This window comes from Colossoma macropomum, unplaced genomic scaffold, assembly GCF_904425465.1.
Source record: "Colossoma macropomum unplaced genomic scaffold, Colossoma_macropomum, whole genome shotgun sequence".
Classification (NCBI taxonomy): Eukaryota; Metazoa; Chordata; class Actinopteri; order Characiformes; family Serrasalmidae; genus Colossoma; species Colossoma macropomum.
Window position 1 is genome coordinate 16899829 of NW_023494791.1, and position 144179 is coordinate 17044007.

At 38.8% G+C, this 144179-nt stretch overlaps 1 protein-coding gene across 1 annotated transcript; it reads left to right on the forward strand.

The window, feature by feature from the left end:
- The first annotated feature begins 33345 nt into the window (after nucleotides 1-33345).
- Nucleotides 33346-104085, forward strand: zgc:171482 (zinc finger protein). The gene is made up of 7 exons (XM_036574136.1): nucleotides 33346-33984; nucleotides 55424-55528; nucleotides 64459-64551; nucleotides 75553-75712; nucleotides 80003-80236; nucleotides 87691-87787; nucleotides 101827-104085. Exons 2-7 carry the CDS (start codon nucleotides 55424-55426, stop codon nucleotides 101846-101848), a joined length of 711 nt encoding a protein of 236 aa, XP_036430029.1. The 5' UTR covers nucleotides 33346-33984; the 3' UTR covers nucleotides 101849-104085.
- Nucleotides 104086-144179: the final 40094 nt, after the last annotated feature.

The window sequence follows — 144179 nt, forward strand, 5'->3', positions numbered from 1 at the left end:
AAAAGCTGATTTAGAAACTGCTTTGACATGACTGCTAAAACTCAGAGTTCACCAGTACACCAGTTCTTTAGATTTTAGGGCTCTTAAATTCAGATAGGCAGCTACTCTGTGTCTCACATTGCTATTCCCCAAATTAAATAATGTCTTTGATCTCTCAGATTTATCTTAATTCAACTGCAGAAAGTTTTGTCCCATCCAGTGATGTGCTCAAGGCACTTACAGTGTGAGTCAAGGGGAGCATAGTTGTTTGGGAAGAGGGCCAAGTAAATCTGAGTATCTTCTGCATAGCTGTGGTAAGATATCCCATAGTGTTGTAGAATTTGGCAATGAGAAAGCATGTATAAATTAAATAATAGCAGCCCAATAATTGAGCTTTGGGGCACACCACAGGTCATTGGCACACTCTCAGAAACATAATTTTCAATTTTGACAAAATAGTTCCTTGCAAGTATGAACTCAACCATTTTAGGTCAGTTCCTGGGAGTCCAACACAGTTCTGAAGTCTATCTACATGCTGCAGTACAAAGTAATGTGTTACAGTAATGTGATTACAAGAATTTAAACTGTAATGCATTACTTTACTTCATTACAAGAGAAAGTATTCACATTACAGTTTCCTGACTTAATAAGAATTTTACTACCTGCGTAACTCATGACTCTGACAGAACAATATTAATTATGAAAAATGCATCTAAAACATACATTTCCTCTATATAGATTAAAGATTATAAGTGCTTGTCTTTGTATACCTGCAACAGCTGACTGCACGACTTTGACCGTGAATATGACCAGTGCAGCACGAGTGCAGAAAGTGCCGTAAATTCATTGAGCAATCTGTCTAAGCATCTATCCATTCTAATATGAAACTGATAGATAAAATGGATTTAGAGACAGCTCTGTCAGCCTTACATTCTTATTCATATTCATATTCTATTTTGAGGCAACTGTAGCCGTTTCTGATTAGTCTCTTGGTTTTTAAAAAGCATCGGCTGTTCTTAATGCTAGCGCCTTGTTCAAATACAGGACTTTACTATTGGCTGTTTCCTTCTAAATGAAGTACTAAAATGATTATTGTTTTTTCACTCGAACTTTCCAGTTGGCACAGATGGGTTTAAGAGATAAAAGAGAAGTAAAGTAATTAATAATGAAGTAATAATTACAATAATTCTATTATTGTTTGAGAGAATTAAATAACAATTTAACAAAACGGAAAACTACCCTAACGCCGCTAAAAAAGTGGCTAGTGAGTGTGCACTATTAAAAATAAAGGTTCCTAAATTGTTCCTATGGTGGAAAAAACTCTTAATTGGTACGAAATTTTATCATGTGGAGATTCTCTAAACTTTTAAAAGGTTCTTCATACTCACACATCACATTTATGAAGCTGTGCTTTGATGAACCATCAATTGAAAAGATGTTTTTCTATGGCATCGCCTGAAGTGCAAATATCAATGCTCAATTATTATTCATGCTATAATCTAGATCTATGATAAAAAAAGAGATTGAAAGAATTCTTTCTTGTAAGATATAACGCTAACAAACGTACCAAATCAGACAAGAACACTTTGTATTTTGACTTTGATACTTCAATTTAATTTAATTGGTGTTAATAAGAAAATCTCTGCATGCTGTACATTCATTTAGCAAATACTTTTTAAGACACGTCCATTGTAGATGAGGAAACCCACTTGGGATATTACTAAGACTTTTCCTGCAGTAAATTAATCTGATCTGCACTTGCATGACAAACTTTAATTAACCCCACCGCTCTTTCTCAGTGTGTTTCCTTCTTCTAATTGTTCCCCATACATCAGACATGAGAAGCCACTGTGGAGTGACCGGATGTGTGTTCATTAACCAGCAGTCCTAAATAAAGCAGGCAGAAGCAGCAGTAGGCTGGTGGAGAGTGCATGGGGAGCAGGACTGACTCCAGGGCTGTTATTGTGAGGCTCTGTGATGGTCCTGGGGATGAGGTATTTGTTTAGACAGTCTGAGTGAGCTCAGGTCACTGGGAGGGAAGCTCTGGGCCACATGGCAGTCTCTGAAAGTACAGGACACATGTGCACTAATTACAATGCAGCGCATCTTCATTACAAATGCCTTTTTTCCAGACTAAATCAGAGCGTTGTATACATCTGTGATCGGCAAACAGTCCAAACAAACCTACACAATGTTGCACAGATAGTCATGTACAGGGTCATTCCATGGTCTGTGAATTGCAAAACAAAAGAAGAAAAAAAAAATTGAAGTAAACAAAAGTTTGGTCTTCATATTCTCTAATCAAGATTTTATGGGCAGTGTGATCACTTGGGGCCTACCTGGTGTCTGATGTTTGCTTCTTTAGTTTTGTGCTGAAGCTATGAGGCTTATGTTGCTAACAAGTATGGAAGCTTTTGGCCACCAGGTGAGCAACTGGCTAAAGTATAGACAAAATTCGAGTTTTAAGATGGCTGCTATTATTGTTTTTATGCTATACAACATACTTTTATCCAATTTGGTTGCTAACAATATGTCATACAGTGTCAAAAAGCCCATAAGGGACACCTTCTACTTGAGATTGCCTAACAACACAACACAGTTTGAGGCTAGCCTGTTATATTTTAGGCAAGCAGTTTGCACAACCTGAGAGCTATAAGTTTCTACTAGTGGATTTTGGTTTTTGGCTAATTGAGCAGTATTAATGTTTTTTATACAAGCAAAATATGTGTGAATTGTTGAAAAATCTCTGCTACAAATGACAACATGAACTTTGCTTTGAGTACCTGCTGTCTTAATCTAATGGCTAAATTATCAGTTGCAACAGACTGTTGGGCTGCTTGTAACAGTTGCTGTGAAATCTGATTAACTGATATAAGCACAGACGATTAAACAAAGTTCTATACAGTTCCAAGAATTTGCTACATTAGTAAAATTAAGGCAAACTTTGGACACCACACATGCCTTGGCTAATGAGCTACGTACATGGCAAATTAAAGAGACTAAAGTTTGCTACTTTAGTGAAACTCCCTTTTCGGAAACTTTTATTCAGTTTAACTGCCAATAAACCAACAACACAAACCATTACTTATTTGAATCTATATTTTTGTTTTTTTTTTTTCATTTTATTTTATGACAAAATTTGAAATTGCTGCCTTTCACAGTGCCAGCATTTTATGATAAATGGTTCAAAAGGAATGGCCCAAAATTGCTTGGAATAAATAATTTTTTTATTAACTTCCATTAACAGTTTTTTTCCCATTTTTTTCCTCCCTTGTAAAGTTACCATTTTGGAGATACAAGACTTTATTCTGACAGTGATGATATGCAAAAGATTACAGGCCAGTGTACACTGCTTGTGCAGCACAATGTACAGTCCTGGTTTGTGTCATGTAGTGTTTCCTAAAACTTTCACTGCTCTGGCAGCATTAAAACACCACGTCATGATGTCACACTGCAAGCATTTAGCGTGAGAGAACACAAATGTCCCGAATATGACTCAACACCCCAACCTATGGCCAGCACGGCTCCTGCACAATGTACACATCGCCCATTAAGGATAACAGAGTGATGTTTGATTATTACTACTTTTCATGTACTGTGCTAATAAAAATATATCTATGCATTATCATGTGTTACTGTGTATTGAATATGCAGCCACAATAACAGTTACGGATGCTACTGTAAACTTCTGGTCTATGTATTATTTAGCATTATTTAGACTGAAGCTATATTAAAGAGAAAATCACAGACTATTAAACAATTAAATGGTTATAATGTAACAAAGACGTTTAGAGTGGTTTGATGTAAAATGTTCCTTTCAGAAGAACATTCAGAATTTTTCGCAGTGCTGGTGATAGGAACCTGTCTCTTTTAATGCCTCTAAAAGCTACCTCTCAAAGTTATTACACGAAAGGGTTACGAATACTCTGCCTAATCCCTGACACATTGATACAAGATAATGTCTGACACAAGACTATTTTGAGCTAAAGTTTTGGCTGAAAATGTATTTTTTGTAGATTTACCATTATTTACCACATTTATTAATGTAATATATAAAAACAGAAGATATGTAGGTACCTTTGTCGTTTTGGGGAGTTTTTTTTGTTTTGACCCCTGGTTTCTGTTACCACCACTGTAAAGAAGTCTGAGTCAGCAAATTTCTCTATAATGAACCATTTCAAAGAAAGTCTGAATGTCTTAATGTTTTAATTGGTAGAACTTCTTCTGTGCTCTGAGAGCACTGCATGTCTTTTAAGCATATCAAACATTTTACCAGGAGGAATTACACTGGATGATAATGAAACCTGAAAGTGATTCATTTTAATAAATGCTCTACATTATGACATCAGTCACGAGCAACAGATTTTTCCTAGTGTGATAAAGCCACGTTTTTAGCCCGGGTATAGAGATGCAACAAAGACTGCACACTGGATATTTAACTACTGTCTGTGCACTTTGTCTCAGGCACTCAACACCTCCACATGAAGTAGAAACAGTCTTGTGCTAGCGTTCAGAAGCCAGCGTGCTGATGGCCTTTTTATTTTCTCAAAGCACTCTGTCACTGGCCAGCCCCGGCCAAAGCTGCTGTCAGCACTTGGACTTCGCAGAAAGGTAAAATCAGCTATAACTCCTTAGAGGTTTTTTTAAATGTAGTGGTTTAATGTAGACATTTTCTTAGCAGTGGTTAGTTATAATTTTCACATGATTTGCATTTGGTTTTGTTTTCAATTGAAGTAGTTATTTTCATGGCTGAAACGTTCAGTGTCAATGATTTTAGTGTCAGTTTAATGTTTTTTTGAGTAAAAATTGCACATACAATGTTAGTTACAGCCAGCTGTGTATCACTGTGCATGTTTAAGTAAGTATACATAAATCTTAATTGCTTCCTACTGGGTATACAGCAATTCATGTAGACTACACCTCTGCTGCTCCAACAGAGTGGCTTTAATGTGGATTTCTACAGGACACAGTAGTCTCCAAATAGAAACAATCACCTGACTGTAAATGATGAATTCTGTTTCGCAGTTTCCACATGTCCAGGGCCTGGCACACACCTGGTGGAGTTGGAACAATTGCTGTCATTTCCAGGAAGCGTGTAGTGGGAACAGGCTGGAATGAATTCCAGTACAATGACCGCATTCCCACATCCTGGGAGCACTGCGGCCACATGCACCATGAGTCAGAGCTCGGAGGTGAGCACCCCGGCTCCTCTGGACATGGAGACAGTGTGTCCGGGCAGGGCGCGGCAGCAGGGTCAGCTGCTCCGCACTACAGTGTTATCTGTGTGGTAAGGAATGGGCCTGTGTCCTGGAATGTCTTCACCCCAAGGGAATGAATAAGACTTCCAATCTGGGATCAGACCCAAGAAGAGAAGTAATAGAAGCCCACAGTTCCAGATAATGCCTTGAAACTGGATAGAGATGATTTTATGGAGGTGAATTTTAAAAACTCTATAAGCCTTTACCATGTACAGTGTGTGTTATGCTGAAAATCTCTGTACATTCCTACTCAGTGTAAATTATTTACACCCTGTGGTATCAATTGAGAATTTGGCTCTATTCTTACAAAAGTAGATTCTACATTCCTCCCGTATTTAAGACAAAGTTTTTAAAGATGTTTGTCTTTAACTCAGGATTGGGTATGTGAGCCCATACACAACATGATGTAAAAAGAAAAGTAAGTAAATCTGGTGGCCTTAAAATTTTGAGTTCATTCAACTTCAAATAAGTTAAGAGATTGTAAAACACAGATTATTGTTCTGTTAATGTTTGAAGTTAAAACATTCAATCGTTTTTTACAGTGTACAGTTTAAGGGGTAAAAATTCACAATATGAAACATGCATTTCCTGCCCCTGTGCTACCTGGGACACCTCACATGACAGTCGGCAGAGTTATTCTAGGCCTCTGAAGTCTGCTGCACCTCAATTCTGCCTCTGGCTCTTCAGCCACCATAAATCATTTATCTAATCTGATCTGACCCACTGTGCCTGAAAAATGCTCTCTTTTGTTTAACCTGGTCAGCTCTTACTGCCATAAATCTTCTGCTCTGTGTCTCCATCACCTTACTCACAATCTCCTTGACAACCAAATTGACAAGAACCACAAAGACACTGCCTGCAGCTGAGAGAGAGAGAGATGAATGATAGAGTAATGCCAATTGAAGGTAGGACAGAAACGCTGAAGCAAACAACTTAAAACTGAAACAGATAGCCAGAGTAGAAGACAGCTGAGTACTCTGAGCTTAAGTAAAATCAGTTTTCATGCTGGCACTAGTATAAAGTTAAGGATTCCAAAACACATCTGCCAAAGATGAAGCAATTATGAGATTAACAAAAGTTTATGCCCATTTTTGTTAAGTAAACATAGCATGAAATTGAGAATGAATGCATGAATGGTGACAGTGATGGAGTGCCCTGGTTATTCAGAGGTCACTAGATAAAAATTGCACAAAATTAGGGGACAAACTGTGGTGTGTATTTGTAGTAGTGATACCTATAAAACAGACAAACAGAAAAATAAAAAAAGTAAATAAATAAATAAATTGATTAAAAAATATTTTAAGGTAGCAGACTTTCATAAAAAATACATAGACTATGGAGCAGATTTGGCATTTGGAAAATGTTTGATACTGTAAAAATATAAGTTCACAGACTGTATCATGGTCATCTGGGAACAGTATGATTTTGAACTTGTGGTGCATTACCTCTCGGTTATGCGCAGTACATCTAAAGGTGGCTGTGACATTTCTGCTACAGTGCACACAGAAGCCACAGCACGCACAAAGTAAGGAGTAGCTTTAATAATGCATGGAATAAACAGCCAAAGCCAAAAAAGGCTTTGGAACAGTTCAAAACTTTAGTAAATCTACCCCAATATGTTCAAAACTTTGCAGACATCTGCTCACCCAACATTTTTTCTGAAACAGGGAGTTTGCCCCCTGTTTTCCACAGTAACAGCATCCAGATGTGTGGATTTAAGTCATATGACTTAGACTCAAGTCGGATTCAAGTCATGAATTTGATGACTTCAGGGTCGACTCGAGAAAATCGAGTAAGACTTGGGATTGGACTTTGACTTCAACAACAGTGACTCTGACTTGAACCTCATGACTCGGAAAGGCTCGATATCCAAAGTGTAAGAATGAATTCATGTGAATGAATTAGTTTCCTGCTATATAAACAACATACATTGTCAAAGTGTTAGAGCTCAAGTTCACCCCCATAAGCTGGAAACAAGCGAAACACCAACAACACCAATAAGCCCTCAGTAAGCGCTTAAACTCCAGCCTTACTGGTAAAACTTACCAGGTGAACTGACCAATTTTCCTCACGGTACTAAAACAAAAGAAACACACTCTCTCTATCTGACCAATTTTAATAGCTTCTGCAGGTAAAGCAAACGCAACATTCACCACAAGGCTGAAGTTGACTTTTTATTTGCCAGCTTCGAATTGGAATTTTTCAGGAAGATAACTGCTGAACCATTTAAGGTGGAACAGAAAATTCAAATAAGCTGGCGAGAAAAAGTCAACTTCAGCTTATTCAATATTCAATATTCACCATCGTTTTGCTGTGTTTTCTGTAAACTTTGTTCAGCGCGGTCATTTTGGTTTCTGTTGTCGTCTAAATTCAATTCGACCTAGCAGTTGTTTTTAGTTGGCTGAAGTAGATGTAGTGCTGAGCTCGTTCTTTATTTTAATCCTGTGCGCCCAATGTTCCCAAAAATCATCAAAAACAATCTTCAAATATAAAGTTTTTTCCAGTATTTTTTACAATTGTTTTCATGTGTAGTTGCACTGTTCTTTGTATATACAGTATGCATGTCATGGTTATCTGTGTACCATTGATTTTGTACCATTGATTTAGTTGGAAGGATAAAATATATATAGCGTATGGCTGTGTGTGTGTGTGTGTGTGTGTGTATATATATATATATATATATATATATATATATATACATATGCTTCATAGACCAATGCTGGGGGGCCTCATACACCTTTAGCCAGCTCTTTTTGTAGGGCATGGTGATCGTTGGCTCATGTGCGGCTGCTCCAGCGTATTCCATTCTAATGGCAATGCTCTTCTATGGAGATTGTATAATCTGTGCGTGTGCAACTGATCATCAGCAGTGAGTAAACCTTAAATCCTTTTCACAGTATCCATAAAATGCAATTTCCACCTGTTTTAGAGGTCCCTTGGTTTCTGTGCTATGCATTTTTTTTCCTCCAGCGATGCTGACGAAATGTCTTTCAGTGAAAATGCGTGTGATTCATAAAACAAGAAATGAGCTGGATTTTCATTTTTGCAGGTCAGCAAGCAAGTCGACATTAATAAAATTGTTTTTTTTTATTGTGTTTAAATGCTATGCTGGCAATTATACATGATTTTTTTATATGAAGAAAGCTGCAGTTGTGCCTTCAATTTTATCTTCTATCTTATATCTACAAATTTTAATCTGTCAGTCTGTTGAGCTGTATGTGAAGTGGGGGGTGGGGGGGTGGAGCTGGCAGGGCTGTGCAGTTCTGAACTGTACCACCAGCAGTGTGAGGAGTGTATGGCTCTCTTGTGCCTGCTGGCTCCTGGCTGGACTGGACGTGCATTTGACACTGATTTAGCAGCAAGGCCCAGTTCATCTTTTCAGAGCAGTCTCAAACAGACCTGTTGATGCAGAAGGGCATGTAAACAAATCTGCTCCTTCCTGTGAAAACTGACTACGCCACCCAAAATGTGTGCGCTCACTTACTTATGTAGTCACCTTTCATTCACATTCACACACACACAGTCCACAGTCCACTTCCAAGTTGGTGTAGCGTTGCCCGCTTTTCATTTTGAGGAGCTAAAAATGTATTTTACAGACAGTCTTCAGCCAAATCAAATATAAAAACATAAATATGAAAATAAGCGCTCTGAAAGACACAGACAGTGCAAGGCGCCTGGGGGGGGGTGCTGGAGCAGAGGATTTAGGAGCCTGCTCTGAAACTCTGATGGATGGGATGGGCATAAGCTTTGTAGTATCAAATGAGCTTAATGTGTAAAAAGTCTGCGTCCATCATTGTAGCTATTTCTTAACTCCTGAAAGAGCCCATGTTATTATTATTTTTAATAAAATAGATATATAAACATATAGGACACAGTAACAAAAACAGCTTTTTTAATTCTAAGTGAGAATTAATTCTAAGAAAGTTGGTAAATGGTCATGGAAAAATGATTGTTTTTGGTAAAGGACCACAGAAACATCCTAAGTGGACCTCAGGGGAAAAGTAAAATACAAGAAATTTTAAACTCTCAGGGTCTGTTTGCTCCTCAATTCAGTTCCTCAGTCACATAACTTCATGATTTACAGTGCTGTGCTAAAGTCAAAAACCACCCTTCTTCACTTATTGAATTACTAGTCAAAGCAACCATTAAGTGCAAGTCATATTTTCTGAGGATATTATAAAGAAGATAATCCACTTGTGTAAGGAAGAGGAACGTCAAAGGAAAATGAGTGAAAAAACAGGAGTTTCCAAAACAGGGTTCAAAAAAATGTAGCAAACAGAGAGAAAATGGCACTCCTAACAACCACGCAAGACCTGATAGACCACCAAAACTATCACCATCCAATAAGCAATACTTGAAGCTTTCATCTTTGGGAGTCGAGAAGAAAAACAAGGAGCTTCTTGCCATCCTTCCACTGAGGGAAGAGAATTCAACACTATGGGTCTGAAAGGATGTGTAGCTGTCAAGAAGCTGTTACTGAGAACAGAAAGTAGACATTAAAAATCAAAAAAGCTGCTGGTGTTCAGAACAATAGCCTGGCTACCCCAGAGTCCAGACCTCAATACAACTGAATGTGTTTAGGATTACATGTATTGTGAAAATGCAACCAACTTGAGTTTGTAGTTGTGTAAAAATATCCCTGCAGATATCTTTGAAAAACTGAAAGCAAGTCTCCAGAAAATAATGGAAGCTGTAATAAAAGGTGGACACATTAAATACAGAAAAATAAATATATTAAAAATATATATAAGAAATTAAATTAATGTTTTCTGTTTCTTTTTTTGTTTCTTTTTTTCTGACAGTGACAAAAGAATACCTTTTACTTGCTGTCAGTATTGACTGGAAATTAAATAAATGAAGGGTGGTCTCTGACTCTGAGAGTGCTGTAAATATTTGTTTCATAGCAGTTACCACATAATTTTGTCTAATTACTGAATAAATAGCTTAAAGATGAATAACTCAGTGAGAGTGTAAGGGGTTGGTCTATAGAAGTCTGTCAGTCTCTGAGTTCTTTCATGGATCTGTCAAGGGCTTTTACAACAAAAAACGTGTTGTTTTTGTGAAGCATATTACGTAACAGACTGTCATGCCACACACTATTTATAAATTTACCCTGTATCTGTATCTATGTGCTTCTGGTTCCAGTTAGCAGACATGAGAACAGCGGAAAGGAAGTGTTCCTAGGGTTTTTTTCAGGCTCAGTTTTGAGTGCGCTTCCATCAAGTTGATCGTTCCATTGACAATTTTACACTGTGTCAGTCGTGTCCTCTAGCTGTTCCTCTCTTACACTGGTTGGTTTCAAATTGGCAGTCTACTTTAAAACGCTTGGCCTCCCTCCCCACACAGCTGTCCATCACCACTAAATGGCCTACAGCTAATACAGGATTTAGAAGCTCTAAGAAGTTCCCCTAATAAAGCTTGTAACTTTTGATGTATGTTTAATCCAAATGAGCCACATGTACTAAATCATGCCCTAATGACTGGACCAATTGTTTGAAATGTACTATTTCAAAGCATTTAGCTCCGCTGGACATTTATCTATGGGTTAAACACCAAATTACATAAGCTCATTTGTAAAAACATATTAGCCATTTCAAATGGATGATTGAAGGCTATTCATAGAGAATGTACCATGAAATATTGGCTAATAGAGAAAATATGTCTGAAGGCTAAATGCACAGTGAGCCAGGTTGCTCTGCCAGAGTACCTTAGCAAATTAAAGAGATTTCTAAGGTAACAATTATAAAACATTCTTCTGTACAGGAGCATGAATAAATAGGCTACAGGCCTTTTAGCTGGCCTAAGCTGTTGGCAAGCTTTTCATGCAGAGAGAAACAGTGAAAACAAAAAGACATTTGAAATATATATGCCTCTCTTCCACTGTTGCAATGGCTTTCAGATTTCAGACAGTGACCAGAGTTTTTGGTATAGCTTGTGCTTAGACAAGGCTGAGGGTTCAAGGACCAGGTCCTGGCTATTGATTCAGAGACAGAGGTGAGGCAAGAGAGGTGAAGGCATAAACCACATGGGGGTTTGGAGGGGCTTATCGAAAACAAACCTAATTGCTTTACTGCTGGAGCTGGGGCAGGAGCGGTCGTAGGCTTTATTTAAAGGTTATTGAGTAATGAGCAGGTCCTCACAAACCAACCCATCTGTAAAGAGCTAAAGCCTGTCAACTCACTAGGTTAAGGGGGCCCCACGGAGAGTCAGGCAAGAAGTTATAATCGACTTACTCACCCAAAAAAAGATGGCTTTATTGGTTTCCTGTCAGGGGCCACAGCCTTTGAGCTGGATTTATCTCTCCTCGAAGTGAACAGGAGATAAGGACTGTCTCCTCTTGGCTGAATGTGCTTGCAATGTGTACTCATGTCAGAGTGGTTTTGTGCCTGAGTGACATTTAGAGCCTGCAATTATGTCCTGAGGCTTGTGTCTTCACTGTACTTAGGTTAATCAGTCTCAGGCATCGATCGGAACGTGTGAATTTTTAAGAAATACAGCTGCACTGCAGTTTTCTCCCATTCACACAATCACCTCTGGCTGGTGGAGGAAAGGTACAGTGGGTATTTGAGCCAAAAACATTCCCAATGATTTGTACATAAAACTGTCAAAAACATAGGCCTGGTTAGTTTAAAGGTTAAACCTGAAAGGTAAAATCTACATCTTGTCACATAAAAAGTGTCGTGTTCTTCAGTTAATTATTGAGTGGCATGTCAGTATGGATTATGTTTAATCCATCAGCAATTTCAGCTAGAAATAGCAGAGATATTCTTAAAAAAAAGTCTTGCACTCCAAAGTCCATGTTACCAACTACCTTGCCTATGCTATATCTCAGGTTATGGACTATGTGATATGGTTTGTGGTATGCATTAAGCTTTTCTTTACTATCTCTTGCCCAGATGATGTATCACATTCATTCTGGGCCAGTCTTTTGATAAAGAGTGATTAATTGAAATGTCAGGGTTTTATCTCTTCCAGTAAGGCAGCACAGGAGCTTCTGGGTTTTACCATCTGCTGAACTACTATCACTATTTGATTAGAGTGAACAGGGCTGGACTCTTCCTCTTGTCGCTGTCATGATAACCATATTAATTCACTCTAAGTACTGCTATCCTAATGAACAGGTCATATACAGCATACCTGTGGCACAAGAACTCATATCAATAGAGTGGGTGTTTATACATGATCCTTACTAGCGCCTATGTGAGTTTACCTAATCAGCAGAAGCAGAAGTTTACCCAACTAGAAGAAGATGGTTGGTTCATGTCTACTTTACCTTTAGAAGCTATCGAAGAATTATTCTATATGTGTCAAAGACTAAAGACTAGGCATATACACATAGAGACCCCTTGAGCCACTGTCGTTTTGCCCTTGAACTTTACAAGTGCCATCTTTTTTGGCATTTATAATAATTGTTGAAAATTGCTTTGGAAAGGCTCAGCTCATCTTCACCCTGGGAATAGAGCTAATGGGTTGGCTTGGTTCCACAAGCTTTGTCACTCTTGGGCACCCCTTCTTGTACAGTATCAGCCACTTATGTAGGTTTTGCCTCAGACAACACCAACCTGTAATGGATACACACCATCAACATGGTGATGGAAAGCACTGACATAACAATGATTATGTCTCTCAGGAGATAAAAAGTGAGGCATTTTTTGCTCTGAACTGATTTATGACAGATACAAGGTGTGTTTATATCTACAGTTTGGTTCCTTTGGTCTGACCCAAAGCATGAAATGAATACTGTTCCATTTTAGTTTACTTCACTTAGGGCTCACATTGACATATTTGACCACAAAGTAAAAAGATTCATAACTTATTTGGCAGATTTTGTGATGTGTATTTGTCAATAATTGGAACAATATTCACCAAATTTTCAAAGAGTTTACTTGTTTTAGTTATGTCTTGTGATATTCAAGATGAGAGGCCATGCATTGCCTTGTTCTTCCCACAACATGAAATGTGGTAAAATCAATGTAACACAAGTGGCTTGTTGCTTGTTTTATAAAAACACCCCAAATTTTGGCGAATAAATATTTACACTTATGTGCACTGCAATTTGTGTGTATATAGAGTTCAATGGCTTTGAATGTGCCAAACTGAAACCATCTATTTTATAATTACCAATCAAGAGCCCATGAAGAGATGATAAAACACACCCATGTAAAACAGCACCAGGAGTTTGCCTCTTGCATATCCCAAATATTGTATGCAAACAGGAGACAATGGTTTGTTCTGTGTTTGGTCCATATAGACATCTGGCTCGGTTTTCAAATGAACTGCAACAGAATTCAATTAGAAGCTGACCAAGACTTTTCTCTGTCCATTTTTTGGTGCACACCATGATTAGAATAGCAGCGTTTTCAATTGTTTTCAATTGTCTTCAAAAGAACCACACTACCAGAGCAATCGCACCAGGGTTCATTTTAATCCAAATAATGCTGACAAATATGAACTGCCCCCAAAATGTCTGTGCATGGACTATGCTAAAAGCTGACCTAGGATCTGGAGCAGGAACTTAAAGGATCTGTACAGCTCCCGCTGATGATGACGTGTAGGAGGCCTCCCTCTGCTCTTCAAAAGGGAGTTGTGGTATGGCATTAAATGGAAGAAATAAGAATTTTAATCCTTTTTGGGCTTTTCCCAGTTGTTATTAAACTTTTTGATGTGAAACGAGATGAAATAAGTCAGGCCTTTACATTATGGAAGGAAAAGACATTATTTTGTGGCTGCAAATGATGAATCGCAAAAATCGACAATTTGACATCCACGATTGATTTTGTCTGTTGAAGAGTTCTAATGTGGTTAAACTGTTCAAGTTTTGAGTTACTCAGAACTAATAAACATTTAGAGGTCATAGTAGAAGAGTTACAGTGGCTTAATGATTATTTAGAGGTTATAGTCGATGGTGTAGCAGTTGTATACTGTAGAGCTAATGAATGTTCAGGGGTCATAATAGACTGTGTAGTGGTTTCACGGGGCTAATGAACATTTAGATGTTTTATACTGTATTCTTAATGCTGGTGTTTCCTGGAATGCAGTCAGGAACTGCAGACGCACACGATTTTTCCACAGTGATGGAATTCCAAACCCTTGCCATATCTCCCGCTGCTTGTGAAGAGAGGGATTAAGCTCAGCAAATACAGCTACATGCATGCATAGCTATACACACATCCACACAACATTCTTCATGAACAGGCATGAAGAAGAGGCACTTCCAGCAAAAAAAAACCAAAAAAAACAAAGGTAAATGGGTATAAGGTATAAAGGGTTTTATCCTTATACAGAGTTTTATAATTAAAATATCAAAAGGAATTGTTCAAAATTTGTTTAATAAAGGATTATTAATTAGGTCATAAACAGTTTAACAATCATTAATAAGTAGTTATAGTACATAAGTGAGCTGCTACATCTGATGAATATGAATAATACAGAATGGTGACAAATGGAGACGACAAGATAAGATAAGCCACCAGCAAGATCTTAGGTTTAACAGTATAAATGAATGTGCGCTCACTATTTGGCAAGCCACAAGTCAGAGCTTGCGATTGTTATTTGAGCTATAACTGCTTTGTAATGATTTTAAGATGCTTATGACCTAATTAATAACCATTAATAAAGTAATTTTAAACCATTCATCTTGTAAAGTGGTACCCATATGAATAAACAAAACTAAAACAGCATTGTAGTGATGTGCATTTAATGATGGCTTTAATTTAAGATGACACAAATTTCTGAAGATCTCACTAGAATTATTAAAAGGATTTTAAAGAAACTGAACTAAACCCATGAATGAGAGGGGAACTCATCCTTTCCCACTGTCTTTCTCAGCCGACAGTCAAGGCTGAATTCATTGTCAGCAGCAATCTGCTTCATAATTTCCCCATGGGTTAGAGAGACTGCAGTGTGAATTAAAACTCTGCGTCAGCCGAGCGTTGGGTGACACTTTCGCACGCTCTGCTCCAATCTCAATCTGAAGAGCTAAATTCCCCCTCGCCGGCTCCACATGTGGCTGATTGTGTGGTGATGAATTGATTCCATCGTAAGCAACGTGGCATGGATCACTGACATTCTGACATTGCACAGAAGTTCTCTCCACCAGGGAGTGACAGGAGCTCTGCTTTGAAGTAGGGCGAGACCCCAGCTATCATATACAAGATTACAAGACCCAAACATGAAGGGGAGGGTAAAAGCAACCCACCTCTGGGCCTGGAGAGATTCAGGGAAACACTCAAACAACCTGCTGACTGAGCCAATCCAGTTGTGAAAGTGTCAATCCTCCTAGCGTACACGCAGGAGATAAGAAGAAAGGCATAGAAACTAAGTTCAGCTGTGGCTAAGGCATACATGATAATGAGGGAAAGCGAGAAGAGCTCAAGAGCATATGATGTTAGTCTACAGTGCAAATCAGTTTATTTTTCACTGTACAGCACTGCCCTCTACTGTCTTCAGCCACAACTGACAGGTAATACCAGCATAGCCAATATGGACTATAACTTTTCACTGCATATGAAATATAGTGAAGAATGTATACATGGTACTATTCAATCTTATTAAAACAGCTCAGTTTTCACAAAAAGGGCTTCCTCGCCAAACGTTAATGAAAATATGTGCTCATTCACAGTAGACTGTTATGTTTATTATTGATATAAGAGAGGCTTTGACTCTAATGCAATCTTCTGTCCGGCGAGACCTGACCTATTTGAGAGTTGTGAGAAGAGATAGCGATCTGATTATGCTCTGCTGAGCTGAACTGAGGGGGAGTTCAGTGTGCACCTTCCTTTAGCAGAGGTGCCTCTCTTTTACTTTCTCTTTTTTTTCTCTTTCCCTTTCATTCTTTTGTAAAGAGCAAAGACCAACCATGGGCCCATCACTGAAAATCTCCAAAGAAGATTGGCTGCCATTCAGAAACAGCATGAGCCATGAGGGCAGAGACAGAGGACAGGAAATACAGGGAGAAAGAAAGACATAGGCAGCCAAAGCGAGATGAGGAAGAGCCTCGCATGGGATAAGAAGAAAGAGAATGGAAGAGTCGCTGAGAAACGTAGACGAGGCATTAAAAACACAAAAGAGAATAAGATACAGAGACAGAGAAAATGGACTCAAACTTAGTTACACTCGAGATGTAATTGTTCACAGTTGAGAATAGGTTATGATTGTAAAAACTGCTCCATACAGCCTTCATGGCTCAGATACTAAGGAGAAACTCTAGAAGCAGGCTGAGTTCATCTTGGCCACATTCACGGCTCGCTCGTTCAAAAGTCGCTGCATTGCACAGGCATGAGAGCACTTAGGCCTGAGTATTTATATGGCTCAGAGAGAGAAAGAGCAAGCAGCCCTTGAACTGGGGACAAGTTCCTGGGCTGTTACAGAAGGAGAGCCTGCCAGACAGCTTCTATTGTTTCAAATGAAAGTGCAGTAGATTTGCGAAAAGGGACCGAGGGCACAATCACACAAGAATCTGCTGATGAGTGTGTGTACGTGACTTGAGAGTTCCTCAGCAGAATTTAATTAACTCTTACAGGGTTAAAATCAACACTGCAATGGAGATTTCACTCTGGAGCTTGTGTAAGCCTATGTTGTCTTGAGGAAGTGAGCTGTAAAGGTTTATGCCCACCTTGGACATTAACCAGAATAACTACAGAGGAAGAAAAACTTCAAAACTTTCGTGTTATGACACGAAGCATCGCTTTGGACAGATCGTCCGTGTTGACTAAGGGACCAGACACTTATATCTCAATGTTTCCATGACAACAAGTCTCTCTTGAGTCAACAAGAGAGGCAATAACTCACAGTACAGCAGGGCTGGTGGTTCAAGCTACTGTCTCCCAGGGGAGGCTGTGAAAGTCATTACCTGAGCTCCACACAGCCCCAGCACGCAGACCTCTCACCTTCAGCAGCCATGAATTATACAGAGCAGGAGCCAAATGACAGCCAGCACAGGGGCAGTCACACACCAGACCTCCGGCATGGAGACAGTTGCACAGAGTGGGTCAGTGGTTCCCAGCTCTGGTCCTGGAGTTCCCATGCTCTCCATATATTTCTGTTTCCTCTTTACTCTTTAAAGTAAGTGTTCTTTGGAGCTATGCCATGGAAGAACCACTTTTGGTTTCTTAAAGAACCTTTCAAATGATGAACCTTTTTGAATAGAATCTCCACATACTGTGAAAGTTCTAAGCAATTTAACCCTTTGGAGTCCACAAACTTGCCCGTGTGTCAAATTTGATATATGTTTTCTTAGCAATGAAACAGTGCAGAAATACAGTTCAGACATTTACTGAATCTGTAGAGTCTGCCCTTTCGACTCCATCTTATCACAAGATCGTATGTGACTCACATCCGGAGATATAAGGATATGAAAAGAGGTTGAGAAACACGTCATCTGCCTCTTATCATGTGTACATGATACACATTCTTTATTCAGTCGACATCAGAGAAACATGTGAAACGGCATGCAAAAGAGTTTGCAGCCACTGAAGTTGCTGCAGCAGTTTTGGAAAGTAGTAATAAAGATTACGGAATATTGTTATATGAAATATATGGGTATCATGTTGTAAGCAAGTGCCTTTGAAGGCAAATTTAAGACAATATGCAAAAATAACAAAGCCCTTTGACCCCAGAGGTTTAAGGTTTCTCCAGGCCTGTGCACATACATTTTAGTGGGCAGGAGCTCAATGGATGAAAAGAACACTCCGAATGTGAATGAAAGTTAATCTAAATTTTCATCCACAGTGACTAAAGTTGCAGTGTGTTCCACAAGTGGGGAACTGTACCTCGATCTCTAGTGTATATATGCATGTGTCCAGGTTTCTCTAATCTATCTGTGCACGTGCCTGAGTTTCTCTTAGAACTGTACTTCCGAGCCAAAGACCTTTTAGGAACCTACATTTTTCTTAACAGTGCACTTTAACACTGTGGTTCTTAACCTGGAAAGATCATTTTGGTTGGTTGCAGGTGGTTGTCAAGTGAAAAAAAAATATTTTTTTTTTCCAGAAAATCTCCAACACCAGTGATATCATGTTGCTATTATCAGACAAAACAGCAACTGAGTGATTTAAGGTGTGCCACACACGGAGCTGTAGCGAAAAAAGGTAGCAGCATTGTGCAGCAGCACTCATCCAAGAAGCTAAACCTAGCAGAATATGTATACCTATTACTGTTACTCATCTTACACATATTGCTTTGTTCAGAATGACTCCTGGTCTGGAACTAGGAATAGCAGCAGTGGTAGCAATGGAGCAACAGAGGTTTAGATAAAAAGAATTTAGATAAAACAACAACTGAGTTCACACTGCTTGTGTATAGCATACGCCTGGAGCACTTTTGTGCTCATGTGGGGAAGACTAAACACACCTTATGCGATACACACACACACACACCAACTATAATAACGCTGCTATTACTGAAAACTTCACTCTGTAAAATAATCCTTTTGAACCCTGAGGCAGAGGTTTCAAAACAGTCTGAAGCATGTTATCTCTGTGTCACCACACTGTTCAGAGTGAATTCTCCAATTCCAAGAGTTACTGCTTCTGCTGTTTCTGCCTAATCACTATTGGCTATAGAGTCAAGAAGTATTTCAATTGCACAACTATGAGTTTTTGCCATAAAAGAGTACTGTTTTATTTTCATGTAAAATAAAAATAATTTAGTCTATAAAAAGGTTACACTACTATCCCTACATGCCAACCACAGCCCTAGCAATCAAACTGGAATGGCACTGACCCCTGAGTGCCACCCACAGTGACAGGCCTGGGTTGCTGTGGTGTGTTTCAGGAGAAATGAGTTTGGTGGGGGGTCATGAACCTCAGGGCTCAAAAAGATTAAAAAACACTAACACACCCAATTCAACGTAGTAAAGGTATATTAATTAGCTGATGTGTTGTGTGCGTTTGGAAAAATAAGAACAAAATATGCAGTGCAGGGCTTCTCCAGACCCAGCACTGGACCCCCCTGAAGTAGTGTACAGTATGAGGAGCACATGCAGAGGCCTCTGAAGGGAGAGAAACTGAACATAAGCTGTCAGATCCACGCCAACAGGCACATAAACGGTGAGTTTTATGCAAGAAGACAGCAGAGAAACATATTGCTCTTGTGTAATGACAGATAACATGGCCCTGAGAGAACTGTCATGTCACTTAATTCTGTTTGAACTTTCTTGAAGTGACATAAAAGTTTGTTATAGTCTTATACTGTATATTCTTTGCAGGGTTGCCACATAGTTTCTAGTAAAAAAAATGTTCAAAATCTGTCAAAATGCAGTGCAAAAGTATTGAAAAAGTCAAAGCACTTCAGCCATAATACTAAATAATACAGCATTAATGATGGGGCACGTTAACTGTTAATGTTTTACCTTTAAGGTTAGATTATTCAAATTTCAGCTGTATTATTAAGCAATGCAGCTTATTAATTTTGTATACTTACTGAAAAAAATAAAGACAAACCAGTATAAATTTTGTATAGATGCTAAACTATTTTTCTTTACCAATTCAACAAAAAAAATCCAATCTGGCAACACTGATTCTATGATTATTCATCTGAAAAGACACAAAAACATGGGCTAATCATTTTATGTGGCATTTCTCTCACCCTCTAAAGGTTGTATGATATACCTTGCGCTACCTACGATATACTAGATGTATCTTCTGATAAATAAAAGATAAATTTGGATATTTCTGGTTAGATACTGTACCTACATTAACAGGCAGCTGCAGTTTTGAAATTTTGTTGGCACTAACACAAAAATAAAAAGTTCAAGGTTTGCACAAACACTCCTTTGCTGGCTTTATAGTGTTTGTAGTTTATGTAAAGTGAACATAATGCAACCTTCCATTGGCACATTCACATTCATTTTCTGTTGATTAATTACCAAAGGGAGGATGTGTTGGAGGAATGCTGGTTAAGCTCTGTGAATTCACTGAGCAGTGTGAACCTGATGAAACATAAATTATCAGTGGTAGAGGATGCAGAAATTACTGAACATGAAACGCTTAATGATAGTCAGCTCTGAGTTCTGCCAGGGGTGAGCTAAAAGGGCTGTCTGACACGTGACTTTATATAGTAAAGGTTTTTCTTTAACCTCCAAGCCGTAAGATTTGAAAGTAATTGTTTTTGTAAATAAAAAGCAGACACTGAGGATAAAGTGGTAGAAGAGAAAAAAAAATGTACTTACTTGTGTTTGTGTGCATGTATGTGTGTCCTAAGTGTGAGAAGCCCTGTTTTTTTCCCCACTGTTTGCTCTGGACCGGTGTCTTGGCTCCATGGAGGGCTCAGCTGGATGAGCTTCTCAGCTGGACATGAAATTCATGAGCCAGTCTGTCATCACCCTACCCAGCCTAGGCCATTCTTACACACCCCACCGAGCCACGTTCACACATGCACATTTTTGCCTTTACCCTCACTCTCTTTTGCAACTTTGTCCAAAGTTGTAGTTGAAAAAACAATTGATTTCAAACCTTGCAGGTATTGAATTTCCACATGCATAAAATATTTTGTATCAGTACAATTTGTCTTTTAGTTTACTTACCACAAGCAAATACTGTGTTAAAGTAATTTATTTTACTAATGTGAAAATGATTGTATGTCTAAAAGAAGCATAGCCTAACTATATTAAAGACATTCAAGAAGCATAACATAATAATCTTACAGACACTGGTCATGCACCTGAACCATAAGGAAGATGATAATTGCAGAAAGACCCCATGAGGCCCAGCTGCTGCTGCCTTGGCCCAGTCTACACTCCCTCAGTCAGGCTGTAGTTTCACGAAATCTCCCTGGAGGCCCCAGACTCCAGGTAGAGGGGAGATGTTGTGTTGAATGGCACAGAACAGCCATCTGTCCAGAAGCTGTACACCTGCACACATCTGCAACCGAGCGCAGAATGTGTGGAGTAAAAACAGGGCCGGAGGTGGAAGGAAGTAGATTTATTTATGTATTTTATTTTTACCATAGGCCAGCATTCATGAGGCTACAAGATACCCACATAAGATTTTCAATAAACTGACATATACCAATATAAATGTTTATCAAGGCTTATTCCAAAAGCATCAGTTCTCACAGGACTTTCTAGGGTGAACTTGACTAAAACAGGTTTTATGACAACCGCATGTTTAAATAAGCCTTTAGAAATGTTAATGTAGGTTTATAATGTAGGTTCTGGGGGCAGTCATGGGAGCTGGAGGTTAGGGAACCAGCCTTGTGACCGGAAGGTCAGTGGTTCGATCCCCTGAGCTGAAGTAAGTGACTGAAGCTGCCTTGAGCAAGGCACCTCACCCCCAACTGCTCTCTGGGCGCTGCAGATAGGGCTGCCCACCGCTCTGGGCAAGTGTGCTCACTGCCCCCTAGTGTGTGTGTGTGTGTGTTCACTAGTGTGTATGTTAGGGGTGGGAATCTTTAGGCACCTCACGATTCGATTCGATTACGATTCAGAGGGCTGCGATAAAACGATTATCGATGCATCTCGATGCATCTTTTTTTTCTACACATGATCTCTATTTTCTTACTGTCTGAGGACTTGGTAGTTTTAAAACAAAGTATTTGTAATGATACATAGTGCATTTACGTCCAATATCTTTTATTAATAAATCAAATGGAAGTGATGTGGCAAGTGAACTAGAAGGCTCTCATCCACTGCTCTGGTTTGGAGCACGAGAAGCTGCTGCCACTCATCTGCGATAAAATGCGCTGTTACAGTGAAATAAGGTCCAGTGGTAATGAATGACCATGACATTATATATTCTTTAGTGATTTTATAACTTTGATTTTGGTCTCGTGATGGGAGGGGGGGAGGGGGGGGCATGGAGCGCGAAAGACTGCAGGTCACGTAGCAACGAGGTTTCGCCTGGCTAGTAGCGAATGTAAAAAGACAGATGAACATTGGGAGATGAATGGACTTATAAATTTGCATTTTTAAGCAGCGCAGTTGGTTTCCTGGTACGTTACATCTGCAACGAGAGACTGTCAAACACTAAAAAGTTACGAAGATTAAGTCGCTTCTCTTTCTAATTTTACTGTTCCACCTTAAATGGTGCTGCAATTACATTCGGCGTCTCAGTCAGAGTTTAAGGTGGAACCGGAAAGTTCAGCAAGAAGCTGGAGAATGAGAAGCGACTTCAGTCTCGTAAAACAACCGAAAGCTGAAAGACATTTTACAAGAAACTATTAAACTTTTGAGGAAACGTTTTCTGGCGGAGATGGAAGGAAAGCAGCTATAGCTAAAGCTCAAAGCAGAGCAGAGTAAGTCCGCGTTTTCATTTATACTGTTTAGCCTATACTAGGACATTCTCACATACTGAGACATACTGGACATTAAAAGTTGTGGCTCCCAAGCTGGTTTGATTTTTGTTGAAAGGTCAAAATGGCTCGTCTTAACATTTGGGTTGTGACTCCTGACCTAACCTGGCTTTTAATGCAGAGGGAGCCGGTTGGATTTCTCACTCACCCAGTAGTGTCTTTGTTATGTGCTGCCACAGACTGTCCAGGCGCTGCACTTACCCACTTCCAAGTTCCGCACTTTGCGTTCCGTCAACATTACGTTATACATTAAATATTTAGAAAATTGATTTTTGACATTTGTGAATCGATTCAGAATCGTTCACGTCTGCATCACAATGCATCTAAGAATCTATTTTTTCCCGCACCCCTAGTGTATGTGGTGTTTCACTGCACGGATGGGTTAAATGCGGAGGAGAAATTTCCTCGTTGTGGGACTAATAAGGGTCTCTTAATCTTGATGTCAGTTGTCATAAAACTACTTATGTAGCCTTACGAATATCTTCAATTAAAAGTGTTACAGATGTATTTCCACTAGTGCCTCAGCAAGGCCAAAGTAAGGCAAGCCAGAGTGTTGCAGGTGATTTTTTTCTCTGCCATATCCAGGACTTTGGCTTTACAAATACGACTATATTATGCTGTGCTACATACATGTAGTCTTCATGAATAGACCATCAGACTTATATATTGCTGCTGACATGTCAAAACCTCAACATTTCCATTTTTAACACCATTTGAAAACACAAGGTGCCTTTTACATTGTGGGAATATGCTTCAAAATAGTATCAAATTTACAGCAACCACCTCCCTTCTTTATCAAAGATCGTGCTCTGCAACACTTTTTTTGCAGAAATGTTTGCTCTCTTCAAAGCAACCTTGTTAGTTTCCTGTCAGAAATTAGATCTGTCAGCAAGCACACTGGGGACCAGAATTTGTGAAATGTTTGCTAAGTTTGGGTCAGTTTAGGAATCACAGCATTTTACAAATATCAGAAACTATATAGTTATTTTCTTGACTGTTTGGTGCTTATTTGTTTTGAACAGGCATGGCCCTGTTCTGAAATTACCCAAAAGTTCACCAGACTTAGTCAACGGCTGCTTTACAGGTTAGAAATATATCCATTAATGCTAATCCATCATAAGAATTTCTGCGTATGTAAGCCCTCCATTCTTATCTATTATCTGTCTTTTTTGGCCCATGATGGCGCTGATGGTTGAAGTCAAGTACTTACACTGAAATGACATTTTCATTTCATCAAAAAAGGAGCAACTGAACCATGAAAATGGGAAAATCATTCAGAGGTCTCTTATGGCATCAGTAAAAGTATATTCACAAAAAGAGTGAGCTAAGAAATACAGACATTTTTCCTTTCATCCACTTTATTGGATGCCATTAATCACAGGGTTACATATGATCCCACAGAGCCAAGTTAAACATGGAAACCAGAGGAAGATTTACAGCAGGGCCATTATACAGACATGGAACACAAGGAAAAATATCTGATTGAAACATGATAAAAACGAGCACCAAAGGAGCAGCTGAGAGAAGGAAAAAGAACGTTGACAGTGCATTTGTTAACTTTCACATTCAGCAACATGTATCTGTAATGGCACTTGCATTATTAATCTACCAATCTAATTATCCCCTTTGAGTTTAGATAAGTTTCCCTCCACACAGAACAAAGCATATACTGTTGCTTTGAATGTTGCTTACCCCATCAATTAGAAGCTCAAGCAGCCAGGACAGAGTGGAACCATAGACCAAAATAGTTATAGTTATATTGGTCTGGTCATTCTAAATTAGATCTAGAGTTTATACTAAAAAAAAGTGATGCATTGCATTCCAAACCTATACAACGTCTATGTTGATGTATTTTATTCATGTGGATATTATGCACATATTTCAAGTAAATTCAGTGCATCACTTTTATCAGTATACAAACAGTAAAGAACACTTAGTAGTCTTGTGGCGACTCCAATAAAAAAAAAATGAGGACTGCAGGCTTCAGCTGTGCGCTTTCATGTCCACAACTCTTCAGGCCCCCCAAGCTGTGTTCTTTTCAAATGTGAGCACTGGGGTTCACTCTTAGTAACAAACAACACGTGTGTCAATCCAATAAAGGAGAGATCTCACAACATCAACATTCATGACTAGCTGTCTCTTTACGTGCATGCCCAAAGCTGTCACGCTCAAGAAAGCCTCCAGTAATCTGTCACCTAAACAGGACCAAAAAGATCCTTTCACAATTGTATGAGGCCAATGTCAAGGCTTATCAAGACCATTAACACTAGCGCTTTTAACTACTTGAGCTTTATAATTGACTAGGGGCCTGTTAGCAAAAATCAAAGTCACGTTCTTCCCGCTCTCCTTTCTTTTATGAGACCGCTGACTCTAGCCAGTGCAGGGAGAAGCCTGGAATATGAAAAGCATGGAGGTCAGTACAAGCTTTAAGGCTACAGTAGAAGCACTGCCTGCCATCTTACTGGAATAATTATTTGATTCATTCAAATCAATTATGCTTTGCTCCGCAAGTCTGACTGTTGATGACTTTAACAGAGTAATAAAAGCTTCTGGATGGTGTCCTTATGGCTGTGTATTAGAAGGCTTAACACATAAGCTGTTTCAGTAACACAATGTCCCTCATAGACTCACAGCAGCAAAAGAGCAATGCATTCTGGAGCACATTGCTCTAAGGAGACTACTGACAAAGGCTGGAGCAAGAGTAGTGTTGAAAGGGTCTGGGGTTCATTTTACAACTATAGAAGATTTCAAGATGGACCTTAAAGCTGCATTTGCTGATTAGAAGCAACACAGGGGCTCATTTTTTAAAATAATTAACAATTTAGCACTACCTCTATTTCTCTCTGACTTAGCCATGCCATTTTGGAGGCCTATGTAAAACCCCTGTGGGCACCTTCTGCTTGACAATGCATAGTGAGGTTTTGAACACATACATAAACTATTCAACATTTAATGCCTTATTTAGTCAAGTAGTTGTGATGGTTGGACGGCATAGTGAGTAACACTGCACACTGAGCATGGATCAATGTTTCAATTCTCCATCCAGGCAGGAATGTCAAAGCTATATCAAGCATTGCTATATAAAATTCAATGAGTGCCTGCTAAATACATAAATGTACATCTGCAGTTCACAGATATTGATTCTGACTAAAGATAACTTGACATATCATTTGAGATTACAAATTAACAATACAATAGCAGAATTCATCAGAGGGGAAACCTTTTTAGGCCTTGAGAGAAGACCTAATGATGTCTGGGAATTAAAAAAATTAATGTTTGTAATTTTTAGTTAATCTTTATTGAATAGAATAATGACTGTATGTAAACCCAGCACATATTACAGTACTACTCTTCGTTCAGTCTTAAATAGAGGATGGAAAAAAGCGGTCAAATTCTTGAAACACAGAGCGGAAAACTGGCAATCAGGAATTGGTTTTCTCCATGGTATCTAGTGAGATGTAGGTCAACAAGCTATCCTATTGGTTAGGATATTAAGAGCTGTAGAGAAGGCCTAACACATTAGATTAACAATCAGGATAACCAATCATGTTTTTATTTCCAATAGACAGGATCAATTTTGCAAAAAAGAACTTACTCTAAACCTTCTTGAAGTCCTAGATAGGTCATTGACTGAATATGAGCAGCAGAATATTCAGTGGGATGTTAGATACAGAAAACAGCAACAGCAGCTCTATACCAGAGCTCATTGCTGATAAAGTTACTGTGAAGCTGATGAAAGGTCAACTATATGCTCACATGTGTGTCACAAGCCTCAAGTAAAACATGAAATGTCTTGTAGAAGCTCCAAATGTCTGTGTTTAATCTAGAACTGCTGTTTTCAAATTTTCCATTCTACCTTAAATGCTGCAGCAGTTACATGCAGCAGAAATGCGGCAGAGTGTAACTGCTGTACAGTTTAAGGTGGAACGTAAAATTCAAATAAGAAGTTTGGTTCATCCTCACCAGAAAGTGTTTGTGTGAATCATTGTTAGCTAACAAACCACTAGAATCTAGGATGCTAGCAGAATTTAGCATTTTCATTGAGGTTGGTATGTTCTTAAAGTTTTGACCTTTATGGCCCAAATTAAAGGCCTAGCTCACGGTTTGTCGCTGGAATCAAATAAAAATATATATGTATATAAAAAATCAGCATTGTTCACCCTGAGTTTATCACTTTAATATACAACTAAATCTAGAACAGTGAACAACATTAAAACACACTAGACATGTACACAGCAAACCTCAGTTTGAATTGTCGCCCTCGCTTGTGTCCTTGAACAAGACTACTAACGCTACATTCCTATCTCTCTGGAGATCTTTATAGTTTCCCCTAAGTAATATAGCAAAAAGTTGTTAGCGGCTATTGGAAATAATACTAATATTCCACAGAAAAATCAGCCTTCAATTGGCCAATCAGAAGATTAGATTCAACTAGCCAATTGGATTGCAGGATTCAAAGAGCCCATCAGAGGGCAGAATTCCTCCAAGCAAATGATTGATTGTCCTCTAGCTTTGCCTCTGTAACCACATTTTCAAGTTGGCACAGAGGTTAGTACCTGATTGCTCAAAATCGCCCTGCTTTTTATTAAGATACTGTGCAGGAGAAAACGTTCTAAAAATACTGTGATGCTTTGAAAAATTAATTTTAGGACACCAGATAGAGCATGCACTACACCAGGGGTGCACAACTCTGGTCCTGGAGAGCCAAAGTCCAGCACAGTTTAGTAGTTACCTTATTTAAACACAGCCACTAAACCAGGCAATTAACAGATGACTTAAATCAGGTGTGTTTGTGAAAGTAAATCACCAAACAGACACCAAAGTTTTGTATGTTCTTTCAGGTTTCCTAATTTTCTTTTTCATCTCAGTATTGATTTTCAAAACATTTTCAAAATCATTTCATCAACCTGATGTCTGTGAAAAATCCCTCTGGTGAGGTAAGTTCACTTGGGATATAACCTGGCAGCAGATACTCAACATTGATACCGAGACTGCTCAGCTGGGACACATAACTCGCACTGTTTACTGTACAAGGACCAGACAGAAAGCAGAGAGCTGAGAAAAAAAAAATCAATGCTGAGTTGTCCATCATATTTGTGCAAGGAAATCCCTATAAAGTGAAAGTGTCTACGGAAACCAGGGCTGTTGAATTAAGAGGGTAACAGTCTTAGCACTCAGAGGTAATCAAATTTGATAGTTTTACCAAACAAACTGTACAGCATCCTGCTGAAGTATTCAGGCCCAGTCTGCCCCACCCCCATCGCAGAGCAGGAGCCCCAAACAGCAATTCCTGAAAAGTCCCAGCAGACGCTCAGCTCCCCCAAACCACTAATGCAATTAGGCTATGTGCTGGAGGAAGGAGGTGTTGGGACTGGATCGAAACGTCCACGCCAACACGCAGGGTGCATGCAACCAGAGATGCTGCCCTTAAAGACTCATAAATGTCTCTACTCTTCTCCAACTGCATAATCATAGTTTTACGATTTACATAAAATGAGTGCTTTACAAACTTGGAAGACCGGCCTGAGATGATGAATTCTGTGTACTTTCTCGTATTTTTTTTTATTTCTTTGGTTTGTTGTTTTATAGTCTAGTTTTACAGTTAATCCACTCTGGGATCGTAAGGAATGTCTAATGTGACCCATGTCTAATGCAGCATTTTTAATTTATTCATTAATTTATTTATTACCTTTTTTTTGTTTGTTTTTTGACAGACTTTGCTGTCTTAGAAAGTTAGAAATGGTAAAGGCGGTTGTCAAACAATAGGTTTGAATACACTGTAAAAATGAGCAGAAAGCCCTGCACTCCACCTTTCTTTGACTTGCCAGTGCATTCTGTGATGTGTATTACTTGGTGTCGATGGTGCCAAATCTATCTGCTCATCACTTAGGTCATCTTGCAGACAGCTCTGACTGCGACAATAAGCAGATCACAGTCAGGCTCCACCAGTGATGAGCTCGAGCTGGAAAATAGCAGCTCTCTGAACCTTCATCTACTGCTTTAGGGGATCAGTCACTGAGGCCAATGCAACTGCTTAATAATGATCTTAGTAGCATTAGCATATGGTCAGCAGAAACAAAGGTATTGTTCATCAGTTAGAGTGCATCATCATTTAAATGGGTCATAAAAATATAAATTATTGAATTAAGAAATGTCAGCTTGATGGATTAGTGGTCATTAGAACAATACATTATGCAACATTAAGCATCTCATTTTATGTGGATATCTGAAAATGACCATGGCTTGTTGCGCTCTTATTTCAAATGCAGAAAACGTATGCAAAGCACTCCAGTTCCATCTAGTGGACAACAATACAAAATAGAAATGACTGACCTTAAAAGTGAAGAAAGTATATAACTGAAGTATTAATGACATTTGACCACACCTCCCAGTGCTCCAAACAAATGCACTATGCAAATAGCAGTGTTCACTCTAGTCTCACATGGTCTCTACCCCATTTGCCCAGTCCTACTTTCAGTGTACGTACAGTATATTACAGTAATTAGGCTCAAATATGCATTTTCCCACAGTCTACATTTGCTTTTACTAATTTTAGTCCAAAAATATTCAAAGGTCTTTAAGACATCAAAAGTAACAGTATTGAACCATATAAAGACATCACGGTATTAAAGACACAAAGAGGCCACTAGATGGCAAGAAACACCAATCTTTCCAGTGCAAAACAGACTGAATCAAATAGGACTTTAAGCCAAAACAGAACAACAAACAATAAAGATGTCCATTTTTTCATACAATAACCATAACTGAAAGTAACAAGTTATATCATGCTCTTGAGATTTATGGGTATTTTGATCCTTTTATCTTGGTAAAAAATGGATGAATGGATAAGTTCTCATTTTAGTTACAATATCCCCACAACAATCTAAAAACAATATAATTCAATTGTAATCAATCATTTCAGATTTACAAACGTCCTGTGACTTTTATAACATGGGCCTGATTAACAAAATTGTAATGTTCTCAGTCTGTTTTACTATCCCATTACACAGCTTTAATTAAAATGTGGTAAAAAATGCACTGCATGCTTTGATGACCTTAATTGACCAAACTACCACTGAAAGTCTGCTGAGCCTTGCCTTTAAACTGCTACACCTAGCAGAAATTTATGGTTCAAAGCTTCCATCCCGACAGCCTTCATTACTTTATGAGGTATCCATCTAGATTAATGTTTGCCCGTTATGTTACCAAGAGCTCCCACCATTAAATGCAATAGGCTTAGAGCTGCAGCATGAGCTGTCAATAAACTGAACGTGCAGTTTCAGGGATGTCTGATAAGAGCCAAACTGCTTAGTGTCCCACTGGCAGAACAGATTGGAACAAGGTTTTATTCAGGGGGGAGAAGCTTGGGAAAGTCAATATGAAAGAATAAAACACATAATTAAAGTCACTTAACCATGTCTTTATTTTGTGAACACATCAACGACCTATGAATATTAGATGAATACCTGACATTTTAAGTACAAATCTGCCATGTCAAAATAAACATAAGAAAGTCTAAATGAGATGGAATAAGTGCATTGGAGTAGAGAGATGGAATCAGTACCTGGAGTAGAGAGCAGTCTGTACTGCTCATTCAGCTTTAACTGACATGCAGTGACAGGCCACCATTAGGGCTTTACAGAGAGTCAGAATGAGAGCAAGACAGCGAGCATCAGTCGCTGCACTTTTGAGGAACGGAAAAGCACCAAGTAGTTCTCTCTGAGAGCTCTATAACTTAGATGATATCACACAGTCATGCCACAACATTCTCTTCTGTGACAATTCCTTTGGAAAAGCAAAGCTGCTAAAACTGCTGGAACTGAAAATTGATCTATGCGTTTGACAGCACTGTGGCTTTAGCCCTGAAGCTAAAAAGCAGACTCCATTAAGCTCAGTCCCTCTCTGGCTCTTTTGGAGAGCAAACAAGAGTGGATGGCCTCTTTCTCCTTCTCTCTCTCTCAGCCTAATGAGCTGGACCTTCTCCTGGAGCGTTCAGCTTTAGGGTAGCATCAGGCGATGTACAGACGGCTCTGGAATGAAGTCCTGTTTGACCTCTGCACAGCGGCAGGTCAGCGTTTTGGCAGCACCTGCTCTCAGCGGCTGTCATCAGATTTCAGCCACTGCCCAGACAGGGTGCCCTCCACCTTCAGTCCTCTCCCATGGCATGGTCACGTGAGCGGCCCATGGCCTCTGATTCAGATGCACTGCTAGGCTGCATGCCAAGGACACCAGCGTGGAGGAAAATGTTCATATCAAGTCGTGGGAGATTAGCCCTTTAAATTACATGCTTATTATTCAGTTATTAATCATAAGAGTTCAGAGAATATTTTGAATTATTCAGCAGCTACTATGAAACTAATATTGTAAATTACGTAGTTGTATGTATGTAGTAACAATGGAGGCAAAATGGGTCATACTTAAAAGCTTAGTGACTGTAAACATGGTACTGTCATAGAATGACACCTTTACCACAAGAACCTTTCAGTTCTTGAAATGTCTGCCCTGTTAGATCTGCCACAGTTAACTGTTAGTGCTATTATTGTAAAATGGAAGCACCTAGAAGTAATAACAACTCAGCCATAAAGTGATAGACCATGCAAACTCTGGAAGCAATATCAGCACAAAAACTGTGATTTTTTTCCATTAACAATCAGATGCACACAAGCCTAAGATTACTCACTATGCTCAATGGCAAGCTTCAGCTGGAGTGGCATAAAGCACGCCAACACTGGACTCTGGAGCAGTAAAAACATGTTCTCCAGAATGATGAATCACACTTCATTGGCAGTCTAATGGATAAACTATGTTGCCAGGAGAATGCTACCTACATGAATTCATAGTGCCAACAGTAAAGTTTGGTGCAGGAGGGATAATGGTCTGTGGTTGTTTTACTGAGTTTGGGCTCAGCCCCTTAGTTCCAGTAAAAAGCAATCTTAATGATACAGCATACAAATAATTTTTTTTGTTCAACATCAGCATGTTTCCAACAAGCTCATATAGGTGTGCTAGTCAGGTGTGCACATACTTTTGGTCTTATAGTGTGTATGTGTATATATATACACGTGTGTCTGTGTGTGTGTGTGTGTGTGTATAGATAAATCATTGAGCAGAAAAATCCAAAAGCAGCAGCAAAGTTCCCAGTTCCCCTCAAAACAAGATGCATATATGCAGTATGAGACCATGTTATGGAGGAGTTGGAATATACAGCTACTGTTGCTCTCACTAGACTGCGTTCACCTTATTTTCAAATTCAGGTTGGTTTGAAATTGAATCAATGAAGGTAATAGTATATTGTGATTAGGCTTATTTTGTCCATTCTGTTGCTATAATGAAATGAATTACTTTTTAAATGGAAAATATCTTCTTTTAGGGCAAAATTAAAGTAAATAAGAAAACAAACATGATGAATCATGATTAACTGCCCAAACTAACGCAGTTAAATATTTTAATCAGTTGACATCTCTAACATACACACATCACACTCTTTTGATTCATATTAGTTCATTATTACTAGAAGCGCCTGATATGCCTGCTGTAGCCTGTGTAATAAAGCCCTTGTAGGAGCACAGGAACACTTCAGCAAACTTTCCATGAGCTTTTACACTATGCTCCACTGCTGATGCTCCTTAAACAGCCAAGAGAGCTCCAGTAGAAACCAGACATTTTTCTTTCAGCCTCCTAATCATACAGGAAATATCCTCTCTGCTGAATTTGCACAGAATCATATGTCATGGCGAATGCAATTCCCATCGTAAGCAAGCATTTACTTTTAACACCGCCGACCAGCTGCGCAAACTCGTTCCTTATCTCTGTGCGGTTTCATTTACACTATAGATTTCACATAACCCCATAAACTTTTACAACACAGCATAGATGGGCCCATTTTCCCGTTTTAGCATCAGGGTGATATATGCACAGCCTATCATGCCTGGCATGCTACATATGATTTGCCTATGCTATTTGACTGCAGATGTGCACTATTCAGTGAAATTTATGCCACAACAGAAGAGCAAATGTCTCTGCCAAGATGGATGGTACACACAAGCAATGCAAACTGCCACCACAGTTTCACAAGCCTGTTCCATTAGCATTCTGCTAAATTTGGCTTCTTCTGCCGTCTTTGCATTGACATAGTGTTGAGCTGGAAGTATTTGGAGCTCGTACAAAAGCAGCTGTCATATCTGCTGAAAGCATGTAATAGGCTGTTATTATTGTAATTCAATGCAAGGCTTTATACATGAGAGAAAATGTGACAATTTCATGAGCAAATTCTGTATGAATAAGCAGTGCCATTGTATTTCACAACACAAGTTAATAGGCCGTAAAAGCAGAGGAAGCCATTTAGGGAAATGTGATTTGTTTTGACCTTGTTCAGAACAACCAGTTGGGTTAATCTTTTATATGCTCATATATAAAATGATATGCTCATATATAAGACAGGCTTAATCCAAGAATAGTCTACATGCATATTTTTGTACTCATTAATACTGCTTTCTTTTTAATTCATGTATTTCAAAGCAATAGTCTGCTGATCCCCTCCACCCCCTTCTTTGGAACATTAAATATGTGGTTAAAAACAAATTTTAGAGACTTTTCTTGAAAAACTGCTGTTCTTGCTAAGCTTGTGGTTCATTTGATAGTGAACTATAGTGCACTTTGTCAGTGGGAGAAAGAAATAATGAGTGGTCTTTGAGAGCAGAGTAAAAGCATGGGCAAATGAACTCCTACATAATGAAATGTACTCCTACAGAGTTTATGATGATTTGGATAATGGTGTGTGTGTGTGTGTGTGTGTGTGTGTGTGTGTGTGTGTGTGTGTATGTGTGTGTGTGAGGGAATGAGTGAACAAGCAGCAGAGGCAAGTAGCACTCTTCACTGTTCAAATGAGCTCTTCTGTATGTTCAACTCTGGCCCGTGCTACCGATTTTTTTAACGCCCAATGAGGACAATAGATGGCGGCAACTCATTATATCCTTCAAGCACGCGGCTCCACTACTAACGGCGCACGGAGCATCATTGACCTTAGTTCTTTATATAAGCTGCTACCTGCGTGTGGGTGCAGTGTAGGCTGAGCTGAAGCCCGTGCGTAACGTACTCCTCCACGTTTCACTCGCCTGCTCCCTCAGCCGAGGACGCCGCTCCGGTTCACGCACACTATCGCGCTCCCAGCAGTGGATCTAGAGGAAGCGATGCCTTTGGGGTAAAGACGACTCTGCTCATTTTATCTCCGTTACTAAGCAAAACCGCACGCGCTCCAGCAGCAGCAGCAGCAGCGGCACGAGTCTACCTGTGGCAGTTTGGGCGGGAAACAAGAAGCGCGTGCGACGCCGTTACAGCAGCAGAGGCGCTGAACTCAAAACTTTGCCGGGATACACGTGCAGCCTGCCGGCGGATGAGTGCAGCAGCTGGGCTTCGGAGCCGCGGAGAACACGCGAAGAGGAAGACAGCGTAGTGGAAGGTAAGTCTATTCCCTTTCACAATCTTTATCTTCATCTTCTAGCCCGTGGAAGCCCGTTTCTGCTAGTTTCTGCTAAAACAAAAACGTCTCTAGATGTTTTCTTGCCTCTGTTTTTAGCAGTATGTCGCAACTTTGACTTCTGTCTATCTTTGTAAAGGTATATAAAGTTATATATTCTATTCTATCTTTATAAAGTTTGACTTTTTAAAATAATATTATGATGATATTTTCTCAAAATTCCCGCTCATTAGGTTGAAGTAGTGCCTTATTTTCTCAAAACCGTCTCGAGATTTTGTACTTGGATGCTTGTTAGTTGCGGCTACAGTTTGCTAACCTATCACCCGTCCTCTTTTTTCCGTTTCTCTTGTAAAGACCACTTTCTACAGACTGGTACATCCTGAACGAAGCGAGTTCGCTAACTTGATTCGAAGGCATAAACTAATAGTGGTGAGCTTTAGCTGTGAAAAGCATTTCGCTGACCGGTGTTAAACTCGGTAGTTCGTGTATCTCTGCTCCCTGTCTCGTGAAGTAAACGCTCTGAGGTGGTAATGTTATGTGTTGCGTCAAGGTCAACAGTTACTAACCAAAAGAACTTAACAAGACTTAACTGCTGTAAAAATAGTTTCAAATGTTGTAAATGGCATGTAAAACCTCCTGACAGTTTACTTTTTACTGTTACACTAAATGTCCAGAATGTCTCCACGAACCCCTTTGAATTCAGCTACTTTGGGGTTCCCCCATTGCTAACAGAGGCATTCAATTGTGCACATATCATATAATCACAGAAAGCGTTGTCAATAGAATGTGATGCTCTGGAGCAGCTGCACATGAGCCAAGGGTCAGCATGCCCAGTGCCAAGCACTGGCTAGAGGGGTCTAAAGCCCTCCCAGCGTTAGTCTCTGGAATTGCGTTCTCTGGATTGATAGAACATCATTCCTTTGGAATGAGTTGGACTGACATCTGTGACCCAGAACCAATCATCTATCACTACCTGACCCCACAAGTGTTGTTGTGGCTGAATGCAATCAGATCCTCACAATGTTGCAACATTTAGTGTAAAGCTTCCTATTAATAGACCTTGAATTTGGAAGACACATTAGACGAGCAGGTGTCTACAACCTTTTGGACATAGTGTATATTCGAGACCTGTATGTATGTTACATTTCATATATCCAAGCTGTGGTGAATCACAGTGAATCGTTCCTCTATTCACAGCAAAAGAGACACAGCCTGCTAGAACAATGTAATTTCCCCAGCTCAAGAGTTTTTAATGTACCAAACTTTGATGTGAAGTGAAATAATTTAGGCTACCAGCTACCTGTTTAAACTGAAATTTCAGATGAACAAACAACATGTGTTTAATTTCTTCTTTTCTTGAGGCTGTAGTGTTGACTGCCTTTGGCTAAAGAAGTACTGACGAGATTGTGAGTATTGTTTTCGGTAATGTCTTCACAATCAGGAGGAAACCAAGTTGTGTGCTTTCCCTTCACTCTGTAATGCCAGATTGCCCTGTCTGGTAGAGTATGTATGATCTGGCTTTAGGTCATTATAACATAGGTCATTTGTGTCTGATTTCATTTTACATCATTTAGTGACATTCACTGAGCACTGACAATATTTCAAGCTTACATTTAAGCAAACTGATTTTGGAGAAAGAATACTAAAGCCGGTATTAGCTATAATTATGCAGTGATAGATAATCGTTCAGTTGTTGTTTTCATTTATAGTAATGGCTCACTGTCCCTCTCTCGCACGGGTTATATGCTTCATCTGCTCTTCAGTTAGGCCTTGGCTGTATGTCTTGTGCATCTGACTGGCAAGATCATCGGGCTTGGACGGGGGATTATATATTCATCTCCAGCCCTGTCACCAGTGAGCAGCGACTCTTTTGTGAAGTCATGGCATCCTTCAGCAGTGAGTGATGCACTTGGCTCTACTGTGCTGGAAAGTTTATGGTGCTTCACACCACGCATTACTGATGATTTGTTGTGCTGGAAAGAATGCTATATAGTGCCTCCTCTGTGCAGAACCACAGAGCAACAAATGATAATACACATTTCGTAAGAGCCTATTTGCCTGAAAGGATAATTAGAATCCTGCTTTCTCCTCTACCTTTGGACTTCAAAAAATCCAAACCTGTGACACTTGATTTAGGACTGTATTATTTCCCAATCAACATAATTGGTCCTTCGTAGAGGATTACAAAGGGAAGATAATTGTGGTTCATTCAGAATTGCATGTGCCTCTCTGGCCACAATGTAGTTTCATCAGTCTTTTAAGATTCCATGGCAACCGGCAGCAAATCCTAACTGAAGATTCATCATAAATAGCATACTGTAAGCACAAGATGTGAATTAAATCCTTTTCTAATCCTGGTTCAATTCTAAACTTGGTTCCATATAGGGCTCTATTTGGATAAAATGGCATACAGTTATTAAATAATCAAATTCAACAATTGCACTGTTAAAATATGATGTGTAGGGATACACAATGAGATTATATAGGTTGAGTAGGTTGAATCATGCGGATTTAGAAATATGGTGTAAATTTCATACATGTTTATGTGTTTATGTATTCATTCATTTCAAGGTTCTATGGAAGATCATGACGGACAGAATCATATTTTTTGTATAATTACCCTGTCATAAACATGTTGTCACAGCCTTAGTTTAATAGTATCTACCCCTAGTTTAAAAATTATATAATAATAAAGGAAAAAAGACATTTATTGCTAAATATTAAAAGTAAGGAGGAAATCCTGCTATCAATTAGTTTAAATGACATTTAAATGATGATCTTGTCAGAGTAGACTGAGCAATATATATGTTAATACCACTGCTCAGTATGATTTATGATTCACTTTATTTAAATATTTGCACATTCTGTGGAGAAATAAAATCCTGTGTGGTTGGCAGCATGCCAGGTTCTGCAGAGCTTTTAGTCGATTAAGGACAAGGGAACACAAACAGCAGTGTTTGAGAGGTTTCTTGGTCAGATCGCCTGCCTACTGACTGTCTATTGATTATCCTAAGCTCCCTGAGAAGCCAAACTGTGTATGTATGGGCATGTGCATGTGCATCTGCGCGTTTGTGTAAATGCACACACACAGATGCACATGCATCTGTGTGTGTGTGAATGCACAGACTTCACATCAGCTGCTTCTGACAGGAATAAGTTCTAATTGTATGCGCCCATGTGTTGCATCTGTCAGGGAGTGCCCTAATGGCAAGGCACAATTCTGTCTTTAATTTCCCTCTCTCTCCTTCATCAGCCTGTCAGAAAAGACGCTGTGTTCTCATTCCCTCATCCTGCATTTAGTAGTGGATTAGAGAAAACAGATTTCAAGACACACGTTGTGCCTGCATTTGCAGTTTGCCTATTTGAGATTTACTGAATTTTCCATTCTGTATCAATTTGTCTGTTGGTCTCTGCATTTGAACAGTACCTACAAACTACTTTGATTTCTCTTATCTGCAGAATGAATACACGAAAAGCGCGGATCATGCTACATGCATGATAATGCATCACCTGCGGACAAAATATAGTCTGAAAGCTAACTAAGCTGTATTGTGTATCCTTGGTAAATAACAAGACGTTTAAGCTAGCATGAAGTATGTGCTGCAGAAAAGCAAAATCTTGTAAAACAAATTGTCGCAGTTTGTGCGTCACTGAAGCACTTACCAGAACAATTGGAAAAATCATTTGTGTAACATTTAGTACAGGTGAAATGTGCACATTAATATCATTACTTTCTTCCAACAGTGTCAATATCTTTTTCTACAGTTCAGTATACTGTTTTATTGTAAAAGAGTTCAACAGTAGATGTTATGTAGATGCGGATTAGTGCATTTAGTTATTAAACTTTTGCTCTGTTTTAATGGTGGGAACGATTACTGTGTTGAACATCATCATCATAAAACAGTCTAGCAGTGACACTTTATAATTCCCATGATACAGTTTTGGATTTCAGTGAACCTCTGAGTTAATGAAAACATTTTTATTGCCCCCTGAAGACATCCTCTCTACTTCTAGTTCTGAGTTTTTCTCCTATCAGAGGTGTATGTTTGTTGCAACATCAAACAAATCATTAAATATCCATGTTGTATTGGCAGGAATTTGACTAATATTGATAATTCTGGAGGACCCCAGTGTCAGGTGGGCCCATGAGCTAGCGTATTACAAGTGTTCTAGGGGAGTATCGTGTTACATTTGTGGTTTGCCCCCATTCTGTTTGGGTGGAGGTTTTCAGACCTTGGAGGTGATGTATTATCTGTTCTTTCAACTGCTATTCCCATGTCACCTAAAGAGCTGGGATTAAACTGTCTGTTTTTCAGACAACATACTCTATCGTAACTGGATAGAAGCACAGTGTGCCTGCTGGAGTTTTCAGGGATGCTTTTACTTTCTGTTCTTACTTTGCAAATCAGTCTTTTTATTATATTTTATGTATTTGTTTGGATAAATTTAAATCAAGAGAAGTGGGAACAGCTACCCTTTTTGTGCGTAGTTCTCACGTATCTCATCAAACACTTTACCCAGGTGCACAGGCTTTGGTCAAGCAGTCAGTAGGTGCAGTGAGGCAGGCATTATCAGCTCATATCCCTGATGATGTCTGGTGTCAAAGACTGTGATATAGGACTTTGAGGCCAGCCCGTGCATCTTGGCATACAGGATAGGACATGAAGAACTACCCCAGTGGGTGACAGAGTGTTGCTTTTTTCTTAATTGTCATTCTTCATCGCAGTATCTGTTGTTCTGGTTCTACTCTATACATAGAATCTCAGAACTGCTTTCAGCCATAATTACTGCATGCATATGACATTTAAATTTAGGCTGTCTAAGAATAATAAATGTCTCTGACCAACATATACATACATGCTACATATTATGAAGTCCCAAAACATATGAAATGAATCTTACAACAGATTCAATTTATTGAAGCTGTAGGATATTGTAATGTAATTGTAATATAAAGAGAGCAGTGCTTTAATGAAATACTGCTTTGAAATGGAGTGTGGCATTTTAACACCTTCTACCTTTTACTACCCACATGTGTGTGTGTGTGTGTGTGTGTACAAGGCTACAAATTTAGAATGATAGCCTTTAGGAAATACACATCAACAGAAGCATTTGGATGTGATAGTGGAAGTTTCTTTAGCCTCTGAAGGTTTGAATGTAATGTAGAGCAGATCAGTCCTTTCATTCCCGGAGCAGAGGTAGCAGGCAGTGGTAATCGTCTGTCAATTTGTAAGGGAAGTAAAATACCAAGTGCTTGGGTTTGTTCATATCAGTTATCAACCACATTTAGCCATAAACCCTAGAGATAGGATATGTGTCTCAGAGAGTTTGAATTCAGGCTAAATAATGGAAGAAGTAGGAAACGTTCCTACTGCACAAAAATGTCTAACACAAGTGTAGGCAGTGAGCTAAACAAAGGTACACTAGTCCTCGGTGCATCTCTTTCTCTGTCTCTCAGTCTCTTGAGGGCACAAGTGGACTGAGAGGTCCTGGTGGCTCTGATTGCGATTGGGGTTGACATGCTATTGCTCTGTAGCTGGGTGTCAGAGATCTAGCTTGGAGGCTTTTGGTGCCTTGTCATCCTCATCTTCCTTCTCCTCTCAGAAATTGCCAGTCTCACCGAGAGCCTGGCAGAGCATGATGAATTCAGGAGGTACAACTGAGGTGCTGACCAAGGTTAAGGACACAAGAGTACAGCACCATGGTAAAAGCAATGAAAAAACAGTCCTGTTTTTTAGTCACAAGCTTAAATAGAAAAAATGTATCACACTTTTTAGACACATTTTACTCAGGGTTATGTTTTTCGTGCAGCTAGACTGATCTATCAATGGTTCATGTGGTCATGAAAATCCTGGAAAAGTCAAGGAATATAGAAATTTGTTTTTTTAGTCCTGTGAAAGTCATGGAAAATAATTAGCGCTCGAAAAGTCATGTAATTTCCTGGACTTTTCCTCCATGCAGTTCTTCATCTCATCACATTTGAAACGATGAAGAGCCTAGTTTGCAAAAGTGATCTCAGCTGAATAAGGGGTAACATTCAGGACATGTGCACTGCAAACTCAGTGAAAGATGGAGAAGGCAAATTTACAAGCCAAATGAAAGAGGAGAAAACGCACTGCTGCCACTTCTTACTCTGAGACCTGTGTGACTAGCTTCTTCAATGAGAGTCACAGTGCTCGCTCTGCACCATGGCTGCTAAACAAATATTAACTGCTGCCGGTACATTAAAAAAATGACAAGCTAACTGCTGAGGTACTCTCAATGCATGTAGACAATTGCTGTTGTACTCTAGGTACTCCAAGTTGTGAACTGACATAACATCCCTCTGATAAAAAAAGTGGGGAAAAAAAAGGATTTCAAAAATGACTCACATTGTGGACAGGACTAAAAACACTGGTAGCCTAATAAGTATGTTTCCTCCCCTCACCATGTTAAACTAATCCTTCTCAAATAGAACTTCAGTTATCTGACTCATTTTGCTGGCTAAAGAAACATGTCTTTGTTATTGTTAACTCATTCGATTCCATAGCCAAACATAATGAAAAGGGGAACAGTGTCCGCCCAACCATGATGTGCATGCATGCGTAGCGTGGCTGTATTGTGTGTTTTCATGAGATGCTAAACCTCTCTTTGCAAATAAAACTGTTTGATATGTTTGCACAAGAGACTATGGGAAAGGTGCAGAAATGAAAATGCTCCTTATCCATCGAATATATTTTGCTAAAACAAAAATGCAAAAATGGCAAAACAATATTATATGGAACGTCAGTAGCATGGTATAGCAGTACAGATGATATATTGTTCAGCACTATGCTAAATGTTTAGTATGGAAAGCTAAATGTTTGGCATGGAAATTTCATTTTATGTCATTGAAAAGTTATGGAATTTGACTGTTTAAAAAATGTATGTTATCCTATTATATTGGCTGATATTGAGGTATGTTTATCAGTATCTGCAACATTTCCACCAATAAAGCACCAGTAACTAAAATCTTGTCTTATACTGTAATAAAATGTCTGCAGTGAAGAAAACTATACTATATACTATTTTATTGATTTTATTGATGTAATGGTTTCTTGCTCACATGACAGTTTTTACAGAGACTGCTAAAGTCATCATCTGCTTATTTCTATTAGAGTACAGCATTGTTTACTGGTATTGTTATCAGACCCAGACGTTTCATATCAGTCAAGGGGTTGGAATTTGAGCGCAGGGGTTTATATGTCTTGACACTTTCTGCATGAGGAACATATTAAAAGTTATGGCTTGTGCAATAACTTTTATCCAGTTGCTTGTCTTTGCCTCCAAACCAGCTGTTTTATCAGGATATAATAAAAAGGCATGTTTTTTTATAAGTTAGATGAGCAAGTTTATATATGTATCACTTGACTGGGGTTGTAATGTTCTTACTTTACTGTACTGCGGATGTATTGGAACCTGCAACTACATATAAAAGTAAGTGATAGTATACTGTCACCCAATCTCCCTCAATTCTTTAAATATTACTGTGAAGGCAAGGGTGTCTCAGAATGCAGAGAACACTAAGGACAACATATAGTAGATAAAGTTTTAAGGATGCCCACCTGCAGCTCCTTACACTTTGAGTTCTTTACTTTATGAGCTGCGCTGTTTTACTGTTCCCAATCATGTTTTTTCAAATTGCTTGTGAAAGCCTCTACAAGTTGTTACAACATTCTCCCATAGCTTCTTATCCAAAATCAATTTTGTGGTCATCTACATTTGTGAGAATGTAATGAGAAGTCTTACTTCAGTGTTTTGAAAATAATTTCATCCGTATTCAATGAGATTTTTTAAAGGAATACTTTTACTACTGAAAGTAACTGACTTCAGTTTCTGAAGTGACTAAAATGTATGGCTTTGTTTATTTTTTAGAATTCTTTTCTCTATTTCTCCTATCCATATGACCTTCTTTTAAATATCAGTGTGCAACACAAAAAAGTATACAAATGAAAACAGCCCATACACGTGAAACACAGTTTCTTGAAATAGCTGCAAAAGATGCTCCAAAGTCAATGGGTGTCGTTTACAGCACCATTCTATCTAAATGAGCAGCACAAGCTAATTAAAAACTGAAATACGTGTTCCTAGAAAGCCAGACACTCTTTCAAGGTCACCAGGTTCATTTATGAATCTTTGTCTCTGTCTCTGTCTGTATGACTCTAATGCAGTTTTTGTGCATTTGTTTTAAAGAGAGGACATACTGAGATGCATGTTCTAAAATGAGAAAATTATGGTCCATTAGCAGCTGAAATGGTGACCATGCCCACAGCATGCTTGAGTCCTCAATTAATACAGCATCATATCAGACTACCAGATACTGAGAATATATCATTTGCATTAGCTTACTGACTGGGTAGTATTTCCATGAGGCTCATATAAACAGATAGTATATGGACACTCACTGAACATGCCAGTGATTTCTGTAGTGTTGGCTGATTCCAGGAAAAGGTAATGCAACATAATTTACACTCACTGAAGATCAGCGTGTCCTCTTTGAAAATGGATGGTTGTAAGAGCTTTTGCTGTAAGTGCATCTCTCAGTATTTTTTTTTTTTTGATAATTATTATGCTTTTTAAAATATGCTCTACCCTGTGTGACATTTCATACGCTACAAGCATAAAATGAGCTTTAGATATGATATGTGACATTTTTCTGTTTGACACCATGTGTATCAAAATAAGTATTTTAAGTTAGAGTTCAGTACAAACTGTTATCATAGCACAGTGACATTTAGGAGCCAGTCTCATGTGCTATTAGTCATCCACATTTGCATTATGACAGAAAATGCAAATGCTACTCATTTCCTTATGCCTAGTGGTAGGGATGTAAATGTTTTCCATGCAATCATTTAATCAAACATTGTATAATAAACATTTATAAGCCCATTTATACAACACATTGTCTAAAAATGGCTCAAAATGGATCAATGAAACTCTTTTTTAACCATTAGGTTGTATCAAGTGAAAGTGTTTGTCAGACATTTTATCTGCGATTTCTCATTTTTTAAGGTTTAGTGACAAATCAGAGTATTTAGTCTATTTATAATCTCTTTTGTTTTTAAGGTTTTTTAAAAATCTTCAAATATCATTTCTCCTTGGTCATTTGATGACCAGCTTTGATTGTTTGATCGTTTTGTTATAATCAGCATCAATGAAATGTTTAATGATTTTTGTTTGATTAAGAATAATAGCCATGTAAATGCCTGTATCCGATTACATTCCCATTTGGAAAGTCTAAGTACGTTCTGCGCATGTGTGCTCGCGTCATAGTGAAAGTTATGTGTCAGCTTATGTGTCTCAGAACATGACGTCTTCCTCTCGCCCATGTGAAGTACATTTTACTGTGTCATAATTTTAAAATAATTAAAAACACAAGCACTGCTTTTTGCTGCTCATCTCACCTGAAACTCGTTGTCATGGTAACATCTACACTAAGTGGTACTTTGCGCTTGTGCGTGATTTTGGATCGAATTACTTGTAGTGTGCGTGAAAATGGTGATTTCCATCAGATTGTTGAGTTAAATGAACATATAAACACCTCCGTTTTAATCCATAATCGGAATGTATTCAATCGGATTGGCAAAAATTAGAGCTGGGCGATATGGCCAAAAATCTTATCATGATTAAAAATTTCACATCTGTTGATATCGATACATATCGCGATATATGTGAAATCATAATTCTTGCAAGTTTGAATGCTCATCTTTGCTCCTGAGTGGTCACTTGCTGTGTCAAACTGTCCTTGATGGTCAGAACATGACAAACACTCGCCAAACAGTGGAACATTCACAAATCTGTCATAGGATAGTGGGAGAAAGTTTTGGTTAGCTGTTTACCTGCTGAAAAAGCACGGCTGCAGTTTTTGAAATAGTCATAATTTAAGAAAGAAAACGGATTATTTTAGCTGACTGGTGACGAGTGCTAGGCTATCTGGTTACAAGTGCTAAACTGTTTAGTTACTCAACAACATCAGCTTAATACGAACAACAAACATTAGCTGGCTCGGTAGGTCAATGATGGATCACACCGCCTTACTGCCATCACTCCTACCACATCCATGTCAGAGCACATCACAGTATTCAAACATCAGCTAGCAGACGTCTGGATTTCTCTATTCTGTCATAGTGTTTGAGGGGTGAACCGCAATATATCTGATGCTCGCAGTGTACAAGCATTAACTTCACTGTGATTCTCTCGCACCAGACAAACAGAGTCCTCCTTTTAGGTACATTTAAACTGAAACCAGCCATTTTTGTCTCGTTTGATCCACAGTAACATCAATTTGCCGTGCTGCGCGAGTGACGGAGCGCTGCTTCAAGTTAGCCAGCTGCTAAAAACACCTAGCCTGGGAAGCTAGCGTTCTCCCACTCTGAATGCCACGCACAGTGTCCTCAGTTTACTTTTGTTCAAATCAAGGCTGTAACTTGCATGAACCCAGTTCTTTCTTTCACTTTTATTGCTTGGGAATGCACTGATACTAAAATATGACTGTCTGAGTGCTGTAACAGCGCTGGAGTTATGTGGAGCAGACATGATTTAACGCTGCTAAAGCTTGTTAGGATGTTAGGATAGAAGTGAGTTCACTGTAGGACAGTATAGTTATGCCACTTATCACTCACACTTGGTCACAGGAGAACAGATCGCCAATCGCTCCACTCAAACAGGGAATATATAACGTTTCAGACATTGCTAAAGTATATTTGGCAACTCCTTTCACTCCTTGACCCCCCCTCTCTAATCTTTGAAAAACTCAGAAGTGCGCCCTCTCATGGAAACAGCAGAGTAGTGGCGCTTTCCTTGCAGTAGAAAATGCCACCAGGGCTGTCGCTAGAACGTGGAAGTGTGAGAATGGTGTATTAACTCAAAAATGTATCAAACGTTCTTATAGTTCTACCAAGGAAAGTTATATATCGATAATTATTGTTATTGTTTTATTCCCCAGCCCTAGCAAAAATCTTTGCATGTAAACATAGCCACTGACTAAAGGAGTATTATAGCTATTGGCAGAAGAGCCTACCAAAATAGTGTAGCTCTTCAATTGTTTTCTTCTAGTTGTTCATGACTGAAGTGCATGCCAGAGGGGCATTTCAGTGCATCCAGACCTTTGGCAGCCTGACCTGCTCATCATTTGTAAAAAAGCTAAAGAGATTCATAAAGCTGCACTTTTCCATGGGGCAGTGAAAGAAAAGGAGGGTGAAGGGAGCATGGAGGCCCAGATCTCTTTCGTCTTCTCGCAGATGTATTTTTAATGTTCCCCTCACCCAGGCAGCCCAGCCAAAAAAGCGCTCATCAACTTTTTACGGCCATGACGCTTTGAAGAAGTACCGCGCGTGGAGCTGGTGCCAGGAGTGGGATCCTCAGAGTCTCTGGCCTGCCAAAGTGAATAGAATTTGCATATGCACTTTCTCTACATGTGTATCAGAGTTTGTCTCTTCACAGAACTAGATACACTAGGCAGATACTTAGAGACATTCAGGTCTCAGAAAGAGCCCACTGCGATAATGTTATCGCTCCTTGGTGTCCTTAATGAAGAAGCGCTGGACCATGTAATTGTTGATGATCAAATCACATGATACTGTTACATGCAGTGCATATTATAATGGCTGTCACGAGTCATCACTACCAAGCAATTTTTAGACTGAGCTGCATCTCATTTCTCACACACACCATTATAATGCATAATAATATCTCTCTGCACAGCTCAACAGTGCTTTATATTTAGCCCTTGCTCTTCTGTTTGGACCATATCCACATGCTGATGCAGTCATAAGACATTTGGATGTAAAGTGAAAGTTTGTGGCAGCAGGTGCTTCCCAGACTTGACAAGTGAGGTGTCATCCTTCAGTCGAGGGCCACTGCCGAGGTCAAGCCAAAAAAAAAGGGAGTATTAGCACAAACACAGCTGAGTCCAGTGTACAAGTGACTGAGTGAAGGACTGAATGTGGTAAGCCCGGAGGGCTGACATTTTCCTCCTTCAGGCGTTGTGTTATGGAGTGGGGTGGGAGGGGGTGCAAAGAGCCCACCTGCAGAGCAGACAGATGAATCAGAGTCCTCTTATTCTCATCTCTACCTCTGCCAGTGAAACCTGGCTTCTTTGAAGATAGAATTTTCTCTTAAAAGCTGGGCTGCGATTAAAACGCAGTAAGAGCTGCTGGTTTTGTGGAGGTCGGCCAGCTCTTTCTATCCATCACCCTCTCTGTGTCTCTCTGTCTATCCCAGTGCCTCTCTCTCTCACAGTATCCATCACTGAGCCCTGATGCTGTACAATACAGCTCTTTATCACAAAGAAATTCTTTATTCACTGCCTGACAGGGAGAGGAAGGGTGATCCAAAATGAAAAAGTCTAAAGAAAAGACAGTGTGGAGAGAGGGAAGGCAGAGGAAGAGCACAAGGAGAAGAATATGCTCTTGTTTTCGACATTAACTGCAGATAGTGTGGGGACAGCCTGACTAGGTCTGTGCATCAGCCAGAATAGCATTACGGTGAGCTAGCTTAGACACGCTCTCTGTAGTCACACCCAGCAGATAGGAGCGCATGGAGACAGATGGCAGAGGGAGGAATGATGTCACATCACAGATGAAGATAAGGCCTCCACATGAGTAACCTGTATGGTGATTACAGTGCTACAATATGATCACTGAACTGAAAAACAACCTGTCTGCAGTAATCAGGTTCCCTTACCACTTTTATTTTATTGTTATTATTTCTTATTATTTTATTATTGTCTCTTTGGTTTGTACAGGGCTTTTAATTTATTTTCAGACACATACTTTGGCCAGATTCTCTCCACGAACTGTTTTGCAGTTCCTTAAGCTAAACCACAGCGCCCTCTTTAGGTCATATGTGTTATGCAGTTTGGCGTTAAGAGAGTAAAAGGTCCGGTGGCTGCCCGTAAAGACTGATGTTTACTGTGTTCTTCAGCAAGCCTATTCATTGTGTCTGAAAATTGTATTATTCTGTATATTAGGTAAGAAAATCGAAGTAATTTTTTAACAATATTTTGTTCTTTATAAAACCTCTGAGTAACGTACCAGCCACGTTTTGCTTTATGTTAACTATGGGGAGATTAGCTAGCTATTTGGCCGCATGTACTAAGTTCAGTCGTTGGTAGAAATGTTCAAAAACCTGTTTTGTTAACAAATTTCGAACTGAACAAACTCGCTCCATTTTAAACCAAGGAGCGTGAGCTGCAGCAATTTTTTTTCTTTTTTGAATGGCCATTCATACAACTATTGTTTATATTCGTGTTGCCATGGTTTGTGTGTGTAATAGTATTGTTTGGTACACTGATGGTAACAGCTTCAGAATATGAGACATACTTATTTTGGGAAAAAAAAATGGAAGTTGGTGGTATGACCTGTTACTATTGATCTTTTAATAATAACAACTTCACAAAAATCATTCTGTTGTCTTGTGTGCTGTTGTGCAAATTAGGGCTTTCTCCATCAGCCGTCGAAGAAATACCAGAGCCAAAGTTATTTATTGTGTCTTCAGTTCAATTTCTTTTGGTGAGTACAAACGCGAGACGCTGCCTAATTAACCGGTAGTGATCCTAGACCCTGAAGAATAATTTTGAAATGATATTAAAATTTCATATCACGATTATCATGGCCAAAATTATCACGATTATTGGTATTATCGTGATATTGTTCAAATGTGTTGAAAAGTAAAATAAACAAATAAATAAATAAATAAATAACTAAATACTGATACCCAAACTGAAACTTGTTTCACCAACTTTTATATTAACACAAATAGAACTGGCAGCAATATGCACTTTTTTGTTTGCATAAACATTAAAAAAATATAGTCAATACGTTTGTAGTATTACTTGTAATACTCTGTAAACAAAAGAATATTACTGTTATTATTATTATTGTTATTATTACTGTTGAAATTATTATTATTATTATTATTATTATTATTATTAAATTACAATAACTAGATCTAATAACTAAATCTTGACCAACTCTGAGGTGGGTCTTAATGGAAAATTACTACTTCTAAGACGTGTTGCACTCCGGGGATTTCTGTCCTAACTGCAACTGCAGCATTATTGTGCCGTTGTGGCGCTGTACCCCTAATCAATACAGTGCACCAGGAAAAACAACCAAAATCGCAGAGGAATTGCGTGACCGTGCTGTGAGCGGCAGACAGTGTAGAACTCAGACAGTGTGTCTTCACCTGTGGAGCTGCTTCTCTAAAAGCATTTAAAAACTAAAACATAACTTAAAATGAACATGCATCTGAGCTGCGGCAGAAACACTCCTGAAGTTTAATCTCTGAAACTCTGCTTTTCCTAAAAGCAGCACACATCGTTTACTCGTGCAAGGTCCCGCCTCAAAGCACACTATCTTCCCTATGTAGTGCACTTCGTGGATCATGAAATAGCAAATCCTTCACCCAAAGAGTGCAAGAAATGTTCACAATAACAATATATTAACAATGGGTTACAAATTCCCTATCTAAAATTCAACTGCTTGTTAATGATGATCGTGTTTGTTTGAACAGTAGCACACTACTTAGGGGACATTGAGTGATTTGAGACAGTGTTATTCTCCTCTCAGAAAGTAAACACTGCAAGCGAGACGAGAAAGGGGAGCTGTGCAGATTGAACTTATGCAGCGTCTCGTTCCAGAGCTTGTGTGACTGTTAACTCAGAGCTCATTTTGGAGACACTGCTCCACAGAAATATGTGTGAAAAGCTTTAGTTTCGATTCACAGTTGATTTAACGATTGTTTTTCTTTTTTTCTTTTTTTTTGACGCTAAAAGCTTCATTTTATATTATTAACGAACCATAAACATAAGTTAAACCACACAAACCATGACATTTCTTCTGTTTTGAAGTCCATATAGACTTTTACGGTAAAGTTAACCTTGCATTCTCTAAAAAGTAGCGGGTGGTGGTCGACAAGATGACTCGTAAGGTTGGATGTGTTGCCCCCTTTCGCTGCTATTTTCTTTCGGCATGTTCTGCAGACAGGGTGGTCATCTTCAATTAACTTTCCTTCTGCATCCTTATAAAACCCAAAACATGACCAAACGTCAGACTTGGTCTTCTTAGAAGGCTGAAATATCTCCGAATCTCTGTCACTACATTCCGCCATGTTCTCCCTTCTCTCCCTCTACACACACACAGAGCTGCATCTGAGAGAATTATTCTGCCTTTGTTTGACTCTGTACAGTGAGTTTTTCACACTGCGGTATTGTTTTAACGATACTTTAAAGTTCAAATGGTACTACTAACCGTCATTAATTTTACCGCAGTTTACCGTGAAACCGGTAACCGTTTCATCTCTACTTGCTACATGTGGTTAATTATACTGGGTTACATATGCATCCTTTAGGATCTTCAAAGGTATTTCGTTATCTGCAGCCTTACGTTTAGAATGTTTTAATTACTAGCATAGGATATCTCTGGGTCATTTGGTCTGATGAAAAGACATGTACATACATTGTAGGTCAAGAGGACATGATTGTTATTTTTTGGCTAATCACAGCAGCAGTATGTTTGTAAAAGCTGCAGAGACAGAGAGAGTTCCAAGGAGATAGCAAAGCTTTCCTTGTCCAGAAATCTCATTTTGTTCAACCACTCTGACCCTTTTCTCTCACTTTATTATACACTAACCCAGCCTTGTGAGCACTTTAAAATGCAGATTTAAAACGTAGCTTTGGGATTCAGTCTTATTCTTCACCCTAAGATTTGTCTGATATCAAAGCATTTGAGCCTTTGATCCCTCATTAACTCTAACTCTATCTTAAGTGAGATGCCAACAGTGTAATACAAGCTGTTTGCAAGGGAATACAAAATTATTTACCACTTAACTACCAATTAGCTTTTATCTTCCAGCCATAGTTTTGAAGTGCAGTGCTCATGTAGCTGTGATGCAAATTGACTAAACATATTATACCCTCACCGAGCACTTTATTGTACTTTCCTTTATACTCAGCTTTCTGTTGTTGGCTGACAGAAACGGAACCTGATGTCACCTTCTGCTGTTGTAGCCAATTCGCTTCAAGGTTTGATGTGTTGTGCATTCCAAAATGCTTTTCTACTCTGACACCAACAATCATGCCATGGTCAAAATCCTCTGAGATCACATTTTCCCCCCATTTTGATGGTTAGTGTGAGCATTACTTGAAGCTGCTGGCCTGTATCTGCATGATTTCATGCACTGCACTGCTGCCACACAATTGGCTGATTAGATAATTTTATGAATGAGTAGGTGTAAAAAGCATAACATTTAAAATCACAAATAAAGACTTTAAGGATATTGCTAATATTGTTAGCAAGCTTATGATCAGAAAACAAAAACTAGAAATAAACTAGAAAACATGTAGTCAGTCTTCAAATACACAAAAACTAAATCAAAACTATCACTTGCAACATGAATGAAAATGAAATAACACTACGGATGAAAAAAATAGTATTTTGAATGCATGAGCGCTTTTTTAGAAGTGGACCCCTTCTGTGTTTTTCGCTATGCCTTTAAGGAAAGATTGCAGCCTAGCTGAGCATAGTCTACTGTTGTGCTAATTTAGAATTACTAAAACAGCAAATCTCCTCTGAGCAAAACTACAGTCTAATTTGGGATTACTTCAAATATGAGGCAATTTCTGACCCACAGTATCCATTAAAAGTGATGGTAAAAGGGAATGAAGCGATGCTAAAAGTAAAGCTAAAAGGGAACATAACAACCGCTATGTGGTCTACAAATGCAACAAGGCTTGTCTGAGTTTTCAATGACTAGATAGCTAATGCTTCATGAAGATCTATATCTGAACAGCATAAGTGTGAACATGTATTGGTCCATATGTGCATAGATGCAAGGATGTCAGTTATGTTCATTATGCATTATGTTCTTTTCAGTATATAAAGATGTAGTATACAGTGTAAGAATTGCATTTTGGAATTGCCATAAATCTCACTAACAGTGCATGGCTAGTTTATATAGAATAGACCTGTGCCGATATTCTGTAATTTGGTATGCCACAATATTAAACATGCACGATAAGACCTTCACAAATTCCCCCTGTCACATGATACATTCATGTAAACAATCACAACAAACACAGCCACACAGCAAAGGGAAGAGAAAACAGAGAACTTTTCCTCTCTCAGAAAGGTGAAAAAACAAATCCCACCTGGCTTGGAGAAGGAAGAAAATGCTTAGTCTCACAAATACATGTATGTATGCAGTCACAATCTATGGGTGTATGAAGTAAAAGGCATGGAAGAATACTAAACTTTACTAATAAACTCTTTTTGTTTAACAAGCAACTCAGTAGGCTGCTAATGGGCTAACAGGTTAATCCATTAATATTCAGAGTTAGGTTTTATACAGAAATAGTTATTGATGGATTCAATGTAAAGCTGCAACATACAAAGTAAGTCACCTAAAGTCAAATGTCTGTGTTAGTCTAGAGCCTTGTAATAGGGCTTGGGTGTGTGATGTTATGACATAGTGTCTTCCGCTTGATCTGTTATTTTGGCAGGGTCAGCCAATGTAGGCTAGTTCTAAATAGTATGATGAATCTTCCTTTCTTTGATTTTGGCTCATGTGTGGCCCATGGTCAAGTCACATGTAAGCTAATATGGATTTTTTGGGGTTAAATAGTACAGTACAGTAATAATGCCACTGCTTTGCTAACTAGCCAAGAAATCAGCTCGCTAAAAAGCTACCTACAGTGAAATCTGCCAATAACTGAATGAAATATGCCAGAAAGTGAGTTAAATGAAAGATAGTATGAATCACTTATGGAGAATGTGTTGTATATGCTTCTATATAAAACCTTTTATGACCATAATACCGTCAATAGAAGAACCTTTGTTGGTGCTATGTAGAACCATTTTCAAAAAGGTTCAATATAGAATTGTCTAGAGCACATTCTCCATCAATCTGAAAAACCCTTTCACAATACAAAGAACCCTTTAATCATGCAAAGGTTTCTTTGAGTGTTCGTGGTGCTATATAGAACCATTTTCTTTACTAAGGAACCCTTGAAGAACTTTCGTAAGCGTGCAAACAAAACTAAACTCTTCCTCTTCAGAAAGTAAAAAACACACAGAAAACACAAAAACAATGAGTTTCAAAACTAAAATAAGCATGGTTCCTAGTGAAGACTCTGAAAGTTCATACATCAATTTATTTTCCCCCAAAGCAGACTTTGCCACTTGTGCATTCTCATAAATGGCCCAAGGCCAGATGCTATTTGATTGTGGATATCTATGGAGAAAAGACTTACTATGTGAATCAGCTTTGAAATGTCTTTTGGGGCTACTGAATACTGATGCAGGTAAACTTTAAATGTCAGTTTCAGTCATCTAGAGCATAGTAGCTAAGTAAACTTTATTGTACTTTTTTTTACCTCTGCACACGGAGTCCCATCTGGTGGCTCTTCAGTGGAAAATACAAGCAGTTTTCTTTCCATCTGATTGTATCATTCTGTCTTCTCACTGTTATGACAGGAAGATGATAATTGGAAAGTGGGGCATGTCTGATTGCAGTCAGAGGGCCTGTTATTGAAGTAGGGACTAAATCAAAGACTTCATAGGCCATCAAAGTGAATGTGAAATGATATGATACTCATTGCCTTAACAGTATTGTGATCCAGTGTCATTTCCTTTAAGTTCTAACAGCTGCGTCTTCATTAGAAATGATTCTGGTTCAACACAAATGAAGTTTTTGATGTGATGTTGATGGGAAGAGAATGTGCAGTATCTGTGTCAGAGCTTGCATCTGAGCCATTACTTCTAATAGGCTGTTCTCTGTGTTGTTCTCTGTTGGTTCCACAGAAGATCACTTACAAAATGGCTGTTCATTCTGTTGCTGTTCATTCTGTAGCCCACTGTTGAGTTAATTAGAAAGTCCAGAATGTTCTCACCCATCACACTGAGGACATTCAGAAACAGAGGGCTAATTGTGCGCTGAATGTTTTAGCTGGATCTGTAGAACAGCGTTTGACTCCTCAAACTAAACCGGATTACTAACAGCTCTACACCTGCCTGACTCTGTGACTCCCTTGAATCCTCAAGGAACAAGTATTGCTCTAAGCTCAAATTAAGGTATCATTGTCAGATGAGCACTTTGCACACTCTGTTGTTCACAATATTTTGCTGTCAACTGCTGTCAGCAAATGTCAACTGTAAATTTTTTATGATGAATGGACCGATAGCAATGGTCCAGAAATACTTTCAGTAAAATCTTGTCCTGCGTTATTTGTATAGCCCTGTGTAGTTTATCTACAGATGTTCAAATTGTTCTCAGCAGCATGAGGGTTAAGGCTAAGTTATTAGACAAGGTGAGGTTTGGGATTAGGTTTTGAATTGAGGTTAAGGTGAATTTAATTGATATTTTGTTGAATATAAGTTCAGTTCAAGGTAAGCATCTACAAAGTATCTGCAGTAAAGTATTACTTAAATGTTGTTACTTTAACTTACATTAAAAGTTAAGAATGTTTTTTTCTTTCTCCTAAAAAGTTACCATTTTGGACATATAAGGTTTTGTTTCAACAGCAACAATATATGGGAGTTTTCAGGATCAATACTTGCAAGTTACAGGTGTTATACATCATTATATCTATCTCTTTCCATCTCAGATTTTGAAAGAGATGTTTAAGGCTGTTTTCACACCTAGTTTGTTTGCTGAAGTCCGAACCAGTGTTTGGGTTTTTGAGACATTGTGTCTTTTTCATTTGGTTCGGTTGGTTTAACACTGCAACAGCTAAAGTGCACCAAATTACACGTCGGTGTTTGTTTAGTGGTCAGAAGTCTTGCAGGAATGCAGGTGCTCTGCTACTCTCATTTTTGCCAATTGATATCTGCATCTTTATTATTGGTTTGTCAATTTTAATATAACCAATCCGGTTGCTGATGCAATACATTCCATGTGCCAAAATTAAACACTTGGCTTCACTATTATTTTATTGCTTGTCCACTGTTATTAACAGCAGCTTGTGCTGCGAGAACGAAATGAGTGCCTGTGAAGAGGCAGACTATAAAATAAGCAGTGGACAGTACAGCGCTGATGTGCTGCTAGAAGAAACAGAAAAGTATGTGCTAATTCCCTCGTCCCCACAGCAGTAAACTGAATCAGGGTTAGTTTGAAAGTAGACTGAGACCCATGATTTTTGCTGGACCATGAAACAGTTGTGTAGTGTGCAGCTGAGTATGGGTGGAGAATTCATATCTGTCAAACAGACTGAACTAAAGAAAAGGTTTGATAGAGTCGCACCAAACAAGGTAAGTGTAAAAGCGCCTTAAATCTCCTAACAGTTTAATAATTCATTGAGAGGAGTGTGTTTCCTACATGGAAACAAAGTCTAGTTTCCTTAATCATCAGGCAAATCCCAGCAAACAGCTGCTGCTGTATGTGTAGTGTTGGCTGTTTATAGGAAAAGGTAATGCAGATAATTTAGACCCATTGAAAATCAGGGCACCTCTTTAAAAACAGATACTTGTGAGAGCTTTTGTTCTGATAATTACGATACTTTTTCAAATGTGCCCCATCTATTCTGCATGACACATTTCAAATGCTATTAACAGAAAATGAGTTTTTAGACCTGATATATGGCATTTTTCAGTTAGCCTCCCTAACTCCATGCAAATCCAGATAAGTATTTTAATTGATAGTTCAGTCCAAACAATTACCATAGCACAGGGAAATATGGTGTAGTGTGAAATATGGAGACCATAGTGTACCAGCTGGTGGTGTAAGACGTTCTGCTGTTACTAAGACCAACATTTGTGAATTACTGATGTACATCATCTGTTTATCATCTGTATATAAGTGTGCAAGGATTTTAGGTATCCATTAATAATACATTAAGAGGCATGGAAACAAAGTTAAATTTTCTTTATCTTCAGATAAATCCCTGAAAAAAGATATTTTGACTGCAGAATATGCAGTCTAATAACTTTTTTTTTTTTGCATTTTTTTGTAACACAGACTCTATCCAGAAGCCCGTGCTAGGAAAATGGAACATTATTTTGGCACTGGAATGTGGAGCATAACTTCAATTACCATATGGATGAACAGCAATGAAGGAACAATCGCTCTTCCCAGAGAACATAAAGAGCTGAGGAACAGACCGTAGAACAAATGAAAACTGATTTATTTTTTTTTGTATCCTCTTGTGAGACAGATCAAATGACTTGTTCCATAGCGATGCACTGACAGATGTTTTATCAAAGATGAGTCTTAGAATAGAGTTAGTTACCGAAGTGCCATGCATTTTAAACATCTTCTTGATGATTATCACCCACGGATGAGGTGAGAAGTGGATAGAAGCTGAAGTTGTTAATAATAAAATGTATGTGCAAGCTGACAGTGAAAGTGATAGATAAGTGAAATACACCTTACAAGTTCTGACTATGTGTGCTTGTGCTGTTGCTTTCAGATGAAGTCTGCAGGGGTTGGAAATGGAGGACTCTTCACAGAGAGCTACTGCAACATCTGCAATGCCCAGCTCATCTCTGAATCACAACGTGTTGCACACTATGAGGTGAAGCTTCATGGACAAACACACATCAAACACACATGCAAGTCTTACTCGTTTTACCCTATTTTCAACTTATTTATGTTCTTATTAAAGGTTGAATTTATTAGCATTAGTACATTGTACAAACCCAATTCCAAAAAATCTGGGACGGTATGTGAAATGCTAATAAAAACAGAAAGCATTGATTAGTAAATTTTGTTTGATCAGCAAATTCTGTTGATCCAGTTTTAAAGCAGATTTTTTTTGCTTTTACACAGGTCTTCAGCATGGGTATGTGTACACAGGGCCTTTGTGGTCATATTTTGAATTTTATAATGCACCACAGATTTTCAATGAGAGACAGATCCCCAGGCAGGCAAGTCTATCACTCACGCTCTCTGATTGCACAGCCCTGCTGTTGTAACATGCAGAACATTTCTTGGCCTTGTTATGTTGAAATACATATGAACAACCCTGTAAAAGATGTTGTCTAGAAAGCATTGTTTATTTCCATAAACAATGTGAAAGGTTCACTTTTCCAGAGAAGTCAACAGTGTTTCTGGACATTGTTGACACATGACTTCCATTATGGACAATACAGTTTTAACTTGCATACAGCGACAAACTGCTTATTGACAATGGTTTTTCAAAGTATTTCCAAGCCCATGTGGTGATATCCATCACAGTTTTTAATGCAGTGCTGTCTGAGCAGTCGAAGGTCATGGGCATTTAGTTGTCATTTCCGGCCTTGCTAGGGATTTTGCCACATTCCCTGAAACTTTTAATGCGTGTATAATATCTAAAATTCTTGCAATCACTCACTGAGGAATGTTATTTTTTAAAAAAAAAAAAAAGATTGGATTTTTTTAAATAATTGGATTTTTTGCTGATGCATTTTTTGGGCAAGTGGTGAGTTTGACCAATCTTTGCTCATAAAGGACTATACCTTTCCTGGATGTTCCTTTTATACTAAAGCATGATTGTGTCACTTGTTTAAAATGTGTTTTGTACATTTCATTTTTTGTACAATGTCTTAAACTGCCCTGTCCCAATGTTTTTAGAACATGTTGCAGGTATCAATCTCAGAATGAGTGTATAATCAACTTCACTGTATTTTGTATATAAACATTACATGTCTTTGTACTGTTTTCGTTCAAATACAGGTCAACATAGATTTGTAAATCACTGCTTTCCTGCTCATTCCAACATGTCACATCTATTATGGCAAATTACATAAAAGCATAGCTGCAAATGCAGTAAATAGCCATAAGACAAAGTGTTTCAAACCCAGTCTTCATTCAGTGAGATCATAGAATGTAGCTAAAATAAAATCACACAGAAATCACAAATGTTACCCCACATTCTGATGTCGCATCTTTTTACTCCCAGTGCTCATACAAGTCAGTGATGCACATTAACTTAAAAGCTATGCTCATCAATTGATCATCAGTGTAATAATTTGCACCTGGGGTGAACCCCGGTAATACATTACAGAATAGCTGAATGCTCACCTCTTGCATTTTTCACAGCCTGCTTTTAAAGCTGTAATGTAGTCCACCTCTCTCAAGACTCTCAACCTCACAGTAAGTAATTTAATGAGTGACCATTAAAGAATCATCCCTCTGCATTATTTAACTCCCTCACTTAGGCCTCCCTGGACTACAAAGTATGCAATCAGTAGATTAACAGGCAAGCTAATGAGGACAAACCCTTAGTGTAAGAATCAGTGTAGCGAAGGGAGTGTCTCAGAGTAGCCGCTTGGCTCCGCGAGATTTATTTACTAAGCGACTCCAGCAGCCAGTACACTATATTTAGTGATGCAGTCTGTGGCTCTTCTTTCAGTGGCTTGTCATCTCTCATCTAGAGTAAACATTCTCAGATAGCACATTGTTCAAATGAGCATGGCTGATTTACTGCAGTCTGCATGGTTACCAGCTTTATATTTCCTGGCCAAAACTGCTGAAAAAAAAGAGAGCTGTTCGGAATCAGACTTCCTCGAACAGCCCATTCCAGAGCTGCCCAGGCAATGCATACAACCCATTCCTTTCCTAATCTTCATGTCCACGGAGAAGCACTGAGTCGGCCAAATGTGTCTGAACACCTGCTGCCTGAGCTGGAGACCATACTGTTGGGACCAAATCATTTAAGGTCTTCCACCACTCTTCAGCTCCCCAGAGAGCAGGGGAAAGAGACGCTGAGAAAGAGAGAGAAACTGGGGTAAACCAGGGAGAAGAGAAATCCGTGAGGATTGAAAGAATGAAAGATTGTGTTTTGTTTAGTTATCTTTTACTCATTCCCTTCTTGGTTCTGTTGTGCTTTAGAAACTATTGTACATTATGCAGTCATGAAAAAGAAGAAACATGGAATGTTTCAGTTGGACTGATTTGAGATAGCATTTGTATATCTCACAAGCCCAAAGGGTATTAGTGATGTTTAAGTCTCCAAACAATTTAATTATATTTATTTTAAGAAATTAAGAATATTGTACATTATGCAGTCATGTAGGTGAAGGAACACTAAATCTCTCAATTGCACTGAATTGACAGAGAGAAGGAGAGAGAGCGAAAAAGACAGAGAGAACAGAAGAACAGTTGGAGGAGAGTTGTATGATAGAGAGTTTATGATAGTCATCTCCTGCTCCAGAGCACACATTAGATTTGCTCCCCAGGGATACAAAATTCATCCTTGGTCTTACGCAACTATCCTCAAAAACCTCAAACTGAATCTTCCCACTCTTTCTCTCTTTCTCAGTCTCCGTTCATTTTGTGTGATCCGTGGGTTTGAGAAAAGGGCTAAGTAAAAAATTCATTCTTTCATATTCATTAATAATGCTCTGAAGCATCCATATTATTCATATACATGTGAAAAATATCAGTAAAATAATAATGATTTGAGAAGAAGAAAATCAGAAAAAGTATAAACTCTCTCTCCCTCCTGGCTTACATGCTGTTGGGCATCAGCAACCTCTTTTATCCTCACCCAATGCTGTGACTCTTCACTGAGCCTATGTAATCCAGCCAGGCTGCTCTCTTTCCCTCAGAGCCAGGCTCTGACACTCATCTATCAAAGCCACTGCCTGCCTATAGAGCTCACTCTGAATCCAGCTGGGCCCTCTTGCTACGCTCACACACTTACTGGGTCTGGCAGAGCTAAAATTAGTCAAATTGCAAGAAACATTCCGAATGCCAGCACTGGCACCTATGCATACTCATTTGCAACCTTGTGCTGTATAGGGCTTGTGATCGTACCCACTAGCCTCCATCTGTCTTATCGTTTGCTCGATGAATTGTACCCATAGATACACTCACTCATCCTCCCATACATCAGATCCCAATATTGTCTCACCATACACCTATTATAGGTGTATAGAATCCCAGGGCATTGTGTGTGAAATATGCTATGTGGCCAAAAGTAATTATTTAGTTCAGGTGTTTCAGCCATACATATTGCTAATAAGCATGTAAAATTAAGCACATAGCCATGCAGTCTCCATAGACAAACACTGGCAGTAGCTCAGTGACTTTAAACGTGGCAGTGTCATAGGATTCCACGTATGCTACAAATCAGTATGTAAAATATCTGCCCTGCTGGATCTGTAATGGTCAACTGTAAGCGCTATAATTGTAAAATAGAAGCATCTAGAATCAGCCATGAAGCGGTAGATAATGCAAACTCAGAGGGTTTGCTGAGTGCTGAAGCATGTAGCATGCAAAATTTGCCTATCCTCTATTGCATGACTCACTACAGAGTTGCAGACTGCCTTTGGAAGCAACATTAGCACAAGAACTGTGCGTTGAGATTTTCATGAACTGGGTTTGTATGGCTGAGCAGCTGCACACAAACCTTAGATTTTTATGTGCAATGCCAAGCATAGGCTGGGGTGGTGTAAAGAATGTTGCCATGGGACTCTGGAGCAGTGGATACGCTTCACTGTCTGGCAGTCTAATGGATGAATTTGGGTTTGGCGCATGTCAGGAGAATGCTACCTACCAGAATGCATAGTGTCCACTGTAAAATTCAGTGGAGGAGGAATAATGATGTGGGGCTCTTTTTCAGGGTTTGGGCTTGACCCCCTAGTTCCAGTGAAAGGTAAAGGTAATATTAATGCTACAACATACAAAGACGTTTTAAGCAATTATAAGTATCCAACTTTGTGGCAGCAGTTTCCTCTTAAGGTATTACTGTGTCCCTGTGCACAAAGCGAGGTCCAAAAAGACTAGGTTTGACGAGTTTGAGGTGGAACAACTCTAGTGGCGTGCAGAGAGCCCTGACCTTTACCACACTGAACACCTTTGGGATGAATTGGGACATTGATTACGAGCCACGTCTTCTCATCCAACGTTAGGGCTTGACATCACAAATGCTCTTTTGACTTAATGCTGATGGACAAGAGTGCACATACTTTTGACCATCTAATGTTTATAGAGAAGCACACAGAGGCCAAAACAGCTGTTTTTTTGACAATTCCATTTTACACCCACAAGACAGAACTTTGTCTTACATAAAGCAGAATTTAATCATATGCTGGAGAATCACTATTTTTCAAACCCACTTAGCTATGAATGAAAAAGAAATATAGGAAAATGCAAAGAAGCCCACAGCACATCATCCCGTTAAATAACAAACACATGCATTTTTAATGTGCAGTTTTTGCGATAATGCTGTTTCATCTCCCAGTCTAAATGAACACAAGACACATGAGTCCACACTCCTGGATCAGAAAACCACTCTGCTTAATGCAATAGCCTGAGGTCTCTAGAACTTTCAACCAAGTTTTCACATAATTCTCCACCAACAAAGGCTGTGTTAGCTCCAAATGTTCAAAGGCAGTGATACCCAGTACCAATCCTACCCCTCTCTTCCATCCTACGCGGGTTAGTGTTTAAACCTATTAGGTATCAGAGCATGGAAATACCAAGTTGTATAACGAGTTCTCTAGTATTGGAAAGGAAAGGGTTTTGTGAAACATCAGGGAGGATAGTTTCAAGCATTCTGCAATGTTCGTACAACGACCAGAACAACAACTGAATATCTTTGATGAATTCCCAGTTGAAATTGTTTTGAATTATGTAATTAACATCACAAAATAGTGATAAACAGTAGAAATCTATGACAGTCCTACCTGTTGAAATAGTAACCAAACACATATCCCTTCGTAATCATTCCAGTTCTCATTTCTCACCCCCCATCCCATTGGATAAATGCATTATGTTGCTTTATCATATAAATACCTCTTGAACACTAGGTCTTGAACAGGAGTAAAGCAGGAAGCTTCCTAAAAATAATCATTCATTGTGAATTTATAAAAAAAAAGTTGCCCAGACTGCCCAGCCAACAAAACAGTAAATTTGAGTTTGCAGGGTTAGGGGTTGTCATAATACAACCCCAATTCCAAAAAAATTGGGACACTGTGTAAAATGTAAATAAATGTAAATAAAAACAGATTGCAATGATTTGCAAATCTCATAGACCTATTTTTTATTCACAATAGAACAAAGACCACACATCAGATGTTGAAAGTGAGACATTTTACCATTTAATGAAAAACATTGTCATTTAGAACTTGATGGCAGCAACACAGGACCCAACAGTCCTGGGTCTTCTTAGCTGGATTTTTCATTTCATGATGCGTTAAATGTTTTCTGTTAGTTAAAGGTCTGGACTGCAGGCGGTCCAGTTCAGCATCGGGACTCTTCTTCTGCAAAGCCATGCTGTTGTGATGGATGCAGTATTGGTTTAGCATTGTCTTGGTGAAATATGCAAGGCCTTTCCTGAAAGAGGCATTGTCTGGATGGGAGCATATGTTGTTCTAAAACCTCTGTTTACTGTTCAACATCGATAGTGCTTTTCCAGATGTGTAAGCTGTTCACGCCATAGGCGCTAATGCAACCCCATACCATCAGAGATGCAGGCTTTTGAACTGTGCGCTGATAACGAGCTGGATGGTCCCTTTCCTCTTGAGTTCACAGGACACATCGTCCGTGGTTTCCAAATAGAATTTTCAATTTTGATTCATCTGCCACAGAACAGTTTTCTATTTTGCCTCTGTCCATTTTAAATGAGCTTTGGCCCAGAGAAGACGGCGTTTCTGGATTATGTTGACATATGGCTTCTTCTTTGCATGATAGAGCTTTAACTTGCATTTGTGGATTGCATGGTGAACTGTGTTCACAGACAATGATTTCTGGAAGTGTTCCTGAGCCCATGCAATGATTCCCAGTACAGAAACATGCCTGTTTTCCAATCCAATATTGACCGTCGGCTTTGTCCCTTGTGTGCAGGGATTTCTCCAGATTCTCTGAATCTTTTGATGATATTATGTACTGTAGATGGTGGGATATTAAAAGTCTTCACAATTATATGTTGAGGAACGTTTTTCTGAAATTGTTCCACAATTTTTAGACACAGTTTTTCGCAGATTGGTGAACCTCTGCCCATTTTTTCTGTTGAGAGACTCTGCCTCTCTAAAATGCCCTTTTCATACCCAGTCATGTGAGTTAGTTGCAGATTGTTCCTCCAGCTGTTTTTTATTAGTACCACTTACTTTTCAAGCCTTTTGTTGCCCCATCCCAATTTTTTTTGAGATGCGTTGCTGCCATCAAGTTCTAAATGACAATGTTTTTCATGAAACGGTCTCACTTTCAACATCGATATGTGTTCTATGTTCTATTGTAAATAACATATGGATCACAGACAAACAGTATACAAGAAATAATGCTCAGTAGCTCTAGAGAAAGAAGCAATACCTCTCAAAGATCTAATCTAAAGCCCAGGCTTAAATACAAAACTAACAGATCACCAGTAACAGGAAACAGGTGAGAAAAATCTGTATTCTGGTGAAAATGATCGATGATTGGTTGAAAAAATGTTTTGCATGATATGATATGAAGGTAAAAGATGGACTTTTTAGCCAGGTCAGAAGGTCAGAACTTGCTGTAACATTGTTGAGCCATCCAAACTGTCCCACACTTCAGTGCTAACTAAGTAAGGAGAATAGCATATTATGTTGTTGTGAATAACTGTGCATTGCTTGGTATTGGACATGACAAAGGAGGGCCCCATGAATACTATATTTCATTTAGCATATTTCCATTCATACATAATTGTAATCTGTGCAATCAGCACAAAAATTGCGTCAAACATTAAAATGTCACATAATGTGGTGTTGTATAGAAATTCTTCAGTTGCATAATTAGAACACATATCATACCTGAATGCAGTCAGTCTATTGTACATTTGCCTATTGTCAGACTAAAATAGTCTGCAAAGAGCTTTTGTGCTGCTGGCTACAGGACAATAACAGCTTTTCCATTTGAGCCTCACCCCGCAGATCTCAGCAAAACCTAGCAGCAATCTGTTCTCTCACCAGGCTTTGAAGCTGACATTGATAACTCTTATTACCCACAGATATCTGCATTCCAGTTTTTAATATCAAACATATTGCATATTACATTATACATTCAAGTAATCCATCTTAAAGCTTCAGTAGTACAACAGCTTCAAAAACCTGACCTGAATCGCTGTCTTTGGCACTAATGCCTGTGTATCTCAGGTCACAGGGTCCTTTCCCTTTACTACCTGTACTTTTGCTGCCATGGAGTGCTTCACATCTTCTCAGAGCATTCGTCCAATATTACTGTGTTCACCTTTTTGACATTAAAGGGACAGATTTAAGCTGTGAGTGATACAGCAATTCTTTGATAACCACGTTTTTCAATTATATTAGCAGCAGTTAGAAAATGTATTTGCTCCCAGTGAACTCTGGAAATTGCACCTCTCTGCAGAAAAAGCCATGAGAGGCAGGCAGAAATACTGCGGCTCATCTTATGAATGGAGGCAAACTCCCAGGCTCTCAAATTAAAATGTACACAGATATGAAATGAAATAAAGCTGTCACACAGAGCAGTGGTTTAATATCTTTCTCACACACACACACACGCACGCAAGTTTTTCCATTTAGGTCTGGTGTTATGTTTCTAACTTTTCCATCACCGTTATGTTGTCTAATGAAAATTACTGGACTACAGAATGAATCTCTAATAAGCAAAAGAGAGTACTATTACATTAAAATAGAAGTAATTCAGGTAAAGAAAAAGCTTAAATAATGCAATAAGTTGTAGTCCACTAGTGTTTTTAAAGGCTCCTATGCTTTGCTCCCTGGCCCACCTTGACTATTTGAAACTTGATGAACTTGTAAATAGTGAAACACTTGTAAAAAGTGAAACACTTGCATGCATATTTCAAACTTCACGTGGCTGCCAACCCTTTTGGCATCCTCAGATTCCTATGAAATAATCAAAGTGTTTGGGTGGCGTAATGTAAACCTGAGTGCAATGGTTAATAGTCAATGCGGACCAGGTGAAGAGACAACAAAAGAGCTTCATGAAATATGACTGAAAGCAAACTCACACTTAACACTAAGGCCATGAAATAAATAGTCACAGATGCTTTCATCAACGAAACAAACATATACAAAGCCTGAACAATATATGGTTGGTAATTATGTGATATTTAATTCATGAATCTAGATTCCAGGGCTTCATAAGCATAAGGAAACTTACCATGGTTTAGAATCTTTAGTATTAAAACAAGTATATATTGCAAATGCAGTAATTTCCCCTAATTCAGCATTAAATAAAGCATAAGAGATCAAATCAGTTTAGTGAGTATGATGCAAGTAAACATGATTCAATTTAATAACATGATTCTTGATAATTTAATACCTGGTTCAGTCAAAACAGAATGGCACTACACATTGATGATCACACAGAAAGTACCCAAAACTGATTTCCCATCAGTATTTACAGTGTCTTGATTACTCAAGAAATTGAGTTGGCATTGTAGTGGGTGCATTTTTGTATGTGGAATTAAAAAACTGTTGAATTATGAGTAAAATAATATCAAAATGGCTTTAATTCTCACTGTTTTTTTTTCCTTTGTGTCTGATCTACCAGAGCAAGAAACATGCCAACAAAGTACGTCTGTTCTACATGCTCCACCCGGAGGATGGTGGTCCACCGTCTAAAAGACTGAGACCAGACAACCCGGTATGTAAATCCTTACAGTAGGCAGCATTTGAGAAAGAGTTATATGTGAGTAATAGTGCTGGCTGATGTGTGTAGATGGATGTGTGCTTGTTTTGCTCTCAGACCCTCCAGCAGTGAGTGTTTGTTAACCTGTCAGTGAAGAGCCACTGGAGTTAATGGATGTCTTTATTCAGTTGGATCTGATAGTGCAGTTTGGCTGGGCTCCTACACTCTTCCCTCCATGAATATCTGCTTGAGTAAAGTGAAGTAATTGTCGTTTGTTTAGTGTGTGAGTGTGCTTGATAAACAACCAAACTACATTGTATAGATCCATGAAAATGACATTTTCTTTCTCTTTTCCTTTTCATTGTTTTAATTATGCTTTTTGAGATACTACAGGAAAAAAAACATTGAAATATTAAAAAAACATAACAGACAAACAATTATTTTCACAAAAGAGTTACAGAAAATACTGCAGGAGAGCAGAGGAAAAAGCATCTTTTAAACAGTATCTTATTGTATCATTTCTGTTTATCTCTCATCCCTGATTGGCTAAGTGACTATATTTCTATGTGAAGAAAGTTTTTAAACCACGCAAATATCACTTTCTACTAGATCATGCGCTAAACTCAGCGTAATATTGGACTTTACACCCAGTGCAGTCTGAATAAGTTAGAAACAGCTCACTATTTTTCATGCTCATGTTCATTCTTGGAAATAAATGCAGTTAAGAGCATGCTAACTAGAGAGAAATTCTGAGCAGTACAGAAAACTTATTTTTTCAAAACCGTCTGTCACCATGAATTAGTGCTCTAAAATATTTAGGATTAAGGCCCTACTTCTGTCTATTGTTGCTTAATCCACAAATGTTCATATGTGAAATTTTACATTTCTTTTGGTCCATGTGTTCTTTGAGCTTGTCTGAGCACATATCTGAAGAAACATATCTGATTTGGCTAACAAATCAGTTTTTATCACTTAATTTGTCACATTAAATTCAGTCCTTTGGGCACAACATTCCTAAAAGTCCAAATGAAAAAAAAAATCCAAATGTAATTGTTAATAAAGGTATGTCACTTACATGCAATTTAAAAAATCCAAATTATAGCTATACAAAATTGTATCACTTTAGACCATGATCCATTATCATACTAAATTTAGTTGCTGGACATGAATGGGTTAAAATGACCAATTACAGATTATTTTGGGCAAATTTTCTCACATTGTGAAGCTACTTGTAACTAGCTAGAATTTGCTTATAAAGAGTGCTTCATCTCTGGCAACAATGTTTGATTGTAAATCACTTTTTTTGTACAAATGTTACATTTTATTGTCCAGAGTAAAATACAGCCAATCTAGTAATGTTTGTTGGGGAAGGATGTATTTGGTCAGACAGGCTGTCTTGACAGTGACAGCAGAATACCTCACACTTTGTGTGCGCGCAGGTGCTGGCAAACCTGAAGATCACTGAAAAAAATGCTAAATCTGTATCAGTTATTTGAATGGATTGCAAAGATTTTCATTATCAAGTTGTATTGAATATTCTTTGGAGCCCTACTTAGATGGGTGGATTTGGTCTGCTCCCAGGGCAGTAGCCTGCAGTATGTGTGTTTGACTATGTGAATGTATACTCACCAAGTAAGACCATATCTTACTTCTGCAGGCCATAGCCCTGGAGGACACTGCTAAAGCTTGGACTACAGGCTGTGGTAGACCAGCTTATGTATGAACCCTGCACACCCTTTCACTCTTTAGTTAAACCCTTTACCATGCTCCTCTGTCTCCTGAGCCTCATTGAGCTCACTCACTGCAGCGTAGCGTAGAAACATGAAATAAACCCAGACTGGAACAATAAATATCACAGAAAACACAGATAAGAGTTATAATGGTGTTCCAACATATTTTTGCATGCTGTCTGATGCTGCAGTTTTTTGCCAGTGTCATTTTCCCATGACTCGGCTTGCGTAAACAATACAGACACGTAAAGTCACCTGTAAATTGCAGAGAATACTTGTAACTGGCTGTTTTTGAGCTGTATTTCTATATCTTATCTTTTTTAATTGGTAGGAAACAGCCCCCGAAAGCTGTCATGGTAAAAAGCGAGGTTTCTTTTTAGAGCTGTGCATGCTTGCTATCAGGTTGAAACATATAATGAGGACAGTGAAGATGACATACTCTGAAGTCTAGCTAATTTGTCCCTCATTTTCTCTTCCTAAAGCCAGAATGCTAATATTCCCCTCATCACAAAGAAAGATGGCTAGGGCAGCAGACACCAAGCAGTGTGGATCTGTGTGACCTCTGAATTAAACAGTGATTAATACCTGCTGTTCAGAATGCGTGGAGACAAATTGGAAAAGCTAAAAGCACTGGAACAAAGAAGTAGCGTCTAGATATTGGGGGAGTAATCTTGCATTCTTTTTCCTGCTATTGTTTTCCAGCAGTCCTAGCATGAACAACAAAATCTGACTATGTCTTAACTTCATTGCAGATTATCATGCTATTATGAATTCTGCAGATGCTGAAAATCATTTGTGTGTGCAAACAGACCTGCGCTTGCGCATGCATGTCTGCACACCCACCACCCTACACTGTTTTCCACACAGTATCTACAGTGCATTCTATAAGTAGTTGGAAATTGACTGGTTTGCTACTTTAGCACATTTGATTAAATGAAACAGATTTAAAATAGAGCTTACCTTTGGTGTTAATCTTTGGGATGACAAGAGTATTTATATCTATTCTCGATAGACCTGATAGATGTCACACATTTGTTGTATATACTCCTTCTAGGCTTGAGGGTAAAATGTGACAAAGGGCAAAGTGAGATAAAGCGAGTTCATCCTGTAGAAGTAAGGTGTTAAACTGTTAGAGTTCTGGGCTTGTGATGTCACTTCTGAGAGAGAGGCATGCTCCATTTTAAAACCAGATCATGAAAATGGATGATAAGTGAAATGACAACAGTGTGAGTCAAATCGTGTTACAGTTAGAAAGAAGTAAATCTTGATGTAAATGTTACACATATCGAAGTGGGATGTAAAAGTACAGCAGAAAATCTAGAAATAAATTTCAAATTGATTTTATTGTAAGTAATTTTTCCCATCCCACTTTGTCAATAACATATTGGCAAAGCAGGACAGGGTGTTACTGGTAAACTGGAACAGCCACTGGGGAAGCTTATAAGTGAATGCAATTGTTGTGTATTATTTATTCACAACCCCAATTCCAAAAGTTGGGACACTGTATACAAATCAAGTTCTAAATGTTTTTCATGAAATGGTAAAATGCCTCACTTTCAACATCTGATATGTGTTCTGTGTTCTGTTGTGAATAAAATATGGGTCTATGAGATTTGCAAATCATTGCATTCTGTTTTTATTTACATTTATTTACATTTTACACAGCATCCTAACTTTTTTGGAATTGGGTTTGTACATATCAACAGTAATGGTTCAAGTTAGCAATATTACTTATTGGCAATCCCACCGGAAGGAGCTCCAGAGGCTTGTATTTGATTTTTCTGAATGAAATAACCTGCTTGGCTTTTCAAAAACCATTAAGCAAGCTGGACCATTTTGGTCATTACACTATCAGCTTATGTCAAGTTTTTTTTTTACTGTAAAGAAACTGTCTCTCTTTGACAGTAAATGTGTCCCACTTTAACAGAATCACATGAAAGATTTTAGGGTTCGGTCAGTAGAGGTTCTAAGAAGTGTCATCCTGCCTGTTTCTTGAGTTTTACGTTTAAACAGCATTAGTGAGATTTTCTATAGCTTTACTATAAAAATATCATGTCAGACTGTATGAAAGAGGGATCATGGTAAAAAGTGATGAAGAAAGTAATATTTCTGAAAGTGTCCCACTTTAGCAGCATTCACCCAATGTGTTTTATAATCAGTTTTCTTTTAATGTGTTATACATGTCCTCTCTTCATCCTTTTGTGTTGTCTGGGTTCAGATCGTTGCACCATTTTTTTTTCTCCCAAAAAACATGAATGTTGGCTTAACTGACATAGTTCATTCAAAGTTGTTACAAACTAAAACAAAATTCATATCCCAGCATAATAACAGAAGTAGGCTACAGTAACTTGTAGGCTAATTTAACACAGTAAGCACTTTGTTATTTTGAAGCGATTTCTAGGCTGTAAAAGTGTAATTTTACCAAACCATAACAAGCAAAGTTAGCTTAGCAAGTCAGTAAGTTTCTGGCAAGAAACACCAACATTTGTTTATTTTCTCCTGTTTAACAAGCTTCTCTGTGGTGTAACCACATTATGTGCCGTGCTAAAATGGGTTTCTAGAGAAAGGTGCCGCAGACAAGAGAGTCTGCAAGTTAAAAGTAGCCTCTTAGACAATATTTGTGGCACCTTTCTCCTATGCACGCCAAAAACACACTCAGACTGGTAAAGCAGCACTTGCTTGCCTGTTACCACATGCTCCAAACAGTACGAATTGCCGATTGGCAATGGCTAGGAGGCACAAATGGAGGTGGTATGTTGCACACAGTTGCGCAAGCCTAAGTCCATTTCAGGGGCTCATAAGTAACAGTTGGCTTCTCAGTTCTGCACAAGAGAATTAACAAAAGATCTAGAGCTAATCCTAGCATTTACATATGGAGTCTATTGCTTGCCCAAGGAGGGTCAATGGCAATAAAGTAGACCATCTTGAGACTGAAAAATCAGAATAAATCAAAAATTCTGATTCACACAGCCACAGTGATAGGTGTGCTAAAGTCAACTGTTTGCTATTTCTCAATGTATCAATGTGTGAGCTTGATATGATAGCAATGGACATAACAGACCACTGAAGATCTCAACATGACTGATAACGTGAATACTTTTGGTCATGAAAAAAATCTGCTGAACAGGAAACAGTCTCCCAAAAGCATCTTAGTGTGAAGACCATTTTAATTGGTAGAGAGTGTTCAAAGTGATGCTTGATCTACCATATAAGAATTATATTTGTGGTAAGATGCTTTTGGGAAACCCATCCTTGACCATCAGTCAGCTGGTCAGTAGAACTATGTTAGTGCGGCATCTCATGATTCAGAGCAATCCACCTCATTTGTGAAATGTATAGTATGATATAGGCATGTATGGCTGCCATTGGAACTGGCTCATTTTAAGTATCTTAACGTCTTATCATTACATGCATTTCACTTATTGAAGACAAAGCTGAAAGAGAACAGCCTCCAAAACAAGCAGGAACTGAAAATGGCTGCATTACTGACTTTCCAGCATCTAGTTATGTTTATAGTTGCAGACTTCGTCCATTACAAAGGATCCACAACCTAACAAGATCTGACACTAAACATGACATTTTTAGTAAATAAAGTTTTATACACCACCTCCCCCACCCTCCTCCATGAAGAGAACTGTCATTTATTGATTCCTATATAGTACACCCAGTATATAGGTAAATACTCAAATCAAAGCTAACTTTCTGCACGTTATGCTCGTAGTGATTGTTTCACTTCACATCTCATGTGTTGGAGTACAGAGGCAAAACAAAAGTGTGACACTATCCAATTACTTACAATTCCCTGAGCTTGCGTAATTAACATCAGTCCTTTAAGGGTGAGGGATAGGGTGCATTTATTGGCCTATGAAGCATTCAGCTGATAATAGGTAGTCTGTGGAGGAATGTCCTCAGCTGCAGTAAGTTAGAGTGTGAGTCTGTGTGCTCATAAAGAGCTCATTAGAGCAGTGTTTATGGATAATTCTACTGAGGACCAGACAGAGCTCAGTCCAGTCTGCATGCACTTCCATTACCAAACCTAACCACCCTTGAGGACACTGAGAGGGCAGCACTCCTGAAGACATGCCACTAATCAAATTGTACAGGAAAGAGAGCAGAGCTCAGCATCTGCTAGTAACTGCAGCAGTGAACAGAAATTGGCTTACTCCATTAAATTGAAATTTGAAGGCCATTTTGCACAACTTGATCTGCATTTATCACACCCCACTCCAAAATTCAATCTGGATGATGGCTTCCTGATCCTGGACAGACTTATCAGGGCAGTCTTTTCCTCTCCCCGTACCTACGTAGCCGACTTTATGGAATCAGACCTAAAGTGTGTGAGTTTTACTGTCAGTGCTGCCTTCAATGCACAACACGATTTACCTTCATCAGCAGCTTCCATTTCACACCACCTTTTTCACTCTGGCTGCATGAAGCAAGCACTGGCCCCCAGAATAGCCTTTTAATGGGCCGGTTTGTTCCTGCTTACCTCTGTAAAGCTGCCTCTTTTTATCGACACTGTTCCTTCGCTGGAATGAGGAGAGCTAGTAAACTTAGGCAGCTGTGAGCGCAATAGAGTTTCTTTTTTTAAAGAAGTCACGCAAAGGTAGTCAGGCTCAGGAGCAAACATAAAAGAAGAAAGTAGGTCGGAAAGGTTCTCAGAGATAAAAAAGAGAGTTGATCTTTTTTTTCATGAGTGTGTGTGTGTGAGTGTGTATGCATGGCACTTCCTTTTTGCTTTAGTTGCTTCCCATCACGAAGCGTGATTGAATGTTTGAGCGATCAGCAGCCCTCTGCTTCTTAGCTTGAAGTGTTCAGAAGCACAAACTGGAAAGAGGGAGGGAAAGTTTTCTTTCCGTTCATTTCATTTCTCTAAATCTATATTTTGTGCGTGTCTTCAAACAGGGAGAATTAGTGTGTGCCTCAGTCTGCTTCCCCCCTTTCCTCACTGCGTTTATTTTTAGCCATGTTTTCACGCCCCTCCAAACAGTGGAAGAGCTGTATGCACGGAGTGAGAGAGAGAGATAAACAGGCTCTTAATTAAAAACTCTTTGTTAAGAGCAGGGCAGGGCCAGACACTGTCAAAACCTTCAAACCTTTGTACACACACAAATGCTTTTTATTATTCACAAAATAGGTCACATGTAAATGGGCAGATGTGTATGTGATGGTGAAGGAGCGAGAGCGCGTGAGAGAGAGAGAGAAACATCGGCAGATGAAGAAAGGGCGCATTTGAACGAGAGCAAACGAAAACTCAGGCAAAAGGCGAAGCTCCCTGCATACTTTCTCAGCAAGCACCATCAGTAATGAGTTGTCACTTCTTCAAATGTCACTGTTCTAACTGTCAAAAATATTTTGCATTCAGCTGTGCAGGGATTCAATTTCATGCAAAAACACATTCAGAGGTATAAAAAATGAAACCGATTTTTTTTTCTTTAATGCTTCTGTTCCCATCTTGTGTTTTTAATTTTAGGTGTTGGTGGCTTCTCTTTCCTAACCTAACAGAAGCTGCTCTATGTTGTGTGACGCCACTTTACATTAGAAGAAAAAAATTTCTGCCCTCATTTCTTGATTACAATGATTACTCTAATCCACAAGCAACAGGCCCTGCAGGGCTGACTAAAAGCGATGGGAAGCCAGATCTAAAGCACATCTAAAAAAGAAAGGAATCAAAAAAGCCCAGAGGAAACGAGCAAGCAGTGATAGAAAACTCAAACTCAAACAGTGCTGCCTCGTGGGGTACCGCTGCTCCCGTGACAGGCTTATAAATAGAGATCTTGGATAAATTCAGTGTGTTTTCTTTGTGTTCTTCCACATTGGAGGACATTACATGCACGAGTGCACATACATGGTACACAGACTATTGCTGTAGCTAGGCACAACTTTTCAAACAAACAGGCGTTTTCTTCCATGCTTTAAACATACAATCACATATGTGAAAAACTCCACACACAAAGACATACACATATACATGTTACTCCAAACATTACCAAGAATGGAGCATGATCAACAGAAAGGAATGCAGACAACCTGTTTTTTCTTTTCCTTTTTTTTTTTTCTTCTTTTTTGAGTACGCCAGTGCATCAGAGCAGGCCAGACACTTGCTGTGTCCTGAGGGAGATAGTGGACGTCGAATGCTTTTCTCTATAGCTCTGTCTCTGTTCTACACACCTCACCTATAAACAGCAATCAGAACACACTCACCCCGCTGCCCAGCCCACCAGAATCAGGTCACAGGCACAGGGAAACAAAACTAGGCCATGAAGTTGAGTCTTATTTACCCTGTTACTTTGAGGTGGAAGTGACATCTAACACAGTTGTCCCCTGGCTCAGACATCAGTGCATGTACACGGTGACAGGATAGGCCAGCATCCCAGTAAGTTCCCTATAGGGCTTAAATTAGATTCAAAGTGTCAGTTCAGTACCTTCTTAACAAGATAAAACAAACCAAATGTAAGGTGTAGTACCTTGTACATGCTTTGTATTTTGTCACTGTCATAAGGAAACAATAGAACTCTATTTTTAAATCCATTGTGTTTTTACACCATTTAAAAATGCAAAATTCTCTTAACGCTGTGTGAACATTTAATGCTGAATGCCCTAATAAAAATGATGAAAAGCAAACCTTTTCAAAACTAACAATCCCAGTGGATCACTGTGTTTAGGATTATTTTCTCATGTGTAAAAGAATGGTAACCGGGCAAGCTCACAAACTAATGACAGTATTTTGCTTGTAGGCTTGATCAGATCAACATAAAACAAAAACAAAAACATTAGCAGATATTAAACCTTTTTTAATACATGTCCTAAAAAGTTAGTTTCTGGGATGTGACGTTTTCTCAGTGATGATTTAGAGAATTTTAATGAAGTGAGACTGTGGGCTAGTATTCTTCATTTCAGTGTCAGATACAAGTTCTAAAAGCAACGTGCAAATCTTTTGAACAGACTTACTTGGGAATTAGAGCTTGTTATAGGCAAACACATAAAAAGTACAGCAAAATAAGTCATTGCTGTGTCAGAATGTTGGGGGATACTGGTGTAGATGGAGGCGACAAGGCATAGAAAAGCTGAGGCGCGGCAAAGAGCTGCCAATACCAATAAATATTTCATTGAAGGAAAAGGGGGAGAATCAGTGAAACTGCCACCCTTCAGGGGACAACAGGAAGAAAACAGCCTCTATTTTCCTGATAGGAAGTCAAGGTGCACATGTCGATTTAGGGACTGGCAGAGAGAAAAGAATAGCTTAACACCTGGCATTGGAAGTAAAGGCTCAGAGAGTGTGACTTGCTAGCTGACACTTCTCTTTTGAGATGTGTGTGCTGGAGCAGTGGGGAACAGTGTAAAAGTGTAGAAATGGAGCAAAACAGAGGTTGGTGTGGATAGTGCCAAGATATTCTGGCACAAAGGAAAAGAAAAGACTTTGAGCACCAAGCAAACACACTGCATCTTAAAAGACAGAAATATGACAAAAGAATAAAATCATAACCTAGAAATCTGTGTCCCTGTGGATTTCTGGGCAGTATTTTTGTGCAGTGGTGTCCGTTTGGGCCGTTTTAAAGCAAGTCTGCTACTTTATAACTTACAGTATCAAGTTGACATTGTGGATCCCAGAATATACTATGAATCACTTCAAATGTTCATACAACTTTACCCTCAAAAAGTCACTTGGGTTTATCCATAACTTCTTTGAGAAGAATCACAACGCCATTTTCTTCTGTTATGATTTATTCATCTCTTCTGCCTATCACAGTAAACTATCTGGGGTTACCTGTATTGGAATATTCTTATATATTTGAAATAGGACTTTCTCCTGTATTATTTATTCCTGTGCCTTCAGTGTGAACTCACTCATTTTCTCAATTTATTCAATCTCAAATAGCCACACATCACAGGTTTGGTGTTGCCATAAGCAACAGATCCATTCATGGACAGTGCTTCTAACTTCTAAGCTCACTGGCCCTCAAAGGGCTAGAGCTTTGCTGATGTTTCAGTTGGCTTTTAAGATGCAGAATGGGTATTTTCCTCATCCTGTGTTATTTAAGCAAGATAAAGATCTAAAGTGCTCTTAGTGGAGGATACGAGTGAGGTTACTCAACCCTGGTGTCCTCTGCTTTCGAGTAACTGCCTCTGCTGTCTTTATAATGGATGATAAGCAGCAGTGCTGCCTTGAGAAATAGGCCAGTGAACAGGGGCAATTCTTGGCACTTTTTTGTGTTTGGTTTACTTAAGGCTGACCTTCTCAGCTTTCTCAGTGAGGCTGGAATGGGTCAGGCCTGAGCAGAGCTGGAATTTGGGAAGAGTGCCAGGACCCAGGCTGTTTCAGGACTGATAGTGGCCCAGTAATCCACTGTCCTCTCCCTAAGATAGTGAGGTCAGAAAAACATGCAACAGTAGTCAAAGAGGATCTCCAAAATGTGAACCATAATGTTTATTTTTGATCTGGAGCCCTGCTGGAAGTCTCAGCGTGGGCCTTAGACTTAGATCATGATTCCAGGCCAGAACACAATCTCAGTACTCCCAATACTCATCACTAAAAGAATGCTGCTAATCTTAGAGCCCGTCTTCGTCTGAAGTTTGGCTTTCATGACACACAGTTAGTCCTAGCATAATGCACCTTAGTCTTGGTCTATGTCTGGAGGATTGCTCTTCTTCTCTACAGTGCTGGTGCACATGTCTATGTCTGTGTGTGTTTGTTTACTGTGATTTGTATACTGTGCTTAATGTCCGCTGGGACAGTCTGTAGATGTATCCAAACTTTGCATCATGAATGTTTTACAGCTGCAGTGCTGGCAAACACTAAGGGCAAAACGGGCGGGCTGAATATTTCATATGCCCCTGTGTTTCTGATGCCCATCAGAGGCTATGTGCTCCCTACAGTGTCAGGGGTCACCACTCTATTGTGTATTTGATCATGGTTTCATTACTTGATTTGAGTACTTCTGTAGGTTGGAACACAAAAGAAAAGAGTATATAAGAGAATCTTTAAACCGGTAGTCCTTTATCAGGATACAAGAAGTGTTCTGGTGTTCTGCAAAATTAACCAACTTAAATTGGTTCATTAATCATAGTTTCTATCTCCATGCTTTTGTGCTTAATTTAATGTAAATTGTAGCCATTTGCCTTAATGAGCCCAACGTGTCTGCTTTAAATGAATTTTTTACAGTAAAGCCAAGCCATAACTTCGTAGGGCAATAAAGGGCAGTATCTGTTTTTTTTGGGGTTTTTTTTCCTTATGCTTCCTTATCAGCCTGACCTGATGTTGTCTGTCCTGTGTCTCTCCTTGCAGGACAGTGCTGAGAATGAGGTGGACAGGAACAAATGCTGCACACTCTGCAATATGTTCTTCACATCTGCCATCGTGGCTCAGTCGCACTACCAAGGCAAAACACATGCAAAGAGAGTACGCCTGGTGCTCGGAGAGCAGCCCAGCTTAACCACCCCCACAGGTCAGATTGCTATGAACATTTTTTTGTGTTTCATCATTAACTTGTAAAAATACTGTTTGTCAGTGTGTTTGCTTTCTGTAAATTTACTGTGACCCAGTGATGTCCATATGTGCTGTTGCTGTGAAGATTTGAACTCACTTACTATGAAAAAAACATCTTAGTCATAAGGGGGCTTCTGATAGTGTGTACAGTAAAACAGTCCATAAAGTATGGGCTGTATTAGCTGTGGTCAGCACCATGATGTAACCTTGCTGGAGCGGGGCAGACAGGGTGCCTAGACGATGGAGCAGTGCACTGTAAAATATGGTGCGAGGAGGGATTGGGTGCCCAGTGGTGTGCTCTTTCACCAAGTAATGAATCAGAGTTCAGGGCTGTAAGAGCAGAGGAGGAGATTGGTTTACTGTGAGCGTAAAGCCTATGCGGCATGCAGCTCTGGTCTGGCTGAAGAGCGACTCAGACAGACAAGCTTTATTTAATGCCCTCTGGCCTGGCGCTATATGCAGCATTAACACAGCTTTACTCAAGCTCCACTCAATGCTAAAGCTTCAGACTACATGGAGACAATAGATACAGATGTAGACCACTAACACACCGTGGAAGCACACCCACTGTATCATTCCTCTGTAATGTATCTAAAGCCTCACCTTTAATGTGAATCTATTATAAGCAAGCAGCATGCTGTGAACCCTCATAACTGCTAAGAGTAAAAGCCCTATAGAATGTGCACTTGCATGGAATGCTAATGACCTAAATCATAAAATAAAGGCTTGAATTGCAGTGACACAGTTGGTGTCCTCTAAATATACTATATGTATACTGTATATTATGTTCCTTCTAAAAACCCCAAGCTAGATAATGCTCCCATGATGCTGGTGTGTGGAGCAACGTGGGCCAAGTCACATTCAGTGAAGCGTGAGTTTGCATGGGCCTAAAGCTTTCTGGCAGTCCCATTGATCCAAAGGGTTGGGGGTAATGTCTATGTCAATGTCGCACTCTATTCAGCTCACACTTCTCACGTGAGCCCAGCAGCAGATAAAGGCTAACACCACTGAGGAAGTCATGACACACAGCGCCCTTTTTACTCATTGTTTTCTTCACATCTGCCAATAGAACAGCCAGTGCCGTAAATGTCAGAGGCAGCAGTAAATGTGAATTAGTGTGAATTTATGTTGAACTTACACTTGACAAAAACGATAAATGTTCAAAGGTTTTAGACACCTGCTCACCCAGCATCTCTTCCAAAATCAAGGGTATTTAATAGTGAGTTTGTCCCCCCTTTGCTGCAGTAACAGCCTCAGTTGCTGATGTTGGATAATTAGTTCTGGAAAATAAATGCCACACCAGCTCATCCCAGAGTTATTCAGTGGTGCCCCAGCATTCTAGAGAATGCCGTTCCACTGCTCCGCAGCTCAGTGCTGTGAGCTTTATACCCCTCGAGCCAATGCTTGGCATGGGGCATGATGACCTTAGGCTTATGTGTAGCCACTACTGAGCTTCTCATTCTATTGGCAATTCTTTTCTATGATTAAACAAGCTGTGTGTGCACAACTGAACACAACTGGCAGCAATGAGTGCACCTTAAGGGGTGTTTGTATACTTTTAAATGTACAGTATGAATTGAAGAGAAATTAATAGAGAAAGGTATTCTGGTTTCTATGCCACACGGACAGGCAGATTCCTGATTAATCATGGCTTAAAGCATGTCAGCATCTGCATAACAACATCTCCATTGTCAAACTACTGTTTTATCCAGTGTCCAGCATGTGTTTTTTTCATGGCAGTTCAGCCAAATTAATAACAAATAACAAATTTATAACGAAATGCTTAAGGTAAGTCATCATGGAGTGCAGTCCGCAATGTTAAACTCTTGTGTAATCAGAAGCAGGTAGAAAGTGCTTGTGTTTGTTTTGAAACCAAAACTTGAACTGACATTGCATGGCTTTGGTATTATTGACAGTTGAAGGCTATTTAAAACTAAAGCTGTCAAAGTAAAATAGAATTTATTCCAGACACACACTTTCAGTCACCTCAGATATTGCCACTGGAAATAAGCCAGTGTTGGGGAAAGCTGTGAGTTAGAGCGGGGTTGTTATGTTAAAACTTGGCATCAATGTGGCTGGATTTGTTTCTATTTCCTCCCAGAGATCCACATTTATTATGACACAGTTTTGTTCAGTTTCCATATTTGACTATGATGTATTCCAAAGAAAGCACAGCCATGTGATAAATGTCTAGCACATGTTTTAGGCAACACTCAGGGGGTCTATCTTTAGCCTATCGATACTATTAAATTTCATTTCCTATCATCAGGCTGTAATTTCAAGCAAGCAAGACAGTGTTTCTCAGACTAGACAGGCAGAACACGCTCCATCAGCATGTACATCTGTTTCCCATTTTCTGTCCAATTTACTTTTTAAAGAGGTACTTTATGATGTGAAAATTACATTTTAAATGTAATGTAGACTCAATTTACACACAGAATTTGGTGTTTGTAACATGAGCTGTATGCAAAGATAAATATCAAATTCTGATAATGTATAAAGAGTGCTGTGCCTTTTTTTTTCCCCCCCATTAATTTAGAAGGAAAGTAGAAGGCTAGGGATTGCATGAGCGATTAAAGCAAAAGTAACCTTCATGAAAATTCAAAGTGCTCTGTACTCCAGAGAGCTGCATTAGATGAGGATTGCTGGTGACAGTTGAGGCAAAGTGTGATGGAGATACCCTTGAGAGTTACCTGGTCAGGCTCTCTTCCCCACTCTCTGCCATCTCCCCTAGACTCCCTGGCAGACTCATCTCTTGCAAATGGCCCAGTGTGCCCTACCCTGCGCTTCTAGGCCTTCTCAGTGGAAAGAAGCACTTACTCACGCACCAGTGTGCACATATCAAACAGCAGAAGAGGGAGGAAAAGAGAGAAATACAGACAAACTTTTCTTTCTCAGTTGTTAAATCTAGCTGACCTGAATTGACAGTGTATTGGAGCGTATCTACCTCGTTTCTTTCTATTTCTACACAAAAATAAACAAGTTAAAACAAAAACTAAATTCCAAATTTGTTTCTCATGAAATAAAACATTTTCCTAGCACCATGCACATACAATAATATGTCCTGCGGTGAAAGAATGATTGTTGGATTGTTGGTTTAAATTAATCTGAGCACAGTAGAATCATCTCACTCAAAACAGTGCAATGTGGGTGGTGAGAGGAGCAGAGGGAACCATAGTTACTGTAACTATGTGTTCTTGGCTTCATGTTGCTTCAGTGTGACTAACTAATCAACTAATGCATTGAACACTACCTTAGCAACCAAATACTTCAACATTCAAGTTCTCAAAGATCAAACCACTATAAGGCATGCCCACTAGATACGTCTTAAGGGATGAATAGTGGTATATTAGATGTGCACCAAAGTCATAGCTCAGTATTATATGGGTTACAATTCACTTCTACAGTTCACTTCTAAAGAATAGTGTCAGTATTTTGCTGGCCAATTCGAGACAATATATCTTCAATTATATACACCCACACACACACCTACACACTGTAGCCCACTCTGAAGACATCTATAGTTGCATGTAGCCAATCACAGGCACCATTTTTTCATGTGAAGCTGTCAAGTTGCTTCAGCACTGGTCATAAAGTTGCATTGTGTCATACTGCTGTTCTCTTCCAGGCCTTGGCAACTAAAATGCCTCTGGCACAAGATGCCTTAGCTGCAGCACATATGTAGTACCATATCAGAAACGGCATAAACGATAGATCTTTCTCTGTCCACAGCAAATCTTTGCAACCACTGCTGCGTGTCTAGCAACCTATGCTGGTCTGCGCTTACAGAGTATTCTTGATTCTTTTCTGTATTTTGTAATGAAGGTTGTCTGCTCCTCTGCTGCTTTTAAAAGTACGTGTAAATTAAAATGGCTTTAATTCTGTGCTGAAACAACGTTTCTGTTGCCTTGAAAGATGGATGAACTTGCAATGGTGTCAAGGCCTGTAGGCTATTTGGGGGTGGTAACCATGGTAACAGGTCTGTAGTGCCATGGAGCATGGGATACCTGGAGGTTTTCCATTCTTGCACTTCTGTTTCAAAACAAAGAAGCATTCCCCAACTTCATAGCAAAGATGTGTCCCAGGAGAGGCATTCACCTTTTAATGTATGCATTATTTCAAAAAGCTCATAAAACTGATTAGTATTCATAGTTGTAATACTGACTGTGCTGTATAATGTAATATTATATTATAATTCAGGGCAAGCTATATTTACACTCACAGAGTTTTACTGTGCTCTCTATCTCAGACTCAACCCCAACAACCCCTCAGCCCACAGATCCTCCCGTGCCACCTCCACCCTCATGGCCCCCAATGGGCAACAATGGGGAAGCAGGCAAATACTGTTGCCTATGTGGCGCCTGGTTCAACAACCCCTTGATGGCACAGCAGCACTATGAGGGCAAGAAGCACAAGAGGAATGCAGCACGGGCACGGCTACTGGAGCAGCTGGCGGGTAGTCTGGATGCCACTGAGAGCACGGGTGAGTGTAAAGTCTGAAGGCCAGCAGGAGGTAGGAAAATGGGAAATAAGGAGCAGGTGGTTACTGTATAGGCATGGTAAAACATTAACAAAAAAGTCACCATGACCAAAGAAATATCATTCTTAGTTACAACCCCATACAACCCCATTTCCAAAAAAGTTGGGATGCTGTGTAGAATGTAAATAAAAATAGAACCATATGTGAACCATATTGTAAATAAAAATAGAACCATATGTGAACCATATTGTTCATGTGAACCATATTGTTAAAGGAAAATACTACAAAGACAACATATCAAATGTTGAAACTGAGAAATTATATTATTTTTTGAAAAATATATGCCCATTTTGAATTTGAAGCCGACAACACGTTCCAAAAAGTTGGGACGGGGGCATGTTTATCACTGTGTTTCATCACCTCTTCTTTTAACAACACTAAGCGTTTGGGAACTGAGGAGACCAGTTGCTGTAGTTTTGAAGGTAAAATGTTTTCCCATTCTTGTTTGATATAGAATTTCAGCTTCTCAACAGTTCTGGATCTCTTTTATTGTATTTTTCATTTCATAATGCGCCAAATGTTAACAGGTCTGGACTGCAGTCAGGCCAGTTTAGCATCCGGCCTCTTTTAATACGGAGCGATTCTGTTGTAATACATGCAGAATGTGGTTTGGCATCGTCTTGCTGAAACAAGCAAGGCCTTCCCTGAAAAAAGACGTCATCTGGATGGCAGCATATGTTGCCAAAACCTGTATATATATGGTTCAGCATCAATGATGCCTTCACAGATGTGCACGTCACCCATGCCATGTGCACTAATGCACCCCTGTACCATCATGAATGCTGGCTTTTGAACTGCGCACTGACAGCAAGCTTCTTTTTGGAAGTCCATGATTTCCAAAAAGAATTTCACATGTTGATTTGTTGGACCACAGCACACTTTTCCACTTCCCCTCAGTCCATTTTAAATGAGCTTGGGCCCAGAGAAGGTGGCGGCGTTTCTGGATCCTGTTTATATATGGTTTCTTCTTTGCGTTTTAGAGTTTTAACTTGCATTTGTGGATGTAGCAACAAACTGTTTTCACAGACACTGGTTTTCCAGAAGTGTTTCTGAGCCCATGCAATGATTTCCACTACAGAATCATGTTTTTAATGCAGTGCTGCCTGAGGGCCCACTGAACATGGCCAGCAAATACTGGTTTTTGGCCTTGTCCCTTATATACAGAGATTTCTCCAGATTCTCTGTATCTTTTAATGTTATTTTGTACCGTAGATGATGGAAAGCAAAAGTTCTTTGCTATTTTATGTTGAGAAACGTTATTCTTGAATTGTTGCACTATTTGATCGTGTACAGAGTGGTGAACCCCTCATCTTTACTTCTTTACTTCTGAAAGACTCAGCCTCTCTGGGATGCTTTTTTTATACCCATATCGTTTTACTGACCTGTTGTCAATCAACCACCAGGTGTTTTTTTAGCATTACACAACTTTACCAACCTGTCTTTGGCCCCGTCCCAACCTTTTTTGGAATGTGTTGTTGGCATCAAATTTTAAATGGGCATATATTTTTCAAAAAACAATACAATTTCTCACTTTCGACATTGGATATGTTGTCTCTTTACTATTTTCATGTCTTAAGACAAGTCTTATTTTAACAAAGGTGAAGAAATACTAGAAGAATATATGGTCTTACACAGCAGTTAATTTTGTCCAAAAGTGTAAGGGAGTCCTTTATGTTTTACCTATTGCTGACACAGGCATTCAGTTCTGCACAGCTTGCTTAAAGCAAAACTATGGAGGATTTGTGGCTTTGGAGACCTCTTTGGTGGAAATATGCAATTGCATGCAACGTGTGAAAGAACATTTTGTAACGTTGGTTGTGCTTCAGACCCCCACAAGTGGATGAATCTGACTTTTGCGAGTGTCTTAGCTCCTCCCTCTGAGTATGCAAGGAAGAGATGCAAGGATGCAAGGACAGAGGAATCAACCCCAAACTGGTTTGAGAAATAAGACGTCCTTCACTCAGTCGTCACTTTCATCACCTGTTACTGAGCTTAAAAGATCTGCCTATTATAAACACTTCTATATATTGATATATATTGTATTATCAACTCACTTTTTTTACATCATGCTTTGCTGAAATTCAGATACATCAAGAATTTAATTCATTTTCATAAAACTTTCCCAGTACCAGCCATTAACTGAATTATCCAATAAAAACAAAAAGGAAAGGCAGAGAAAACTGTACTACAGACATACGTCATGTGCTACCAAAAAAATAAGACTTCTATGTAGGATGCACGTGTTTTGTCGCTCTGGAAGCCTCCTTTCTCTTTGATTCCTCTGAGCACATTTAATGAATTGATACTTCTTAAAGATGGTGGATTTCATTTGATTTCAGTGCCACTTACCTGAAAGCTGAAAGAAAGAGGAATCGAGGACCATCAATTAGTTTTGAGATCCACCCTCTGTGTCTGCTAGAGGGGCATAAATCTCACCAGCAGTTGGCGGTGAAGCAGTGCAACCCTGAAGTGATGGAGCACCATTGAACAGGTTTAGGATGATCCAGAACTAATCATCCAGCATGATTACCTTGCTAACCTGACGTAACTAATGCTCCTGTGGCTGAGCGCAAACAAATCCACACAGTCCTTCCCAGAAGAGTAGAGGCTGTTACAGCAGTAGAATGTGGCACAAATTGCCTATTAATACCCTTGAATTCAGAAGGAACAGCGGGTGAGCAGGTGTCTACAAACCATTGGACATACAGCATACCAAGCACATCACAAGGTGACTTCATCATGTGTTGGCTCTGCCAAAAGAGTAGGCTTGATTTTTTCTTAAATTCACCTTAAATGACTGGAAAGACTCCAAGTTTACTCATGTAAACTAAGCCTCAGCCTCATCTGCATCAGCATGCTGGGTTCTTAGCACCCAGCAGGACACAGATGCTTGCAGGACAGCTGTCAGTAGGGCATTGTCTAAAGACGGCTCATGAGGGATCAGCAGGTTCATGCTGATACTCAGTTACCAAGGACAGAAACACAGCAAGCCATAAAAGAGTCATAGAAAGTCATAAAAGAGGTGCGAGCCAAGAAATCATACTTCAGCTTTTTTTTTTTCTTTTTTCAGTCATTCACTCTCCTTCCACAATCAAACTTGTGAATTCCAACCTAAAGAGGATATAAATTAGTTGGATTTGCAGCGCACACACTTTTTTTTGTCCTTGCAGAAATTACAGCTGTTCTGTGTCTTGCGATCATCACAAATGCTTCTTAAAGTCTCTGCCTAAAATTTAGTGACAGCAACAGTATAAAAGCTTATCACTTGTAACCAAAACAACATCTTCATATTATTGAAACAAAGCAACCAAGCCAAAGGAAGGTCTTGTTAAGATTATATCCCTGTCACCTTCTATTTTAATCTCACCAGAAATATTTGCTGTTGATTACAACACCCTGCAAAAGGAGATGCACATGTCTCGCACCTCTAAACTGGTGAAGTTAGAACAGCTAAATTCACATCACATTTTCATCTCTACACTGAGAGAAGTCCACGAAGATCCACCTTCACTTCATATTGCTAAACCTTCACTCTCCTGAGCATCACTGGCCCAAAACCTTGTTACCTCTGTTTCTACTGCTGTGTAAAAAGCTGGCTCCATGGGACAGCCAGCGTTTCCTGTGAGCTGTTCATTTGGGATCCATTTGCTCATTCTTAGGACCTCCCACTTGTTCAGAGCATCAGTGAAGTGACGGCTTGGAGATTGCAACCCACAACCTAGCCTGTTTATGTGGAAACTACTTTGGTGTAATGGCCTTCCGGCTGAGGGTTTATTTTGACATTGAGGAAATGGGAACAAAGGATGCCTCATCCCCCCCCTTTCCCATGTTTCTGGCAGGTATTAATTTTCCCCTAATAAACAAAAGAAAAAGAATAAAGAGAACCTTAGGGGCAAATGTTCATTCTACAGAGAGGGGATTTCAAAGTGCAGCGATTTACTGTGTTTAAAATTGCAAGAGAATTGGACTTCCTTTGAATCTGTAAAATGCCAGGACAAGGTCTGTGAGCCAGAGATGCAATCTCCTTCAGTCAAAACCGAGAAAAATAAAATTCTCTATACAGACATATAGTAGTTCTAATTGAAAAAAATACTAACAAATAAATAAAGCAAATTAAATTAATGTTTTATTGCTTCTTTAACTGTTATTCAGATATATTCATTGTGTGGTGACATAAAGCTAGACTTTGATGCATTATAAAACCCGTATACTTTAATGTTGGAAAGTCCTTACTTATTACATCTCCTGTGTTATAAATCAAATGTAGAATCATCTTTTAAAGAACGCTATGTGTCTTTGCTTCTGTGAGCTGGCTTGCTTTCCTCCGGCTCTATGACCTCTACCTCACACAAGGCCTGGATGACTTATTACAGTAAAGAGGTGTAAAACGGAATGAACAAGCCTTCCCTCTCCACACTGTACATCACCACTCTGACAAATGAGAGTCATCTTGGACGACTGTACACAACTGTGTGCCAAATGACAGCCCACATACTTTTGTGTACATATATAGACAACACACACCGAAGTATATACAATACTGTGCAAATGTCAGAGACCACCTTTTAATTATTTAATTTATAGCCAAAAAGGCCTATAGGAGATATTTCTGAGGAAATTAGATATAAGAAGCCCACCTGCAAAAGGAACGGGAAAGTCAAAGAAAACAAATGGAAGAACAGGAGCTTCAAAAACTGGAGTTTCAAAAGATGTTGAAATATGGAGTAAATAGGACTCTATAGGATAAAATCAAGCCCCACTACTTCTGATCCGAAAAAAATCCACAGATGTTGTTTAGGACTTTTTTGTAAATGTCTGTTGAATGTGTTGTGCTATTTTACTGATGCTAAAAAATTAATAACTTTCATTTAATAGACATTTTGACAGGAAATTAAATAAATAAAGGATTGTCTCTGACTTTTGCACAGCACTGTAGTTCATCATTGTTCTTCATTAGGAGCTTTCTAATCGTAAGCCCCAGATAAAGGAAATATATATATATATATATATATATATATATATATAATTTCACTGTGGTGTATTTTTTCTCTTTGAAATATTCAGCTGAGTTTTTGTGCCTTACCACAGTGCACAGAACATTAATGTCATAGCCATATCAAATTAGTTTGCCAAAATATTGTGCCATAGTCACATCTTTTATAGCTTGTGGGTATGACTTAATGTTTTATGGTCTTGACTTGCCTTGCCACAACATTTGTGTTGAAGAATGGGGCTTTCAGAATGGAGCTCCTACCTGAGTACATCTGAAGCAATTTATAGTGGTCTTTCAGTGTTCTGCTAATCTTAAATGAACGCATCCAGAATAGACGAAATGCCACGGCCAAGCAATCACCTATTCCTGTATTCTATCCTTAACTGTCCATTCAACCAAGAAAGGCTAAGATTGCAGGGGAATTTTTGGAATGCTCTTTCTGCTTAGTAGCAGTTATCAGAGGAAAAGAATTAGATTGATGGTCTGCTGTCTGAAAATAAGAGTGACCTACAGCCAGGACTAAATAGCAAACTTTCATCTGCCACCTACAAACATTCATCAGCCTGGGTCTTCTCTCCCTCTCTCTCTCTCTGGTTCCTTGCGATATTTCAGGCTGTTTAATTAACAAGGATTATAAGCTGCCATGGTGTCATGCTAGACTGGTTTATTAGCATCACACTGTGAGGTCATCAGGGGTCCACAACGTAGCAAACATTCATCAAAGAGAGCTTATTAACAGAAATAAACACTCAGTGTTAATGGAGAGGTCTGAGAACCATGCCTCAATCTCACCAGCAATATTTAAAAGGCTAATTCTGGGACTCTTCCGTCTTATCATTAGTGCACTGACTGTAATGCCTATTTCTGGGCTTCAGTTTTTAGTGTAAAGGGCTAAACAGACACTCTTCAGACCCAGAACAAAAGCAGTGTCAGTAAGGGAGTTGCTATCAGTATGTTCTCACAGCAAGTTCTTTGGGCAGACCTATGGCCAGTAACTTTTACACTTGTGCAATTTGCTATGCTTGTCATTTCAGTGATATGTCTCCTCTAAATCTGAAGAGCCGTAAGGATGTGTTTGGGGATTCGTTATGATGGTATCGCCTTATGCTTGGTGTGCTGACACCCCACATTGTCTGAAAGCATGCATAACTTAATTCCCGACTAATCCTAAATGACTCTAAGTGACTCATAAATACTATATCAAACCGGTATTTTATCCTATAAAAATAACTATAGGATTTAAAAAAGGAGATTTTACATTTTACATTGTAATAGGTATTAAACCCCAACTGAGTTCAGGGCACATAAAACTGATTTATTGGGACTGTAGGTGTTAACACTGGGAAGTTTGCTTCTTTTAGTTTTGCACTGGAGCCACACAGCTAACGTAGTTAAAGCGTAATGGAAACATGTAATCAACAATTAACATGATGCAAACTGCATACCTGCATTATCACTTGCCTCAAACAACATCAAGTAACATCAAAAAGACGTGCTTATGTGCTTAGACCCTTTGACGTACTATCATTTTATCGCCAGTGCAAAATTAACAAGCTTCGGACACCAAACATGTCTTTGCTGATCAACTATATTTGGGGTAAGAGAGAAACAGTGTTGATTTGTTTTTTGTTTTTTTTGTTTTTTTTTCTGCTAAACTATCACTTAAGGCTTGTAGAGAATTTTCAACTTCAGTCAATTACATCATTGTCAGAAATAACTCTGCAGATGTCTTATAGAAATGAATCCACTACACAGACCACGTGGTTTCTCCATATGTGATGACTATTGCTACACCTCCTCAGCTCGCTCTCTCTCTCTTGTTCTTCTCATCCATCCATCTATTTTTGGGCCACTGCTGTTCTGTACCACCTGCAAACCCCTTAATTAGCACACATCTGTTTTGCTCCCATTGCAGGGCTGTGCACGTGGCTTCTCTCCATTCTGCTACACCAGCCAATCCATTTTCCCTCAAATCAAAAGGTCACTGGGACAAAAGAAATCTTCAACTGCTAATGCACACTTGAAATTTTCAGAGATTGAAAAGAGACATTTAATAGGAATTGATTAGCAAGGGCTTGATAATGACTTCACTGATTTTCTCATTTGATAGACTAACAATAAACTTTTCAAGCAATGATTTGTTACAAGAAATAGGGAAGAAGAACAAGCCGTAAATATAGATTGATTTTCTTATTGTAAATTGGGCAATACAGTAGTCGAGAAAGTGACTGTTACATGAAATGGGGTACAAGAATAGGCATTGAATATAAATCTAGTTTCATAAATCTTCTCAGTTAATATTTATGTAAAAAGTAAATACAACTGTCTAACACCTTGTTGCCACCACCATACTGTTCAACCTCATAACTAACAGTGTATTTTTCTGTATATATATTTATTGCAGGCCTGCGCAGTAGTTACTCATGCAACATGTGCAACGTGGTGCTGAACTCCATTGAGCAGTATCATGCACATCTCCAGGGCTCCAAGCACCAAAACAAGTGAGTTAACTTCACTTATTCCTTCTTTTAAGTCTCTGAGCTGATGTGATTGAACTTTCTTTACCCTCTCTTTTCAGTCTTAGTGAACTCAATGTATTCCTTTTATCTCTGTGTGATTCTCATGTGCTTATTCTTTTTTGAATCACAGTAAATCCTCTGTGTATTTTTTTAAATCTTTGTTTGATTGTGTGAATCTGATTGGGTGACACTGTTATGAAGGAAGCCTTCTGGCTCACGTACCTCTGTTGTGTTAAATGAAAGCCAGAACATTTGTATCAACAACACTAACAACAACTCATTAAAGACACATTGTACCGAAACAATACAACTCATTAAAGACACAAACAAACTAAAGAGGCCACATTTACAGAAAACAAGCTGCCGCTCTCTGAATTAGCCCTCAGTAAGAAACTTTTACATAGGAGCAGTAAGCAGAAGACTGTGGGAAGCACAGCTTTAGACCAAGGATATTGTACTGAAAACAATAACAACTAATTATAGACACATTGTAAACAAAACAATGAGAACAACTCATTAAAGACAGCAGTATATGTAGCACAAATTAGAGGACTGCCATTGATTCAAATCTTGTCTAAATTCTGTGGTTTCCTCTGAATTATAAACAGATCATTTGCCATTTTGTTTTCTATTTTGTGTTGTGTAGAGGAGGCTGTGATGGGTAAACATTGCCACCTGGGAGTACGTGGAAACGATTAAAGTTGCTGCTTATTTTCCTCTGCCGCAGCCTGCATGTGACATACTGCTGTGATCAGATGAGCTAGTATTCAAATTCCCTCCCTCACTGGCTACAGACAGAATACACCATTCCATTGTGATTTTGCAAAGGGATGAAGAGAAACATCTAGAAAAAACAGAGAAAAAAGGAATGAGATTGAACACAAAAGCATGAGAGAAAGAGAGACAGAGAGAGGGAGGAAGAGAAAAAGACAGAGACAGAAAGAGGAGAACCCCTGTTGTGCGACTCCCAAAGGCATGCTCAGTTGACAGAGATAGACTCTGCTTCATAAGTCAGGCAGTCGAAGACTTAATGCAAGCCACACTGTGTTTTTCGGTCTCCTTTTTAAGCCAGAGTGCTTTTATGGTACACAGCTGTCCTATTTCTAAGCACTACGTGAGTAGAATGTAACCACTAAATCACTAACAGTGCCCCCTAATTGCTCTTCACAATCAACCAATTGATTAACATGCCAACAGTGCCAGAGGTGGGGGAGTGAGAGGAGGACACAAGCTGAAAGCCAAATCACCACTGTCTCTTAGCTCCCACTACTCATTCACGTTAATTACAGCTACATCCTCTCTAATGAAAAATCACTAAAGACACAGAAGTGTATTGGTGAAAGTGCACAGTTAACTATCTTGTCATTCCAACAGGTCTGTGTGCATTCCAATCAGACAAAGACAGTGTATTTCGTGCTAAGGCCTGTTTTGCATCAAAGCAGAAAGAATGGAGAGTTACTTGTTTATGGAGGCTTTTTTCTTGAACACCTCCACAGTGAAGTCAGAGCGCAGTGTGAGATTGTTCAGTAGGAGGAAGAGTCCTTAGATCTTTGCCCAGATACAAGCAGCCATCTGCTAGCCCATATTAACCTGCTCTGATCATAATTGATATCATAATTGATCATAGTGCTTCAACTGAAGCATTTACCTTGTTTGTAGTATTTGGAGGTTTGTCATTACTTTGATGAAGCTCTGCAGCACAAAAATGTTACTGTTGCAATGTGTGGGTCTTGTATATAACACAGTGCAGTGTATTTCATTGATCCTGTAAATGTGGCTATTTATCTGTGATTCATTTGTGCTGTATGGTGCGCTGTTAACAGCCCTGCCTTATTTTCAGTAGAATAATATGAAGGAGCGAAGGAGAGTAATGTCAGCAGAATTATTTTCATCACTTAGCACTTGATTACCTTTCTAACAGACAAATTAACAGACTTCTGCTAAAGGGTGAGAACACTGACTCTGCCCTAGCATTTTCCATAATTTTTATTTCATTGTCATATGTTACACTCCACTATTAAAATAGTAAAATAGGTATATTTCTCTCTCTCTCTCTCTCTCTCTCTCTCTCTCTCTCTCTCTCTTTTGAAAAATCATTGCTTGTGGACTATTATTTAGCAAAAAACACTTTTTTTTTATTTCTGCTTATCAATTTTAACACCCTTTTGCAAAGTACGTGCTTGTTTTGGAGGGCCCTGCATATGAGGTTTACATAATTTGTCATTTATTTAACTGGCTTGCAAAACTCAGGACAAGGAATTAAAGGCCTGCCCTCAGCACAGAAATCAAATGAAAGAAAGCATCCAGTTTGTGGGTATTAGTTGGATACAAAGCTTGTATTGTATTGCTTTTATTACAGATCCCCTTTTTTTTACAAATGAAACTTAAATCCCACACAAAAGGAAATTTTGAGGATAAATGTTCCAGATAGAGATTTAAATCTGGAATACCCACAAACAGTCTTGATATCAGAATGAATAATGCTTTCTGTTGCCTCTATAGTAGCATTATGTTGTTAAATGTTTTTCCTGCCTTGACACTCCAAATTCAGCTCATGCCAAGCGTCATAATTACCTTACAATATGATTCAGTTGTGTTAGAGTGGAAAAGAAACAAAGTAATATGGTGCAGAGAGCGTCTAGGACTGGAGTTGACAATCATCTAGGCAAAATAGAGGCAAGTTATGCAGCTGCGCCAACCATGAAATATCAAAAGTTTATGACCTCATAAATTATAAGTAGATAGTTTGGTTTGGTTGGAAGCACTCCAATTTAGCAAGTTTGCTAAGAGCTTGACAGCTGAGTTTGCTGTCCAGTTTGTGCAGCACGCATACCCACTAACAAGCCACTACAATATTAGTGTCACTGCTGTGCTAAGGATGTCCACCAGTAGTCCTGTGGGGGTCCTAATCTTTGATGAATGGGGTAAACAAAAGCAAAACAAATGATGCGGATAAACAGATGAACAACAATCTGTGAATGTAAAATTTGAAAGTGCACCTATAATGGTAAGTGGAGTTGATAAAGTGGACAACATATACAAAGTAATGTGTACCTAAGCAAGAGACCAGTGAGTGTATACCAGGGGTTGGCTCTTTTACTCCCCTGTTGCGGCTCCACAGCAGAATTAGACTTTAAGGTAAAAATAAAATAATCTTCCTTTGCAGTAAAATAAAGTTCTGTTGATTGTTCTAATACAGTTGTAACACTAAATGATGGTAAACGCTGGAGTTAATATAGCCTATATATGCTAATTCACCAAACGTTAACTCTAAAGATCGGTGCGCAGATTGATGGTCACACAGCAATGCAGACAACAGTCTTATCTAGCTTGTAGCAAACGAAAAGGCGAAGAGAAAGATTCAAGACAAACATTGATAATTTAGAAACGAATGGATGTATTTACATGTATAAGCACTCTAGCTGGTTTCCTGATACATTTAATTTGCAGCAAGAAACTGTCAAACACTAAAAAGTTGCAAAGCTGAAGTCAGATTATTGTTTGAATTTTCCTGTCCCACCTTAAACTGTGCTGCAGTTACTTTCTCGTGCCTCAGGCAATATTTAAGGTGTAACAGGAAAATTCAAACAAGAAGCTGACTTTGTAAAAAAATGAAGATTGAGAGACATTTTACAAGGAACTGTTCTACTTTAAGGAAAAGTTTCCTGCTGGAGACTTGAGAAAAGCAGCTATAGCTAAGCTAAAGCTTAAAGCAGAGCAAAAGCAAGTTTGAGTTTTCGTTTACATTTTTTAGCTTATACTAGAACATTAGCACATACTGAGACATATTTACAGCCAAGATGTTAAATAGGATATAAAATGTTGTAGCTCCCAAAGTGGTTTCTCATCTGTTGCTGCTCATCTTTGTGTTAGACATCCTCTAGTTCTTCATCAGTGGTCACAGGATGCTACTGGCTGAATATTTTTGGTTAGTGGACTATTTTCTTTTACCAGTAACTAGAGATGCATTTCTGCAGCTTTCAAATACAAAGTACAAAGAAAATCCATTATGAGAAAATTGATATTCAGTTTTTCAGGACAAGACTCTTAACCTCCTTTAAATTTCATATAATTTATGTCTGTTAAAGAAGTTGGCAGTATTCACTAGAGTAATCATTTTGAAGGTATAAGTTGACTACTACCAGTAAGATTTTAAAATAATGTTTTTTTATATGTTTCTATCACCTGCTGACAGTCCTTTGATTTTCCATAAATCCTAAAAAATCTAAAAAAGATCAAATCTAAAAATCTAAGTCTTGTGTAAGTTATGTAAGATTAAGAATCATGTAAGAATTACATAGAAAATCTGTTTCATGCTGGTTTACACTTGTCTTACTACTTGCTGAGTTGCTGAGCAACATGGCTTGTCTAGAGAAGGACGCTCTGTCAGTGGAACAGATGTCATCATATGAAGGAGCAGCACCATGTTGCGATCTAATAAAGACCACAGTGGTCCTGTCATCGATGTGCCATGTTTAAGCTCATCATATTGCAATTATTGATACCTTTTGAAAATCGAACACATTATTCAGTGCAAAGATAAAGGCTTATAGCAATCACGATAAACTTTACGTATATAAACTAGATAAACTTTATATATTTAAGTGAGTTATTTCATGCACATTTTTTGCTCTTGCTGTGCTAAATCGTCAGTGGTTAATATACTTAGTCGTAAAAGTTCCTCATGTCGTTAAATAAAACAAGAGGAGTATTCAGCCTAAAGGAACTGGCGCTAATGTGGGGGAAATTGATTTTTGAAGACTGGGAAGGATAATGATAGCGGTCTAAAATAAGTCATAAATTAATCATGAATTCTTATCCAACTGTGACCATGGCTATGGGGAGAAGCTTCCAAATGGTGTTTAAAAAGTGATCGGTACTTTTCCTCTGCAGAAAAAAGGCCAAATTAAAGACTTCATGGCCTTTACCATCCACTTTCTGGAAACTCCAAATGACTCAAGAATTTCTCCTTCAATTTGAAGTGGACATTATCATCACCTGATTTATGGTGTAAAGCATAGAGTTGAACCTGATTTGGCAATTAACACAGCTTGAAAAAGGTAGTGTGTCCTCTGTACTGCAGAGGCAGCACTTTGCTGATGGATGTGTGGAAGTCAGAGATGTTTTTCCTTTACCTATTTCCCCCAGCACATCTTTTCCACAGTCCAATCTAGTGTTACCCAGTCAACTATTCCATGATGAACAACAGTGACAATATGCTTCAGCTATAATTATCTGTAACTGCAAAATGACTAAAAAACGCAAGAAACACTTGCTGTGGGTTGGTAGGGAGAGAGCTTTCGCATATAGCACAGCACTCCCTGACGTAGCCCATGTGTCACAAAGTGCCAAATTGCTACCCATCACTAACACAAATCCAGGATGCTTTGTTTCTTTGTCAAAATATAGTGGAGGATGAAATGTGTACTTGGCAGTCACTGCAGGCTAAAGTGCTGTTGAAGAGCTGAGACTTAAACGTATCAATACTTTTATTACAGACAGAAATGGCCACCACATTGCACTTTTGGTGTCAGGTCAGTCAGTATGCTTTTGGTTCAGCATATTGACCCATTTTCCAGCTTCATTTCTGTATGATCAGCTCAGTAAATTTGTTTATCAAGGTGGAAACCATTCTGTAAAGGAAACATTATGATGTATCCCATCAGATCCCCATATGCCTGATTACATATGCCTTTGTCGCTGACTGGCTAGTGTTCTGCAACCCAAAGAGACAAAGGCTACGTTCACACAGCAGGTAAAAGTGGCCCAAATCTGATTTTCTCACCAAATCAGATTTTTTTGTTTGGCTGTTCACAATATCTTTTAAATGTGACCTATGCGACATTAGTCTAAACAGATCAGCTCCTAAACTGACCCACATGCGCAAAAGAACAGTGCTTCGTGTTGCTTTATGTGGCTCATCCAGAGGTAAGCAATCATGACTGCTAACAAACGCCAGTCGCTCCCGGTACTTTCAGCTTCATCTTCGCCAGCATCACAGGAGCGATCATGAAGCTTTATTAACTGACAGCTGGGCTTATCACCCAGAATGTGTTCAAGCTCACCGCAAAAAGGGCACGGTCACTTCTTTGGTTCGTGTCCTCAGATTCTTTAAATTTTAAGCTTTCAGACTTTTAACTGTTCTTTGACAATGTAGCCTTGTTCTCCCACAGTGAATCTGACATTTTCCATTCCAATTTGAGACGCTTTCATATTTGGTACTGAAATCCGATACATATCCAATATGCAGGAATGCGACTCAGTCTGAACAGCCAGATCAGATCAGTTTGGCCATTTATTTCAAAATTATTTCAAAGTCGCATAAATTCTGATCTGGCTGTTCAGACTGAGTCGCATTGCTGCATATTGGATACGTATCGGATTTCAGTACCAAATATGAAAGCGTCTCAAATTGAAACTGAAAATGTCAGATTCACTGTGTTTTTTGCTGTTCACACTGACACACAGGTAACACATCAGTGTCACATATGAAGTAAAAGATTGAATTTGGGGCACTTTTACTTGTTGTGTGAACATAGCCAAAGAGAAACATTCAGGAAAACACTGTTCACAAAAATAGGTTAATTAAATCTAAATCCATGCCAGATGCCTCCTAATCTAACACAGTGGTCTGTTTTTAACAAGAAGTGACATCCCACATACTGGACATGTTTTTTTTGTGTTCATGGGGACAATGACAGTCAGTTTTATAATGAGCACTAATCTGCCCTACCTGGCCTGGTCTGCTGTCAAGTCCTGGAGGGCTCTGTTATGTGGGACTGAGTGTCCACACAGCTGTAAATTGGCAGAAAGGGAAGAGTCACTCTGTACCTTCCCTCGTTGTCGCCCTCTGTCCCCTGCAGCTAGTCGGGCAGATTGCTATCTCCGATCATGAACAGCAGGCAACCTGCGGAGACAGGGGCAAGTTTATTTATAACCGCCATCTTCCTCTCCATCCTGCCTCTTAGCTAATCATGCTTACTGACCTTTGTCCAGCTATGGTGGGGGTCTGCTCTCTCTGTCTGAAACCAAAGAGCTAGAGGAATGGGGTCAGGCCTAGCTGTGCTGCCAGATTTAGTTAGCTGTGCTTATCTGCTCCTGGCCACCACTGCCCTCCACCAGGGCGCTTACGGGGTACCACTGGAGGAAAGTCATGTGGCACAGCGGACTGACCTCCTTCTCTACATGACCCCACTGGTGCCCCCTCTAGGGGTGTTCTGCCACTCAGACTGCTGCCACTAGGGCGCAGGCCATCATTTCCTTTAGTGCCACTCTTCTGAGAGCTCTTTGGCCTCTGTCTGTGTGCTGAGTCACCCCCCGCTCATGCCCTGGAATTCACAATGTTAAAGCAGCTCGGCCAACCGCACCTAGCACCCAGACCCTGCCACTAGAGCACACACTGACCTCTTTAAAACCAACACATACACATAATGAATACAGATTGAAGTGTTCCTGTGTATAAATAAAAGGCTCTTTTTGTATGCTCTAGGATTTGTCGTCTAGAGCATGTTAAGGAGCCATTTCAGCTCACTCCTGTTCATTAGGGCACACAACAAGTCAGTGTCAAAAATTCTTTCTCCAACCATTTATCATTACCACATAAACAGCAGCACTGGCCCTAAAACAATAGTTCTCTTCTTGGTTGCATTGACATCCCTTTATCAGGACTTTTGTGGCTGCAGTGGTAGGCACATTTCTTGTACTAGAGATGAAAGCAAACAAGAATTAAAGGTATGCATGTGGGTGCTGAAAGCGCTTGCTACCTGATACCTACCTCTGCCAACACCAGACACACACACACACACAGATACTTTTCTTCCTGCTGAGCATGGGCTCTTATCTCCTTTGCGGGCGAGAACCACATTGGTCTGGTTTGCTGCGATTACATGGCTGTTATCTTAAAGGCAGTCCAGCTCAGCACCCGCTACATCACTCTACAGCCAGGCAAATGTGCCTTCACCTGGGGTCTGTGCACCCATCAACACTTTTAAGGGGATTTTACTGCTTGCCCAGAGGCCAGGGGTTGGATAAAGCAGTGATTTAATGCAGGTAGCAAAGCAGCTGCGAGCGGGAATGCTGACAATGACAGAGAATCGTCAGAGAATCATCTACTCCTAACGTAAGATAACGGTGTGCTTGGACACTCCTTGAGCAGCTTGAGTGAGCAGGAGAATGTATAGGGAGAGCAAAAAAGGAAAGGGGGAAGGAACAAAATGAAGCTTGAAAGGATACCTAAGAAAAGAAATATAATCAAGAAAGAATGAAACAGGTTCTGTGCTCCTGAAGAATGACAGACCATGTGGTACAGAGAGAGGATGGTGGGCTGCTTAAGAGAGGCTTGTTGATTGATTAGATGAAAGCAGTGTAATCTGAGCCATTGGTACCAGTGTTTAGATCTCCTGATTCTTCCATCGATCCCCTGGGCTGCCTGGAACAAGATAGGGGGTTCCAGCTCATTGGCCTCTCTCTACCTGTGTAATCACTCTTCCTAAGCTGCATACTCCCATTTCATGGCGCAAGCTCCTGGGAGAAGGCCAGCAGAGGCGGCTCACAAGGTGGAAAGACACGGTTCCTGGTGCCGGGGGAAGGAAGGTTTAGTGACCCACATTCTTCTGTGAGCACAAGTCTAATGTCCAAAAAGAATTTGTACCAAGGCGGCAACACAAGCCAGCTGTTATGCCATGCTGCACTGGGATTACAAAAAGAGGCCTTTTTAGATAAAAAAAGAGAATGCATCTTCCTTCCTCTGAGGAGTTGCAGTTTTGTAAAACATGTAAAGAAACTCATAGAAATAATTATAATTATAAATATCTTGCATGTAGATTCATTTTTTTAAGAGCCACAGAAATTCACAAACCCATTTCTACACAGCTCCCATGTGAGATTAAAAAGAATGCACCTGGCTTGCTTGTGGGCTTAGAGAACTCATTCTGATAGAAGATTCTGAAAGACTGTTCGAGGTCAGGCATAAATGAGTTTTACTTTTTTTCTTGTTTTATATATATATATATATATATATATATATATATATATATATATATATAAAACTCAGGAATAAGCTGACTTTTGTGCAGCTGGGTGCAGGCTAAGAACGTAGCTTGGAAGATAATACCCTCCTGTCTCCGGGGGTCTGTGGGCCAAGGGGCTGAAGCTGCTGCTACCCCAACTGTACAGCGCTGAGCAGGCTGGATGAGCGTCGACTCGTGTAAGAAGCTTTGGCGGACAGACGAGTGCTCGGCTGACAGTCACTGGGGATTAGTTCTTTGCGCAGAGCAGGCATAAAGAGACTGGCTGTAAAAAACGATTTCTCTCCCCGTCCTTCAGCAGTGGCCCTTTAATCTGTCTCTCCCTCTCTTTCGCAATCTCCCAATGTCTGGCAAAGAGAAACTTGCAGCCCTGCATTGCTGACAAGAAGCTGCTCTCAGTAGAGCAACTACTGTGAAAATTTTCATCATAGAGGACTGATGAACACATTGGATAACAACTGTAAGTTCATGGTAGCAAAAAATCACTTGTACTTAAGACTTCTAGAGTGAATTGAAAAAAGTCATTTCACTGATCTTTTTTTTAACCTCAAAGCTCTATATATGTCTCAATGCTCACTTACTGAATTAGTCATTATTCATTTATTTTGAAAGATGTTTTTTTGTGCCACTCTAAACAGGCTTGATCATTCATTCTGAAAGAGTTTTGGAAATGTTTTCTAACATAATAAATACTCCCCTCCCTGTGGATCCTCAGCCCACATACTGTTACTGCAGCAAATATTTCAGGTTTGATTTCTTTATTTTCCTCATGTACAATGCTGATTTATGGGCCTACTGAGGGAACAATTAATATTTATAGTTTACCCTCATTTATACTAATGGAGCTGTGTGAAAATCTTCTGTAAAACTGAGGTGAATGTAAAAGGTACTTCAACTACACAGAAGTACACTCCCCAAGGACTACCAACCTTTACTAATGTGTGAATAAATTCTTGCAGAAGATCATATTTGGTACATCTGTCCGACATCTATCCAAAATCATCTGCAGAGACTGCCCATAAGAAAGAAGAATCATGTCTCTGTAGTTTCTCCTAGACAGCAATGAGATCAGATGAAAAAAACATCTTCTTCTTCTGCTGCTCCAGTATTTTACCTATGAAAAAATCCCAGTAATATCCTCTTCAATTTTAGTAGAGATCTCAGATTTTCCAACATAGAAACACTCATGTTTATCTGCAGTTAAAACCTCATTGCTACTTTATCTCTCTTGTATCTCATCTCATTTTTGTCTAATGTTATTTGTTCTAAGGAATTTTAGGAGAATCACAATTAAGTCTCCTGAGCCATCAAAGGGCAGCCTTTGAGCAATAAAACTTTACTTGGGAAGAACAACAAAGCCATAACACTGCTGCATCACTGTTTCAAGTATGTGGTGCCATAACCAAATTCTTTTTTTTTTAACCAATTTTTTTTTTATAAATACTATACACTATATGGCCAAAGATATGTGGACACGCGACCATCACATCTGTGTGAGCTTGATGGACATCTCATTCCAAAACCGTGTGCATTAATATGGAGTTAGATAGTAAAGCATGATTTATTACTCTAGAAAACATGTTTCCAGTGCTTCAGAGTCCAGTGGCAGCATGCTTTACACCATTCCTGCTGGCATTGCTCATAGTGATCTTAGGCTTGTGTGCAGCAGCTCAGCCATGGAAACCCATTTTATGAAGCTCCCTACACACAGTTTTTGTCCTGATAACAGGCGATTTTTACGTGCTACATGCTTCAGCACTCGGCAGCCCACTGTCAGTTCGCGTGGTCTACCGCTTCGTGGTTGAGCTGTTTTTCCATTTCTCAATAACAGTGCTTACCAGGGCAGATCTAGCAGTGCAGAAATTTCGCAAACTGACTTGTGGCAAAGGGGGCATCCTATGACAGTGTCTTGTTTAAAGTCACTGTGCTCCTCAGTACAACCCATTCTGCTGTTAATGTTTGTCTGTAGACAGTGCATGGCTGTGTGCTTGATTTATTACTCCTGTTATCAAAGTGTGGCTAAAACACCTGAACTCAGTAATAGCAAGGGGTGTCCACATACCCATGTAGTGAGTATGAAGAGTTTCATTCCAAAACGCTGTATATTCCAAGTAGTCTCATTCCAAAATGCGTTTGTAACATTTTGAACAGTTGGCATATAATTGAAAACATTTGCATTTCTCTAATAAATGTAGTATTAATCATAAGGTCACACTTTATTTGGATGGACCCCCTTAAATGATCTACAGATACCTAAATTTTTAACTAATTCTCTGGTGATACTCAGTGATTACCAACAACATTCAGGTTGGGCTTATGTTTAGGAGTAGGTGTAGGTTTTGCCTTGGGTTTAGGGCTAGGTTTAGAATTAGGGATAGTTTTGATGGAATCTTTCACGCAACTTCAAGTTCTGTTATATTTAATAGATATTTATTTGAATGTCACTTAAAGATAGACTGAGCATCTACAAAGCATCTACAGTGGACCATCCAAATGAAGTGTTATCAATCATAATGGTATTGATGTGTAGAGCCCACTCACAACAATGTATATCATGAAAAAAGATGATTATTTAAAGTAGTGTTTAATGTGTTTTGCAATTAATCCCTTATATATTAAAATCCCGTATATATTAAAAAAGCTACTGAACAATTCCAAACCATGGATTCCCTCACATTTTTGCTAAGAAGGAGGGTCAGTGACCGGTATTAATAAGGTACAAAAAGAGAATGACCTTTTTTGGGACACGTGTAGTGGCTTCTCTGACTCGTTTCAGCCAAGAGGCCCACTTTCTTTTACTCAGATGTCAGGCATGCACAGTTTCCAAGGTGATTGCTATCTCTTATAGCATACCTCCAGCGACTGTTAGCACATTTTCACTCTCTATTCTCACTATCTGTTACAAATACGTACAAAATTGTTGGCTTTACTTGGTTAAGTATATGTACTTAGTACATATTGTAAATTACAATAATAATAATTATAAATATAAAGTCAAGGGAAATCAGGGCTTAAATATAAAGGCAAGCAGGAATCATTGTGGTCTAATCACATTTCTGCAAGTCTCCATTTTCCAATTACTCTGACAGAGCTTCCCCTCTGTTGGCTTTTTTTAGGGGTTAAATTGAAACTTGAGAGGTGATGGAACTCTTCCTATGTTTAATAAAGTTAGTTAGCTAGACTATACACATTGACAGGTTGACCTACACCATGCACACATCACATCAACTAGCTAGCTAGCTTACTCCATTTACATATGAAGAGGGTTGAGTTAAAGATAAATTAATTTGATTTGAAGTGATTTAAGTGACTTCATATTTCACACAACTCTTTATAAACCATTCTCCAGAAGTTGAAAGTTTACTCACATTACAGGTAAACCATGGAGAATATAGGTGGCAATATAGGAGTTTTACCTTGAGAGTTTTGAAACACCGGATACCAGATTGTTCCAGACCAACTTAAGCTCTAGCTGTCTTCACATGACAGTCAGTTTGTTGACAGTCTGGCAGTGCCTGGAGTGGGACATATGGCTGGAAGTAAAAGATAAACAAGCTATTGAAAGCACACTAAAAACTCCCAGTTACTGGCTAGATCAACTCTCTGGCATTCAATTCTTTAAAAAGAATAACCAAACAAACAAAATAGGACCCACAAGTCCAAGAGAGAAGAGAGAAAGGTCAGTGTGCCTTCTGAAACTAGGTCTATTAAAATCGACATTTCTGTCAGCTTGATGGAAGATGGGTCCTCATTTATTACTGATCAAGCAAAGAAGGGCAGGTAGGGAATAGACTGTGTGGATAGTTTATTCACTCCTCTCTGCTCTGTGAAATGAGCCAGTCAAGCCTCTATCTGCAAACACTCTTCTTTTAAAAAAAATAAAAATACAGCCGTCAGCCAGCAGAGCGTGATGATTCTCAAATATGGACACATTGCTTCGGATGGCACTGGGTGTCAGACCGAGGGAGGCGAATATTACTGGACTGGACTGAGAGAAAGCCTGATTTATTGGTTAGCCACTAGCACTCTATATTTCACAAGGTGAATGTGCCCTCCCTACAGACTGTAAAAAATCCAGGTGTTCTTCTGCTTTAATGTTAGAGGCCCAGGAAGCATGCAGCAAAGATGAAAATTAAATCCCTCAGGGCCTACAGTCTGCTCTCTTTCACAACCTTACTCTTCTATAAATGGCTCTTCATTATCAAACCTGTTTGGTGCTATTTTAATATTACTGTTTGATCAGACAGATGCTTGCAAAATAAAGGTGAAATATTTATAATGTATTATGAGTAAAACGTAAAATTTAATTGTCTTAATAGATTACAGTGCAAATGTTTGCACCATTAAGCAGTCAACACACACACACACACACACACACAAACACCCAGACACACCGCTCCTGGACTTTTTTTTTTCATAGATTTTCAGCAGAAAACAGCTGAACTGTCATATTCTCTTTGACCCAGGCTGAAAAGTTTTACACAGGGTTTCTGACTTGGCTTGTTACTGGAGATTTTTGTCACTGTTAAAACAGGGAACTGAAGTGCAGCGAGACAAATGTTCTTGCTGCATTATATTACACTTATATGAGACACTTAGACGTCCTCTTTAGACGTCTTAGTGTCTCATATAAGTGTAATATAATGCACCAAGAACATTTGTCTCGTCATTTGTCATTTGTCTTTCCTGCTAAAGAGGACGTCATTAGACGTCCTCTTTAGCAGGAAAGACTTCAGATGACTCCTTTGCTCCTATATAAAAGTCAGTACACCATAAAAACAGTATTAAATATCTAATACAGAGTCAAACTGAATTAAATTCAGTTTTGCAAGAGGCACTTTAAAATTTAAACTCTTATTTAATACTGCTGTCTTTAATATGTATTTTCATCTGCCACCATAGGAGTCCTAGAATAGTCCTATAATTCTGGATTCTTGTGCTACAGCTTCTTTTTTTTATAGATCTTTAACCATGTTTTTTCTGATTCTCTTCCAGCCTGAAACAACATCAGCAATGAAGAATAATGATGGATGAAGCTCTGAAGAACAAAAGGAAATGGATGTTCCTGATAGAACTTTTGGAGCCGCACAGACATTTAAAAGGGCACCTGGGACAGGGCATTTATTTATTTGTCCTTGAGCTTCTTAATATCCTGGAGGTTCCTCAACCGTTTTGTGCTTTATATTTCTATTCAAGGTCAACGGTTAAACCAACAGTCATAAGCTGGAAATACACACTGTCCTCCTCTGTGACTAAGTATGAACCTAAAGTAAATGGATGTCAGTTGATGTTACAGTGGTTATAACAATGACTATGACAGTCATCGCATAATTTAACAGCACCAGCCTGAAAAGACAGTCACACTACTTGAGTATTTTCTTGCATCCTCAAAGTCTTGTGTGCAATGATGATCTGTGATATGTTAACCCACTCTGCTCCTCAAACCTCTGAGCACTGCTTTGGTGGATCACTCAGGCATGCCAAGCTGGAAAAGGTACGAAGAAGAGGTTGTCAGTCATCTTAGTGACTTTGTCTCGTCAGGTAATTGGTCCTGCTTGTGCCTGAATGCTGCCAGTGATGAGTTGATTGGATTACCTTTATGGAAAAATTCATCTTGGCCTTGGTGTAGAGCTGCAGTGAGCATAGCAAGGACTTCACACAGGCCTCAGTGCTTTCTCTATAAACAACACCTATTAAAGCTTACCGACATCTACATGAGAAAACATTCCTACAGATTTCTGCTAGAAAGTTTCATTGCAGAGATTAGATATGGAACCACTGGCTATGCACAGCTCTGACGTATTACAAGACCTGTACAGATTCATCATTAGCAGCAAGTCTTTTCCTTTCTACTGGTGTTGAGACTGATTGCCCAAGTGGGTATATTGAATCAAATAAATTGTTGCTGTCATTTCAAAACCTTTTTTTAAGGCACCATTTGAAAATGTCAGCTTCCCTTTACAATGTGTGAACATTTTGTGAAGAACGGACCATTAGAAATTGTCCAAAATGACAAAGAGAATCTTATATTAAACATAAGTTTTTTTTGTTTGTTTGTTTCAGAAAGTTTAATTGAAGATAAGAACGTTTCTTGTCCTATGATTTTCTCATTTTGGAGATAAAAGGTTGTTTATGACAGAGTTGATGTCATTCATATGTACTTCCACAGTTATTTCTATTTCTGAGTGATGATGGCATTAATGTTTATATCTATGCCAAAAGAACTTCCTGTAAAACAGCTCAATGCCTTTCTGTCTGTTTTTTTTTTTTCCTTCAAATGGGACATGACTTTACAAGTTAGGTAATATTTATGCAATTAGATTATTAACAACTATGTCTGGGTTTTGTTTGTTTGTTTGTTTTTTGTTCGTTTTTTGGATTTTTTTAAATGATAAGGTTGAACGATGCAAAAAAAGTGTAAATGATCAGTTTCAGAAAAAAATGAAGCCCTTGATTGCTATGATAGGATGAGAGTAGACTTTAGATGCAGTTTGAACTGATTGCTGCTTTCTAAATAAGTTATGGTAGAGTTTAATCTCTTTGGCTGTAGTGAATTATATGTTTAAATAGCCATCAAATCCAAGGGAAACAACACTTTTTCATGGATTTGTGTATTCATGCCAGAGCCCTTTGATGTTTCAGTAAAGATGGTGGTTGCAAAACCACAAAGCAAACTCTTTTCAATGCTTGGCTGAAGATTTGAAAGCTGCCATTCACACTAAATGGAAAGCTTGGACAATTGTGAGCTGTAGCAGGGTTTAGGATTGAGAGAATGCCATTCAGAGAGCACGGCTTAACCGACTGCTTTCTACTGGCAGACAGTCCTTCAACAACATGGCACTGGGACAGAGGGCCTGACACTGGCAACATGAGGATGCTATCAACTTGGTTTTCATTAAGTTCCACCTAATCTAATGCTCAGAGTCTTTTGCTGTTCATATTGTTGTGATGTTCATCATATGGAATGCCATTTCAAACGAACACACACCAAACAAGTTGTGTATTTGGTAATGGTTACAGTGTGGTGTGGGTTAAAGGGGGTTTATTTATATGTCACAGAATATATTCTGTATATGAAATGCATAGGACACAGTACAGGTGCACTGAGAGGCTTATTTAAGTAAAAAATATGAGAAACAATAATGCAGGTGTTATTTTTTCTGAAAATAGAAATGGTGAGAATGTTATGATGTGTGCACATTTGTAAATACACTTGATATCTATTTTCTCTTTCAAACAAGAAATTTCTCTTTATTTTGTCTTTGTCTTTATTTTTCCTTTGCTAGATCTCTCAGCCATCAGCATCATTTTTATGTGTCTCTTTAAAATAAGTGCTGAAATTCATTTGTCAATTCATCAATGGCCAAATATGGGACATGACACAGATGGAATTTCAGTCTTGGTCTGAGCTACATGGTTTAGATGGTTGTGTTACTGTGTGCTATCCCTCCAAAGTAAAGCAGCAGGGTCAGCCTTTTAACATGTGTACAGTATCTTCTTCATCCAAGGCTCCATGCCCCTCTTATCCTGGTTTAAAAATCTTGCTTATGCTCAAAGGGTCAGTGACAGCTGTGTAAAGAACTGGAGATCAGAGATATCCCTGGGTGGATAAATATATCCTCACTTTGCTTTTTAAGGCTAACCTACTTGCTCAAAACATCGATCACTAAATCACTTTGTCTTGATCTCAGAAGTCAAACCACGTACCAGGATATTTAGCTGGGACTGCAGTGCACCTATTATCAATGCAGATAAAAAAAAAATCAAAAAGCAGAGTGGAGGCGTTCTGCAGCTTAAGAGGTGCTTGTTTGCTGAAGGAATGTTTTAGAAGTTCCATAAAATATACATCGATCAGTCATAACATTAAAACCACCTCCTTGTTTCTACAGTCATTGTCCATTATATCAGCTCCACTTACTCTATAGGTGCACTTTGTAATTCTACATTTACAGACTGTAGTCCATCTGTTTCTCTGCATACTTCGTTAGCCCCCTTTTACCCTGTTTTCAATGATCAGAACCACCACAGAGCAGGTACTATTTGGGTGGTGGATCATTCTCAGCACTGCAGTAACACTGACATGGTGGTGGTGTGCTAGGGTGTGTTGCGCTGGTACGAGTGGATCAGACACAGCAGTGCTGCTGGAGTTGGTAAACACCTCAGCGTCACTGCTGGACTGAGAATAGTCCACCAACCAAAAATATCCAGCCAACAGCGTCCTGTGGGCAGCGTCCTGTGACCACTGATGAAGGACTAAAGGATGACCAACACAAAATGTGCAGCAACAGATGAGCTATTGTCTCTGACTTTACATGTACAAGGTGGACCAACAAGGTAGGAGTGTCTAATAGAGTGGACAGTGAGAGCACAGTGTTTAAAAACTCCAGCAGCACTGATGTGTCTGATCCACTCATACCAGCACAACACACACTAACACACCACCACCACCACATCAGTGTCACTGCAGTGCTCAGAATGATGTACCATCTAAATAATACCTGCTCTATGGTGGTCCTGTGGGGGGTAAAAGGGGCTAACACGCTATGTAGAGCAGAGATGGACTAGCCCAGATCATGAAAAATACATTTTACACACTTTTTTGAAACAAGAGTATGAATTCTGTAGTATGTAACCATTGTTAAAGTTTCAAAACACACTCTCCAATCCATAAATGAAAACATGGCTGCAAAGTTTGTTTTGAATTCATTTTTGTGATGTCTTGAAAACTTACACATTAATGTATATTTACCTATTCAGCCTATAGCTGTTTAGACTCACTTATTCACATTGAAGTCATGAAGAGTGTTTTAGCCCAGAGGCAGTCCATACAGGGCAGCCTATAAGAACAGAGGTCAAATGGCACATGAACAAAAGCAGCCTATCTATATATAAAAGACCTGTTTCTCGCATTCTCCCTCTGCGTGACATGAGCAACGCGACTGAATAACTGGCACAGCACGCACACATTGGTCTTTCATGCATACTGCATATCCACTGCGATACTCTACAGCAAGCAAGTTTAACAAACATCCTTTTTTAAATGGAAAAATAGTCCAGTTATTTTATTCATTAAAAGAGTAATTAACAAAAGAGTGCAGCACATTTATTTATCCTCAACAGATTTCTAATTTGTGATTGGGCAATTGTGTCAAGCCTGGTAGACCTAATGTGTATTAATGTCTATTGAAAATCTATCTAAAGTTTTTATTCAACATTTGGCTTTATTTTCACAGATTTTCAGAGTTTATTTCATTGACTGTAGGAAAAAAAATTTCTATTTTCTATTGCTATTTTCTAGCTCTGAACTATAAACATGAGCACCAAAATGAAAAGCAAGACATTCCATGCTGCTCATACCACACAGAAGTAATGTGTGTGAAACAGGCCTGAGGGATACAGAAAGGTTGGAAAATGGTCATGTAAAATTTATTTGTGACCAATTTTGGTACATAAACCCACACAAATGTCAAAAGCTTAACCTCAGGTTTTAAAAAAAATCTTACAAAATGTAGAATATGGGCCTTTTTCTTTCCTGAGGTTTGCACAGAAACATGGAGCTGAAAAGTGCAGAGAAAGGACAGGCATTAGCTAGCTCACTCCAGGTCAAACACAGGGTCATTCTCTTCTACTGAGGACACGTCTTCAAAACATAAAATAAATGCAGATAATAAAGCATACTACCTTTTTTCCGTCTGTGCGCCAAGGCCTTGAATATCACTGCTTTTGTCCTGATCTCCACAGACCTACCCTTGGGTTATGTCTGCTTGCCTTTACTGATTTGCTTTCTTTTAAAATCAAATAACATGAGATTAAAAGCAGGGTCGAAAAACAACACTCTACCTACGTGAGCTGTTATTCTGCTGATTTAGAGGCACGTTTCTAATTTAATCTGTATATCGCCATTGTCTAAAGAAAAACAAGCATCTCCAAAAATCATAACTTCACAGGAGAGGGCTAGAACATTCTTTACTTTTAGTGTAAGTAAATGAAAAGGGATTTTGTTAGAAGCAATTTTGGAGCATTTCTATTGGTCCAATCATCATGGAATTTTGACACAATGCAAAGGTCAGCTGCTGTTTACATGGAAAACAAAAAATTGCAAAAGGAGATGTTTTTGGGGTTTTTCTTTTCCTTTGTTTTGTTTTTAGAGGGTGATGAAGACATACTCATTCTCCACTGGCAATCTAGACTCTGCATTAGAGAAATCAGGCCTCAGAGAGAACACAAATGACATCTGATTTATGTTTGAAATTTGCTATAGTGTAATACAATAAGCCAGAACAAATACTCTGTTTCTGCTAAGTGCCATTTTTGGACATCTGCATATTATGTAATTGTGTCTTGATGGATTCTTGTTTAAACAGCACCAGGAGATCATAATAAATCATTTAATGGGTCACTGACCATAAAAAAGGTCTTTCATAAACTCTCTCAGACCATCTGGTCATGTTTGCAAAATTGTTACAAAAATAATAAACAAACAAGCAGTTTGACTCTAAAGTCTATGTCCATGTGTCATTTCTATATATATTTTACTATGCAGCTATATAGAAAAAAGGGACTAAAATGTGGCAATTATTACTCATGAATATGATCAAACACAAACTAAACTGTTTACTCATTTATTTTCAGTTTTTCACAGAGGTGGAATGATCTGAAGGGCAAATCTTGCACGTTGCTCTATACACAAATCTATAGTAACTATTTAACCAAGTTGGTTTGATCTGTTTGAAATACTTTAAAAAGAGACATGTAAGTAGAATTTGTCAGATTATCTGACTGTAGCAGATCAATAATAAAGATGCCACAGAATGCATTTATTCAGCACTTGTTTTCTGATGTCTACATAGAAGATGTGACCTTGGTCAGGATAAAAAAATGCCCAGATATTGTTTTACACCCCAATTTATAACCCTATGATTTGGCCTTAGAATGAAACAAGCCGGCACCATGATGGCTCACAAGAAGCAACATGTCCATATGGACACATTCAGGAAAATAAAATGAACCCCCGTGTAAATAAGCTAGGTCATCATAATAATTAGTTAGCTATGCAAGTTACTTGGAGCTCAGTAGTAACTAACATTACCTATACTAGTTACTTGCTTTCGATCTCGACAACAACAAAGTAAATTACAGTTGTTCGATCACTATGACACTCAACTTTTTTCAAGTCAAAAAGTGGATAAAATCACACAGCATGGCTTCTACTTACAGGTTGCTTGGGGTTTGTGCTTGATACTGTCCAAGTTTGAGAAACTGTCTGGATCACTCCGGTGTGCAGAAAAAGCTAAAAACTTTGACTTTTTGTGTGGGATCCTGTTAAAGATGTGGGAGCTGAATTTGTCTTCTTTGCCAGCTTGTTTTGCAAATTTTCCATTCCACCTTAATTGGTGCCGCAGTTATATTTGGGTGCCTGTACAAGCTGTAGCATTTAAGGCGGAACAAAACATTCCTTTAAGAAGTTTGCAAAGATGAATGTCAACCATCCCCATTGACCGTCTGGTTGCTTACTGACATCCCCTTCACAGCCTGGAATGGAACATTTCTGCACATAGTCTGCCATTTTCATTGCTGTTGCTCTGTTGTTGCCATTTTGTTCTTCACAATACCTGCTGAGCTAAAACGTGGGCTCATGTATGTTAATTTTGGGGGCATAAATACAGAGTCAAGACTGTTGTAACAGGTCAGTATTTTGGAATTGGCCTGTTTTACTGCCCTCTTTACAAATACAGGATTTTCATTTTAAGGAGAAGTCAACAGTGTTTGAGGCTGATGGTAAGTCAATTTCATGCACTAAACTCCCCTTATTCAACTATGCCAATGTAAATACAGGTATCCATTCTATGGCACCTTAAAGATGGGATATTTTATTACAAATACTGATACCTGGACAGAGTGTGATGTTTTCTTCTCATTTCTGAATACAAAAAAAAATGTAAAATTGGTTTTAAACATTTGTTGTTATTGCTGTCATCAGTGATATGTGAATTTGGTACTTACTCTTTTAATAAAGTAGCTATGCATGTTACTTAAGTTTATGCAGAAGGTTTCATTTCATTAAGTCATCAAAGGTAAGATAAATAGTCCCTAAACATTTTACATGCAAGCCATGGCAATATGTTTTAGCACAAAATGCTTTACAGTTTAGAATGTTAACTTTTCTAGTATTGTTTTTTATCAATTGTGCTGTGTAATACCCCTGAACAGGTTACATTTTGTTGCATTTCTAAAAGAACATGCATCCTCTACACAGAACAAACTTAAATATAGAGTAGTTTCTTTTTTGTGAGTTTAAAATTACACTGTGCGAGTTTTGGGGATTTGGAGACATCTCTGGCGGAAATTTGTAATTGCATGCTTTGCACAGAAGAACATTTTGTATAGTCAATCTTGCATCTGACTGCTTCCCTGAGCAGATGAATCTGATAATTTTGAGGACATTGGAAGAGTATTCAAAGAGAACTCAGTCAAAACTTGGTGAAGAATGTGTCTGAGGCTGTGAGTGAAGTATTTACTATTGTCATCATATCTTCATCAGTATAATGTTGATTTTGCATTTGCGACCTAAACATCAAACCAGATCTCCTTTTCGAGCCTGTGTATGTGACATTAATGCATAAAGATGTGTGATGTGGTCCAAACAAGTCCTGTAAAATTGATTCAACACTTTTGACTTTTATATTACTATTTCAGGCTTTGCAAGATGACCATATTTTAGCATCTTTTTGTCTAATTCTTCATCTTTTATTTTTAACCTACATAGTGCAGATTTAACATATTGGAAAAATATAAAGCATGAAAAAATAAAATATAAAATATGCCTTGATTTTTGCAGAGGCCACATTTTGTGTGCATTAAAATGTGCAGACGTTTGTTCTCTGTAGAGGTTGTATTAATGTATTTTCCCTGAGAAAACATACCATTTGAACAGGGGCGCCCAAACTTTAGTATACAAATGTATTTTCCCCCTGTGTGGCTTGGCAAGGTTATCTTATTGATCTCAGAGGTTGTGAAGTCTGAAGGCGATTATTGCTTCTTGTTGTTTCTGTCTGCAGGTGCCTCCAAGCAAAGTAAGCTACTTCTCAGCAGAGTTAACCTCATATGAAGTTTAAAGCACGATCAATAGGAGCTGAAAAGCAAATATGAAGTAACTGGATTCAGAAAAAATCTGGATTCAGAAAAATCAGAAACCAATTTCAGTCCAGGTCAGTGTCACAGGCCTTCAAAAGAAGTGAAGTCAGTGCACTGCACTCAATATTTATTAATAATAAAAAAAAGAGTGGAAAGAGTACTGAACCTTGAGTAAATGTGCTGTTACTTTAGTGACAATTTACTTCAGTACACATAAAAGTATTAATAAAATAAATTATTCAAGTAAGAGTAAATAAGTAGTTTATTAGAAAACTACTTGAGTAATTGAGTTACTTTTCTGTATATCCACAATGACAACCTGAAATTATTTCTGAGCTGACTGGGCTACATCACTGGAAATGATCCATACAGAGAGAACTAAAGCAGAACACTGTGCAGAGTTTGTTACTGTTTAATTAAGTTTTTATTTAAAAAAAAAAAATGCTTGATTAGAGAGTCAAAACTATCAGTAGATTACTCAGTTAATAACAATTTTTAGTGAGAGCCCTATTGCCCATTAGTCCCCTGAATGTTTTCTTACATTAATAGGTTTTAATCTCTAGAGATAGTAAACATTACATCCACAGCCTTCAAACTGTATCAATTCTCTAATAACCATATGGAACATTTCTACCATTAAAATCACAGCAACAACAGCAATTTATCCAGTGCTGATTGTTTACTCTGATGTATTCCTTTGGTAATCATACCAATTACTTCATATACAATCAAATATATTACTATTTGACAGTTATTGTTAAACTGAAACACGAAGAGAGAGAGAGAGAGAGAGAGAGAGAGAGAGAGAGAGAGAGAGAGAGAGAGAGACATAAAAGTAGTTTTATCTCTAAGGTGAAATCGAGGAGTAAATGTATTTTTGCAAATGCATTTTTAAGTAAGTGACAGTTCAGATGCAGCAACTTTGTAGTTTTTTGTAAAATCCAACTGAAAGATGTTCTAAATATTTCATCACAACACTTTTTAAACTCTGTTAGAGTGATGCGCTGATCTAGGACACTCTAAAACACTTAGTGTTAGGGCTCTTTATTAATGTGAAGTGATCTCTGTTTAGCCCATGTACAGCGTGCGCACGACAAGCTTTATTCCCCTCCACCCGCAGTCTGATCAGATTACTGTTCAGGACAGTAAATCTTAAAAAAGGGAACGTCAACAACAGATCTGAGCACGACAGGACTGTCGTCCAGAGTTTATGGAGTGTCTGTATTAGCTTAGATTTCCCGTTTCCCAGCCTTACACAGCCATTTACCTCCAAAACTGCAACACTATTTTAGGGTGCTTTCACACCTACCTTGTTTGGTTCAGACCTTCTGACTTTTCAAAAGGAACCAAAATAACAGATTTGAAAGGTGCCTCAGATCACAGACAAGATCAAAGGACCAAAATTTAGTCCGACCAAAAGAGGTGGGCTTGATCTGGATCAAACGGAATCATGGTTTGGTTCTTTTGCAGTGTGAAAACACTTCTTTGGATAATTCAGACTTTCTGACCAATAACAGGAAGTTGAGGCTACCGTCACCCATTAACCCCTTGACTGGCTATGGAATAATAAGCCTTAGTATGCCATAAGCCTGGGGCTTATAAGAGGTTAAACAATAGAAGAAGGAAAAGAACTGGAAGAGGAGTAAAAATGATTCATAGTGGCACATGGAGAGAGAAGGAGGTGAAATATTTAATTGTAATTCGGTTAAACGAATAAGTCAAAAGTCATCTTGAAAAAATGCATAAAAATGCAGAAACATACCTTATTTTCCGAGAGGATGAGAGAGAAGAAATTCATTTTTCTTCATTCAAATGGAAAAGGCTACCTGCTGAATTAGCAACACGCCAACGTCAGACAGTCCTCTACAAACCTGTGTCACGTTTAGGGAGACGCTGCCCATGTAGGTGATGGCGACAGTATGTAGGTGTCATGTCACGCTCACTAAATTGCAATGTGAAACCAAAACTAACCAGATCAAATTTATACAATGTAATAAAACAAACCTTGGTCCAGACGTTTCAGGTTTTCAAAGGTAAACTGTAAGATATGGTTAACACCACCAGCATTAACTGAAATAGCTAACAGACGTTCGCAATGAAACATATGCAACACAATAAGTTTAATAAATAGCCACAGTTCTATTCTAAAACAGCAATATAAGAGGAAAATGTTAAACACAGTACCTGTTTAGCTGGGATTAGCTAGCTAGGCAGCTAAAACAGTTGTCAAAAGTGAAGATGTCAGCAGGTTTCAAGAGACGTGCTTGGCACCTGATAATGCTGTTTTAAGTTCATTTAAAAGTAAATGAAGATGACCATTTCGATAAAGTCTGTTCCGTGTGTGCTGTTCTCTTTCTGTCTCCACTAAAAACTGGACAACATTCTGACACATTCTGCATGTATTACATCAGCATGGCTCTGCAGGATGAAACACAGTGGTAAAAATCCCCCCGTCCCAACTTTTTTGGAACGTGTTGTCGGCATTAAATTCAAAGTGGACATATATTTTTCAAAAAACAATAAAATTTCTCAGTTTCAACATTTGAGATGTTTACATGATTTACACATCATTGCATTCTATTTTTATTTACATTCTGCACAGCATCCCAACTTTTTTGGAAATGGGGTTGTAACTCAAATAAAAGTACTATTATTTAATTTTACTCCACAAAGTAGCATTACAGGTAAAACTGTACTGAAATACAGTAACAAGAATAGATTTTCCAGGTTGTTAAAAGAGACGTAAATGTGAAACCATAAAAAATGAAAAACCTTTATACCTTGTGTACATGTTCTTTAGGCTATTTTCAGTCCACTGAACTATATCAACATAGTATGATAATATGTGTCTTATATTCATAACTTAAAGATAGCAGGTTCAATTATATAGAAATGGTAAATAAAATAAATTAGATGAAAAGCCCACAGATTCTAATATCTCCACTCTTCAGATCTTCAGTTCCCAGTCTTAGACTGGGGTTTAGTTTTAGCTAGAACTTTGTCATAGTTCTTGATATAATTTCTATAGAAGTATAATACATGATCCCCAAAAGAGTTCAAAGGAACAAGACATAAAAACAAATTAAACAAAGTTAAGGTACATCAATACTGTCCTACCTGGGGCTAAAATCACATTTTAGAATAAACAGCAAATTTCACTTAGCTTATTCTCTCTCTCTCTCTCGCTCTCTCTGACACACACAGGAATATGATTTTAGGACATTGCTACTACTATAATCCAATTATCTGGGAAATCAAATTGCCCCCTGGTAACAATCTGCTAAGGAATACATTTTAATGGCTCTCACAAGGTCAATGACCTAGACACATACAGCATTTTGATTCAATTGTCTTTCCTTTTGTCATCATTTGCCAAAGACATACAGCAGGTGACTTTGAAAGTAATACATTTTCAAGCTATTAGACTAATTGACATTATTTAAAGTCTGACACTTTGTGAAGGACACTGGTAAAAGGTACAGGTGAAGACATGAGGCACCACGCCCCCAAAATACCACTAGAGTGGGAATGTCCATTCCTGCCCCTCACTGTCACGGCCGCTGTGATGGTAAGCAGAAAAAAAAAAAAAGAAAGGCAGCTGCATTAGGCATGTGACAGTGTGGGAAGTCTTAGCTATCAGGTTTCCATTACTTGATATTCTGTGTTAAGAAAGAATTTCCATTGTAAAAGAGTGTCACTGCGAGGATTAAGCTTTGTGGTCCTGAGGTTAAGGGAATAGATATGCAGTTGCTCGTTGTGGGTTCAGTGATGGAAAGCAGCGTGAGGTGTCAAGGTGACCCAATTGCTGGCTGGGGCTGCGGCTGCTGGCTCCAAACTGGCTGAAGCTGTAGGCACACATTGGTGCAATGATCAGTAACATCAAATGTTTACCAAAAAGCATGCTCCAGTTGGGACACGATATTCCACTTCTGTCAGAACATTTTAGATTATGTATCCGTCATATCCATCCCAGCGCACTGCAAAGGTTGGACCCCTTCAAAATGAATTCAATAACGTTGAACTTCAAAAGTCAGCTGTCGAATGTGGAGTGGGTGATGGATTGGAAGGTCCAACACGCGTAGACCTTAATATCTTCATCTGCCGATATTGCATCTGTGGCACTTATGCAAAATCACCTACCATGATTCTGTAAATAATTCCTGACATGTGGTCATGCATACAGTAGCAGTACACTTGGAGAGAACACAGATTTCCTTTTCTCACTTTGCAGCAAAGTGTATTCTTAGAGGTGTTATTTTAAAAGATTTATTAAAACTTCAGTCACAAACTTGGAATTGAGCTAAGGCCAGAGTTATGCAGAAAACTTGGAGAAAAATAGTGATGTCTGAATACTGAATACACCCTGGGCTAAATGTATTCAGTAACTTTGTTACATTATACATAAAAAGTAACTTATTCAGAATACCTTAAGAATACATTTAGAATATGTTTTTATAACAGGGGTAAATTAATTCAGTGTTCCTTGGTGTTACTGGCAGGTTTCTTCATGTAATTCTTTTACTACTATGCTTCATGAAAAGTCTGCTCATCATTTGAATAAAGTTCTGAAATTCTAAACTTTTTTTTTCTCCCAATGCCTGCCTCAGTCCACTGCTCCCCCTAGCAGGACAGCTGCCTCTCTTACGTATTCAGCAGAAGTAGGACACATTTTGGTAAATGCACCAGAGGACCTTCATAAAAGCTATACACTCTTTTTATATATGTATTTTGTGTGTTTGTGAGTGGGTCTGTCCTAAAGCAGGACAGTGCTTTAAGCGTGATTAAGCACACTTTCAATCGCCTAATAGCAGTAAAGTGAAATCCTGTGTAGAACAGAACATTCATCACATTCATCTGAATGAATAACAATCATGAACTGAATTGGCCTAAAAGGGAATTCCACCAATTCAAAATTCAGCAGGGCCGAAATTCTATAACCTAAGAACAGCTCAACCAATTTGCATTGAAGTCCCTGTAGTTACTGAATAAAAAGCTTTTTGAGGCATTAACCCCTTAAATGCCAGACTTATTACATACTAAGGCTTGAGATAAAGTTTTGGCCTAAAATGTATTTTTTAAAGTTCACTTTAAAGAAATTGAACTCAGTAAGTTTCTCTACAATGCACAATTTCACTTCACCACTTTGAATGACTACTTATTTCTCAACAGCTAAGCTATGCAGAAAAACTGATGTAATTCCCCTCAAATAATTTTGAGCACAACCGCTTTTGAATAACAGCTGAGGTTTCTTGTCTGACTCAATCTGATCTCAATATCCTACCATTCCATCTGTTTTTGACATGTCCTCTTTACACTGATTGAGGTTTCAGTGTTCTTTCTTTTAAAGATTGATTTTTAATAGAGTGGGTAAGCATTTTAAACATATTCTCTTAAAAATGTGAAAAGAACTGCCTTTTCAAAATGCAACTTGGACTGAATACAGACAGTCCTGAACTCATGAACTGAGCATGGGGAGCACAGAGCTACTATTGCTATTACACTGAATTGCTGATTTATTAGGTACACCTACACTAATAGGTGAGCCTAATAAACCAGCATGAGTGTACCTACACTCATTCACCACTTTATCAGAAGCAGCTAGGCACAATTCATTGGTTTTCAATGACTAACTGGAGCATATCTGTTTCAGCCACCCTCTACCCTATCCATCAATGGAAAGGGACCACCATGGGACCACTGCTGACCAGACATTTTTTTGCAATGCAATTTATCAGTCAGTAATTTTAAACCCATAAAGTGCACTTATATGAGTAAATGGCTAGTGAATGCGGGTAGAAGGGTCAAATAAAAAGTGTATTTTATGAGGCAATGAGGAAATTTAACCCAATAAAATTGAGCTTGTGAACTACCTGTGTTGTGTACATGACCACACAATCACAACTAACTGATGGTTTAACAGTACATTTAGCCTTAAGCACCCCCATGTATCTGTTTGTATGTGTGTGCGTGTGTGTGAGGGTGGACAACATGGACAGGAGGAGGAGAACTCTACGCTGGCCACTTGTGAATATTTTAAACATCTGGAATTTTTTACATCAATTGTTATGGCTGTATTGAAAAAATAAAAATAAAAGACACGACCCAAGGATTAAAAGCTTTTCAGTGTTATGCACACCAGTGGCAGAGGTGATTTAACTAAAAACATGTCTATCACACACTGCACTGGATTATGTAACTTCAGAGCACCTGGAAAACACTTGTACTTTTCAATTAACATTTGAAAAGTTTCAGTAAGTTTGATTTTGTGCACAGGGCACAATTTATCAGCTACAGTCACTAAGTGTAAACCTACAAAGGGCACCTATGTGGTTGGTATATCTGGTGAAATGTTCTGTGACTGCAGGTACAAGATAGAAGCACCTAATAAACTGGAAATCATAGTATAATGAGGGGCTGTTGTAGGCTACTTTACTCCTCTTAATAAGCTCCACTTTTTAGGTTTTACCTTCCAGTTGATGTCCTTATATTACAGCTCTCATGACTTTGGACCTGTAGGCCAGAGACCTATGATGGGCAAAAATCGCCTGGAGATAAATACAGAATTTCAATTACCAATTTCAGCTGAGCATAAAATTATATCTCTGGGACATGGACCAGCTTAAAAGCACTAAAGAAACACCTAAAATAATTAGTATGCCACAGAAATACTGTTACATTGCTTTTTTATGCAAAAGGCTTGCCTATAATCTATGGAGGCTAGGGCACTGTAATGCATTAGAACTTTGACTAATACGAATTTTACTTTCAATTTATGTGCCTCTAAGCCATGCACTTTATTTTACCATTCAGCGCTGCCTCATTAAACTCCACTTTCTTTTTTCCTGAATGTATGATGCCTTTATGTAAGCAGGTCACAGAAAGCAAGTCTAACAAATGTTTCCTCTCAGAACACAGGCCTGTTACACTGTAATGTAAGGTATATGGTAAGGTCTAACTACCAAGCACACATTTACTTACCTGTTTGGTCAACAAAGTAGCCTATCATAGCAAGATGCACTAATTATTGAATGCAATGTCATCAGAGTCCCATAACTGACTGGTAACTACCCTAATTTTCACCATAAAGTGTAATTGATGGTTGACTGATGATGGCTGACTTTCTCACTTTCCATAACTGGGGTGGCCAGAAGGGTGGCCATGCTTCATCCCAGGATGGCACTGGCCACCTTTGGCCACCACTTAGCTACACCTTTGTATAGACGATGTGTCATCCCCTAGGTACAAAAAAAAAAAAGGTAGCCAAGTGTTTACAATAGACTTTTTTTCCCCAAGTGAACTTAATTTGTAGTAATTATAAGTCATAATGAACACCGTTATAAGGTATGGTTAACGAACACCGTTCTTTAGAATTTAGATTCAGCTATTACTATGTTGGTTATCATACTAGCAAATGCAAACGAAGCATGAAGAAAATGTGTGGTCTGAAAGTTGATCATTTTCTTGCATGCGCTGAATAAATAAATGAGCCAAAAAAAAAAAAAATCAAATGTCATGTTGGACATGCTGCGTGACTTAAGTGAACTTTCACAAGCTTAATTATTCACTTTGAGGGGACTGGCTATTGCTCACAGAACTACAGTGGCACTTTTAAAGGAAATAATTTAAAGGACAACATTTTCCTTTAACCCAACTGTTGTGTTTGGGTCAAATTGACCTGTTTCAACATTTAAAAAGACTGACAAAACCTTTTCTGTTGGGCTTACGGCCCATTTAGTGTGATTTTAATTGAATGGGTTAATTTGACCTGGAATTCAAAATGCCCCATGACAGAAAATGTTCAAAATGTTGAAAAAGTCTAAATAAGATTAGATAAAAAAAAATATGTTGAATGACTAATTTCTGCAAATGTACAGAAAAAAGTTTATTTTTTAAAGAAAAATGATTAAATTATTATTGTAAGTAAACCATATGTAATGGGTGAAAAATGTGATTATGCTAAATGTTGATTAAATTGACATTAATTGAGCTAAAGATAATGTTTATGGAGAAAAATATGTTCTTTAACTACTTTTGGATGCTTAAACATGCATCAGGTCAATTTGGCCTTGCAACATTTTTGCTGTTCCTTACAACTGAACACAACAGGAGGGTTAAGCTGCAGGTCTATTTGTGACAAAGACTGCAATGGTGTCAATATTACACAAAATTTTCCACTGAAGTCTCAGACACAAAACAAGGAAAAAGACTCTTTGGGAATGCTTATCTTTTATGCAAACAAAATAAACAGGTTTATGTTAACGTTTAGCCAGCTATTGGTTTATTAGTCATGAAATGTTCACAAGATGTTAAGGACAGCTGGTATTTTTTTAAACTGCGTTACAAAAATGAAATGAAAAGAAAACATTTTCACAGAAAATTACACATAAAGCCTTAATAACTACATGAAGATTTTTTTCAGTATTCAGTGTGTCTTTACCTTCATCACAGCTTCTGTTCTTTTCAGGAGACATGCTTTCAGTTCAAAGTTCAGTCTTAGACGTTGGTTGCATTTTCTGCTTCTCGCAATCAAAGAAATCCCAAAAACATTCTGTGATGAGGTCGGACTCTGGAGTGGTCAGTCCATCTGTATTTCTTTTTCTCAGTGAAGCCTTTTTGACAGTGTTGAGTTGCCTTCACACAGTTGAAGGATGGACAAAAAACACCTGTGGAGTTTATCAGATCTGAAGCAAGAGTGGATTTTGATTTTCTCCTCTCTCTCAAAATTGAAGCTTTAAGTGCTGTTTATGTGATGGTGATAGGGATTTACCAGGTCTTGCACGATTGTTATGAGTTCAAGATCTATTTTCTATAAATCATTTAAACTCCAACTCCAGTTTTAGATACTTCTGTTTTTTCACCTTTTCTTCCTTTGACTTTCCCCTTTTTTATAGAACTGGATTGTTATATAATCTCCTCAGAAATGTGTCCTGAAAAAGAAATAACTTGAATTTAATGGCCATTTTGACTGGAAATTGAATGTCTGTCTGTCTTAGACATCTTTATCTCTGCTGTTTCAGCGCAGTATTTCAACAGAGAAGTCATGTAAAAGGCACTGCATAACTGCTTCCCTTTGATCACACACATCTTTTAATACCTTTGGATACTCCGGAGAAAACTGTGGATAACTGTGGACAAGAATATTTGACCTCTAAATTCTACTTTGCTGAGAAGTTAACCTGTGTTTTCCCCCAAAGGCACCTCTAAAAAACAGTAACTACACTGGCAGTATGCTTTGATGTTCTGTATTTCACAGCAAGAGAGAGAAAATCAATCATTTGCCACTCTTTTGAACATGACCTGTTTATCTTTCCTTTCATCTGCAGAGTTGTCACGGAGTGATGATAAACAGTGCATTTCAGATTGAAAATATCTTCAAACAATCCAAAGACCAGAATTTTTGTTTGAATATTTGACTTTGATGGGAGAAAATTTGTTTTCTCTGACATCAATAACCATGGATTTAAATGAAATAAATATACTTTTATCAATAGCAATGCTACAATGTACTCTGATATGAAAACAATGGAGAATTTGCTGTTCTTTTTAATAAAGGTAGCACAAATACAATCAATATGTGAACTGACAAGCATAGGTTTAGGAACAAATTACTTAAATGTTAATTTGGATATGGGGAAGCTCACTGAAACGTGGATCTGAACAGGAGTTCACATTATCTTTCTAGGCAATATGAAGGCACATTAGCTGTTGCCGATATGCTATACAGACAGCGGTTATCCATAACTCTTATCTATGGAACCATTGTGCAAATAGAATTTAAGGCATCACCTCACACTGGATGACAGAACCCACACATTTTCTCATAGAACAGTACAAGCCAATAAGTCCCTGCTCTATAGTCTATTTGAAATAGTAAAGGCTTGTTTGGCACCTGATCTTGCAAGCTGCAAACATACAAGCAGCACATAATCTATTTGGATAATGAAGCACTCTTTAGTATTTGCGTTCCTTTTAAACAAGCATTGGTCATATTCCAAAACTAAACACTTCCTTACGTGATACCTGAATGAGATTACAGTTTACATGTTTATGTAAAGTGTAAAAGGGTTATGAGCCTTGAGTTCATCAGGCTATTGAGCAAACATTTAGCAAACAAAGCATGATTTGCTTAACACAATCTGACATCTCTTATCTGTGTGTTAAACGATCTTCCAAACTAGCCTTTTAATATAATTAGCTATTCTAAAGGGTGGGAGGAAGAATATATATATATACACACACATACACACACATATTTATAAATAACATTATATATAAACATTACTTGTGTGTAAATTATTCTTAACTTTTTAAATAAAAAGTAAATTTGCAGCCCCTAATCTAAGGTGATGTCAGGGTGTCCTGTCCCCCCTACCCCCTTTTCCCATGTGTATAGGACTGTTTATTAAATGTTGTTTATGGAATAATCTCATGCTGTAGCATACAGAAAATTTTATTGATGCTGTTTGTGTACTAATATTGCCTGTTCTTCTGTATAAGACAGTTTATTGATGTTTATGGACTAATATCTCATATTCAAGTATATGAGTGTTTAATGATGTTTTTTTAATGATGTGATTTATGGACCAATATCTCCTTTCTGAGTGTATGGGAATGTTTACTGAAGTTGTATATGGACCGATATCTTCTGTTCTAGCATATAAGTGTTTATGGACTAATATAATCTTTAAGTGTATACAAGTGTTTACTGAGGTTGTTTACGGAGTAATATCTCTTATTCTAGTGTGTAGGAGAGTTTATTCATATTATTTATGGCCTAATTACCAAATCATTTAATTTGGTGCATGATAATTAGGCACAATGCATTACCTACCTAGGATTAATATTTTTTAGATGTCTTTTGTAAATAATCACATACTCTATTTACTAATAGTGGATGACATCTGAATTTCTGATTTGTTCATCAATAATTTGTTATAAAGTAACAGCATGTCTTAAAAAGTAGACATACATTTACTTTATAAAGTAATAATGATTAAATCCCTGGTTAGTACATGATTTGTGAATTATGAAGCTGAAACTCATTATGTTATTATAAAATAACATATGTCTGTAATAAAACTAATGTTATCACATTAATTACTCTGAATAATTCTAAATATTTGATTAGTTCAGAATTAGTTGTTTATGAAGTAGCAGCTAATAGCTGTCTATAAACTATCACTATAATAAAGTGTTGCCTAAACATTTAAGCAATGACATAGGAGTGTTATCACATCACGGCTGTGATTTGATCACAGGCACGAGCCGAAGTCTCTCTCAAGTGGTCTACTGCTTTTGAACAACAGTTTTGTAAGGTATAGAAAAATGTAAAGAAAAATATTGTTTCAAATATATATTTTCATATTGGCAATTTGTTTCTCTGAAAAAGTAATTCCAGCAGCTTAGAGTGAAGCGACCATTGCTGATACTTTACAAACTATATTCAGCAGTTTAGTGGTTTCACATACAGATATGGTGAAGAAAACATGCTTCAACAAATTAATTTATGAGGTTGCATCTAACTGCTGTATTAAATATAAATAATACTTAGATATTCTTCACTGGAAGCCTGAGAGCTGTAGCAAACTATTAATTAGTTACATCCTTAGCAAACATCACAAAACAAATATCATTAACTCATCTTCAGCTCCACACAAACCGTTATTTGTCAGGTTATATTGGATAGTCTACGCAGCAGAAGGAAGGCTTGTTGGTATAGACAGCCAGACAAAGTGCCTGAGCCTGCAGAGCAAGAAGTAGGAGAGTACTATTAGAAGTATGCCACACTAGTGTAAATGATTATTATTCAGCTCCCTCCCTTTCCTTCTGCATCTCCTCAGGTCCCCCTCTGAGGAGGAGCCTTTTCTAATCATGCCCACTCTCATCCATTTCCTATTTCTCTATTACACACATGACATGCTTGAGTCTCTGCACAGCACAGATAGAGTTTGGTCATGCTTCACGGCTTACCTTGAAGACTACGATACACCCCCACCACCAGCCCCACCGCCAACACCCCGCCCCAATCCCTACCCGAGCCCTCCCTCAGAGTGAGAGAGACAGCACCAGCTACAGGGAAAACTGGGGCAGGTAGTTTCATTAAACCAAACTCAGTTTGAGTCCAACTCCCTTTTGGGAGAACTGGGGAATATGAGCTATATTTACCACCCAGCCTCTGCATATATCAGCATTAGAAATCCAGGGCTTTGCCACACACTGCTTAATGATTAAATCTCTAAATTCCACTTTTATGCTACTGTACTCTCAAAATTACTATAATGAACAAAGTACAGCAGCCTTCGGAATGTGTTATTTTTGCCAAATACTCGTTTGTTTTCAGTATTTGACACTTCATTATAGCTGTAGCAATAATACCACAAAAGTCCTTAAAAGGAAGTGTTAAAAATGCAAGATTTACTCTTAATTAGCCTCAAATACCAAGCAATATAACATTTAATTATTTAATATCCATTTCAAATCTGAAAAACTTTGCAACCAAGCAAAGTATACAGCTGGAAGTATACTACGAACAATGAAAGAACTAAACCAAATCATACTAATGCCAAAACACCCTGTTGTAAGCATGCTTAAAAAGAACTCCGTGTACCAGCATTTCCCAAAGCTCACACTTGCAGTTTTGTGCAATTGTATGCACATTTATGTGCTTTATAGTAAGTGTCCAAGTGTGTTGTATTTCTGAGTGTCTGGGTGAGGTCTCAGCACAAATGATACATTGATAAGGGGTTCTGTTCGGTGCACACCGCATGAGCCAAATTCAACCCACTGTACTGTTTTCACCAAAAATATATTGTTTTGCTTTTAAACAGTGTTTTCGTTTTAGGCATACTGATAGCTTAAACCTTAGATAAAGCTAATGCGCTCACCTTGGGGGCTTGTTTGATTGTCAGCAGAAAGCCTCACTGACAATCTTCACAGTGGAATCTAATTGAAAGCCATCCAAGTCATACCAGTGCCATACTATTCAACTATAAAGTTAGAACTTCCTGTCACCAGATGTCCTTCAGATTGAAAAGGCTTCTGGTACTGAAACTAGCTATGAATTTACTTACAGCTTTGCATGTGTGTTTTAAAGCAAAGCCTCTGTTGTTCATGCACCCAAAAAAAAATCCTGCTGTGCACACTTTGCTGACTGCTGTAATTACTATAAAAGCTGTTCAAAGTGAAGAGCTGCATGAGATCAAATTAAAACACTCACATTTCCCTGTTTGTGCATCATTAAGAAAGTGCATTTATCACAGTAAATCACCTCCATGTGCTTGGTGTTAGAGGCATGCTTGTATATATATCACTCTCTTTTAGATATAACAAGTGTAATTCCTTCTTGTAAGCTTCATAAGACACTAAATTTATCTTCATAAACACACTGTCACAAACATATATATTTTACATACCTTCATATCTGTCAACGTTTAACCAGTCCCAGACAATAACGCTGTTTTACTGTCACTGACGTGTCAACACATCTCTAGTCATTTATTCTTCATAATGTCACTGCTGTCAGTCACAGAGCAAGCTCAAATCTCAGGCAGCGTACGGCAGTGTAGACATGCTAATGAGAGGCACTATGACATTTCAGAACAAAGGCCCCTAACCATAAAAATCACACTGAGGGTCTCATCAGAACACCAGGAACCACAGAACAAAAGCTATTTCCAGTTCTCAAACACTTTGCTGCTCATTGACTTTGCCAGTTGCTGCTCATTGTATTCAGCCAAAAAGAACCATGTGTTTTCAGTAGTTTCACTGTCATTAACTCCTTAATCACCACAGACCCGTCAGCAGATCTCGACTTCCATTACTCACTCTCGTAACTACATGCAGTGGTTTCAAAGAGGCTACTGAATAATTCATAGTGGATATGGATAAAAGCCTTAGGATTCTTATCTGCATAACAGGCCTGGAGTTTAAGGGGTTAACACATGGCTTTGCGATATTCTAATGTAATTTTTTAAAAGACTGGGTGGTGTCTATTTCGCAAGGGCTGAATCCTTCATAAAATTAGAACGCATTCATCTTTGCAAAGCAAATGCTTTTGAATGTGCTACACAGGACCGTTGTATAACTTTTAATTATTGTGTTGACTTAATTTCAGTCCCCCAAGTCCCAAAGCTTGGAGAAAGCTGGCACATGTCATGGCTAATGCTGAGAGAAGAAGCCAGCTGCTTAGTAGCAGAGCGCAAACAAGAGACAGCTTTGCAGGAATTAATGGGCACTCTTCTGTCCGCTTTCCACAAACTAAGTAATGCCTCAGTAAGCTTCTCTTCTCTCCCCACCAAGGCTGTCCTTCGCCGAACAGCCTTACAAGATTTATGTGTGCCAAGAGAAATCTGCATTTCCACTTAATTTTCTCTTTTTCTTCCCCTTTTTTATCGCAGCCATAAACGGCATCCTAAAGTTGTTCGATCACATGTTTAATTTTCTCCCGTGCTGACAAAGGCCTCTTAGACAGAGAAAGAGACAAACAGATTTTATTGACTGGAGTGACCTAAGACTCCTACTACAGCCATTATAGAGTCTGAGGAAGGCAGTTATTCTGTCAATAGGCATTTCTAAGGGTGGCCTACTCCAACAGCGCTAGACCACTACTAGCTGAGGGGAAGGGGGAGGAGGGGATCCAGAACGTGTATGAAGGTCAAGGAGCCAGAGAATGGCCATGAAGGCCCTAAGGGGCATACGATGCGCATAAATCAATAGCAGGAATAAATAAGCATTGACACCGCCACAGAGTCCCTGGGGACCAACAATAGCTACTGTAGATACAAAAGTGCATGCTTTCACTCCCCAGAAGGACACGTGATGAGTAATGCAGCCGAGGTCGGCTATGTTGGCATTGGCAAGAGCATACTTTCTAACACCTATTGTACTGGCCTGGGTACAAGAAGAAAAAAAAGAATGGCTGTATAATCACAGGTGCATCACTGTGTATGCCAAGAAAAAAGCCTTTTACGGTGTTATATATTATTTTCTCTGAGCTCTAAATGAATAAACATCTAAATGACACCTGTGTACCTTATTGAATGTCTGTCTGTTTATGTTCCAACACATGAACAACACATGAATCAGAACATGAGAATTATGTGAATTAGGTGAAGTGTGAATGTAGTTTCCAATTATCATCACTGACATCCAGTCAGAGTAAAGTGGCTTCTCCTCCATGACTGTAGCCATCCTGCTCCACTACACCATGTTTCAAGGGAGCTGCAGCTGGGCTTTAGGCTGGAACTATGGATAGCTCCAAGGGACAACCTAGGAAACGGTTAACATTGCATTATAGCAGACGGTAGGAGTTACATCAGCATAAAAAGGCAGAACAGTTTGAACAAGAGCAATGTCCATTCTCACAAACGCCCACAACTCAACACAACAGCCAGTTCCTCTGAGGGGAAGGACGTCCGTGTTCTCACAATAACAAGAACGAAAGTGTCAAAAACCTTGGATGTCCAGCAACACTGTCCTGACAAACTGCATAACTGACCTTGCCAACTGATTAAAGAGTGTAGCTATAGGCAAGATCTCACTTCTGGAGGAGCTAGAGATCTAAGTGTGCAAGACTCCTAAAACACTGTATGTCCAAATGTAATACAAAAAATGACCTTTTACAGTACACATATTTTACTTCAAACAAAATCAAAAAGACGAATGGGTGTCTTTAAGGGTGATGGAGCTATAACACTGTAACAAGGCTTTTCCACAATGTTTGTTTGTTGACAAAGAACATATAGCCCTTACTGACCTTTCTGTCCCAAAACACTGAAAACTGAGCTGTACGTGTGTGTGTGTGTGTGTGTGTGTGTGTGTGTGCTACAGAGTGGGCCTGTATAAGCCTGCTGTGTGTACACTCATATGCTCCAGTAGAGAGGATAATACTAATGCCAACACTAAAGCACCATCCTGTGTTTAATATGATCTAATAAAGATCAGATCACACAGAGCAGATAGAAATTAATCGAAGACTTCTCTGAGAAACTGATTGTCTTTCAAGTACTAACTCACAGACAGTTCACTGTTGAAACATGCATGCACAAGTGTCAAGGGATATTGTTCCCAACAACACTGTGGCTGCAAAAATTGCAAAGGACTAATAACACTTCAGTGACATATATGATACCACTTAATCAGATAATTAGATAATTAGCAGCATGTACATTTTTTCTCTTATTTTAGCTAGGTACCTTTCTCAGGAATGTTTACAGCTAGCTGCTAGGGGTACACAATCAGAATCGGTCAGTATGAGAAACAGCCAGGGTCGCAATCCACTATTTATTCAGCACTATATATTCAGCAACTGGCTGATTTATTTTTATTTTGGTGAATCTGTTTTAAGTTTTTATGATGTAAATAATGTGAGCCAGCAAAATACACACACGCAGTATTTGAATGCTGTGTGCACATCTGTGAATTTGTTCTGCTTAACCACCTGATATGTGCTTCAGAACATCTGATTTAGCCTGCAAAGTTTCGAGCTTTAGGTAACAGTGAACTGTTATTATTGTTGTTGTCTGTAGCTTAAAAATCGGTTAGTAGACCAAAGCCTGTCTCACAAAGTAGGGTTTCTTTCCTATCAAACTAACTTTAGGTTCAAGGATTATCTGTCTCACTACAGTGAATTACTTTTTGCCAGAATATGGGCAGGTTAAATTCAGGATTTTGGATCATAAACAGCTCTTGGACTAATCAGGGCAGAGCTTCTGACCAACCAGGGACAATGGAATTGGATCCCTCCAGGTACTTTTTTCTCATGATGTTTATGGCATCAATCACATATATCGTTTATTTAGCAGAGGAAGCAAATCATTCTACATAGATGTTAAGAATATAAAGCAATAATTAGCAGTAATAAGCAGTAACATGGTGGAAGTGGTGAGAGTGTTGCTTTTTACCATTACAAATGTTTTACTTCCTACATAGATTTCTAGATGCTGCTGACTCCTCCTCATGTTTAACATGATTGGCTGCTCGCCATAAATGTCACACTTTCATGGATATGCGCATGAGGATTGATTATAGCTTGAATATATAAACCTGGCTTAACAACAAAAGTGGTTAAACATTCATTAAACAAGTTAATCACGAGTTCTACTTGTTATGTTTTGTGCAGCCGGAACTTAGTCAGGAACTCTACGTTGAACTTGCTTTGTGAGACAGACCCCAAATCATATTTTTGTTATCAAAGTTGGCTTTCCTTCTGAGTGGACAGCTCACATTTGGTGAGCTTGGAAGCAGTGCAATTGAAGTAACAGTAAATCAAATCAACCAAAAACAGCTGACGTTGGTCAATCTGAAAGCCAATCTTTAATAGCCTACCAGCAATATTAAAGTCTATTTTAGCAGCATTTCAGCTAATATCTTAGATTACAGCTCCAGTGTCCACACTTATGCTTCATGTCCAATGAACCATCAGCCACTGAATGAATATGTAATCTCTCTCTCTCTCTCTCTCTCTCTCTCTCTCTCTCTCTCTCTCTCTCTAATTAACTCACTCAGTGCTGCAGTTCTAACAGAGGCGGAGAATGTTGTGTTCTAGTATCTAAGAAACACAAGTGAACCTATGACTCAAAGAAGTGGTAAAAAAATTAAGGCTGTGGGCAGATATTTATACGGTCTCCATTTAGCTCTGCGCTTGTACAGTCCTTAAATGTCACGGACACAGGGGTATTCTTCATGTGACTAAAATATTACCAGCAACCTTTTAAGTGTCTAATTGTAGACATAATATGCAAGTGGGAAATTTACATAACATTTATAGGCGTACTTGAACAGTGATTGCACTGTACCTCTCTGGTCAACATGCCAAGATAATGAGAAATTAATTCATCAAAGTGAATTTGTATGGCAGAAGCTGAAGGTTAGGGGAGTAAATAATTAGCATAAACCAAAGTTGCAACAAACATACCATCATCTTATGAAATTACAATTAAAAAGGAACAGAGCATTATACCCAGGAGAGCTCAAAAACGAACAGCATTAAACCATGCAACAGTCTTATACTTGAAAGATCCTCTACTGAGAAGCCACAGTGCGCTGCAGTGTTACTAAACATCCAATAAGAAAGATATTAATATCAATCCATGTTGCCATAGCGGATCAAGATCTTCAGTTACATTAATTACATGACCAAATACCACATTTTTAAACACTTTACAGGCATACAGGCATACAGTAAACATGCAGTTTCAATACAAAGGCAGGTTCTACCCTCAAACAAACTGTGTACCTCAAAGGTCAGTTGTCCTCCACATTGCTAGCATGTCTGTGGCATGCTGGGCTTGCAAGATTTCACCACAATAATAATGTTGGCAGCAAATTCACAAAATCACAGCCAAAACAATTAAGCAGCTGAGGAGTGTCCACTGCACAGCGCTCTAATGAGGAACCTGAAGACCATTGTTTTAGTGCTAGAAAAGAACAATTTTGCTTCTTAAAGCAGTTCCTGTGCCTGACTGACCTCATACCAGAGGCTTGGGAAAATGGGGTAAAAGCAATCCTTTGCTCTCAGTAAGTTCTGGATTAAGTAGGCTGCAGATAATACTGGCAAAGACCCCTTTCCCTCTCAAGCGGTCACTCTGCTGATTAGCATGCCTTTTCCCATTGTGGCCCCATTGCCATTATTCTCAGAATAGACACACAGTGACTGGATAAGTCAAGTGTAAGACAAAAGTTTAGAACGACTTAGTGAAGTTAGTCTCCCCACTGGGGAATGAGTCTAAGCCTTCAGCGGTCAAGTAAAAGAATAGAACTTTAAAGTTTTGCTCACCAAAATATCATGTAGTTTCTTCATGTAACTACTCTGGCCAATACTTATGTCCAATTGACCTTAATTTATGTAATGTAACTTAATTAAATTTAACCCAAAGACATTTTCAAGTCTAGGTCAATTTAAATCAAAGACAAAGAAATAATTTAAGTCAGTTCTTGCTTGCAACATGGAGGGTTGTTTTGGTTTTAACACCTGTAATGCAAGGGGTTGCTGGCTATTTCACAAATTACATTACTTACTTTCCCCTGCGTCTCTGTTGCCCAAAGCTAACAATTTGTCTGTATCATGTTTTAAAGTAAATAACTAGGGTTGGGTCGATAGAAGATGCCATTGCCCATCATCAATAACTAACAGACAACACGATATTGAGCCAGCATCATGACGCCACACTCCTTCTCCCCCACCCGCCAAGCATTAGCCGTGATGCTTTAGTCAGAGCATCCTGTCTACGCTTAAAGTTACACTGATAATTTGGTCTTTAAACTTTTTTATTGTGTTTATAGTGAAGGTTGGATACAGGCACAGAACCAAAGTGTGTTTTGGTATTCTTGACTAACTAGAGCTGCAGCACTGATCTGCCTCACCCTTTTGGTCTTTCATAGCCTAGCAACTGTAACTATGCCTGGAACACTTCAAAATTGCAATATGCCATAACACGTACCTCTGAACATTTTTCTAAGATATTAATGGAAAGAGTGAACCGTTACTCATTTCTAAACTGAAGAGAAAGAGGAGATGTGTAGGATCTCAGTGTGCTGGAGATCAGATTACCTACTAGAAAAAAGCCCAGGGGGCACACTGCATAGGACCAGGGGGCACACTGCATAGAACCATAAAGTATTCCTTTTCACAGCAGTGTCTAATGTATAGATCTGTTTTTAAGCGAGTTTTATATTACTGCTACTTGTGTTTTGATCATGGTAGCTAACTATATTAGTGTCAAGCCAGCAGGGTTAGCTTGGTACTATTTAGGGTTTTAATGTCTGCTGTAGTTTAAATTTTAGTGCATAACAGGCATATAAGTAACATCTTTTACTTTGTATATCTCCATTTAAAGTAACTCTTTATTTAAAGGCTTAAACTTGAGGTCTGTCTATTATTATTGTCCAGCCTAGTGAGGGCAGAATATATCCAGTTATAAAGAGAATATAACATGTAAAAATGTTAGTGTAAGTCTGTTAGGAATAAACAGTGATGTTTAACCAGCATTTTGTCATCTGCATTTAATAGACACAGATTTTAAAGGCTTTTTCAAGAAGCCATTATGAAGCCACAGTCTCATGGCTGCTGAAGCTCTGCACTATGTATGCTTGTAGCATTGCTGTTCTTGCCATAATTTCATCTTCACTCAGCTGTACTGAAAGCCACAAAAGACACTTTGTCCGAGAACACCTCAGAGACATTTAATAGGATAAAACAATAAATTAAGAATAAGCACATTTTCATTGACTTCACTATGAAACATAAGATGGATACAGAGGAAAAGTAAGGAGAGACCAGGTGAGTAGGGGAGGATGGGCTGTGAATGGGCTCAAATGTGAATAAACCTCAACCCTCCCAAAGCCATCGCCCATCATGTTTCCTAGTAGACATCACCCAACCCTACAAGTAACAGCAACCTACAAAAGAAAGCTGAGACGCCTGTAACAGTTAAAATAAGAAATGATTGTATTTGACAATAATACAGCAAAAAATGTCTTAACTCTCTACACAGGTCTGCATCTCTCTTGGTGCCCTGATATACCAAGCCGACCGTCTGCTATTGTATGCTTTCAGTGAGCGTTAGTGACCGACCTTCTCCCGTAGTTTATGTGGTGTTCTGCACTGCGTTCTGGCCAATTGAGCATGTTGAATCGGTGGTGCACAAGGAGAGAAACTAAAGAAAGAAAAGCAAGCAAACTGTGCTCAAGGACACAGTGAGAAGATGGGTTTTGAGATGTCATTTAAACATTATTTCTCAGAAAGAAACTCAGCTCAGGTTCAAATTTCACATTTCTCTTAGCCTATCTCCTTAATTTATTTTGGCCTACATTTAGGTCAACTTCTGCTTTAGTTTTCCTTCCTCTCTAAATTTATAATTTTAAGCAATTTTTTATCTGCCACTTGTGTTTTGGGAGCAATGTCCACTAAAGCCCACATAGCCAACATTAGAACAGGGCATAAGCTTATGTAATATATGTCCACACTAAAAACATTTGGGATGTTGTTTGAAAGATGTGATGAGTTAATTTGTGGAAGCAGAAATGTGTAATTTATACTAAATTTTGGACAGGATTCCAAATAATAAGGATGATTATTATTATCATTATTATTATTATTATTATTATTATTATTATTATTATTATTATTTTACTACTGACCTTAAGATGCCTGACATTGCTACAAGCTAACTTATCATGTACTATCATTAGTAATGTGGAAATTTTTATGGCCTTCAGTTGGTGGTCAGATTCAGGTCAGGTTCTGACAGAACTTTGTGGAGCTATATTCAGATTCAGACTGAAATGTGAGACCTAATTAAAGCTCTAAGCTCTATGACACTCTTCTGAGCTAATTTCTACCTCTGATGGAACCAAATGAGCAATGCAGAATGATCAAGGGACAAGAGTGTTAGTACAGGAAAAGAACATATTTCAGCCAATTTCCTTACCTATGAGGATTTTAACGGCTAACAACAGTCTGCTTCCCTACCCAAATAAGCAAGATTGGGTCACATACTTTTCACTTGAAGTAAAAAAATACTGTGGAGTCATTTACTGTATTCTTAGTTCCTTTTCTAATGGCTCCAACAAAGTTTGGATCTGGCACAATAAATCTGGTGCCATAAATCCAACAAAACAGAACCATGTTGATGCCAGAGGAAAGCTTTTTTTTTAGCATCTCTTTTAGGAAATCTCTGTGGTTCTTTCAAGATGATATCAAGGATTGGGCAATGTCAGGAATGTTTTACAGTTTGATTAGGCATGTGCAGATCTGACTTTTTCTCTCTTAATACAGTTTCCAAAACAACAGCTTTTGTCCAATATTGATTACCAATCTGATATTTTTTCTACCTCAATTTAACATCTGTATATCTCATAATGTGCTGTTATTATTAACGAGTTCACTCCAAAATATGCTATATTTAATTTAAGAAATTTTTGTAATTAAGAATTTTAAAAAGAGGCACACTGCGTGTATATTTTTGAGACTTCTCAAAATCACTCAAATATCTGGCAGTTTTAAATTTGTAACAATGAAAATGTAAAAGTCTGAAATATTTATTTGCTGACAGAGCTGGTGAGTACATCAGTATTAGAAAAGTGCTACTGCACAGGACTTTTATTCTAACACACTGTCACATTTTGTTTATAGGGCTTTTATTTTGACATGTTGCAGTGCTTTGTAGAAAAACACATGGTGCATTGCACATCTGCAAAGCAACACTTGTTTCATGTTCCTAAATAAACAAGTTTGCCTGTAATGTGATCATTCATAATGATTAGCTATAGAGCATTCAGTTCCATCAACAACAAAATTGTATTTGGAAAATTTTATTTTGTTTCATTTTGGAACGACACTTTTCCATTTTAGAGTAACTGTGTCTAAGAAACAGCATCAATAGTGGATCAGTCATGTATGGCTGATAATTGATCTGTTTAATAAGGCCAGTAAGTATCAGTGTTGATAGCAGCCCACTAGTTTTTTTGTCTCCCTAACGTAAGTCATAAATGATAAACCATCCCAAAACAAATAATCAAGTGCACATATGATTTGCAACATATGCAAAAATTCTAAAATGACATAGCATTCACATTTAGAAAGATGTTTTACAAAAATACTGAATTACCCCAAGTATATTTGTGGGAAATTATCAATGTTACCTGAGCACATTTTTTATCTGTATTTTTAAAGGAATATCAAAGACAAAGACAAAAGAAATAAGCTTCTCTTTTCCTTATTTTGCAGCAAATAGACATTTTCCTCTACATAAGCACGTTTCATCTCCATATACATCAGCATGTGAGGTTTACTTTAGGCTCGAATGGAGCAAGAGTACAGTGGAGTTGCATGTGTTAATGTTGGTGTGACTGTTTATTGAGTCAGCAGGCCTCCAGGGAGGCAGGAGAATTGCAAGAGGGAGGCAACAGAGAGGGTGGTGGTGTATAAGAGGATAGGCGTGTATGAAGAAGAGGTGGTGTGTGAGGAGAATGTGAGCTTTACAAGCCCTCAGAGGGTTGAAAGCTTAGGCTTCTGATCAATAGTTTCTCTGGGCAATCATTTACAGGAACTAGCGTACATATCAGACGGTCACAGAGAATATAAAACATATATGTCTGTGTGCCTGTCTGAGTGCGTGTTACTTTTGTAGTAGAACTGGATGCCCACAAGAGCACTTTTTCAGGCCTGGGCACCTGTGCCTTCACACTGACCCAGCGAGCATTCTTCAAACAAGCATGACCACAGAGCAACCTCAACGCTCCAGGGAAAGTGCTGACTACATGAGCCCTACCTCTCCCACAGACACACACACACACACACACACACACACACACACACACCCACGTCAGTTTCACAGGTATACTGTAAGACGTGTTACTAGGTTAAAGTAAATCATACTCAAACGATACTTTTGATTATAGCCAATTAAATCTAGTTTCCTATTTAAACAAAACAGTATTATGTTCAATTAAAATCATTTCTGCTTTCACATTCTTAATAGGCCCATATCATTTGATCAAATTTTCCTTTTTTGTAATAAAAGAGTTTGATGTAGAATGTAAACATACTGTTACATGCTATACATGATTGGGATGGAAAACTAGCCAGTTTTAAATTCTTTGCTTTTGCGAGGTTAAAAAAAATACCACATGAACATATAGTACATCAGCCTATTTAGCCTAGAGAAGCTTAACCTGCCAATTCACATTTAAGTTATAAGGAGCCTTCCAGCCTTTGAATGAGGCGCATTTCAGAGGGCAGTCAATATCATTTCTCATTTCATCTACTAAAACCGCCTGATCCAGCTAGGGTCGCAGTTGCAATAGGGAAAGCAGAGAAGCCCAGATGACTCTGTCCTCCGCATCTTCCTCCAGCTCATTCTGGGAGATCCCAAGCCGATCCCAGGCCAACTTTGAGTTATAATTCCTCCAGCAAGTCCTTGGCCGACCTCAGGGTCTTGCCCCAGTTGGCCGTGACTGGTAAACCACCAATGGGAGGTGGCCAGGGGCATCCTAATCAGATGCGTGAACTGGTATCCCTCAATGTGGAGGAGTATTCACTATCAAGGAGAATGTAGCCTGTAGTGAGGGCGACAAAGAGCTTTGCCTTATGGCTCAGCTCTCTTCACCACTACAGTCCAGCACAGTGACTGCATTACTGCTGCTGGCTTTCCCAGCCTGTGGTCAATCTCACGATCCCTCTTCCCATCGCTTGTGACCAAGACCAAGATACTTAAACTTCTTCACCTGGGGCAAGTCCTCTCCCCTTACCTGGAGTGGGCATGCCATCCTTTCCAGGTGAGGACTTTGAACTCAGATTTGGAGGTGCTGATCCACATACCAACTGTTTCACACTCCACTGCAAACCACTCCAAGGCATGAAGGCATCCATGCAATGGACCCAAAAGGACAGCAGAGATGCCACCTTCTGGCCTTCACACATAAGGCCCTCCTGATGTCAGCAACACCTTGACACTCTGTCCATGAGCATCATGAACAGGAGTGGGGAAAAAAGGCACAACCTTGGTAGAGTCCAAACCCCACATCAATTAAGCTTGACTTAATGCCAAATACAAGGACACAGCATTCACTCTGGGCAGAGACCGAATGGCCCGGAGTAGTGGCACTGGCACTTCATACTCCTGGAGAACCTTCCACCAAATATCTCAGGGAACATGGTCATAAGCCTTCTCCAAGTCCACATAAGACATGTAGACTGGACTGGCAAACTCCCATGCCATCTCAACAATCCACACAAGGATGAAAAGCTGGTCACAATTGTTCCAGCTTTTCACTGGGCCAGGATGGAACGTTCACAGGGAGGCTGAGCAGTGTGTTACCCCAGTAATTTGCATACACTCTCCGATCCCCTTTCTTGAATATAGGGACCACCATCCCAGTCTGCCAGTCCAAGCAGGGTACTGTTCCCAAGGTCCATGTGACATTGCAGTGGCGTATCAGCCATGACAGACCTACAACATCCAGAGCCTTAAGCAATTCCAGACGAATCTTATCCACCCCTGGTGCCTTGCCACCAAGGAGGTTGCCAATTACCTCAGTGACCTCCACCAAGAAAATGGAGTCCGACCCCCAGAAGCCTCTGGCCATGAACCCTGTGAGGGAGGCATGTCTCTCAGGTTTAGGAGTTTCCTCAGAGTGCTTCTTCCACCAACCAACAATATCCTCGTTTGAAGTCAGAGGTTCTCCGCCTTTGCTGAGTACAGCTTGAGCAAAGCCACTCCAACCACTCCTGAATCACTGGATGGTCATCCAGAATGTCTTTGAAGCCAACCAAATGTCTTTCCAATGCCTCTCCAAACTTCTCCCATATTCTGGTTTTTGCTTCTGTCACTGCCACTGCTGTTGCCTTTTTTGTCCGTCGCTACCTATCTGCTGAGTCAGGAGTCCTCTGGGCCAACAAGTCCCTAAAGGCCTCCTCCTTCAGCTTGAGGGCCCCCCTTGCCATGGTGTACACCAGGAGGTTCTTGGGTTACCACCCTGACAAGCTGCAACAAGCTTTTGGTCACAGCTACACCTGGTGGTTTCCACAATGGAACAGGGTCCATTCAGACTCCATGCCCCCTTACCTCAATATAAGCACTGAAATCTCCCAGCAAGACTAAGGAGTCTGTAGATATGGCCTTTTCCGAAACCCCACCCACTCGCTCCAAGAAGGCCAAATACTCCAAACTGTTGTTTGGTGTATAAGCACACACAACAGTCAGAGTCTTCCCAATTTGGTTTGCATTGAGGCGACCCTCTCATCCATCAGGACAAACTTCAACTGCATGGCAGCCAGTTGGGGCTCGCGAGTATACCCACACTCGCCTGGTGGCTCTCATGTTGTCCAAGAGGTTACATTCCACGTGCCAAGAGGCAGTTTCCACCACAGGAGTCCATGCTGCCAAGGACCTCCCCACTATTTCCCACTGTCTATGAGGCACTGCATCGATCCCACACACTGAACTTTGCAGGTGATGGGCCCACAAGGCCTACCCTGTTGCTTTTTTCAGGCTGAGCCTGACCGGGTCTTGTGGGCTGCCTTGCTGAGGAACACAACCCCCAGCCTTGGCTTCAGGGGTAGGTCCTGGTAGCAGAAATTTTTATAATTTTATAATATTATATTACAATGAAAAAAAATGTAAAAATCAAACCGATGCAAAAAGATCCATGCAAATTGTTTCCTTACATTTTTTACATAGGCTGAACAGCTCATTTTTGCCTGATGAGGCTTTCTTTATGCTAATCAGGATGGAGCAGGATCTTCTGTCCCTCACACATTTCAATATGTTGATGTGTACCATAACACCAACTAATGCATTCATATCACTCCTATTTTATCACATATTACCTGACAACTGATATTCCACCTGCCATTAATAGTTCTACATACTACACAGGCTTTTCTCTCAATGTTCTTTGAAGGTAGTAAACACTTCCCCTTGATACCAGTCAGTACGCAAACTCTAAAACAACAGGCTGCACTAGAGAGCAGACAAGCCTTTCAACACACACCTCAAACCTCTGGAAGCTTTGTCAAGAGATCGCTTTATCGACTGAGTGTAAACTAAATATGATGCAAGCTGTATGTAAGCAGGTCTTCAGGGGAAAGCTTCTTCAGCAGGCTTTGAAATGGGTTCGAAACATCTCACCTGGTTGCATGTCCCACTAAGCAGCTTCAAACAAAAGTGAGAATGCCTTTTAACATGAAGGGTACATCTAACCCTTTGCAAATGCCATTTCTAGTGCACAGCTGGATAGAAAACTCCATGTCTTGCAGTTGAACTTTTAATCCTCTAAGACTGTAGCTTAGAATAGCCAATTAAAAAAAAAAACGTTGAAAAAATAATTTAGAAGACAAAAAAGGTTGTCTGAGTTTGCCAGCAGGCTGAATTTTTAATGTTAAGCAGTTGCATGCGATGCCAGCAAATTACACCTCTGTTAGCTTTGCCAACAAAATATCACACATCAAACGCTCGCATAAATGCACAGTCAGGCACACATACATTCCAGTGTAGACATACATATTCACTATATGTTAGGGCAATTCAGTATACTTAGATATCAAATATGCACTGTAACTTTATTGTGAACACTTTAAAATACTGTCACTGCAATTTGTTGAAAAAAGTTGCATTTTCATCTGAGATTTTTAGATGCTCAGAGCAGCTCTGCTTTCACACACCCCCAATACACTTTCATGCTCTGATCACATGATACAGTCCCCTCCTCTAAGAGGATGCAAGTAAACAATCCCAGTGTGTGCAGTCATTGCAGGGCAGAGGGAGGAGAGGTCCCCAAACGTTCTCCTTCAAAAAGTGAAAACTCATGCAGCCCAGTCAGCTTGGAGGAGGAAAAAAAAATGCAGGATTTAATGAATACATTTATGTTTGCAGTGGAATATTCTGTGTTTGCTGTGGTCCAAAACCATAGCAAACATACTGTTACTGTCCAAAAACAAACAAGCAAACAAATGCAGCTCGCGTTTGTTGATTTTTATTTTCTACATCATTTGAACACAGCAGCTGTCCTTTATGTTGTCTGAAAAGTTCATGATGAATGGACCAATAGAAATGCTCCAAAATTACTTGGAATAAAATATCTTCACATTAGCTTAGATCAAAAGAAAATTTTTTGCCTTATCCTGAAGATTTGCCATTTTGGAGATACATGTTTTTCTTTGGAAAGCAACAATATCCTGCATAAGAATGCAGTTTTGTTTAAGTAATCTAAGAGGCTAATCCAGTCATATTCAGAGGCTTCAAGTTGAAATGTTTACTGAAAGACTCACTGTATAACTGGGTAACATACAGAGTAAAACATGTTACCTGATTGTCTGTTTAAACCTTCTAATGCCTTGTGTATAGACTGGAGCTCTGTAGTATTAAACTGTTAGCTTGATGCTAATTTAACATGGGAAAAGGCATTATACTAGTAGAAATTAGCACAGTAGCTGTGGATAATCAAATGACTTATAAAATACAGGCTCCATATTAAGCATGGTTATATCACCATATGCGTGGCTGACTCACTCTTACGAATATATGATTAAAATATATTAAGAAGTTTAAGAAATTACTACCTTATTTAATGTTGAGGTATTTCACAGCTCTCAGAAAGGGTTGCACTGTTCTATTGCTAGTCTGTAAATAGGCCTATATGACAATTATGCAAACAGTGAGAATCAAAAAAATTGAGTTTTATTTTTTTCTTAGTGATTATTTTATTGTTTGCATCCACCTACACAGTGCTGCTATTTAAAGTTGCCATACAAAATATAGTTTGTTTAGTTTTTAAATATTATGCTATTATTGTGATTTTTTCCCCAGATGAAAGCCTGGAGAGAAGTGACTCAAGTCCAGAGACAAGCAGCTGTGACAACATTGCAGGGAAGGCACATCATTTTAAACATTTTGGAGATTTGCATGGGAAAAATCTGGGCTCATGCCATGTTCGCCTCAGTCTGCTCACCTTAAGCGTGACTATATCCAGCTTCGCAGCCCTAAGTCCACTCCGACAGCTCCCAAATCCCTGTCCGATCCCAAACAAACCCTGCATGAAATCTAACATGGGGATAAGAGAGGCAGCAGAGGCACAATCCTCATGATTAATAACGAACCTGTCCATGTCCCCAGTTCTAACACCTATCAAAACTGAATCTCTCTCGTTCTTGCTCTCTCTCTCTCTCTCTCACATACGCTCACACAAACACACACGCACAAATGCCAGCTTAATAGCGCAAAGAGAAGTCGACAAGGCTGACTTTACATGCCGACTTTAAAGTGAGTTTTAATAAATTCTCTCAGTGACTCTACTTTCCTTAAAGCCATCTCACTGGTGGATTATTTGGGCACACAGTATCTAAACGACCTCAAAGCTGATGAAGATTTACTCTGATCTGTACTGGTGCCTCCATGCACAGTCCTAGTAAAAACAGTAGCACTGAAACACCAACTAGCTTGAGTGACTGATTCATATATGGCCAGCCTTCTGTTGTTGTAGTGGTGCACATGATGCAAACTGAGAAAGAAATGTATGTCACTTCAGAGGTACGAGTTGTGTTGATCACACTGTATAGCGTTGTCTGCGATGTTTGTGTCGAACTAAAACCCAGTTCAACAGAAGTTGTATGAGTCAGAAAGGGTGAGACAGTCTGTTGAGACATTGTCACAGGAGGAGGCAGCTGGTGTGGCATACTATGCCATCTTTGGGTAACAGTGCTCTGTAACAATTGCATAACAAGCTGTCTGCCTGATCAGTGCAGCTCTGGTCAAATAAAGTGGACAGCCTGAGCAGCTTCAATGTCCAATCAAACCTATGTCCTGCTTAGAGTGTCATCCTTTCTCAATAATTATTAAGAGTTGCATTATTTTACATTATTTACATTATTTGTAAACTTTAACACAGTACTGGCTTTCATAGTACACTTTTAAAAATAAAGGTGCCACAAAAGGAACAATGCCACAGACGAAACAAATTTGGTTTGAAGAACCTTTTGATAGATGTGGAAAAAGTTGACAAGTAACAGTTGAAAACCTTGGGGTGGAGGGTGGGGGAGGGGTCAAGTAAGGGGAAGCCTAAAAAAATAAATAAAATAAAATAAAATAAAAAATTAAATAAATAGTACAATGAGAATGTCTATACAAAATTTCCAATAGCAGGTGCCATTTCAGTCCAAGCTTGCACTGTCTGAACCTTGTTCAGCCTTGCGTTCATACCTTCAAGGGTCAATTATATCAAGTTCAAGAATCCAAAATCTCTGTCTATTTAAATTAGGAGTAAACTAAAACTGAATGATCATTTTTTTAGCTTCTGTAAAACCAGAGAACAGCATTCTGCTTGGATTAAGTGTAAAATTTTCACTATCATTCAGTAGAGAGACGAGTTTGGGATATTATTGAGATTTAACACTTAGAGCAGTATTAACATTTCTAAAAGTCTGAGATAAATTCACATTCCCAGAACATATCATTGCTGTTCAAGGCAAACCAAGTATTTCCAAAATGGCAGCTTTGCAGGTGAAGGCAAAAATGCTCTTTGTCCCATATTTATTTTTCGGATGTTATTAAATCATTATACATTTTAGAGCGTATTCTGTGAAAGTTCATTTTAGGTTTTAGGAATTTTACAATATCTCATGGTTTCCAAATGCACTCAGCACAGAATTCAAGTTCAGCTCAGCTGAAAATGAACATGTGTTTCAAAACAAAGTCAAAATAACTTTTTCTGGAATTTGACATATTAAACAATGTCTTATTTTTCTCAAAATAATTACTTAATGTTAAAACTACTACTACTACTACTACTACTACTACTTTTTTAACTTTATTAAAGTCATTATTTTTTCTTACTAGGTTAAAATTGTGAGAACATAAGTTATTTTGACCTAATAACTCAACAGAAGGATATTTTTTTTTCTCCTAGCTGGTGAAAATAGGCATTTATATGAAACATGTGAGCCAAACACATGGTTATATTGTGTTGGTCATGTGTTAATGTTGTGCCTGTGTTCATTTGCATGAAAGTTCTAAGTAGATAATTCCCCAAAACAGGCCTCCCCTACCAAACTGTTAGGACTCTGTCAGTAGACTCTTGGTAGCTGGCGACTCTCTTAATAAATCTGCCCCTCAAAGTTTAGGGATCCCTCAAATCATAAAAAGTCACTGTATCAATTAATCATCTTACTTAGAACAATACATTCAAGCCAAGGACCGTTTGGAACCATTATTTTTAAGAGTGCACGTATCGGATAAGGCAGACATATGCAAATGAGCCCTTTAGTAACTTGGAAACATGGTAATTGCGTGTTGTGGCCATTCTGAACAACCTCAGCCATTCCTGTTGAGTGTTCTGTGGGAGTTTGGATGAAGCAAGACATTCACATGATCCAATAATAGTAAAAAAAAATGTATTTACTTTATTGCATTAAAGTGGTCTTAATACATTGCAAGGATCATCACTGAGTGATCTTCAACACCTAAATCTCAGTGTCTTCTTAACATCCCTCTATGAATTCTGTCATAACCTCCGCATCCTGTTGCAGTCGGGCCAAGTCTCACAGCAGTTCAATTTTTAATGTGACTTCTTCTCATCTGTGAGTAACGTGGGCCGGCTGACACCTTGGCACCCCAATCTGCTCCACTGGAGAGAACTAGCCTCTCTGCTCCTTTCCTCCTCCTGCACACAGAGCCAGCAGCAGCGGCTCGTGCCTCCTCAAGCCCAGCTCGACCTTTCAGCGCTCACTCGGTCCTAAGGGACCAGTCCCTAAAGCCCCGTGGCCAGAGCTCCACAAGCCTCCTGATTACAGAAACAACCCACGACCTACACAGCCCACCACACATCCCCTGCATTAATGAAGTCTTTTAATCAATAAGTCATCTGCGTCTGATAATTAGGTACAAAGCTTTGTTTCCATGCTGCCGCCTAGCGTGGCGTTCATTCTGCTTCATCTCATTAGAGGAACATTTACAGTGGGGGGCTGAGTGACTTTACACACTGATATAGTGTAGCTCTTGAAGCGCACTAAAAATAGAATTAAAGGGGCATCTATGAAACTCCATAAGCTGTGAATACTCTTCATGTTATATGAATATCTACCATCTTTACCACTTAAAATTAAACAGGCTCTTTGTTACTGTGCCTTCAAGAATGATATGTAAATGAGCTCTATTTTCATTGGCTGTCCTGTATTGTATCTCTTTCAGAAAGCACTCACAGCTGAAACACTCCTTAGAACTTTAACATGAATGGGCAGCACTAAACTGCTGTAGTCTGAATAAGTGTATGTAAATGAGTTGGTTCTTGTAACATGACAAAAACAAAAAAATTCAAAGCTGGCTGTTTTTGTTGCTTAGTTTCCATATGTAGATTGTTTGAACTGAGTAGTGAATGGAAAGTTTTGAAATCTAATGTTTGCATTTTACTTCAAACACCTTCATTTAAAAAAAGGAACAGAAATTGAGTTTTCCATTTAAGAACTACTACTTTGTTGTATTTTGAATAAGTGTAAATAATAAGGTTATTTCCAACATCTACATTACACTATCTGTTCTAGGATATTGTGAAAAAAATGTATAATCCCCTAGTAAAGCCCCAATCAAATTAAGAATAATAAACATACTGCTAATTACAGCTAGCCATTATTGGTTATTTTCAATAATATGTATGAAGCTAACAGACAAAATTCTTGAATGCGACCCACCAGTATAACTAGCTACAGTGTCTATGACTATGTAGCTTGAGAAGCCTCTTTAGTAGGATGCACAATCGCGTCGTTGTGTATTGTGGAAATGAGTGATATCAGCTGTTTAAACACCCAAGGTTGCAAAAAGTGGTGGGATGAGGGTCAGTGGGCACTGAGGGCTCAAGCCTGTAACCCCTAATGTCAAACCAATTATCTTTTATTCTGACAACCTCTATGGTTGTTTAAATCAGCAAATTCTGTTAATGCTGCCACATACTTTGCCAATATCCTCTATGTCTAATTAGGAACCGACGTGTTGTAATGCATAAGTTATTACATTTGACCTGACATACTGACCATCCTGAACATTCCAAAAAGTTTTCACACTCTCTTCACTCAAGCTGAAGAAAATGATGGCTGATTTAAAATATTAAAAAGCATAACACTGTACACAGAACTCACCATTTCATTTGGCTCTTTAGAGTGTCCATCACTCTCCTCTTTTCCTCTTTCATTTCCTCTCTGCCCCCACTTGTCATCTGTCTCAGGTTTCTGTCTCTCTCTTTGCTCTCCCTATCTCTGTTTCACTTGCTTGTTCCCGCTCTTGTCCTGGTAGAACAGGGACAGTAAACATCAGCTCTTGCCAGTGCATGATGTGCTGTATTGATAGCCACAAACTCTTTCAAATAGTCATCAGGGAAAGCATCCTATGCCTCCTTTTGGACAGACTAGTTCAATCAGGAATTTTAAAACAATGTATGTGTATTGTGTACTAATAGGTAATATGTAGTATTGTATGTAGTGTTGTATACACAAATTGCCCCTGTTCATCAATGCTTTCTTTTACAGTCCTAGTCCTTTTACAGTTCTAGATATTAATCAGTTAAGAAGCGTAGTACAAACTCCAAAATTTTACCCAATTATTTTGGGTCACATGACTAAGTTCCAAGATAACTGAACTGAATTACACTGAAATGGTAAACAGGTTCTAGGTATTAACCGGGCAAGTGTGAAGGTCAAATCTCAAAGAACCATGTAATTATTTAAGATAAAATGGTATATACGAAACCAGACAGTTAATCTTGGTTTCACTGTAAGGCCATGAGTTTAAGCATGAAAGTAAATCAGAAAAGTCTCTTAGTACCAGGTAGTTATATAGAATAAAACTTAAATGTAAAATTAAGCAATGGTTCTTGCCACAGTTCTATTGGAAGCATCAAAAGGCTTGAATCAAACTATCCACCCTCTAAAACCAATTTGAAGGAATTGGAGCCCCAAATTTTTGACTATACTTTCTTATTACACCAATTACTTTACATACATCAATGGACAAGCAACACAAACCAACCTTGGTTAGACATCGAAGACAGATTCATTTGAGAAATGGACATTAACAGCATTCTCTTATAGATGAAACTACAAAAACACAATGCAACACATTAAGTACCACCCTAACTGCTTGGTGAAAATCAAATAAATTAATTTATCACAGCTAACATCAGACTGGTGTTAACTAACAAGCTATTTATCAATGTTACATTATGCAGCTATATTCTATTAGTACAAATACAGCCATCATTCTATGGTTGTACATACTTAAAACAGCATTCTGCTCTGGGGCTTTAGATTTTTTCTTTCGTTTTCAGTAATGTCACTGATGCATGTTGCTACACCTACCAACTTGAGCGCTGAGGGTGGGGGAGGAGAAATGGTAAGTCTATAGGAGCGGAAGGATGTAAATGATAACATGCGGTGCAGCGAGTGAAAAGCAACTCTGAAGAATTTTATTGAAAGAAAAGGACACGCATCAGATCCGATGAAATAAAGTGAAAGGAGATTTGGGGCTTTGCTAGAAACATTCACGGCTTAAGCCCACTTAAGCCCACCCCCAGCGCCACCCATGCTCCCAGCTGGAGGCCTTTTACCTCCCAGCTCCACGCATTTTAGTAGCTTGTGCAATATAGTCATCCTCCTTTTCATTCAACTTTAGTTCAAAGTATTATGAAAATACTGAATCTTGAACCCAGTGCTGTGAAAAAATTGAATCACATGC

Excerpts from the sequence above, each read along its gene's own strand:
- zgc:171482 (XM_036574136.1), top strand. The coding sequence starts at position 55,424 with ATGAAGTCTGCAGGGGTTGGAAATGGAGGACTCTTCACAGAGAGCTAC. Across the intron at positions 64,552-75,552 it reads GACTGAGACCAGACAACCCG|GACAGTGCTGAGAATGAGGT; the intron begins GTATGTAAATCC and ends CTCTCCTTGCAG. Across the intron at positions 87,788-101,826 it reads GGCTCCAAGCACCAAAACAA|CCTGAAACAACATCAGCAAT; the intron begins GTGAGTTAACTT and ends ATTCTCTTCCAG.